Here is a 144,179-nt window from a genome sequence, read left to right on the forward strand (position 1 = left end):
GAAGAAAGCAGCTGGACCTTTTACTTTGAAGAGTTTTTATGGCAAAATGATCAAAAAGTGATCATGAGTTGTAACGAAACCCTAAATTCGTTTGTATCAGATGCGAATTCTTCTTCTATCGTCAGGAAAGCAGCTTGCTTTCGTGACGATCAGATGAAGAAACCGATGAAGAAACCGAAGTCGAAGAAAAGAAAAAACAAAGTAATCATTGATGATTCTTTAGAAGACACGGCTAGTTCGCCTTCAAGTGGTCCTAATGTATATTCTCCCACTCCTGTCGTTGCTTTTTTTTTTGTTACTTCGAAAGTAGCTGCTTTAGCTTTAGCCACTTGAATTATCTATATTTAGATGTTAACTTTTATTCTAACATGTTAATTATATAAAACTTTATTGTAATCGTTTTATAGTAAATTATATAAAACTTCGTTATGACAAAAAAAAAATAAAAAAAAATTGGTACATAAGTTTCTAGTTGTTGTTATCATTCAACTTATATGTATGATGTATTTAGAAACAAATGTGTGTTAAATATTGAAGGTTAATTAGCTCAATATAGAGTTTACACATGTTCACTAATTCTCTCTTTATCTTGTTTTAAACAGGTTACTTATTTTGATCAAGTAAAAATCAAGAACACGAAAACCCTACACGTCTCAGAGGTTAGTTTAAACAATCTTCTTGTGGTTAGTGTTAAGAAAACGAAAAGAAACGGTATAATAATTCAAAATATAAGGTTAATTTACCATTTGTTTCTAAATTTGGATTTTGCAGGAGAAAGTTGGCATGTGTGAAGAACATAATAAGAGAAGCGTTGGTTCGAATATGGAGTTGAAGAAAAGAGGGCTTTGTTTAGCACCATTGTCGTCATTAGCTAATTATCTCTCTTGAATGATCACAAGACGAGTTCTTTGATGCAAAACCATTTGATAACAAACTACGATGGATCAGTTTTTGTGAAAAGGTCCAAAAAGCGCGCTACGTCTAAGTTGAAACTATTATATCTGTTAATTGATATGTCTGATGATTAATTATTATGTTCGGGTTGACATAAGCCATAACAAGGGTTAATTAGCTTTTAGTGCCGCGTAATGTGGCTGTATATTTCATTTTAAACTATTGATGAAGAAAGTAACTAGTTGCAACTTGCAAATCTACTTAGTTGAGTTCTTTTTAGCTTACATGCGCGAATTTACATAACTTTAGGATTCGAGTATTTAAGCGTCTTAAGGGATGCATGCTAAACCAGTTGAAAATCGTCTTAAGGCTATGCTAGAATCAAAAATCAAAAGACATGTAAAATGCATTTATATGATTCTTTTAAACCTTAAATCTCATCTTATACATATGTTGAAAATTATATACTCCATCTCGTGTCCAGGTTTGAAAAACACAAAGTTTAAGGTGGATTGAATGATTATTTTTTTTCTTACCAAATGATAATAATACCCTTGAAAAGTGGGTCCAACAATATTGTTTATTAATGTTAGTTGTGTGTGTTTAAGGGTAAACTTGAAAAAAAGCTAATAAATTTTGAAAGCGGACACTTGTAATGATATAAATAAAAAAAGGAAATGTGGACACTTATAATGGGACGGGGGAGTATTAAGTTATATATTTGGGAGAAACGTTTGATACACAACTTTTGTAACGCCTGTTTACAACTTTACCGATTCAAAATGTTTACAGTCGATTAACAAAAACTGTAAATCGACTTTTACAAAAAGTTATAAATGAATTTTCTTCCATGCATATATTCAGAAACACACTAGCCAGTTACTTTTTGGTTCAGCGTCAAATAATTGTGGGTTCTATGCTTATTATTGATATTGATGTACATGCTTACATATGTGTACTTTCTATTTGTCATCGTTACTTCCTTTCTATATATCATCAACTGCAAACAAAAATAAATTAGCACGGCCATGGGGGACCATTACAAAAACAAACAGAGCATACAAACACATGAAAACCAACAAAATCCATTACATGTGTATATATATATTATCAATTTTAATTCATATCTATAAATATTAATTACTGGATGAAATAATAATAATAATAATAATAATAATAATAATAATAATGAGACTACAAATGAAAAGATATATACAAACAAATGAATATAATTACAGCATTTTACAACCCAAAAGTTGGGTTTAAGATTCTTTAATTAGGTAAACATGCAATAGAAAAGATGGCACATGAGATTAGGTAGACAATGCAAGCTGCAACTGGCATTTTCAAGACTAAACATTATAAGTTTATAGCAATTAGTTAAATGTCAAACCAGTTACATGTCTAAGCTACGGTTTTCGTCCATGTGTTTTATTTAAATTTGCTATTTTCGTCGTAAGGTTTCATTTTCATTGCAAAATTTGTTCTTTTCGTTAACATATTTTGAATTGAATTAGCAGCTTTAACAACCACAGAGGCGTAAATCGCAATGAAAATGAAACCTTACGGACAAAAATTGCAACGTAAATGAATCCTTGAGGCAGAGCCGGCTCCGGGAAGGCAAAAAAAATTAGGCCAAAAGCGGAAAAAATTTTGGGCTTTAAGTAAAAGAAACATTTTGTTGGGCTAAACAATTTAATTTTTAATGGGCTTACTTGATTATGATTTGAGCTTTGTAAAAAACTTTTGTATAAAAATAAGCTTAAAATTGTCTCAAGTAAGACTAGAACCCACAACCTTTTGGCTAGATGACATACCCCATTACCACTAGACCAAGCTAGTGGTTATGTAATTATGTTGAAACATTGATTATACATATTTTTTTTGATAAAACTACATATAAGTTTTTTTGAAAAAAAAAATTCGAGCCTAGCGAGATGTCAGGCCTATGGCCGTCGACTATCCCGCCATGCCTTAAGGCTGGCCCTGCCTTGAGAACGAAAATAACAATTTTTAAATTTTGAGCTGAAATAGAAAATTTTAACAAATCAGATCAATGAAAACCACAGTTCTTTCCGGCCACATGCATGTCATTATTTCAAAATGGAGTTTAATTTGGGTGAAATTTTCCTAAGGTTAAAAATGAATAGAATAAAAAAAAAACAAATAGCTAAAAGGAGTTGTTACAAAATAGCCAGAATTGCCAAATCATATAATTTTGTGGTGACATAGTGATCAAGTACATGCAACATAAAGTTGAGGTTCATATTATGATCTTATGTGGTGTACGCGATTTGTCATTTATGTTTCTCGTGTGCAGGTCACATGACCTGTCTGTGGAGACCCCAAGGCACGGTACACAAAATTATATTCTAGTAAATTTTGAAGAGCATGTGCTACAAATAAATATGAGCTCTTAATATGAACTTATACGTAAACAAAATTCACTAGTTTGATGATAACTGTTATAGCAATAAACAGAACAAAATATCATTGTAGAAAAATAACTTTTTTTTACCTAAATAAGATTCTTCTACGTTATTTGAAGCAAAGTTGTTGGCTAATTTTTAGTAATTTGTACCCTCTGATATATCGTTTTCAGTAGCTACTGCTTTCAATCCTTTATGTCTGTTTTGTGACGTAAATCATAAGTAGGACTTCAATAATTTCAGTTTTGCGAAACTTTTATTAAAATGTCATCGTCACTTAAGTAATCAACGAGACAATACATAATTATTGTCACTTAAGTAATTAACGAGACTATACATAATGTGTTTATAATGTGTTAAACAATAAGTCCACGTAAAATTCAATAGCATCAATATTTGATCCTTCACCATTATTGAGTGCAGCATCAAGAAAAACCTACGATAAATAAACGGGGGGAAATATTTAAACGTCCTCCTGAAGGTGGGCCATGCATGCGCGCAATCGTCCACTTGTCACCTCATGGAGTATGGCCCCGAACTTATGTAGCATATTAACTAACTACTATAAAACAACTATATTTTGAACTCTCGGATTGATTCTATCATTTGTATAGCTTAGTTAAGACTGTTACGATAACACATAACTCGTATATAAGTTGTGCAAAATAATTAACTTGCGAAATGAATACATGTTTTATTAGTCAACATTTGATTAAATCAAAGTGATTAGTAAATTCGTGTTTAATTCAGAATTCAAGTGCAATTTAGCATTTATAATGTTTACTTTTAGGCTATGTGTAGTGGGCTAACGCTCTGTGCCACCTAAGCTAATACAGGCGTGGAACGCCACCCCGGGTGAGCGTTTTTGTCTTTTTGGAGCGTTTGAACGGGGCGAACAATGGGTGTTGGGCTTTTGAATATATTAATAAGAATAAATAACTCTACAAATAACACCACAAACTTTTATTTATATTTTATTTCAAAAACACCCTTCATTTTAAGATAAAATTATCTGTAATTACTCTTAGAAAGTTAATTTTTTTTAAAATGATAATTCATCACATATTAACGAAGATGAGGTGATTGGTTATGTGATTCGGGCGGATTAGCGGAATCCAACTTATACTTTAAGACGCCGAAAGTTCATTTAGTATCTGACGTTATATTTTTCATGTTCTCTTTCATTTGTTGTAACAAGTACATTGAAATTGACTGAGTTCCCATATGTCGTAGCACATGTTACAAATGCCATAAAATCACGCAACAACGTGCGGGGTAATCATGCATGATTGTTATTATTATTATTAATTATTATTTAACGTGTGTTTGATCTCTATAATAAGAGACTTAAACAGCGACGTATGGAGAAACATTTATAAGGTACATAAAGCCATACACAACTTTTCAAGGATGTTTGGAAGCATCGATTGCACACGTTAGGACAAGTCAAACTATTACACAGCTTGTCACCCCTACGTATTAAATCCGCCACTATTTATAACACCTAATGAAAGGTAAGTGACTTTATTCCATAAGCATAGTCATATGCCTGTAAATAATCAAACGGACACGAATAAGGGTGTTCATGTTCATTCATTTAACTTTAAACGAACACGAACACTTAATGGAGCATATATTTGGTGTTCTTGCTTTTTTGTTTAAAAAATGAACATATTTGTGTTCGTTTATGTTCATTTATTTAAAATCTAAACGAACAGTTCATGAAAATAATTAAACAAAGATAAACAAACATAATGAACATACATGAACATACTTAAACGAACACAAACAAATATAAATAAACACACTTAAATGACATAAACGGAGATAAATTAACAAACATGAAGGAACATGAATAAACGAACATATATAAATGTTCACGAACATAAATGAACGAACAAAATATGTTCATGTTCATTCGTTTATTAAATAAACGAACATAAACAAACTTCCCACCGAACGATTCACGAACAGTTCGGTTCGTTTACATGCCTGAGCATAGAATGATCACTTTTGCAAAAACTTTTTAAATCTAATTATGAAAGTTTGAAAACAGTTCAAGGACCCTTTTGTAACTTGTTGATGTTAATACAGTAACCCGTGTGATCACTCTTAATATTAATATTAATATTAATCCCAGATTCATTGATTCTCCGTACGCCGGCAATTTAATATTAATTCCGGTTACTGGAACACGAAGAGATCCACATCGCATGCAGCAATGGTTTTGACGTCAAAAATCAAATCCGTTGATTTTTTCAGGTCAGATTAACAAACGGTTTATATTAATATTAATATTAATATTGTCACTGTTAGTGAATATTGTAGTTATATATAACACATTGCATGGAAAACAAAAAAACATAGTAATTTGTTTTATCACTGTTGTAGTTTATTAACATAATGCATTGCATGGGCAATTATAAAAAAATATAAGTGAAAAAAAAGAGTAATTTGTTTTTATTTTTGTTACTTTTTTGAGGAACCACATATCTAATTAAACTGAATGCATGTGTTAATGAGATTGTGGTAGAGTGGTAAGGGAGAAACGTGGTGTTTCATGTGACCTAGGCGATGTTCTGCCCCCTTCATTTAGGCGGCACTGAGTGATGATGGGTGACTGGGCGAGAGTATGTGGTGTAGACTAGTTTGATTCTTGAACTGAGTGGGTTTTGTTTTATCTTACCGTAGTGTCGTGTCTTCGGACGAGTGTTCATAGGTGTTGGTCTTAGCTATCATATGTTGTTAATTTAGTCAGTAGCTCATTTGGAGGATTCGTTGGTCGTTCAAAAAAAAAATATGAATGCATGCTTTGTGAGTTATATAAGAAAATAAAGAGTTTAAATGTTTTCTAAAATAGAGAATAAAAGTTTTTGGCGACTTGGAGATTTTGGTTTCGAACATGTTCTGCCATTCCAAAGGACAGAACCAGTTATGTTAAGATCCGTCATTTAAAATGACAGATCTTGAATATTAACCCAGACAAGTACATGCTTTTGATTTGATGTAGCAGCCTTTTGACATGGGATCCACCATTTGATTCCTTTAAATGGCGGAACACATTCAAAACCTTCAACTCACCGGACAATCACTGACAAACATATGGACACTTCTTAGGATTCGTCATTTAAATGACGGATCACCTAGAAATCGAAGGCTAATTTCTTCTTTCTTCTTTCTTCTAGAAACCATTTAAACTCTTATTATATTTTTTTTCCTATGTTGAAAAGAAAACTCACATAATTACACATGAGCTTCATATGTTAAGAATAAGATTATTATTATTATTAGTATTAGTATTCATTATTCATTTTATATGCTTTTTTTTACCATTTTTTTATAAATATTATCAGGAAAATCCCAAGAGATTTGACAGAGGCATCACTTTCAGGTGCTGGATTGTCCATTGTAGCAGCTGTCTCTATGATATTTTTATTTGGAATGGTAACAATTAGCTCACCTTTTGTCTAATAAATTTGCATGCTTTTATGTCAAATATATGTTTCAAGTTCATTACTATATACAAAGCTCATCCAATACATAACCAATTTTAAGTGCGCTTAAAGCGTCAAACAATATAACATATAGCTTTTACTGTAATACATAAGACAGTTATGTAACACCAGTGTTACATGCACGTGCTTATGCAGTGTTACTTGCAATGTGCTAACTTTTTAACCATAATCTCTAAACATTTTGTATTTTTTGTTGCATTGTTTTGTGTTTTCCGTTTTCTATCTTGATTCGGTTGTAATGAATTGTTAAGAGATTGTTTCATACGTTAAACGAAAGCTTCGTATTTCAGGAGTTGCATAATTATTTGGCCATCAGTACTACAACTTCAGTCATAGTAGACCAAAGTTCTGACTCAGAGTTTTTATATATTGGTTTTAATATGAGGTATGGTTCATGAAATCTTGATTGACAAATATTTCATTAATGTTATGCAGTCTTTTAACCATTTCATTTATTACATTTAAATGTTGTTTTGCATCTATGTTCATTGCAGTTTTCCAGCTTTATCATGTGAGTTTGCGTCTTTGGATGTTAATGATGTATTGGGAACGGTAAGTTCGTCTTACTTTTGTCGATTACTTGTGATCCAAGTTACGTTAAACTATATCGTGTTAAGGATATTTTACGTGGTTTTCTAAAAAGTCATCATGCTTCATAGGCCTGTAAACGAACCGAATAAAGACGAACAAGGGCATGCTCGTGCTCGTTCATTTAACTTTAAATGAACACAAACACTTAATCAAACACATATTTTGTGTTCGTGTTCATTTATTTAGAAAATGAACATGTTCGTGTTCGTTTGTTTAAATTCTAAACGAACAGTTCACAAACATAAAACGAACAGTTCACGAACATAACTGAACAAAGATAAACAAACATATATGAACAAATGTAAATTAACACAAACAAACATAAATGAACAAATACAAAACCATTAAGTAGATGACTCTTCAATATAATTTTAATTATTTATGATTAATATGTAAATGAACATAAACGAACATAAATAAATGGAAATGAATGAACATAAATAAACAAACATAAATGAACGAACGACACATGTGTTCATGTTCGTTCGTTTATTAAATAAACGAACATAAACGAACTTCCCGCTGAATGGTTCACGGACATTTCACCGAACGTTCAGTTCGTTTACAGGCCTAATGCTTCATATCTTCATTTTGTTTCTCTTATTTGCAGAACAGGTTGAACATAACCAAAACCATACGCAAATACGCAATCGATAAACATTTACAAGCTAAAGGCTCTGAAATTGATCCTTTACCAGTTTTCACAACAATTAAGCATGATGAACAAAAGATTGATGAGGCATATGGTGAAGGATCTGTTACACTAACTGTTCATAATTTCGAACGAATTTCTCGTCAGTAAGTGAATTAACTAAACACATATAGTCGTATAAATGTTTAACCAATTTACTCTTTTAGCTAATAATAATATTTTGGTTGATTGATTGCAGGCATTCAATTTTGGTAGTCAATTTTTTTGCTCCATGGTGTCATTGGAGTAACCTTTTGGTACTCTTATTTAGTTATTTACACCTCCTAAATTGTGATATTACATGAAGATAATGTTTTTTTTTTTTTGTGTATTGAATTTTATTAATCACAACTATCATCTTTTGATCGTTGCCGGTCCAACTAACAAATTGGTTGATGATGGTCCCATCTTTTAACGTATTTGTTCCCAACGGTCCGCGACTAACAGAATTCTAACGTCGCTAATCGCAGGTCGTCAGAAAGACGCTTTTAGTCGGAAAAGTCACATTTTTTGCAAGAAAACTCAACTTGAAGACCACCACTTGAGCACCACCAACCGATTCCGATAATGGTATTAGGGTTCCGGCGACCTCAAATATTGGAGCTTTTACTATAAAAATGTTCTGATCAAGGTTAAAAGATGTTTGGGACAAAAATGACGAGTTTCCTGGCAAAACATGTGACTTTTCACACCAAAAACGTTTTTCCAGCGACCTGCAACTAACGGCGTTAAAATTCTGTTAGTCGCGGACCGTTGGGAACCAATATGATAAAAGGTGGTGTTGTTATCAGCCAATTCGTTAGTTGAGACCGGCGACGACCAAAAGATGATAGTTGGAATTAATAAAAACCAATACATCTTTTTTTTTAATATAATAAAACACTCATGTTATTAATTTGTTGTTAAATTATGCTAGAAACAATCATGGGAGAAAGCAGCCAGAACTATAAGAGAAAGGTATAAACTAGTGTATACATTTCTCAAATATAATTTTTCATGTTACGTAAACGATACACGTTTTCTGGTTCTTAAAACCGTCTTGTTTTGCATCACCAGACATAATCCAGTAACGGATGGACGTATTCTTTTGGGAAAAGTGGACTGCACTAAAGAACCAGATCTTTGTACAAGGTAACCGTTAACCTTTTGTTTCGTCCCGTATGCTTATATTTATTTATCTAATTATTTCACTTCATTCGTTAAAGAGCAGTGTTTACATAATAAAATGGACAAAAAGTGTTAACGTGTCAACCCAGCTCGACTTATTGTTTATTCGCTTAAAATGATTCATACATTATTTAGGTTCTTATATTAATCATCTATCAGTACTCGTTTTTTCATGTTTTTCAGACATCATGTACAAGGTTATCCGTCTATTCGCATCTTCCGAAGGGGGAGTGATATAAAGTAACTAACTTCAATACTTCATTGTTTATATCTTTATATGCATGTTAAATTTTTTTAAATCTTTTTATGACTTTAGTCTTGATATATGTATATATACAAGTCAATATGTTGATGTACATTGTAATATTATTGAATCAGGGATGCACACGGTCGGGCACATGATCACGAATCATATTATGGTAACCGGGATACGTATAGCTTGGTTGAGGTATGCATATCATCCTATTTTCTAAAGATTAAACTGCGGTTTTCGTACTTGTGGTTTGTCTAAATTTACGGTTTAGTCCAATAGTTTCAAATTTGCGATTTTCGTCCCTGTGGTTTCATTTCACCTGCAATTAAACCTGAATTCATTAACCCAGTTAAGTCTGGTCATTAAACCCATCGGCGCACCCTTCACGTGAGGGGTAATTTTGTTCTTTTTTTTCCCCAAATACAACCCAGCTCCTCACGTGAGGGAGCTTGGGAATTACGACCGGGGTTTATTTGGGGAGAAAAAAGGACAAAAATGTCCCTCACGTGAGGGGTACGCTGATTGGTTTAACGACAAGTCGACAAGACTTAACGGGGTTAATGAATTCATGTTTAATTGCAAGTGAAATGAAACCACAGGGACGAAAATCGCAAATTTGAAACTATTTGACTAAAACCGCAGATTTGGACAAACCACATGGACGAAAACCGCAGTGCACTCTTATTAATAACTTATAAAGTAATAAAGATAGTATACCTTTACTAATTGGAAAGTCATTACCTACACAATATTTTTTTCTAAATGTTTTCTTGCCTGCAGGCAATGGAACACCTTTTGGATTCGGCAAAATACTCGGTAGAAGATAACTATGGAAAGGCTATTATTTATGCAAAAAGACCCGCGCCACGTGAAGCAGGATGTAGAATTGAAGGGTTTGTACGCGTTAAGAAGGTATAATATGTTGGACACTTTAAAATATGGTTAAAAGTTAAAACATACCTTGTACTATGCAGGTTCCAGGCGATATTATTGTATCGGCCCGTTCTGAATCACACTCGTTCGATGCTTCGCGCATAAACATGTCACATGTGATTAACAGTTTTAACTTTGGTAAGAAAGTGACTCCAAGAATGATGAGTGATCTTAAAAGATTGAGACCATACATTGAAAGCCATGACAAGTTGGCTAGTAAAGCCTATATTAATTTTGAAAATCGCGCTAATGTCACGGTAAGATTTTATTTTTGAGTAAACTGTGGTTTTTGTCCCTGTGAGTTGTCCATATCTATGGTTTTAGTCCAATAGTTTCAAATTTGTGATTTTCGTCCATGTGGTTTCTTTCACCTGCAATTAAATCCGAATTCATTAACCCCGTTAAGTCTGGTAATTAAACCCATCGGCGTACCCTTTACGTGAAGGGCAGTTTTGTCCTTTTTTTCCCAAATACACCCCAGCCCCTTACGTGAGGGGGCTTGCGAATTACGACTGGGGTTTATTTAGGGAGAAAAAGGACAAAAATGCCCCTCAGGTGAGGGGCACACTGATGGGTTTAACCACCACACTTAACGGGGTTAATGAATTTGGGTTTAAATGCAAGTGAAATGAAACCACATGGACGAAAATCTCAAATTTGAAATTATTGGACTAAAACCATAGATTTAGACAAACTACAGGGACGAAAACCGCAGTTCACTCTTTATTTTATCAATGTTACTAAATATTTGCTAAATTAATACTTTATGCTTATTTTTGTAGTTGTGAATGTAATAATATGCAGATAGAACATTATCTTCAAGTTGTGAAGACTGAGGTGATGAGTTCATCTCATCAATTGATTGAGGATTATGAGTACACAGCACATAGTAGTTTGGTTAATGCGGTTACGATTCCCGTTGCAAAGTTTCATTATGAGCCATCTCCTATGCAGGTTGAGTTTTTAAAGGTTGCGTTTATATATTTTGTCATATTGCTTTAAATGTGATACATATCTTCTGGTTCCGTTTGTGACCAGATATTGGTAACGGAAGATCCAAAATCATTTACTCATTTCGTCACCAACGTTTGCGCGATTATTGGGGGCATATTTACGGTAATTATTACAATTTTAGGAAAGTGAAATTACCGTTCTACCCTTGACCGTTGCGTTTTTTTCATTGTTTGTATCATTGGTTTCAGGTGGTGAAAATATTGGATTCGCTTCTATACAACACAGTGAGAGCGGTGAGAAAGATCGAGCTTGGGAAGGACTTTTAGCTTGGATACAACGTTAAATTTTATCGGGCTTAGAACAGATTTTCGGTTTTTCAATGGCTTGGTAACCTTGTTTTCACGCTTTATCGGGCTATCGTTGCTTCGTTGAGAAGTTTTTGCAGTTATATGTAGGAAACTTGTATGTATCAATCAAAAGAAAATAATTGCAAAATTAAGATCACGCGTCGAAACTACTATTTATATAAAAGTTCCTTTGACTTGACCCAACCTGACCCGACCCGTTTTGACCCGAATTTGTTTAAAGTGCAAAAAATATTTTAAAATAAATTTATTCACACAAATTAAACAATATCAATTTATTTCTTCATATGCAAACATTTATCATACTTCACACTCCAAATACAAATACGTACAAAATGCAAATATATAATTTGAAATAAAAAATTAAAAAGAAAAAAAAACACCAACACTTCATATGCAAATTATTAACTCAAAAAACAAGCAAGTGCTCCAATGAAGCAAAGGAGGCTCAAGACAACCGAAGACGCGCCATTTGGAGTAGAAGACGGTGGTTTCATATCCGATGGTGGGGTTGGTGACTCGCTCCCAGACGGGGCAGGGGATGGTGGTGACTTATGGCTTCGGTCCGCTATGACTACCACGACAAGTTTCTCATTGTTTTTGCAATGTTCTGAGACTCGCTAATGAAGTAGTGGGGCCCGGACCGATCAAACTTGACCACGGTGTGACCATCATCGTGTTTTGCGATGGGGTTTTCGGTGTTACAATTGTCATAGTCTTCTTTGGTCACTTCTAGTAGTGAGTCTTTATCATCATCATACTTGAACACTGCATGAAGTGCATGCCAAAATGGTAATAAACATTACTTATTATTTTCATAGTTTGGGCTTTGGGCTTTCATATTAAACCTGGGCGTTAAACGGGTCGCGTTCGTTGATTGTCGGGTGGGATCTTACATGTACAGAAAATTGTGTCAGGCCAAGGGGTGCAAACGAGCCGAGACGAGCCCAAGCTCAGCTCGTTTAACTTACACAGAGCTCGAGCTCGGCTCGTGAGTTGATTAGCAAGCTCGAGCTCTGATCGGGCTCGGCTTGCTTACTATTTAATATTTATCAATTACTTTTTATATAATTATAATTACTTTTTATATAAAATTTTCTATTATAATTTTATGTATAAAATAATATATATTATTTAGTTATTTTTATTTATTTTTTCATAACATTATATATATTTATTAAAAATAATTAAATATATATTTAAAAAAATTATATAAATGAAAGGCTTGTTTAGGCCCGTGAGCTAGCTCGAGCTCGATAAGTGAAGCTTAGGCTTGGGCTCGCTTATTAAACAAGCTTACTTTTAGGTTTGAGCTCGGGCTCAGGCTCTATTATGCTCAGGTCGATCGAGCTTTTTAATGAGCCGATCTCGAGTAGCTTACAAGCAGCTCGGCTCGTTTGCACCCCTACAATCAGGCCCATAACACGAGTTATTAAATGTTGACACAAAGATGACTCGGTTAAACTGATTAGTTTTTCTTTTTTGTTTTAGCACATCCATACTCTAAACTTGCAAACTTAAAAAAAAGCAAATGTATATAAAAAATATCACATTTAAACTATAAAACTTAATCACTATTTCTCTTTTATGACTTTATCTATCAAAATTTGACATAATTTACCAAATGTATTATGTTACCACAAAAACATTTTTTTAAAAAGTTCATAAAATAAATGGATCAACCTACAAACACGTCTAGTCAACAAAAACACGACCCATTTAGATAAACATGTTCATGGGTTCGTCACAAAATTGACACGAACCGTCAATATATTAAATCCCCTAATATTACAAACGGAAATGAAGAAACTTACGTAACGTGTCACCAACTTGAAACTGATTTTTCTCAGCCCATTGATTGTAGGAAGCCGAAAGGCTCCACTCACCCGAACCACCTACTTTGAAGTCATAAGCATCTCCTTTCTGAATCAACACTAAAAGGCTTAAAACCGCCACAATGGTGACCATCATTTGGTGGCTAGTGATGTAGTTTGCCATGTTAAACTATAAACAATGGTAGACAAATGATGAGTGTGAAATATGGATGGTATTGTGTGGGTATTTGTAGGGAGAAAATTAAAGATGAAGTAGCAATGAAGCTTTTGGTTATTCTCTTCTTCCCTACACATTTCTTGAGTTGTGGTACAAGGCATATTAGAACTTAAATGTATTAAAGGTTTAAGTAACATGATAAAATATAATTAATTAGACAACATAAATAAAATAATCACACAGCCTGTGTTAATAGTTACGCAACCTATATATAATTCTTTGTACGCTTTGTACGTTAAGATCCCTTTGTATTTGTGTTCATTTCATAACCAATATTATGTTGATATCCGCATAAACACATATACATTTTGCGTCAACGAAAAGTGCAAAATTGAAAAGACGGTTTATTTCTCACTCTTCTCACTCTCCACTCTTTCTTTGATTCCATCTTCTCACCTAGTTTTTATTAAAGCAAAACAATATGTGCATGTGCATGTAGCGTATCTGTATTTAGATAAAAATCATAACATGCAACCACTACTATATATTTTTTTAACTTAAATTCGATCAAATGTTTTAAAGAATTTGTCTTTGTCAATGGATTAATAACCCGAATTAATGTTTCTTCTCTATCAATAGATAAAATGCTAAAGTAAATATAAATCCATATTGAACCACTTTCTTTGTGGGGTGTCACACTTTGCTTTGCAATTTTACAAAGAACATTCTTTATGCAGAAGGCCATGATTGGTTAAATGATTCCTGTAGAGCCACTTTAGGATATGTAAAATTAAATGCCTCAAATAAACTTTATTTCTCAAGATTTTTATATATAAAGGATCATATTCATGTATTTATTGATAATTAGTTAATGGAAAAAGAAACCTAGTTAAATTATAAAAAAAAAACATTTGTTATTATACCAATTAATATTATTTGTTTTATTCATAGAATCAACGCGTCCAAACCTAGCTAATACACGTCTAAAGTTTCATAACATTTGTTTTTATACCAATCAATATTATTCGTTTTATCTATAGAATCAACGCTTTCAAAGCTTGTTAATAACATTTAAAGTCGGACATTCTTATAATATAACTCACTATCTTTCATGCGGTCAAATATATATATTTGTGATATCCCATTGCTAGCGGTATTCACTTCATTATCATCTTACTCTTAATGTCTGAATACTTATTTTCATGCCCGAGCTTGATCACATAGAGACTTGGCTCTTTTTATGTGGAGAGTACGATATGTGTTCGACTATTCATGTAAGCTATTGGAGTTTGGGAGAGTTCCTAGCTATTCGTTCACAGATATCTTGTCCTTCGACAAATATAAATTTTACGTCGAGCACAAGTTGAGTTGATCTCGCTCGTTGCTCGTTGTAATAATTTTAACATTGAATTTAGTACTGCCAAATATTTGGCTAAATATTTAGTAGTGCCACATATGGGTTTTTAAATGATAACATCCAATTAGGTACAATTACACCTTTTTCATGTTCTACTTGATTCCAAACGTGTAATGCCAATTTAATCCAAGTAGGATAAAGGGGGTACTTGGGATTCTTTATTTTACCTTCTTATGCCTTATTTAAGGTATAAGGTATAAGTTACAATGTTGTAACTTATATCTTATACACTCACAAAACCCAACTTTCCCAAACACCTTATAACTTATAACACATAAGTTATAAGCTATAAGGAGCAAAAATAAAGAATCCCAAACAACCCCTAAATCTTATGGTAAGTTGGTAAATATTGATTGTTGCTCTTCAAATATCATTGTATAAATGTATAGTTTTGTTCTTATTGTAGTAGCACTGAAGCATATGATGTTGTTTTACTAGAACCAAAATCAGAACCAGAATCAGAACCAAAATCGGAGGAAAGTTTTTATAAGGTGCCTTCGGCTTGTGGGTTCAATCCCATGGCCTCGTATCACATCTCACGATTATGCACAATTGCAACGAAGAGAACTATCGTGACAGATTAAACAAGCATGGGATTTCAAGAGGACAGAAAGCAAACGTTTAGTGAAATTGGTTAAAAGTTGGGATAATTAGGTTTTAGGAAATTTGTACACAAGATAATTATGTTTTATGATTGTTAATTTGGTTTGTGTTCTCCTTGAAGAGGGCCTCACAACGAGTTAAATTGTGTTTATAATGGAGATAAGGTGAACGGAATATCGATGTTCTAACTTGTGTGTGTCTGAAATTGAAAAGTAACAAGTTTCTTTATACCGTGTTGTGGCAAGGACGTGACAGAACTTAGTCGATATCGATTTGATTTATTAGTGTACTGTTAAAAGATGCATTTTATGACCAAAGTTAAAAGTTAAAATTGGAGAAGTGTTAGGTTAAAAGTGAAAAAAATTCGTGACCAGTTTGAAAAGTAAATGAAAATCTAAAAGTTTTGTGCAATTTATAAAAGTGTAAAAGTTTTGTGTCAAAGTTGAAAGGCTAATTGTCTCGGGAAAAAGTTGAAAGTATATTATAAAGAATATGAAATATCTAAATTTATGAAATGGTTATGATAATGTGTAATATGTTCATCAACTTATTGTCTTATTATAAGGAAGTATTTATTGTTAGTATGTTTATAAAGTAACATGAAATCTGTAAAATCATGGAATTTGTTATGTGGATTCTTAGGATGATTATGAAGATGCTATGATGAATAGTTGTATGAAATGAATTACATAAGATTTTTATGATGATGCTATGACGAATAGCCTCAGTGACAAAGCTTGAACGAAAACTTAAGATGATCGGGCTCAAATTTGTGGATGAAAACGGGGTTGGGGCCCGGGCCAGAATACATGTTTCGCCCATATGAATAGATGACCAAGTCTTCCATATTCATAAAGTCATGATATTGTTGTGAGGATAAGAATAATTAGATGAGATATGATATAGTTGATCACTAGATATGTGTGATGATGTGATTGTGAATATGTATACCTTGTATGTATATATGAGAGTCTGAGACCATGATATTCTTATGAAGATGTTACCACATATATAATCATGATATATTGATGATGTAGTGACCTAGCGATGCTTATGTATATGATTAGGTAAAGTCTTGAATGAATGAGAACTTGATTATGCGAAAGGTTAATGTGTGTGTTAGGCTATGACATTATGTAAGTAACATGACACAATGGGGATGATATTCGAATACATATAATTATAACTATAACGTGATATAACGTTTTATTGATATTAAGGAACATGGTTATATGAAAGAAGACAAATACATATAACCATACAAATCTTTTTAAGACATAACATATAACCATAATCGAATTATAAAACCATTCGTTGTTTAATTTCTTTTACTTGTTTATTTTTGTTATTCGATTTTTCTATTTACCTTCATACTTTTAACAACATTCACGTTTGGATACAATTAAAATTACACTATAAACGATCCAAATCAAGCATGAACCTGAACAAATTTGAGTTATACATCACAACATCTTTCAAACCCCCAATAGGAGCTCGTTTTCGGCCATCGTAAGCACGCACCCGACTCGTTGTACATTTTAAGCTTGAGCTCAACTCGCTCAATAAAACCAGGGATGCAAACGAGTCGAGCTGCTCACGAGCTACTCGATATCAGCTCGTGAAAAAACTTGATCGAGTTTGAGCTCGAGCTCAAACCTAAAAGTAAGCTCGTTTTATAAGTGACCCCGAGCCTGAGCTTCATTTATTAAGCTCGAACCAGCTCGCGAGCCTATCATTTCTATAAATTTAATAATATAATAATAATAATTTATTATTTGTAGTATTATTATTAACTAATACATACAATGTTACAAAAAATAACTAAATGTATATATTATATTATATATAAAATTAGAATTGAAAAAAATATAAAATTAATTATAAATATATAAAACTAATTAATAAATAGTAAATGACTCGAACTTGAAATTTGAAAACTCTTCATGAGTCGAGCCCGAGCTATAGAAATAGAGATCGAAACGCGTCGAGCTCGAGCTCAGTATAAATTAAACAAGTCAAGCTCATGCCTGACTCGTCTTGTTTATAAAACCTTTGGTTAGTTGTGTTTGTTTTAACAACAATAACAACATATACCCAGTAAATCCCACCAATAACAAAAACTATGAGGATAGAGATGTTGCTTTCAAAGAGACCCCCGGCTCCAAAGCATGCAACATACAAATGCACATGTACCAATACCAAAACATATATCGGTAAAGTGACGTAGTCAAATACTAGCACCTTAGAAATCATAGAATTCAAATAGACGTATCAACAAAAGAACAAGCACAAACAAAATCCCCTAAAATTTAGAATAGTCTATGTCCATACGCTAAAACTATGATACAAAAGTGGCATTCTCTAAAAGTCCTTAACCTTAATCATACGTCTCCATGAAGTCCTGTCGTGGACCATGTTCTCAGAGAGGTGTAACTCCAACAATTATTGCATAATCCACTCCTCTCAAGTCAATTTGTGTTTGCCTTTACTCCTCCTTCCTTCTACATTGAGGATTTCAACTGCTCTAACTGGCGCTGTTACCTGTCTTCTTTTCACATGTCCATACCATCTCAATCTCCATTCCTTTATTTTTTCACTCATACTAGCAACTCCTAGTTGTTCCCTAAAAACCTCATTTGTTATTCGGTCCAACCTTGTGTACCCCTACATCCACCTCAGCATCCTCATCTCTGCCATCTCTATCTTACGCGCCTGTTTGTTTTAAAAAAATTATAAAAATGTAGGGATTAGAATCATTACTTCATTAGATTATACTTATTCCAAAACAAGGATAATATATTTACTAACTAATATTTTTGGCAAGTGTAAACCATCCAAACACACCCAATACCCATTTCATGCACAAATCGAGAACTAACCCCTTCGGTTTTAAAACAAACAACCCTCACTAAACCAAACGATGGCCAAATGTCCGCCAGGGCCAGAAACCTAACCAGACTCCTGGTGAAAAACTCCACCACCGATTACACGCCTAAACGCCTCACGCGTACCGCCGTAACCACCACCGCCACGTCATCCGACGTAACGCTGAAGAACTATATCAAACTAACTACCACAAACTCTGATAATAATAATAATAATTCCAATTCCGGTGGTGGTTCTAATTCTAAACCGTTAAGTGAGCTGGCAGTTGAGAGCCTTAAGGCTCGAACTGCTACAGTTAGCGGTACGGTTGATACGTTATGTTGTGTTGGTTTGTGACCTAATTTTGAAATAATTGTTGTGAAATGTGTTGCAGATTCGAAGAGAGATCTGTTGAGGAGGTTGAAGAGTATTGTTAGCGGTGAGTGTGTGTGTGTGATGCTTGTTGTGTGAAATTGAGCTAAATTTGGTTATTGTTTGGTAATTTGCCGTATTGAATGTCAATAGTTTAGTGATGTGTATATGTGATATGTATGTGTATGTGTATGTGTATATACGAAGAGATATCTGTTGAGGCGATTGAAGAGTATTGTTAGTGGTGAGTGTGTGTGATGCTTGTTGTGTGAAATTGAGTTGAATTTGGTTTTGGATGATTATTCAGTTATTATTGTTTGGTAATCTGCTGTATTGAATGTCGATAATATAGTGTATGTGTATGTGTAAGAGATATGAATGTATATGTGTATATACGAAGAGAGATCTGTTGAGGCGACTGAAGAGTATTGTTAGCGGTGAGTGTTTCGAGCCTGTGTGATGCTTGTTGTGTGAAATTGAGCTGAATGTGGTTTTGGATGATTATTCTGTGTGTTATTAGTTATTATTGTTTCGTAATCTGTTGTATTGAATGTCAATAGTTTAGTGATATGTATATATGTATATGTGATATGTATGTGCATGTGTATGCGTATGAGATATGAATGTGAATGTGTATGTGTGTACACGAGGAGAGATCTGTTGAGGCGACTGAAGAGTATTGTTAGTGGTTGAGTGGTTCCTGTATATGTGTATGTGTGTATATATGATATGTATGTGTATGCGTAAGAGATATTTATATATATGTGTATATACGGAGAGAGATCTGTTGAGGCGACTGAAGAGTATTGTTAGCGGTGAGTGTGTTGGTTCATGTGTGATGCTTGTTGTGTGAAATTGAGCTGAATGTGGTTTGGGATGATTATTTTGTGTGTTATCGGTTATTATTGTTTGGTAATCTGCTGTATTGAATGTCAATAGTTTAGTGATGTGTATATGTGTGTATCTGCATGTGTATGCGTATGTGTATGAGATATGAATGTGTATGTGTATATACGAAGAAAGGGCGACTGAAGAGTCTTGTTAACGGTGAGTGTTTGGTTCCTGTGTGATGCTTGTTGTGTAAAATTGTGCTGAATGTACTTTTGGATGATTATTCTGTGTATTGAAGGTTAATAGTTTAGTGAGTATGTGATATGCGTGTGGTATGATATGTGTATATGCAGTGTTGTAGAACTCAGTAGGCGCTTGTAGCCTGCTAGGGTGGGGACTAGCGATTAATCGGTTTGGAAATTGGAATTTTATATGTAATTGTCAGTTAAATATGCACACACACACTAACACACATTTTAATATATACACATTTTTATATGTAGTTTAAAAAGGTTGGCTGGCGATTTGGTCCGAATAGGACTGACTTGGTTTTAATAGACCTGACTAGGAACGATTTGGCCGATTAGCTAAAAATTAGTTACTCAATGGCCGACTAGGGATTTGTCGCTGACTAGTCCCGATATTTTCAACACCGTGTATATGTATATGTAATATTGTAATTATGTATGGTATGTGTATATGTGATATGTGTGATATGTATGATATGTGATAATCAGGTAGGTTAAGTTTTAATGGTAAGTAAAAATTGACTGTTGCTCTTCAAAGATCTTTGTATAGTTTTGTACTTATTATAGTAGAACTGCTGCAGACGTGGTTGTTTTACCAGAACCAGAACCCGAATCGGAACCAGAAGATGATAATTATGATCAACCTTTGGCACATCTTTTGGATTCATCATGGCCTCGTCTTATATCCAACACTGCTGCGCAACTGCAGCGAAGAGAAGTATCACGAGACAGGAAGCAAGGATGGTTTTTCAAGAGTTCACAAAGCAATCGTTTTGGGAAATTGATGAAATTGTGCGCGCAAAAACTAGGGTCGGTCGCTACCATAGAAGTTTTTAATAGATTGGACCGTCAAACGGGTGTTAAAGAGTTTAATTGCATGATAGAAGTTTGCATAGAGAAGGCTAGGAATGCAGTTGATGAGGATGCTGCTTTAGAAGAGTTTCATAGGGCGTATATGGTTTTTGAAACTATGAGGACACGCGGTTTTGAAATTGGGGAAGTAACTTATGGCCCGTTTCTGATGTTTATTATTGATATGGGCTTCGTTGAAGAATTTCACTTTTTTTGTGATACCATTAAAAAGGAGAATCCAAAGTGTCTTCCAAGACTAGCTTATTATGAGATGCTTCTATGGATAACAGCAGGTGATGAAGATAAAATACAAAAGCTAATTGAAAATGCACATGATAATGAGAATTCCAACTTCAATGGTATGTAATTAATATACATGAATAGGTTTTTCAAAGTTGTGTATCGGAAGTATTCTTAATGTCATTGTTGATGTTGCAGAAAGCTATTTGATAGCTCTGTGTGAAGCAGATCGACAAGAGGAGGTTTCAATACTTTTAGAAACAATAAATATAAAGAAAGTTTCTTCAAAGGAGAATATGGAATTGCTTTTTAAGTCTCTGGGAATGCTTTTATTGGAGTCCCATGCAAAGAAATTTATACTCGAACTCAAAACAGAAGGTATGGTACTCTTATTATATAATAGTTGAATTCTGCACTAAAATCACTGTGAAGAGCGATCGTCTACCTATTTCTTTGGTATTATACAGATAAAGGAGGGCACGATGTGTCAAACTTGATTTTCAGTTATGCAATTAGCATGCCAAAGATACATGTGAGTAGTTTATCTTAATTTGCATTCATTGCACGCATTGATAGGCCTTTATGGTATCTTTATGTCTTTGCTATGCTAAATGGCAAATGCTTTAAATCATGATAATTTGAATCGTTGATAAATGCTCCAAGAAAGTTCTTAATGTTACTGTTTTATTGTAAGGGGGTGTTTGGCCTAGCTTTTATTTTTAAGCTTATGCTTATATATAAAATTAGCTTATAGCTTTTTTTCTATTATTTGATAAGCTCTTTTTAGCTTATATTCTACAAGTTAATTATGTGTCTTAATAAGTTGTCAAATCCAATATTATTTAATTTGTTAGAGTAATAATTACTAATCCACCACCATTTAAGGACAAATGAGTAATTTACACCCTTAAACAAATAAGCTTCATCAAATAAGCTAAAAAACCATCTTCAAATAAGCTTCTTCAAATGAGCTTATATAAGCTAATAAGCATAAGCTTAAAAAGCTAAGCCAAACACCAAATTAAGCTTATTTTGTAAAAAAAAGCTAAAAAAGCTATAAGCTTTGTTAAAAAAGCTATGCCAAACACCCCCTAAGTTGTAACTTAAATATGCTGATCTTGATTACTTGGTTTGAAGGCTGAAGACGTTGTTGAAAATTTCAAAAAATTGCATGCTGAATTGGAGGTTCCCACGTCATCTGGATCTCATGAGAAGCTTATTAAAGCTTGTTGTAATTCACTGGAGGTTGGATAAATCTGAATCTCTAAAGAAATATCATATTATAAAACGAATGTAGTTTCTGTTTTTACTATATTCTGATTGTTCATTTATTATCTTCTTGACCGAGATAGGTACATTTGGCAATTGATTTACTTGATTCTATGCTTGAAGATGGTTTAAAAGTGAAGACAAATACGGTCAATTCCATACTAGCAGCATGTTATGCAAGCTGTGAATATACACTGGTACACTGTTAAGCTCTCTTCTCTTGGTGATGTGGCGTTATGGCCATTATTTAAGCTTTACTAAAGTTGCATATTTTGTATTTCTTAAATTAAGCTCTTTGATGGCAGGTCCATCGCATTCATTCTTTGATTAATGATCATGAAAGTATTACACCGAATGCTGAGACCTTCAGAATTATGATAGGCATGTGTGTGAAAATGAAGGATGTAAGCGATGCGATGCTTCTTGCACTTGATTTATTTTTATTCCTCATATTGATTGAAATCTAAACATTTTGATACACGTTGGCTTTGTTATCTTTGATTTTTATTTGCAGTTTGATCGAGCATATGGCATGATTGAAGAATTGGTAAAGTTGGATTTACTTCCTACTGCTAACATGTACAATGCTATAATGGGCGGTTACTTTCGACAGGTATTTATTTTCCGTTCATCTTATAATTATTAGAGGTGGGGAAGCGGACGGTTCAGTAGCAGGTCAAAATGGTCCGAGCCAAATTGAGTGATTTTTATGTGTAGGTCAACACGTGTCAGGTCGGTTGACCAACCCGGCATCAGTTTCTCTGAAACTTTTTCTCTTTTTGAAGTTTGCAAATTAATTGTTGTATTAAGTGTTAACTATGATCTAAAGAACCATATTATAACGATTTAAGATGGTCAGGTTAACATGTCAAGATAAGCAACTTTTATGTTGTTAAAAATGGGCCGGGTTGGATTATTCCACCACCACATTTTATTGTCTTCTTTTTTTTTCCGAATAGTTGATGCATTAAGTATGACTAGCAAACTAAATTTGTAAAATAATACAATTTTTTTTTTCTAGAAATAAAATGATTTGGGACGATATAACTTGCAACACTATTGAATACATGTTGGACGCCTTTTTTAACTGTGCAAACCTCTCGCCCATTTGACCCGTTTTGCTATAACTACTTTTTAACATTATTTGACCCATCATCAAACGAATGCATATCTAAATTGACTCATTTTAATATACTCATTTTAATATAAATAGGTTAAAACTGCCACAAATATGTGTAATGAAATGAGTTGACATAAACAATGTGTCAAAATTCAAGAGAATAGGCATTTTTGCATACATTTAAATAGTTCACTGAACTCCATTTATTCAGGCATAATTCTATTATACAACATGTCTGCATGTGAATCCTGCTTTTCATTGTAGAATGTGTGAAAGCACAGTAACGTCCATGCTGTTCTTCACTTGATTGGAGGATTAATTTGCTTTCTCTTAATTTAATTATTATTTTATATTTTCAGAAAAACTTCAGTAAAGGGCTGATGGTTCTTAAACAAATGGATGCTTCAAATATCAAACCAGATTCTCAAACTTTCAGTTATATTATAGGCAATTGCAATAGTGAATACGATATAAACAAGGTAAGCAAAATATCTGAAGTCGCAGTTCTCAAATAATAAATATAAAATACTAATTCAAATTATTTGGTGATGTGTTATGTAGTACCGACAAGAATTGCGTGATTCAGGAGTTCAACCTACAAAACACATTTACATGGCACTTATTAATGCATATACAGCTTGTGGATTGTTTGAGAAGGCTAAAGGGGTATACTTGCTTTTAGTATTCTTCTTTTTAGCCTTATGAAGTTAAAATTTTACTGATTCTAGATTTGAAACCCGCTGCAGGTTCTTTCAGACAAAGGTATTCCTGCCATTAATTTGAATGAACTCAAAAGTGTGCTTGTTTCTGCTCTTGCTACGAATAGCCAGTTAGCCGATGCCCTTGAAGTTTATGAAGAAATCAAACAACTTGATGCAAAATTGGAGCCAAAAGCCATCATAAGTCTTATTGTAAGAGTTCATGTTTTGAGTCTATTGGGAGGGTTCAAATGAAAACCACCAATATACTTGAAAACTCGTGAAAACCACTTTTAACATTAAAATTATTATTCTTTTTATTCTTTTTATATGTTAAATAATCATTACCAAAAATAAAAGAAATAAATAAATATATGCATACGTATATTTACCTCGTATAAGATACATATATGGAACTTCAAAAGATACATACATTGTTTTTAAATTTAATTTTGATTTTGGAAACGATTAATAACGTATAAAAAGAATGAAAAAAATATAAATTTAAAAAGTTAGTGTTTAGAAGTGGTTTCTACGAGTTTTCAAGTTAAATGTGGTTTTCGCTGGAAACCCTTCTTTTGAGTCAACTCTATATATATACATGTTTTTGGCCATTAAATTAATTTATTAAACCAATACTGATAATAATAAAAGTGTAACATTTAATATTTTTCAGGAACATCTTCAATCTGAAGGTGAGCTAAATCGGTTACTTCAGTTACTGAACCAATTACAGAATTCGGAACTCTGGGATGATGGATGTGCAAGGATAATTTTGTATTGCGTTCGCCACAAGCTTTCAGAGTATGCTTTGTTTGTCCAATAATATTAGTAAATATGTCTATTGCAACATGTTATTTTATAATTTTAGGGGCAACATGGTAATTTTAGTGTTTAAAAGGGTGATTATGGAACTTATGGGTATCTATAAAATTAGTTCAGAAAAAGAAAAGCTAAAATGAACATGTTGAATGCGTACAACCTCCTAAATCATGTTTAAAAAAGTATGTTTTGTAATGATATAGTTTTGTTGTATTATTTTAATGCATTAATTTCTTATTTTAACATGGAATAGCTCGGCTGTTGATTTACTCAAGCAACGTATGGAGAAGTCAAGCGCCAATGAGATGGTTATCGATGTTCTTTTTGATGAGGTTTTTTGCTTGCTCTCTTTCTTTTATTACTATAATTTTTTATTTATTTATTTTTTCGTTATTCTATACTATGGTGATTTTAAATCAGGTATTTTGCCAAATCGCGGAGGCAGAGCCACCTGATGTGCAATTTGGGTTGGATCTACTTCAAGCCCTTAAAAACGATATCGGGATTCGACCATCAAGAAAAAGTCTCGATTTTCTCCTTAGTGCTTGTGTTAATGCTAAAGATCCAGAACGTTCTTTTATAGTTTGGAACGAGTATCAAACAGCTGGCCTTCCTTATAATGTCTTAAGTTATGTAAGGTTAGTTGTGCATTGGCCGGCCTTACATTTAACAATTTTATCTTCAGTGTGTTTATGAGTTTGATTCGCAGAATGTATCAAGCACTTTTAGCTTCGGGGGCTCATAAAGCAGCGAAGGTTATACTAGAAAAAATCCCCGACGATGACCCACATGTGTGTGGTGTCTTGAAAGCAAGTCACGAAACTTTTGGTAAAACCGCATTTGTAAAAAGCGAGGGAAAAAAGAAGAAAAAGAAAAAGAGTCGTGTCCTTGAAGCGGTTCTAGATTTTTCCGACAAACCCGTCACTGTGAAGAGCGAGGGAAAGAACCAGAAGAAGAAGAAAAAGAAGCCAAAATAGAGGTATGAAATCTTTTAGGGGTGTTCCTCGTGTTTGTTTTCCGGGTTTCGCCGGTCGGGTTCTTCGGGTTTCAAAGTTTTAAATCTTGGCCCGAAACCCAACCCAAATCTCTCACGGGTTTTTCGGGTTGGGTTAATCGGGTTTCGAATATCCTAGAAAACAAAGACAAAATAAATTTAGAAAACTACAATGCTAAAATTAAACAATGTATTCTTCTTTGATCGTAACGTAAATAATCAAATAATAAACCAACATAACCTAATAAACAATTCAAAACGATTTGTTTGTTCGATTACGGTTGCTATTTGTCATAAACGGAAAACATAAATTAACAATAAACAGTCGATTCATAATAGGTGGAATAACGTGATTAGGGCCAGATTCTGATAACTTTAGTGGTTAAGGCTTCGGTTTTAAAACTAAAACTTTATTCGGGTTTTTCGGGTTGACAAGTTCAAAATCAGATCGAAGAATCAACCCAAATAACTTCGGTTAGGGTTCGGGTTAGCCTTTGCTAAGGTTCGGGTAAAAGTGACAGCCCTAAAATCTTTATTTATTTCATTTTCCAATATTATGTGTCCCATTTCGGTCGCTCTTGATATTTTTTATGAATTATGACAGCTGCACGAACCAATGGCGGGGATACTTAACATGAGTAGACAATAAATTTAGGATACAATACGAGGTTATGCCAGCGGATAGCTGAGTTTTGATAAGTAGAAGTTCATTTTAGGATTGCGTGGTTGGTTTGGTTCTTTGTCGATCAATTCCTCGGGATATTTATGGGATTGTGAGGTGACATCTTAATTCTTCAAGTGGTCATTGATGAGCAAGTGATCGATCTTATTGAAAGTTGTAACTACCTAGATGAGTTATCGTAATTGTAACGCTTAAAAAACCCGCTGATTTAGCCTTTTTGTCATGGGATATAAGAGGCGCGTTATGTTACTTATGTATAACCATTTTAAATTAAGAAGTACGAGAATCACAAGTATTTGTGCAATTGTACGCATTGCGTAAAAAGTAATCAAATGCAGTGAAATGGATTGAGAGAGAGGCCGTTAAATAACTGTTTTATGTATCACATTTATAAAATAATGTATAAGTGTTTATGTGGTTCTTGTGGGCTGTGGCTATGTTAAATCAAGTTTAAAGATAACTAAATTAGTTCCGTAACATCAGTATTGTTACTAGTTATAAGTATTTGATCAATGGTAATTAAGTGTGAATCATTTTTAATAATAAAAATCATAATATATTTTACGTAGGTATTGTTTGAAATGGCATACTTTAATACTTTATAAAGACGAAGAGTAGAGGCTCATGTCACGTCACCCTTTAACATGAGCAACACTATTATGCATGCGCAAAAACTCATTTTCCAAAGCTTTAACGGGTGTGAGAGATGGGGTCCATCCTCAATCAACAAATCACACATATTTATTTTTTTTCTTTAGTTGTTTTTTAATTAAAATTATTATACCCTTGTGAGTTACTTAAGAGTGGTTTAGTTAAAGTCTCGCTGCCTACATAGCAATAATGTGATACTTTAATAACGATATGTAGTTAAAATCAGTGCACATAGCCTTATAGTAAAGTATACATGTATGAAAAATTGTTGGTTAGTTTGCATCTCAATACATTCAGGTAGATAGGTTGCAAGCGAACCGAACGAACACGAACATATCCTTCTTAGTGTGCGTTCTTTTAACTTTAAACGACACAAACACTTAAGTAGACATATTTCTATTCATGTTCATTCATTTAAAAACTAAGCATGCTTGTGTTCGTTCATTTAAAATCCAAACAAACGTTTCACGGACATAACTTAATAAGGATAAACAAGTATATATGAATACGTAAACGAACTCAAATAAACAATAACGAACATAAATGACCACACTTAAATGAACACAAACGAACATATATAAAACATTAAGTAGATGATTCAACAAAAAGTATATGATTCATTAAAAACCACACCAAAATAAGTTGTTTAAAAGTGCATGAATACATGATTCACGAACATAAATGACGAACGATCATGAACCTAAATGAACAAACGGAGCATGCATTATGTTCATTCGTTTATTAAATATACGAAATTCCATTCGAATGGTTCACGTACAGTTTAGTGAACACTTTCTTTCTTTTTTATTTATTAAATTGCTAACGAATCATTCAAACCCACATTTGATTCTTCTTCCCCAAATATACAAATCCCAGCGATCTAATTATTCTAATCACAGTCATAATCATAATAATAATAATAATAATAATAATAATAATAATAATAGTCATGCTTCTTCTGCTTTCACACACACACACACACACACACACACACACCTACCAATACTCTAATAATAACCGTATTCTCAATTCATCATCTCACACAACAAACAAACTGTAATTAGTTAGTTACATCACACGTGCTAATGGCCGTGGTGGCACGTGCCGGCCGAGCCAGCGGTGGCGGATCAACAGCCGTACGCAGCTTCTTCTTCTCATACCGGATATTCGTGTCAGCTATGTTCACTCTTCTCTTCATCGCTACGGCGTCCGTACTCTTCTCATCTCATCCTCCACATTTGTACGATCACGCTGTAAGTATATATTATTATTATTATTATTATTATTATTATTGTTATTGTGAATTGAGGTTGAGTAGATGCGAATATGTAATTAGGTTCAACTTTGCATGAATAAGTTTTAGATAGGTTTTAAGCAGTGAACAGTTATTGGAGAGATTTTAGAATGATCAGTTTCATCTATGTTAGTTTAGAATGTAGATGTTATGTAGTATACAAGTAACCTAACTTTTTATGTATTATTGTGAATTTTGCTTGCGATTTGATTTATATTGTGCTATTTGGTTGAGTAGATGCAATCATGCAATCTAATTAAGGCTTTACTTTTCAATTTGAAATTGAGATAGTGTATTATTAATTTTGTAGCTTGTTGTGGCAAATTTGATTCAGTTTTGTATGATTAAGGCTTGATTTGTGAGTTATCTCGTTGTGGAATCAGTTTTACCTAGGTTTTTAGCAATGAAACTTTGTAGTATTGGAGCGATTTTAGAATGATCAGTTTCTTCTGTGTTAGGTGAGATGTTGTGTAATTTGTGTAATATAACAACAATAACAGGAAATTCATATTTAGGTTGGACATTTCAATTTGAATTTGGCATAGCATATAGTTGATTTTGTAGGTATTGTGGCAATTTAGTTCAAGTTTTGTATGATTAAGTCTTGATTTGTAGGTTATTTAATTGCAAAAACAATTTTAGCTAGGTTTTTTATCAATGAATTGTATACTGTTGCTTCAGTGTTGGTTGAGATGTTGTGTATTATAAGAACAATAACAGGAAATTCAGTTTGAAATTGACGTAGTATATAATTAATTCTGTAGATTTTTGTGACAAATTAGTTTTAGTTTTGCATGATTAAGGCTCGATTTGTAAATTTTCGTTGTAGAATCAGTTTTAGCTAGGTTTTTGGCAATGAATTGTATAGTATTGGAGCAATTATAGAATGACCAATTTGAGTTATATTGTGCTATTTTATTGAGTAGATGTGATCATGCAATTTGAGATTGACAGTGTATAACTAATTTTGTAGGTTATGTGACAAATTAGTTTAGTTTTGTATGATTAAGGCTCGATTTGTTGGTTATTTCCATAGCAAAATCAGTTTTAGATAGGTTTTTAGCGATGAAATATTGGTGCAATATGATTTATATTGCTGTGATTTTGGTAGCAGTTTGATTTATATTGTTTTGAGTAACCTTTCTTTTCTTTTTTTATATGTTATTGTGAATTTTGCTTTCAGTTTGATTTATATCGTGTTATTTGATTGGGTAGATACGAATCTACGATCATGCAATTTGAAATTGACATAGTATGTAACTAATTTTGTAGGTTTTTTGTGGCAGATTAGTTTCAGTGTTGTATGATTAAGGCTTGATTTGTAGGTTATTTTGTTGTAGAATCAGTTTTAGCTATAGGCTTTTGGCAGTGAATTGTTTAGTATTGGAGCAATTTAGAATGATCAGTTTCTAACAATAACAGGATTTCAAATTAAGGTTGAACTTTTCAGTTTCGAATTGACATAGTATATAACTAATTTTGTGGCTTCAGTAGCAAGTTAGTTTCAGTTTTGTTTATTTTAAGGCTTGATTTGTAACTTATTTCATTGCAAAATCAGTTTTAGCTATGAAATTGTATGGTATTGAAGCAATGTTAAAATGATCAGTTTCTTATCTGCCATTACTTACTTGAGATGTGTATTACAAGATTAAGAACAATCATTTTTTTTCTTGTTAACAGGAAATTCAAACTACTGGGAGAGCATCTATGCACAGAACATTTCTTGCTCTGAAATCAGATCCATTAAAGACTCGTTTGGAACTAATACATAAACAAGCAAGTGATCATATTATGCTTGTGAATGCATACGCTTCTTATGCAAGAAAGCTTAAGCTTGAGATATCGAAGCAGCTTAAGACATTTGATGACATGGCACAAAACTTTTCAGATTTGAGTATGAAACCAATGTATCGCACTGCATTGTTTGACTCAAACGTGCCTGTAGATGAAGAAATCTTGAGACAGTTTGAAAAAGAGGTTAAAGACAAGATTAAGGTTGCTAGATTAATGATTGCTGAAAACAAGGAATCTTATGACAATCAGCAGAAAATTCAGAAGTTAAAAGATGCAATATTTGCAGTTAATGAGTTGTTAGTTAAAGCTAAGAAGAACGGTGCGTTTGCTAGCTTAATTGCTGCTAAATCAACCCCTAAAAGTTTGCATTGTCTTGCAATGAGATTAATGGGAGAACGAATTGCAAATCCTAAAAGTTATACAGATGAGAAACCGAAACCTGAATTTGAAGACCCGTCTTTGTACCATTACGCACTATTTTCGGATAAGTGATTGCAGTTTCTGTTGTGGTGAATTCAACTGTAAATAATACTGTAGAGCCATGGAAACATGTTTTTCACGTTGTGACGAATAAAATGAATCTTGCTGCAATGAAAGTTTGGTTTAAATTGAAGCCAGTTGGAAGAGGTGCTTTTGTTGAGGTGAAAGCGGTTGAAGAGTTTACTTTCTTGAATTCTTCGTACATTCCAATACTCAGACAACTCGAGTCTGCAAATTTACAAAAGCTTTACTTGGACGACAAGTCAGATAATGATAATGAAAACGAAAATGAAACCAAAGATGAGAAAAACATAAGGCATTTGTCAATGTTGGATCATCTTATGTTTTACTTGCCAGAAATGTATCCAAAGCTTCACAAGATATTGTTCTTGGTTGATGATGTTGTTGTTCAGAAAGATTTGACCGCGTTGTGGAAAGTTGACTTGGGTGGAAAAGTCAATGGAGCGGTCGAGACATGTTTTGGATCATTTCATCGTTATTCTCATTATTTGAATTTCTCACACCCGTTGATTAGAGATAAGTTTAATCCTAAGGCTTGTGCTTATGCTTTTGGCATGAATATATTCGATCTTGATGCATGGAGACGTGAACGATTAACCGATCAGTATCATTACTGGCAGGATCTGGTAAGTTTATGCCTCTTAACAATGTAATATTAGAGTTAATTACACAAATGGTCCCTGTGGTTTGGACAAGCTAACACCTTTGGGTACTAGTTAAAAGTAACAAGTTTGGGGTTTGTGGTTGTTTTCTAACGCGTTTGGGATCTAAGGCTAACTTTTATTAATTTTTCTGCTAACTTCAGGTAAAATGACCAAAATACCCTTTTAATTAAAAAACTATATACTTATTACTGATAAAGAAATAATTTGGACTGCTCCTTTTTTAAATTAAATGATATATATGTATATTATTCTCTTTTAAAAAGGGTATTTTGGTATTTTACCTGAAGTTAACAGAATAGTTAACGGAAGTTAGCCTTAAACCTCAAACTCGTTACAAAAACGAAACCACAAATCCCAAACTTGTTACTCTTCAACCTTGGTGCCCAAAGGTGTTACTTGGGCCAAACAACCGGGACTATTCGTGTAATTAACTCGTAATATTAAGAATAGTTTTATTATTATCATATATTGATAAAAAGTAGTGTTTATGAAGAAACTGATATTTTGTGAATGTTGGTTTGATCAGAACGAGGATCAGAGTTTGTGGAAATCTGGGAGACAGCCACCTGGTCTGATGACATTCTATTCGACGACAAAATCATTGGACAAAGCATGGCATGTTCTTGGACTAGGATACAATCCAAGTATAAGGATGGACGAGATTAAGAAAGCTGCTGTCATACATTATAACGGGAATATGAAACCATGGCTCGATATTGCGATGAACCAATTTAAGAAACTATGGACTCGTTATGTTGATAATGAAATGGAATTCGTGCAGATGTGCAACTTTGGTCTATAAACAGAGTTACTGTTCTTAGTAGTGTAACGTTGAGCCCGTGCAAAGCGAGGCTAGTGTCACGTTACTTTTTCACACGTCATCATAGTTTACCGTGTTATAATTTCAAGTTGAACGATGCGTGCAGGTAACATGTATGTTTGATTCTTTCTTCTCTCTTGATAAGTTTAAGGTTTTAGATTTTGCAGATTTATTGTTAACCGAACTATCGATTCCTTTTTGATCTGTTAGTATATTTATGGGTTGACGGTTTTTGGTGGTGGCGGTGGTTGGAAAAGGGGAGTGGCAACGAATCAACGACGACAATGTGACAGCATTGATGTGTCTACGACAACACAATAATATGACCGAATGGATGATTTTAAAGGGGGTTTTGGACATTTTTGTTATGACATTAGCAAGCTAGTTTTAGAAGGATAATCGGCATTAAAAGTGGTAGTTCGAGTCTAGGTATGTGCTAAATGTTATTGCATGTTGAGATTGTTGGTGTTATTTCGATGTGCATTGATTATTATTATTCATGCGTTGATGATTTGTTACTATATGCACGAGACGCGTTACAAAACGAGTTTTATGTTATGTTAACTTATGTTATGTTGATATTATATTTGAATGAGTTCATCATGGATGACCTTACAAGAGTTGTCGGTGATCTTTCGATAATAGTCGTGGGTATTGTCGGCAGTCTGTTGTAGAGGTGCACAAACTACCCGGTTTCGGACCTGACCCGGAACTGGTTCCTACCCGTACCCGACACACATGTACAGCCAGGTATAGGATTTCTCCCTGGACCCGCCAGAATCGGAAATACCCGGTCAAAACCCACCAGAATCCGGAAAACCCGGTCAAATACCCCGACTATACCCGGAACCGGTTCCTACCTGACCTGGTTTCAACTGTTGTTGACCATACCAGGAACCCGTTCCTACTCGATTTCGGTTCCTGAAAATACCCGGTTTATGCACCTCTAGTCTGTCTCTGTCGCAGTGTAATTATTTTTCCGACAGTAATTATCGACGGAATCCATCGGTTATCTCTATCCATATGGGGCTATTACTATATTTCCTAATCAAATCTTGATAGTAAAATACTAAAATGTATTCTTTCAAAGATATCTCTATTAACAAATTAACAAGTAAAGATCAAAAGGAATTAGCAACAAGAATGGCCTGTCTGCACCTAGCTTTAGCTTGTTGAATCCTCTCATTTAAAGTCTCTTCTTTCACAGAGGCTTTCACCATTGCCAAATCCATCTCCATCAGCTTTAAAACCCGAAACAACTCGGTCACCATCCGCTCCTCCACCTTCCCGTCGTCTAACAACACCTCCGCCTCCTCTCTCGCCCTCTCCGCCACTATCTCCCCTACTTTCGCCAACAATGCCGTTGACCCGTAATCCCGGTCCATCAGCTCATCCAGTTTCTCAAGGAAATCCATTATCACATAACCTGTAGGGCATGAAACCGAAAAAACCGATCAGAAATAAAAATACCGAAGAAAACCAAAGAGAAACAAAAACCGACGGTCTGTTGGTTTTGGTTATGCATGTAATAAAAACCGAACCAAACTGATTTTTTTTATATATTTTCATTCTTTAAGGAATTTATAAGAATTTAATAAATATATAACGCAAATATTTTATCCCAAATGTGTAATAATCAATTATTAATTAATTAACAAAATAATTTGGGCTCAAATTCGTTACTTTTTGCTAATTTATTTGGCCCAAAATATTCAATCTCAAATATGACAAAACTGAAAAAACCGAAACTAAATAAAAACGACAGTTTGGTTTTATCTTTTTGTAAAAGTCAAACTTACAGTTCAGTTTTGGTTTTGCATATAATATAAACCGGACCGAATACATAACAAAGTGATTTAGGCCCAAATTCATTATTTAGGCCAAATACTTTCTTCCCAAAATTTTCAAGCTCAAATAGCAAAACCGAGAAAACCGAGCAGTTTTCAAAAATTCAAAACCAAAGTATCAATTTTTGGTTCCGTTTCATCCCGAAACCAACCCAGACCTATCGGTTTCTCCAGAGGAATCGGCACCGTCCTCTTCCACCCGATTTCAAAATTCGGGGGCTCGGGTTTCACAAGCCCGGACTTGGATTTCCGGTCCCGAATAATTTCCGATCTTTGACGTTTTTCGATCGGGAAGGCGTCCGGGCTGGTGGTGGCAGAGGAGTCCGGTAAGGGGAAGTCTGGTGATGAATTTGAATTTGAATTTGAATTTGAATTTGAAGTGCATTTTATTAAGGTGGGTTTGTGAAGTAATAATGGATTGATAGAGGCTTTGAATGTGTGAATATAGAAAACTAGTGATGGTGAAGTAGTAGTAGCCATTGCAGCATATGCATATCATCAAGTGAATGAAGAGCAGATAATATGTCTTATCTTGACCCGCCATTTTTATTTGTTTTAAGATAAAACCTTTTTTTTTCGTTTTTTCAAACTGGGGTTGGCTCGTTTTAATTTACGAGATTACGAGAGTTCAGCTTGTTTCGAGCTTTTTTTAAAGCTTAAGCTCTACTCTAGAGTCGTCTTTTCAAGTTCAAGCTCGAGTTCAAGTTAGGTTCGACTTGTTAATTATTATTTTTTTTAGAAATATGAAGAGGCATGTTGAAGAGGCATGTTGCCCCACTCTGGCACACGGTGGGACGAAAACCGGGTAGGCTCGGGATTCAAAATTGACAATCTCACAAGGCCTAGCTCAGATCCTTCATTATCATAATCCAATAAAAATGATACAAGTGAGAATCAAACTTGAGTTTCCACCGGACAATTAAAACCTCTTTCCACTATATCATAAGTGGGGATTGGATTCAACTTGTTTACTATTTGTTAATAATTTATATACATAAATTCTTTTTTTTTATTATCTTGGTTATGGTTTTTATATATAACATAGTATATATCATTTTATCATAATTTAATATATAATAAATATTATTATAATATATTTAATAATGACACGTGTGTAATGGTTAAGGCTTAGGATTTTTAAGTTTAGATTTAAAACTTGAGTTAAGCGGGTTTTCCTCACAGTGGCGGGTTTCTACTTTGATAGTGTTCTTAGGTAAGTCAGGCTTATAGCGTCAAAACAAATATAGATGGTTGCAATCTTGTTTTAGGAAAACTTACTCGCGTATTGGGGGTAGTTCCAAGCGTTCAAAAAAGTTTAACACAATAAATAGATATTATAAACTATAGGCTCGTTAAGCTTGAGCTCGATAAATGAAATTAGGGGACTCGTTTATTAAACAAGCTTATTTTAAAGCTCAAGCTCGTTTTAACTCGGTTTAATTCGTCACTTTAACAAGCCGATCTCAAGTGACTTATGAGACGACTTGTCTCGTTTGCACCCATTTAAGCCCAAAAAAAAAACACAATACAAAGTTACAAACCTAACAACAAATTATAATAATTATTATTATTAAATCTAAATGCGCCAACTTATGGGCCGAGTGCAGCTAATGTCACATGTAGCCCATTTATGCAGGTTGGAAATTGATCCAATGGATCAACTTGAGGTTAGTGTCATGCATAATGCCGTTTGATATATATAAAATAAAAATAAATAGACTAACCGGTTCAGGGATAAACCGGGTTGAATGGTAAACGAGTCATGTTCGGATTGAACTTACCAACCCATTACATTTTCCAAAATCTAAAAATTATAAATTTAAAATGGTTACAATCCGTCTATCATAATACATTTAATTTAAGTATTTAACCTGTCAGCTCGTTTGACCAGCTGAGATAATCAAGGTTGTGTTTGGGTTACACGTGTATGTATTAGGGTTCAACTTTTCAACACAGTTAAGTAATCGGTTTGTGTTTAGATTGGGTTGCATTAATCTGTTAACTTGAAGTCGACACGAATTACCACCCGGAGTAATACCTCTAGTACCATACACCAAATAGAATGTATTCACCGTAGTTGACGTTTAAGAGTTTGGATACGAGTTACTTGCAATTTGAACATGTGATTATTAAAAAGTGACAAAAGTAATAGCATTTTATTTCCTTATTATTAAATATGTTTTATATTTATAACGACAACTCACACACTCTCTACCACTACTTCTATATTACACTTTTTTAATAACTAAAGGACTTGAAACTCACTATTTTAAAGACAAAGTTTTATCCGAAACTTATTATTATTATTATTATTATTATTATTATTATTATTATTATTATTATTAACTGTCTAAGTGGTTATTTTTAAAGTGAAATATTTTAAATACATAAAACCTTAAATAAACTTATAGGGTTGTTTTCATTAAAACTTATAATGAAAGTTTTGAGAACATAATTTAACTTTGGGATGTAACATGTATTGTATATTTGTATGAGTCAGTCTCCATCCTGAAACCAACAATCCCTTGTTACTCTCTAAGTCTCAACCCGGGCCACCATCACACGACACACATCGTTGTTGGACCACCTACACACAATTGATGGATCGTTGCTCAACCTTATACTCATCTTTCTGCTCAACATCTCCTTCACCAGCTGTATGTTGCTCATCACCATCGCTGTCGTTCGTTTGGATCCATCTTAACGTAAACACAATATTATGAAACGATCGAAAAGTGGATACAAGATGAGTTTACACATAATGACTATCTAACCATAAGCAATTAAGTGGCTTGTTTGGGTTGACACATTGTTCATAATAGGTTATAGGTGAACCACTAAACCAAATAAAATTGATCATATATAAATGTTAATCAGTTATCACAAGTAAAATCGTTAATTATTAAAAGAAATATAATTATTGGAATAGTATAAAGTTTAAATTTAAAATGTTATTATTTTGTAAATGAAAAGCAAGTAAAAAAAACATATAGCATGCCAATAGTTAGTGCTAATATAGTAATTTCCATCTGAATAAAAATTACATATCTTGATCCGTTTTTATTTACTTCATTACTTGAATATACGGCTGTTGACACGACCCGAAACCCGACACGAAAAAATATAGGATTTTGGTCGGCTGACACGACCCGAAACCTGACACGAAAAAATATAGGTTTTTGGTCGGCTGACACGACCCGTTTTATTAAATAGGTCAACCCGAACCGTCTAAAAAATGGGTCAACCCGACCCTGACCCGTCAAAAAGTGGGTTGACCTGTTAACCCGTTTAAAAATTTTATATAAGTTAATATTTTGATTTAGAGATAAGAAGTGTCAAATTTTAAAGTTAAATACTTTGATTCATAATTTTTCATATACCTATTAACTTTTAAAAATTAAACTAATTACTTTAAAAATATTTTTATCCACTCTTCACTTCCAGTATTTATATTCTACTAGTCCTAACCGTCTATTCCCTTATTATATCCATTCGTTTATTCTCATCTTAAGCAAAATCTGTGAACCTAACTTTGTTATCTGGAAATGAGAGATAAATACAAAAAAAAAAAAAACAATTAGATCTATCACAAAATTATTAAAATGTTTTATATGAATAAGAGTAACTGATTCTCTAGGTTATTATTAAGCTACTAGATATTAATCATATTCGTAAATGAACGTAAAATGAGTTGACTCGAAACACAACACAAATTTAAATGGGTCGATACGACACAACACGTAACAACTGTTTACGTATTAAATGGTTTATGTATTAAAGGTGAGAAAACTTAAGAGCAGTAAATGGGTTGAAATAGTGCATCATACGGGTTATATAAATTTATAGTTAAGCTCATGTATGTGACCTTTATTTATTTATTTATTTATTTTTTTTGTTGTTAAATATATAGATAAAATACATTAGCATCTCGGCTGGTTTAGTTTAACTTGTCGGTTCCAAACCGTGAATAGGTTTTTCAATCCTAAACTGTAAACCAAACCGTATTAATTTCAACTCAACCGAAAATTGATTTAGTCCGGTTTGGACTCATAGACAGATTCACAATTACATAATCCTAAACTGTTTAATCAAACTTATTAATTCCAACACAACCGGACAAACTAATTTAGTTGGATTTGAACTCATAGGCAGATTTTCAGTTATAGAATCTTAAACTGTTAAACCAAACCGTATTAATTTCAACTCAATCGGTGTAATAAATAACCCAATTTTCTTGTTATAGAAGCAGGCTAAGGCCCACCGTCCCATTGTAATAAACAGCCATTTTCTTGTTTTAATCTAAAACTTCAAACTCAATCCCAAACCAATTAGGATCGGTTTTGCTATTTAAAATGGGGTGGCGGCGCAGCTTGTTGCCCGCTTACCTGTCTCTTTGTTGTAACTGGATCTTTTTTTTAGTTAAATGAAAATATAATGATCATATAATAATAGAAAAAAAGAAATTGAAACCAAATAAAATCTAATCCTAGTTGGTTAATTTTGATTTTTGAATGCTTTGTGACATCGGGAATCAACTTCCGCCTCCCATATACAGCTCTGGCTTCTCATATTCACTCCTGTCACGCCGCATCACCCCACCACCGCCGCCTATCTTCAATCCGTATTATACCTCTTGTACAAAAGTTTACAGTATCCGTCGATCCGATCAGTTTAAACTTCAAACGGTTATAAACATTGTAACCAGTTCTAGTTCATCAAGTTTTGTATCAAACTTGACACAAATTAGCTTAAAGCCTTAGATACAAAATTATAAACTATTGTTAACACATAAAAATAAACTTAAAAAAAATGGAAATTAAATGACACGTGGCCATGTGGGTGGTTAATGGTTATGTATGATTATGATTATATTATAAGAAACATTGCTGGTTGATGATGTAGCGTGTCGTATTAGTTAACTGCTTTGAAACTTGGTACCCAAGTTACATGCCAACCCAACACGTATCATTGTCGGCCGGCTGACGTATTCAACCGAACCGGAAGCTTCTAAACCGCACAAAACATGTGGTTTAATGGACCCAACTACACAAATTAGGCCTTGAAATCGTCCATAAATATCGTGTAATATCTTAACTTTTAGTGTGTTAAAGCTGATTTGACAAAGACTAATGAGTGGCACGTCACTTGTTTCATAGGTTAAGAGGCGTTAAAGGCAAGATGGATTAACATGTTATCTGATTTTAAAATGACTAGTTTTAAATTAAATTAAGAGGGGTTAAGTTGGATTAAACTATATTCTTTAAGTGAGATAGAGTAAAAACTGGTAAAGTGGATGACATAGTTAAGGGGCATAAATGTATATCACATGGCCTTAGAAACAATTTTTCAGTTTATTTTTACGTTTAATTTTATATTTGGAAAACGAATTTTAGAGTGGACATAGGAATCAGTGATACAGGCCGGTTAAATGAACATTTTGATTATATTTCCTTTACTTTAACTTGTTAAATATTCCTATTTTCAATTGGAATTTACAATTTTCCTTTCCATCAATAAATATCATTTCTTCTGATATTTTCTTATATGTTGGTTATCCCTTTTAGGTTTAACTTTAATTAAAAGTATACAAAATTGGTCCCCTGGTTCCTTTACTTTGAACTTGGTCACAAGAATATACACTTAAGTTTCCAACCCTTAACATTTTTCAACTTTTAGTCCTAATTAGGTTATTACATATTACATAACAATTATAATGGATTTATTTTGACACTTCAAAATGAGTATCTTGATTAGGTTTATAGTTTTAGTTAAGCTTTAAAGTGTTTTTATTGTGTTATTAATTATTGTTGCTAATGTGTTTATTAAAAGTATATTTTCATGTAATATGCCAAAAATGGATGAAAGTGAGTGACCTAAACTTAAACAACAATCTACTCTCTAACCACACACATCAAACTATAACCAACTCTTCGTAACCACTACACTTAATTCTACACACGATGGTTCCTACTTCATAAGCGCCCCGAAGACCGAAGTTACACCTTGAGACTCGAAAGGAAGAGATTCATGTTTGAGGATTAGTTGTAGAAAAAGACCACATAATCATAACATTTTAAAAACTTTATACTTGATGTATCATCCCTATATCAAAATAGGTACATTTTGATGGGCTCAACTGTAGGTGTACATAAACCGTTGAAATGTATCGAACTGTGTTTATAAACCATTGAAACGTACTGAAACGCCAAATTAAGTAAATTAACCGAATCATCCGATTTAAAATCCATGCATTTTTATCTATAATTTATGTTTTGAAAAACTTGAATTTAATTATTTCGCCTAGAAATGTGCATTTGGTACCAAGTACAATTACTATACTGATAACATACCTATATATCCGATACTCACTTTTCCAGAAATTCGATATATGTATTTTCGGTGCCCATACGGGTACGGTACCCACACTTATTAAAAATGAATATCTTATAACAAGTATCTATATTATATCAAAGCAGTACCCACTTTTATAGAAAACCAATATCAATATTTTCAATACCGATCTCATCGCTAGCTGAAAATATCAAACCAAACCAGGTATTAAAGTTTATGAAAGGGTTGAAAATGTACCCGTAACAGTACTAGCAGTAACAAGATCAACAAAGATTAAGAAAAAAAGTAACCAAAATAGGTAACGTGATAATAAAATTTATACAATATCAGTCGCTTGTTTTCTTGAAAACTTGTATTAGTATTTTCGATAACGGTACAATACCGACACTTAAAAAATGATGATTTACATTGTACAACACAGTCAAAATAATAATAAAAAAAACATAACTTAAGTTTAAAACTAACTATATATATACGTGTGGGTGCAGTCTTTGTTCTTCTCTTTCTATTGAATTAAATAAAATTAAATTCCGTAAAAATCAAACTCTCTTATTTTCTTTCTTCCTTAAATTGTTATCCATTTCTCAACTACTATCCGTTGCTTTCATCTTCATCCTATAATAATAATAATAATAATAATAATAATAATAATAATAATAATAACTATATAACCATTACTTGTTTATTAATTAATATATATACATCTTACCCACAAAACCCTAACATTTTCATTTCCCCTTTTATTATTCTTTCTTTGCCTTGTAAATAAAACATCTATCTATAAATATTTGTTTCTTTGTTCTTGTCGTCTTTGATTTCAATACGTTGTTTTATCTTAGGAAACAAGGTTTCTAATTTCTATTATGTTTTCTGTTTGATTCATTCTTGGATTATTATTGTTATTTTGGTGATGAGGAAGATTGATCAGAAGCAAAGAAACAGTGGTAATAATAATAATAATAATGGAATTATACCGAGTTCGATTCGTTCGTTTTCAAGTTATTTGAGGATTGTGTCATCGGGTGCATCCACGGTTGCATCGACTGTTCGGTCGGCTGCCTCGTCTGCGATTGTTGACCGGGATTCGGATTCGGGTCATGATCAGGTTAGTTAGTTTATTTGTTGGAATTTGGAAAGGATTTTTGTTTAGTTAGTTAGGTGTAGGAATCTTGATGAATGTGTAAGATTAGGAAAACGGGTCGGGTCGGGTCATGGGTCAAACGGGTTATAGGGAAAATGGGCAAAACGGGTTTGGGTCGAATATTTTTTTTTGAAAAAGTATTAATTTGGTTCGGGTCAAAATAACCCGTCTTTAAAAGTATTAATTTGGTTCGGGTCAAAATAAACCGTCTTTAAAAGAATTAATTTGGTTCGGTTCAAAGTAAACCGTCTTTAAAAGTATTAATTTGGTTCGGGTCAAAGTAACCTGTCTTTAGAAGTATTAATTTGGTTCGGGTCAAAATAACCCGTCTTTAAAAGTATTAGTTTGGTTCGGGTCAACATAAATCGTCTTTAAAAGAATCAATTTGGTTCGGGTCAATATAAACTGTCTTTAAAAGTATTAATTTGGTTCGGGTCAATATAAACCGTCTTTAAAAGAATTAATTTGGTTCGGGTCAAAATAACCCGTCTTTAAAAGTATTAATTTGGTTCGGGTCAGAATAAACCGGCTTTAAAAGAATCAATTTGGTTCGGGTCAGAATAACCCGTCTTTAAAAGAATTAATTTGGTTCGGGTCAGAATAACCCGTCTTTAAAAGTATCAATTTGGTTCGGGTCAAAATAAACCGTCTTTAAAAGAATTAATTTGGTTCGGGTCAAAATAAACCGTATTTAAAAGAATTAATTTGGTTCGGGTCAATATAACCTGTCTTTAAAAAAATTAATTTGGTTCGGGTCAATATAAACCGTCTTTAAAAGAATTAATTTGGTTCGGGTCAAAATAACCCACCTTTAAAAGTATTAATTTGGTTCGGGTCAGAATAAACCGTCTTTAAAAGTATTAATTTGTTTCGGGTCAGAATAAACCGTCTTTAAAAGTATTAATTTGGTTCAGGTCAAAATAAACCGTCTTTAAAAGAATTAATTTGGTTCGGGTCAAAATAAATCGTCTTTAAAAGTATTAATTTGGTTCGGGTCAGAATAACCCGTCTTTAAAAGTATTAATTTGGTTCGGGTCAAAATAAACCGTCTTTAAAATAATTAATTTGGTTCGGGTCAATATAAACCGTCTTTAAAAGAATTAATTTGGTTCGGGTCAAAATAAACCGTCTTTAAAAGTATTAATTTGGTTTGGGTCAAAATAACCCGTCTTTAAAAGAATTAATTTGGTTCGGGTCAAAATAACCCGTAAGTATTAATATGGTTCAGAATGACATGTTTTAAAAATTTTTAATTTGGTTCGGGTAATCGGGTCTGAATAACGTGATTTAAAAAGTATTAATATGGTTTGGGTCAAATATGTCTTTTTTTAAAAGTATTAATTTGGTTCGGGTCAAAATAACCAGTTTTTATAAGTATTAATTTGGTTCGGGTCAAAATAACACGTTTTTTAAAAAGTATTAATATGGTTTCATGGTTTGGGTCAAGTATGTCTTCTTTAAAAAGTATCAATTTTTTTTCGGGTCAAAGTTAACCCGTTTTAGTAAGATAAACTATTTAAAAGGTATCGGTTTGGTTTGGGTATAATCCGTTCCAAAAAGTATTAATATGGTTCGGGTCAAAATCGGTTCCGATAAAAGTAAGCCCGGGTTGAAATGAAAAAAATTCAAAATGGGTTAACCCTGAGTTTTGCGAGGGGCGTTGACGGTTGACCCATTTCAACCCGTTTTAAGTTAGCAAGTTGTATAAGAGTAACTCGTTTTGACTCGTTGAATAATTTGACTAGACCCAAATTGACCCGTTGTACAATTTGAGTTAAACCAAATGGACCCGTATGCAAAAATATTCACCCAAATTGACCCGTTACTCTTTTTATGTTTTTTTAACAAAAGGTGCTATGGGCCGGGTTTGACAAGCTGTCATGTGAAGACGGTACCTCACACCGTGTGTTATTACTCGGGTATCAACACGGTTTCCAAGTATGGGATGTCGAATACGCAAACAACGTTCGCAACATAGTCTCACGGTTCGACGGGCCCGTTTCGTTTATGCAAATACTCGCAAAACCAAATGATCACCCGCTACTGGTACTTTGTGGCGGGCCCAGTGTTTCCGATGGTAACATAAACAGTGGGTATATGCCGACTGTCGTATGGTTCTACTCGTTTAAATCCCGATCGTATATAAAAGAACTGAAGTTCAGATCAGTTGTTTACTCGGTACGATGCAGTTCCCGCATTGTTGCGGTTTTACAAGCTGCACAAATACATTGTTTTGATGCTGCAACATTGGAACGGGAGTACACGATTCTTACTAACCCTGTAGCAACAAGCTCGTCGCGATTTGAGAGTATCGGGCTGGGCCCGCTTGCTATGGGCCCGAGATGGATGGCTTACAGTGGTAGCATGGTGACATCACCAAACACGTGTGTCAGCCCGCAACATCTTACGGGCCCGAAAAGTTTGACTACTTCGGGCTCAAACGGAAGCATTGTTGCACATTATGCAAAACAATCGAGCAAGCAGCTAGCTGTCGGGATTGTTACACTCGGCGATATCGGGTATAAGAAGCTTTCCAGATATTATTTACCCGACGGGAATATTTCACAGCAAGTAAATGACACGGGCCGGTTACCTGATACCGAGAATATCGGAATGGTATATGTTCAAATTTATTAAAATGACCATTTTACCCTTGTCTTTAATTCGTTGAAGTTAATAAAATGTTTTTTTTGTCAGGTGATTGTGAGAGATGTTATGAGCAAATCGGTTATCGCTCAGTTTAAGGCGCACGATAGTCCGGTTGCATCGTTATGTTTCGACCCAAGTGGTATTTTATTAGTAACAGCTTCGGTTCACGGTCATAGTTTTAACGTTTTCCGTATCGGACCGGGGCCCGCTAACGGCGCGTCATATACGCATCTTTACAGGCTTCAACGCGGGTTTACAAACGCGGTTATACAGGACATAAGTTTTAGTTTTGACAGCCGTTGGATCACTATAAGTTCTTCACGTGGCACGAGTCATCTTTTTGCTGTATCTCCAACCGGGGGCCCGGTTAGTATGCAATCCGGTGAAGAATACGCGTACGATGCTGCCAGTAAGCCGCCTGTTACACTCTCGGCTGTTGGCCGAATACGAAGTGGAAACAGCGTGTGGAGAAACATGGTCAACGGGTCGGCGGTTATTGCATCTACTTTTCATAAATGCAAGGGTAAAAATGACCCGGATTTAGATTCGGGAAACCCGGGTCCCGCATTTTCGAACTACTATATGCTAGTTTTTTCGTCTTCTGGTTCGGTGATACAGTATGCATTGCGGGTATCATCTGAAGTGGATAGCGTGTATGAATCGTCACTGGATAATAGTTTAAAGTTGACCGTTGACCCGATTCAGAAGTGGCATATTTTTAATAAACAGAACCGAAGGGAACGAGAACGGGAAGAATATATTGACATTTATGGCGAGAATGCGCATATAGATAATAGAAAAGTGTTTCCCGAGAAAACCGATTGTTTTGAAGGTGCGAGTAAAATCAAGAAAGAAAGTGTTAATGCTGAGGAGAGAAACCATGTTTATATTTCGGAAGCGGAGTTACAGATGCACGCGTTACAGACCCCGTTATGGGCAAAACCGCAGGTGCAGATCATTTCATTAATATTATATAGGATTAGGATCATGTTCGAACCATTTTGAAATTGAGAACTTTGAGAACCATTTTGGATCACAAAAAAAATTCTTTTTAAAAAAAATAAAGAAAAAAAGTAAAAAAATCAAAAAATTTTATTTTTCATCCCGGTTTCATAAAGAAAATTAAAAAAAAAATCGGTTTAGCAAAATTATACATATAGGTATAATACGTAGTTTTTAATTTTATACAAGTTATTCTTTATACACATATGCACAATTAAGATAAATGATAATATACATATGTGTACATTATGTAAATCGAGATTAAATAAAAATATACATATGTGTATAATTAAGGTTTTTTTTTGGATGAAAAATATTTTTTTTTGATTTTTTTACTTTTTAAATTTTCGTTTTTTTTGTTTTATAAATTTTTTTAAAGGTTTTTTTTTTTTTTTTTTTGCTCAAAATGGTTCTTTAAGTTCTCAATTCCTCACCCTATGTTTATGAACCATTAATTTTTATTTCTAAATTTGTTGTATTTTGCAGATTTGTTTTCAGTCTTTAACGATAGATGATGATCTTATTAACGTGTCGGAGATAGAGAATATTCCAACTCGCACGGTTGAAGTTAAATCTACATATTTGATTCCTGCTGTTGATTATCTTCGAGAACCGAAAGTTCAAACCACAAGGTAAATAATATATCTTTTTATTTATGATTTAAAGAGGTTTTAATGTTTTACGCGTTATATTCAGCGTTCCCGCTTTAGATGACAACAACAACAATAACGACAATAACGTGTTAGATGAACACGAGAAGTTTGTTACACACGAGCCCAGAACGGAAACCGAGGGTGGACTTGAGAAGGGCGATGAAGAAACGGGGGAGGATGATGGCGTTGTAAATAGTGACAGCTGTCCAGTATCTCACACTCGACCGGAGACTGTAGATAATATACAACACTCGGTGAGTGGGACCCGTTCGGAGCTTGTAAATAGTGACATAGGTCAGAAACTCGAGAACCACTTCGAAGATCAAGGTGCAGAGTTTGATTAAAAGGTAAGGTTATTTTTTAAACTTTGGCGCTCTTTTAGGTTACGGGTCAAAAATGGTATGTGCTCATACGAGCTGAACGGGTGGATCAGGTAACGGGTTAATTTAAGACGGGTCAAAGCAGGTGGGTCGGTTTGGGTAAATGGTAAAAGGTTAAGTTGAGTCAAAATGTGTTTGGGTTGACCCTTAAATATATTTTTTTATTTTTTTATACATATTAATATATTAATTTTTTAAGGTAAACATGTTCGAGTTTGTGACAGAGTAGTTTATAAGATATAAGATGTTATTATGTCATGAGCTTGTGTTTTACGTAGACGGATTGCAAGGCCAGCTACGAGGCAGGGCCGGGTGGTTGACCTACCCTGATAGGCCCGATTTTTTATTTAAATTATATATATCTTTGTGAAAAAAATATGTATTCTTAATGTTTAAACCCAATTTTTTAAATTACTCAACTAGTTTAAGGCCCAATTTTTTTCGCCTTTGGCCCAAAATTTTTCACGATTCTCGTAGACGGCTCTGAGGAATTTTCATCCGTATAAGTTGATACGAAAAAATGTGATGTCATGTATGCTTGTTTTTTGCGAAACTCGAATGAACATAATGTTGATGATAAACATTTATGTTTTTTTGTGTTTATTTTGTAGGCACAAAGTTTATAAATTTATATGATGGATTAGGTTTCTAATGTAAAGAACAGTGAAAGAGCTTCTTACATGAACTTGTGGATTGTGTTGTTTTCATGACTTTGTGTAAATAACCTCTAAATGATTAGTTGTAACATGATTCCATCATCATATCATTTGATCATTTTAGTGTTGTTTTTGGTCTTGAAAGCTTATGCTATGTAATAACTTATAAAACAACCTTTTTACAACGCGCGTTTAAGTTCGAGGCGAGGAAGCCTTTAAGAATAGAGAAACAAAGTGCGTATAATGCATCGTTTTTTGTCACGTGTTAAGAAAACTTGCGACTAGAAAGTGACATATGTCGTGTTGTGAAATTATGTTTGGATTCCGTGATCGATAAAATTAATCCATGGTGATCTCCAAGCATGTGTATGAAATTAGATTACATATATGTCTAATATCCACGTGTTAAAACAAGAATAAAGATTTCTAGATACGTGAAGATTAAGATGTAATACGTAACGGTAAAGACTTAATGAGCAAAATCTATATTCTCTTATTGATATATGATGAAAAAAAGTGATATATGAGAGTCATTTCACTAAGGGGCTACAAAATAGAACGTTTTGTGTCATATGACACATAGTCAGTAAAATGTGGGTTTTTATTTTAGGGGTATAGTGGTAAAACAAAAGGATGTTTAAGGGACGGAAACTCACCCCCCCCCCCCCGCGCTTATCGCGCCGTTTGTCGCAGTGGGGGAGCGGGTGTTCCACACAAAAATCGTCCCTTGAATCCTTGATTATCGCCCACTGCACTCAGCCTAAAAATTATGTATGATACATGAGTTAAAAGTAGATAAGAGAATATATTATTATTTTATTGTATATCGTCAATGGTGGCGATTTCTTTGTGACAATAACTACATAAATATTTGATCCAAATACATAAAAAAAATTATATAAATGATATTATAATTTTTTAAACATTGTTTTAATTGCAAATTCATTTGTTTTAAGAAATATAAAAATGTTTAACTAATATTCTTAACATAAAGTCTAAAAAGACATGATATCTTAAAAGAAGCAACCAAAAGCATCACGTGACCTTAAACCTTATCAATCAACGTGACGTACAAGGAAACCAAACATGTTTGATACTTGATAGGTTGTTACGTTGATAGTTATCCTTAGACATGCAATTATAAGTTAAAACATTTATACCTTCATTAATTAAAAGCTTGATGCATAGTAAGTTACAAGTTCGGATCAATTTGACGTGTATGGAAAACTAGAAATGATTTGGTCTTTAATCGGAAATCAGCTAATCTAGATAGGGTATTGAAGAAAATAAAAGTGGACGGTTTTTATGGATTCGGAATAGGTCGAGAACGCTTGCAATTTCTCGGAGGATTTGTTCATGGTTGGGTTTCAAAATGTAGTTGTGTCGTCCCGGTTCTGTTTGTGTTATGCTTTGATGGTTGCTCGGGTGTTGCGGGTTTAGTTTCTTGTTGGACTCGGTTTTTTAATAAAATTATTTGTTAGTCGTTAGAAAAACAGTAATTTACAAGTATCCTTATATTTATCTTTTTGATTATTTTATTTAAATTATTCCTATGTTTTATTTCTTTTTTGTTTTTTTTTTAATTTAAGTCAAATATTAACTTAATCAAATAACCAAACACATTATATTTTTTGGGAGTTTATCTTTTCATTGTTACCCGTCGTAGCGCGCAGGTTTGACCGTCACATACTAAAAAATGTTTTAATATCATTTTGGTTATATTATAACTATAGCTTTTGTGTTCTCTTTCACTTACTTTAACGAGTACATCAAAACCAAAGAACTTTACGCTCCTCTCAACGTGCAGCTATTTTCTCGCTAGTTTTAAGAAAAACAAAACCATTTATCTATGATATATATAAACAAAAACATAAAAATCCTACGTGTCGCGATATGGTCGCTTCCCCTTTTTTTGGAGTCACTAGATTTGCTTGATTTTTAAATGGAGGCTTCTCATGCATTTGACTCGAATTCACAGGTATGAGTCTCATCAAACTCAGATATTTGTTAAACGGGTTATAACATCTCATTAAATTAAAAAAAATCTCACCAAATATTAATATAAAAATTCTATAAAGTAGGGATATACTAAAAATTAATATATGATTTATTTAAAAAAAAGATATATATTATTTATAATTAAAAAACCAATTTTATAGTAAAAAAATAAACGGGTCTTGGGTCTCATCAAACCCATATACTTTTTAAACCGGGTTATAACATCTCATATATATGTGAAACAATTTATCATCAAAACATAAATATATTATTACCTTTCATACAATAAAAAAATAAAAATTCAAAAAATAAATAAATATTAGATACAAATAATATAAATCAACCCCGTAATACGGGGGATAAAAACTAGTTACATATAAAAGAATAAAGGTTAAAGTTGTAGTTAATAATATTTAGTAAATAACATCTTAATAGAATATGGGAAATTGTTTCTTTATAAATGCCTAACTCTAAAAATTTTTATATATCCAAACATAAAAAAACAAAGATGTTCAGGATAACAAAAAAAAAAGATAAAAAAATTCATGTTTGTAAATTACAAAAATACCCTCAGTTTAGGATATCTATTTGGTGGCTAGTAACTAACTCCAACCAACATTCCATCCAAGTATCCAACACATAACAAAACACATAACACTCTTATCAACTCTTTTACTCACTACAACCATGGCTCCAACAGCAAACTTGCACCAAATTTTCACCACTTTTCCGGCCACTCCGAAGCTTTCGGGCGACAGGGTGTCCCGAACTGATGTAGCGGCTGCCAGTTTGACCGGAAACAAGGCGAATGAAACCCGAACTGACTCATTAAAACCAACTAGAAGACTAGCATTAGGCCTTGGCACCATTGGACTGTTTACCAATTCTAATGTTGCGGTTTCTCTAGCCGAAGACAACGGGTTCTGGCTCACTGGACCTATACCGATACCACAGGCGGATAATAGTAATTCTATAGCTTCCCTCTCTCGATACATTTGACTTAGACTGACTTTTTAAGGTCAAACTTGTCACGTTTTGATTCTAAATTATTAAGCAATGTAATGTAAAATAGTAACAAATATTTTTTTTGTTTGATGCTAATTAGTATGTAGTTTAATTAACCATCAAGAAATTTGAAAATGGTTAACGATTCGGATCGAGTTTCGAGTTACAAAATCTTTAGGTTTGACTTTCCAGTGATGGTCAATCTTATGATGAAATCTTTACTTGTTGTAGTGATTGACAATGTGGAAACGGGTACGCGGTCGTTTCTCAAAACGGGCGTGTATATAGCGGATATCGGGACGAAAGGAAGGCAATTTCGACTAAAGAAGTACGCGTTTGACCTTCTTGCATTGAGAGACTTAATAGGGAAAGATGCATGGAACTATGTTAGAAAGTATTTAAGACTAAAGTCAACATTTATGTATTTTGACTTTGATAAAGTCATCTCGGCTGCCACACCCGACGATAAGCCACCGCTCCTTGATCTCGCTAATAGGTTGTTCAATACCGTCGAAAAGGTATGTATGATAAAATAAATTTGGTTAAAAATGTATTTGGTTTGTGATATGTTTGTGGTTGGTTTGTAGCTAGAAGACGCGGTGAAACAACAAGATCTTCCTCAAACAGAGTCGTTGTATAAGGACACGACGGTTATTCTTCAAGAAGTTATGACTAGAATGGCTTGAAGTGTTTCATGGGATTAAAATGTATCTGAACAATTTTAAATGAATTTTTGTATACTGGTTTATATGAATTTATCGAATGTTTTTCGTACCTATGAATCTTCGAAACTTGTAATTACTCGTCAATATTCATATATAATTGTTGATAAAATGTATGTTTTAGAAAGTTCAGAACGTGCGAGATTAGAGCATCTCCAACGGATGCTCTTAAAAAATGTCTTCATGTGGTACCTGCCCGTAGGCCTGTAATGAACCAAACGTTCGGTGAACTGTTCAGCGGGAAGTTCGTTTATGTTCGTTTATTTAATAAATGAACGAACATGAATAAAAAAAATTGTGTTCGCTTAATTATGTTTGTTCATTTATGTTCGTGAACACTCGATTATGTTTGTTTATTTATGTCCATTTATTTATGTTCGTTTACATATTAATAGAAAATAATTAAATTTATCTTGAAGAGTCATCTAGTTAATGGTTTTATATTTGTTCATTTGTGTTCACTTATGTTCGTGAACTGTTCGTTTAGAAGTTAAACAAACGAACATAAACACAAAATATATGTTGTGTTCGTGTAAAGTTAAATGAACGAACACGAACATGCCCTTGTTAGTGTTCGTTTACAGGTCTACTGGCTGCCCGGATTGCCCCTCTCATAGCAAAAAATGACCACTTCCCTCGTATAATCTGTTTGTATAACGTCAAACTTAACATCACTGTTTTGCCTACATATAGATCGCCGAAACTTGTAACAACATCTTGTTCGTGTTAAACAATAATTTGTGATCCATTAAAAGGTGTGTATCTTGATATGCGTTTGTTGCCGTCGATGAAAAAAGTAAAAAAAATGGAGATGCGGGGTATCGATCCCCGTACCTCTCGCATGCTAAGCGAGCGCTCTACCATCTGAGCTACATCCCCAACGATGTTTCATAATATTACAAATCACTTATAAATACAGATAATAATATTAGTAGTGGCACTAACTACAAAGTACCAAGTGCATGTTTTTGTTATTAGTTTAGTGTCTTGTTCAGGCTATTAGAACATCATGCGGATATCAATTTCTTCTTCAGAACTTAAATTTGTTTCTTTGTTCGAAAGAGATACAAAGCAAGATTGATGAATAGTTCGTTTATGATGTATTCAATAATGTCTAGTCTTAATCAACATATGAATTACAATGGATCATTTTCATCTTATAAAGCTAGTCGGAATTGCGTTCATGCCCTTGTTTATTCGGTTTATATGGAACGCTAGGCGGGGTTCAACAAGATCAAGCTCTCGGTTTCAAATATTATTATAGAGATCAATTAGAGTTTGTTTACATGGATCGTTTACATATCAAATGATTCACACCCCTTGAACTTGTTCCTTTGGTGTCTATCTCCTAATGTATGTTTATACTTCAATGTTGTTTCGCTGTTAAATAAGGGCTGATGACGGGTGTCGGATCTGGACTGGTCACACCCGACACCCTCAGACCATGTTTCATACCAAGAGTCCCTAGGGATGATAGTCTGACCGAGACAAATACTTTTCGGCTAGCAGGGTCCCTTGTCTGGATTACTAGGCATCAGACCAAGTCCTAGTGAGTCTGACACAAAGTATGGCTCCAACAAGCAGTGGCGGACCCAGGATTTTTTGCCAATGGGGTCCCATATTTTCGGTGTTCAAATTTTTCGGGTCGGTCGTTGTTCAGGTCGGGTCGAGGCGAAGAACATAATAAAAAACAATATCATAATAAAACTTTCTTTTCAATCATCACTACCTGAACGGGTCAAAATGGGTCGGGTTGACACATAAACACTTTGTTTTCCCTTTCTTAAACATTTTTGAGATAAAACCTAGATCCACCCTTTCATAAGCATGTGTTGAAAACCATTAACTTAAACTAGTGAAAAATAAAACTGATATTTTAAAGTGTTTGAATGTTTCTAAAGAAAACCATGCATAAAGTTGAAAACAATGATATGTATTTTAGAGGTGTTTGAATGTTTCCAAAGTTATCATTGCAACATTAGCAATCAAATGATTGATTAACACTAAAAATTAACACAAAAAACCAAAAACTGAGCCTTGTAAGACTTGAACCCATGACCTTTCAAAGATAAAACAAGGGACTTTCCACCAGACCACATCAACATTAATAGTATGGGTTCCAAGTATTAAATCTTATGGGGTTCTCAAAAAATTTAATATACCGCTTCTAATAAATTTTTAAAAAACATTGGTGTCCCGGGACCCCGATCCACACTATGTGGGTCCGCCCCTGCCAACAAGACATTACCCAAGCCACGCCTTGTGCTGCTGTGCGAGGCATTGTGTCGGAGAAAGCAAGTCGTGCCCAACACTAAAAGGATTATGAACAATGAATACATGAAATACTACTAGACGAGTGTCCGCGCGATGCAGCGGGTCTTTGGATGCGGACTCTATTAATTACGTAACAATTATGAGTGTTCATGGTTCGGTTTAAAACCTTGAAACTGGTCATCGGCTTGGTTTTACGGTTGGATTGTTTACTTTCAGTCCTTTTTTTTTACTTCATTTATCCTTTCAAGTAACATATTTTGACTTAGTTGGAATTGATGATACGGTTATATTAATAATCATTTTAAGCAAATTTTATTATCAAAGCTTAAACTCTTAAACCAAACCAGAACCAGACCTTTAATAATAGTTTGGTTTCAATTTTTAATGGTTTAGTTTTCGTTTAAAAACAATCAAAACTGGCACTGAACACCCCTACGTAACATATTAATTTTTTTAATTGAAAAATTATAATAATATTATATACAAATTAAAGAGAATAAAATACTCATTTTTATGGTGCAATATTTTTACATAAATATTAACGTATGAAAAACTTATTGTCGTTTAAAAATCGTGGGTGAGAATTTAGTTTAAAGTTGAAACTAAAAACATGATATGGTTAAAGATGAGGGGGCAAACTTGTAAGTTGATTGAATTGTGTTTAAAAGACAAGTTTACCCTTAATTGCATATGTAATTCATGTTTTAAGTATTGTAAATTACTTAAAAATGAGTGTCTTAATTTGCTCTTGTTTGATGTATTATATATAGTATAGATGTCATACTTCATCCATCACTATAAAAGTATGATTGTATAAATACGACTCAACAACCAGGCTTACATTCATTCACTCCTTATTTATTTATTATTTTTAACAAACGCAACCCCATTTCATTAAGGCTTACGTAGGGGTGCAAATGCGCCAAGCTACTCGAGATCGGCTCGTTAAAAAGCTCGATCGAGCCGAGCTTAATCAAGCCCGAGCATGAGCTCGAGCCTAAAAATAAGCTCATTTAACAAACGAGACCGAGCTCAAGCCGGTTCGCGAGCCTAAACGAGCCTGCAATTTATATATATCGTTAAATATATATATATATATATATATATATATATATATATATATATATATATGTATATATATATATATATATGTATATATATATATATATATGGTAGGGTTAATGTAAAAAACAATATTTTTGTGAGAAGAATAAGAATAGATCTAGGCCATTGGATCTATGATCTAGTGGTTGAGATTGATAGTTTCTAAATATTTGTATTGTTTCATATTTATATTGTATAGTGTCATATTTAGGTGGTTAGTTTTATTTTAAGTGTTTTTTATTTGAACTCTTTTATATATATATATATATATATATAATAGGTATTAATTAATATATAAAATATAATGAAAAAATAAATAAAAATAACTAAATGATAAATATTATTTTATGCATAAAATTATAATAAAAAAATATTTATAAAATAATTATAATTATATAAAAAATAATTAATAAATAGTAAACTAGTCAAGCCCGAGCTTTGAAATCGAGCTCAAAATGAGCCAAACTCGAGCTTTGTGTAAATTACACAAGCCAAGTTCGAGCATAGTCGGATTCGGGCTCGGTTCATTTGCACCCCTAGGCTTCGGTGAATTGGAAAAATAAAAACTATTGTTAAAAAGACAATATGTGACGTAGGAATGACGTGAAATACCGTTAATTTTGTGAACGTTCACCGTTGTCATTCAATATAACTAACTAACTACCACCACCGCATCGTGTTTTTTAGGGCTTTTGTTAGCACAATTCGAAGCCCTAATTATCGATTGTTGGCTGGCCAATGACATTATTATTTCAATTATTCTTAATTAAACCCTCGAGATGATTGAAATTGATGTTTTGAGGGAAAATGGGCGCCAAAATGATGGTGATTCTGTTATTGATGACAGTTATTATCATTTTACATTACTCTTTATTGGCAGAGGCTTTGAATTCAGATAGTACTCGTCGTCCTCTTGTCGATAATGATCCAATCGATTGATGACGACACGGTACCACTACTCTACTTTTGTTCATACTTTGACCAGGTGCATACCAGGTGTTTGTGAAAACACCTGTGTGAATACTTACTGAAACATGAGCTGTAAACGAAACGAACCTTTGGCAGGAAGTTTGTTTATGTGTGTTCGTTTAATAAGTGAACGAACATGAACAAGCAATTTTGTTCGGTTAACTAAACGAACAGATGTCATGTTTGTTCAATTGTGTCATGAGCGTTCGATAATGTGTTCGTTTATATTTGTTAATCTTTGGTTTTTTTATGTTCGTTCACTAAGTTTTTCTTTTAATACTTTTTAATGACTTCTCAAATAAATGAATAATATCATGTAGATTTAAGCAAATATATATGAGGATTATGTGATTAATCTATATGTAAAATTAACATATGAATATGAAATGTTAGAGAAAATATCAACACAAACTTGATAGCCAAACTGAACTGTTGACACTGGTTATTTTTGGTTAGCCAAACCAAATAAAAACAACAGTTGTTTGTGCTCATTTGTGTTGATTCGTTTTTGTCCATGAACTGTTCATGAACAAGTTCATTTCCTTAGTGAACAAACACAAACTAAAAAAATTGTTTGGTTAGTTGTTCGTGAACCTTTGCTTGTCCAATAAAAGCTTAATGGAAGAAGATGAACAAGGCCTTGTTCGGTTACAGCCCTTCAAATATCACTTATAATCGCATAAACCGCTGCTTTTGGTTAACTTTTATACCAAATCATATAGTTTTGCTGATTTATCAAGATGAATACGTGAGAACAGAACTGAATGAGAACTACTATATGTGAAAACTGATTTACATTCATCATTTGCTATGTAATAAATAACAACATAAAGTCAAATCCTGTGCTCGTTTTCTGGTCTGCAGGCAGAATTATTATGGGAAAACTGTGGAGCAGAGTTGGTTTCTTCCATGGAATATTGTCAAGATCTCCAATACTGTGACAGTGACACAACCCTTATAGGAAAGGAAAGATTGTTAAAAGCTATTGATATTGAAGATCCACATGTCAAGAAAACTGTAATAGATTGTTTGAAAGCTAAACAAATCACTTTATCCAAATCCAGAAAAGATAAACTTCCTGAAAAGTGGTACACAGAGTATTTATTATCTTCTTTAAACAAACCTAGTGACGCACCCGAAAGACGCAGGTTGGCTGAAACCGTTAGCCCTGCAATAGTTTCTGTTGTTGTAATCGTTACTGCAATCGTCACACTTTGTGTTGCTGGCATTTCTTTTTATTGTTATGCTAAGAAAAAAGGTTTGCCTGCCATTAAAAAAGACGAAAAGCCTCTTCCCAAAAAGAAATCTACTAGTGGTACGTAAACTTAAACTTATAAACTGAATGCTATTTTCATTTTTTAACGATGTGTGTGTCTGATACGGTTATATTTTGCAGGTGTTTTTAAAAAACTGTTAAAACCAAAGAGTAAACACAAGAATATTGAAAATGAATCAAACAGACAGACGGATACGAACGTGTCTGTTGATTCTGGTCTGCAAATGAAGGCGTCTTTGGATCCACATGTAGAACCTCCAACTCCAAAGGTAAAGCAACATACTCTGAAGCCTAGAGCTATAAGGGCAGAATCGTCTTTACACCATACCAAAAAGACAGAATCTGTTATACGATCTCCAGTTGGAGGGAAAGATTCGGCTCACCAGCTGCAGCCTGTCACTGGTGGTTCTCCAGCTTCTTCTCCCGCCGCCGCTCCTCGCTCTCCCGTCACCGCTCCTCCAGCCCCCCCTCTGCCAACACCAGCACCTAAACCGCCACCACCAGCGCCGCCCATGCCTGGAAGGACTTCAGTTGGGGCCCCACCGCCTCCTTGGCTGTCTGGTGCAAGCATCAGACCGCTACGTCATACTGATTCAACCGATGCTTCTAAAACTAAGCTAAAACCGTTCTTTTGGGATAAAGTTTTGGCTAATCCTGATAAACAAATGGTTTGGGATAAAATCAACCAAGGATCATTTCAGTAAGTTATAATATCTTACCGCTTTGATATTAAGTTAATATAACAAAATCTTTTAATCAATAGGTTCAATGAAGAAACGATTGAAAGTTTATTCGGTTATCAAGCACCACATGGAAAGAACAAGGATCATGACACCAAGAACACTCCAGCAAAAGAACCGCAGATGCCTTTCATTCAAGTTATCGATACAAAGAAAGCACAAAACTTGTCTATTCTTTTAAAAGCATTAAATGTAACAATTGAAGAAGTTTCTGCTGCACTTATAGAAGGTAATTAATTCTTTTATTAACTTTAAACCTTTGAATATGTCGTCCTTCTAACTTTTTTATAAAACTTATTCAGGAAACGAACTACCTATAGAAATTGTTCAAACTCTGCTAAAAATGGCACCAACTAATGAAGAAGAAATGAGATTAAGGGTATATGATGGAGATCTTAGTCGTCTCGGACCAGCAGAAAGATTTTTAAAAAAACTAGTTGAAATACCGTGCGCGTTTAGAAGGCTAGAATCGTTGTTATTCATAAAAGAATCCTTCGAAACTTTAGAGGTTTGAACTTTTTACATCTAAATCCATTCAAACAGTTTTGACTTTTGTTGAAGTGACAATTTGAACCCATTCACTTCACAGGCTGCTTGTACCGAGCTTAAAAAAAGCCGATTGTTCTCCAAACTACTGGAAGCTGTTTTGAAAACCGGGAACCGGATGAATGTTGGAACATTTCGTGGCAGTGCAACAGCGTTTAAACTGGACACACTTTTAAAACTCTCGGATGTGAAAGGAATTGATGGAAAAACAACTCTTTTACATTTTGTAGTTCAAGAAATCATGAGGGGTGAAGGTACACGAGTGGCCCGAGCCGCCAAAGATGGTGGTAATACAAGTATCCACACCATTAAAAGCGAAGATCTTCTTCTGGAACCTTCTAAAGAAGAAGCAGAAGAACATTATTGCAGCATTTATTGATGCTGATGTGTTAAGTAATTCGGTTACTAAACTTGCGAATGGGCTCGTGAAAGCACAAGAGTCTTTGAACACGGATATGAAGAGTTTGGAAGAACAATCAGAGGATGCAGAAGTTGATGAATTTTGGCTTATTTTATCGACTTTTGTGAAGAATGTGGTGAAGGATATTTCATGGATGGTTGAAGAAGAGAAGAGAAGAGGAGAATAATGGCGCTTGTGAAAAGTACAGTGGATGGATTACTTTCATGGAAATGTTGGGAAAGATGAAGGGCTGAGATTGTTTTCGGTTGTTCGTGATTTCTTGATTATTGAGGCTGCTCCTATAAAACCACTGAAGAAGAAAGATGGTGTCTCACTCGGGTTACTGGAAAACGATGATTTGCAAACGGGTGTGAAAAAAGACGACGAGGGTCCAGAGAAGGAGGCTTAGTTTAACGGTCTGCAATCAGTCCACTGGTTTTTCTGTAAACATAAACCAGGTATGTATGTCGTTGTTCATAACTGGCTTTATGAAATATAATTTAGTATAAATCTTCATACTTGGTTGAATGAATATTATATGCTTTTATATAATAAAGACTATAAAGTGTGGTTGCCATTTTGCTTTTTACTTTAGGGTGACACGTCATATTCCACTTCAATTCACTCTCTTATATAATAACAAGGAAATGGTCAATAATTCACCACTTCCCTCTAATTTCAAATAAAATTATAATATCTATATAACTTAAATTAAATTAATGCGACTAAACCTATGAACAAAATATAAATAAAATTACTTTCATTTAAATTAATATAACTAAATAAAAACAAAATTACATTCGTTTAGATCAATATAACTAAAAACTAAATAAAAATAAAATTACATTCATTTAATTTAAAATTACTAAAACTAGAAATTAAATAAAAAATTAATTAAATACTGGTATACCTAATTCCCAAACACCCATCTTCCCAAACTCCTTCACCATCATCTTTCTTCTCTCTGCATCTGCATCTTTTTTAAAATTCTTTGTAGCTGTAACAATGTTTGAGTCAAAAGGGAAAAAAAGTCTAGTCGTTATGTTATATTCAATAAAATAATATTTTTGGTTTGAAAAATTGTCAAACAAATCGGTAAATTCATCGGTGATTTCACCAACAAAAAATCACCACCTGCGGCACCAATATGAGCGGGACGGTGTTCACCGCCAGCACCGCCTACCACATACACCATTTCATCTGTATATCAAAGACCACACCGGATAGTCTAATTGGTCATATTACAATGCCATGTTAAACCAACCTAGAAAAATCGGTTAGTATTCGGTAATAACGACACGTCAAGATCATGATAAAAACCATTCTTAGACCATTTCATTGATTGAATTAAAACTTATAAACATATATAATTGAAATCCTATCACAACCACTACATTCAAACTCTAAAACATCACAACACCAAATACGCCTTCCATTCTCTATCCATATCTCTCTACTCGTCATCCACAGCTGCCTTCGAAGATCCAGCAGCCTTCTTTGGAAGCAACAGATTGTGAATGTTTGGCATCACACCACCGTTAGCAATAGTGACATCACCAAGGAGCTTACTCAACTCCTCATCGTTCCTCACCGCCAACTGGATGTGTCTCGGGACAATTCTTGTCTTCTTGTTATCCCTTGCAGCGTTTCCTGCTAACTCAAGCACCTGCATTTGACCAAGTTTTATTAACAAAAAACCCCCAAAATTACAAATACCTAAAAATTTCAACTTTACAGATGCACAATATGTAATATAGCAAAAAAAAACTCAAAATTATTCAAAAAATCAATTTCAAAAAAATTAAAAAAATATATATAAAATATAAAACCCAAAAAAATTTAATCAAGATTATGTGTTTTCAACCAACTAGAGCATCTATATGAAATCAATTTTATAAAAACCAAAAAAAAAACTTTCAAAAATTTCAGTTCTAATTAAAAAATGAACACATTTATAGCAAAATACAGTATTTCCAGCTAATTCAAGCATCTAAAAATAATCAATTTAATAAAAATCACAAAAGCCCTAAATTAACAAAACCCTAAAATCAATTAAAAAAACCCTAAAAAATTCAACTTTAATTAACCAGGTAGCAAAATACAGTATTTCCAGCCAACTAAAGCATCTATATATAATCAATTTCATAAAAAACACAAAACCCCCTAATTTTCAAAACCCTAGAACCACCAAAACCCTAAAAAAATCAATTTCAACTTCAATTAAACATATACACATCAAATTCAACCAACTTACTTCAGCAGCAAGGTACTCCAGCACAGCCGCAAGGTACACCGGGGCTCCGGCACCGACCCGTTCAGCATACTTACCAGCTTTCAAGAACCGAGCAATACGTCCAACCGGAAACTGTAAACCGGCTTTGCTGCTTCTTGAAGTAGCCTTCTTTGCCGTACCGGAGCCTAGGGTTTTGCCTCTTCCGGCCATTGATAATAATAATAATAATAATAATAATAATAATAATAATAATAATAATAATAATAATAATAATAGTAAAACCGACGAAGGGTAAAATGGGAATAATGATATTAAGTTAATAATAATAATGAGTTGGTGTAAAGAATTTGGGTGTGGGTTTGGTTATATAGTGGTTGGGGTGGATGTGTTTTAGCCAATGAGAGTGGAGTGTGAGGATTGTGAAGTGTAGCCGTTGGATTGTGATTTGAAGTGTGGTGGATGTGGGGTTGAGATTTGTTGGATTTTCATGTGGTTGTTGTCTCTTTTTAAACCTTTATTTTTTTTATTATTATTTTTTTAAAACTGGAGTAGGGATGGGAAACCCGAAACAAATGGGATTACTAATACTCGGCCTGTTGCCATCCCTAAATTGGAGTTTTGTATGTATTGTGAGAAGAAAACGAGTAAACTCTTAAAATCGTCAATTATGTGACTTTCATTTAAAAGATCTATTTTGTGATTAGACCCTTGAGGTTTTCAAGTTGTTGCCAATGTCGTTTTTTTGTGACTTTGTTAATTTTCACGTTAGCTAAAAGGTTAAATTTGTTTATTCAATAAGTTGTTACCGGTGTGTGTCGTCGAGCCATGAAACTTGTCAAAGAAAGAGAGTTGTGCCATGAAATATGCAACTTGATGTTTTGATTGACCGTGGGTGTCAAAGAAAGAGAGTTGTGTCATTACTGGTTTAGCACTTAATGACTCATTACTTGGCAAACAGCCCTAAATCTCTTATAGCCAACACTTCTTACTTGGTAATTGATTTGTATATTTGTGTGTTGTGAGGAAGGGGGATTGTTGGTTTGGGTGAAATTGTTTTGGGAGTGTATTTTAATTTCATTTTCGTCTTTAACTATTAATTTATTCATTTTTTGGTGAAAGATTTAGTATGGCATATTATTTGACTTACTTTTTACGTTGCATGCATTCACCTCACTCCTTTATACCATTTTGTGAAACATAGTATGAAGTGTTTTGTTTTATATGAAAAAAAAATAAATCAAAAGTTGCACACACCCATTTGTGTGATATTGATGGATGGTTGGATTTATATATTTATCGTTATTTAGTTTATAGATAATTTAGGTTGAATATTAAGTTGGTTTTAAATTAAATAACTAATGATTAAGAATCAAGTTTGTGTTCACCATACTTATATGTGTGTACTACATGTTTTAATATTAAAAGCACTAAAAAGATTATGTAAAAAAGTACTTGCGTGACACTAAATAACGAAATTTGGGGAATTTAAATTTTATTTTCTTAAGGTTATTTAATTATTTGTTTTGAGATTACGCAGAGGTTGAGCCAACCAATTTTAACCTTAAGGTCACCATAAGAAACATACATAGTATTATGATGAAAGCATATTGTTTCTCTCGTTGACTTTTTAGTTGCAGGAGTAACACTTGAAGAAACTTTGTGGTCGAAATTGTCGAATGCCTTTGAAATACAACTCAACAATGGAGTGAGCAAGCAGACGTAGCTTAAGCCTTGTTTGATGTGCAGGAGTTTTATCAACTTGTGTTTGTAGTGTTAAGTTATTTGTGTCAATTGTTAGTGCATAGAAATTTGACACTGTGGATATGTTATCATGGCATATGTTTTGGATCAGTTATCCTTAGCGTGTGTTCTAGATCCCGTCAGGATCAAGGATCCACAGTACTTATTATTTACTAACGGTTGTTCTCATGTGTGGTCTTATATTTAGAAGAGTTCCAGAGCTATCTCAGGATCATGGATCCTCGGTATTTGCTGCTATAAACGGTTGTATCTTATATGAAGGCTGATATTTAATAAATGTAACGGCTAGAAGACCTGGTCTACCACCTATTTCGCAGCCTGAGTGATTGAGCACGTGGTCAAAGTGGCTGTTACGACTATATTAAGACATGGCGGATTTTTAGGGATTATTAGTTAATAATCTTTATTAATCATAACTCCCTTGAGTTATTGTCTTTTATATATAATAGAGATTGTGATCAGTTAGGGGACACATGTACTATCACACACACTAGAGCAGAACACATAACTCTCTCTACGCACTAGCTTACTTTGTAATCTCGATCATCAACTCCACAACACTTGTAACCACCTTTTATTATCAATATACTTGACGGTGATAGTTTTCACCGTCCGGGGGTTTTTTGTGCCGGAGACCACGATAATCATATACTAATCGACCAAAGGTTACCTTGTCGATCATTGACTAAAGTAATTCGACCAAAGATTATCTTATTAATCCTTGACCGAAGTTATTTTACCAAAGATTGCCTCGATAAGTTTTGACCGAAGTAAGACTATTTTGGTTAAGGGATTTTTCCCTCGTGATCAAATCATTGTGTTCACCAATATTATAATCATACACTTTCCTTTACCGAGTTAGCACCTTACCTCACTTAACAGATTTGGATACTTGATCCTTGGCAGATTTTTGTCCAAAATAATTTGGCGCCCACCGTGGGGCAATTGGTGCTATAATCCAGATTATTCCTATCATTTTCAACATTTTCATACCCATATCACTATCAATGGCCTCTCAATTAACCTCTGCTTCATCAACCATGCCATCTTAGGTTCCTCTCTCATCATGGACTTTGCCGCCGATGCCTCCGCCAATCACGGGAGCTCCAAAGACCACCGCGGCTGGAAGCAAGACACAAATTCCAGTCCTCCAGAGCTCAAAAACCACTGCTGCCACTTCGGTGGTCAAATCTAACAATGATGTTTCTAATATGTTTTCACAAGTTAAGGCATACATAGAGCAACAGAACAAAACCAACCAGAGGATCCTACGTGAAATTGAAGATCTCAAGAAAAGAAAGAGGCCAACGGAGGATCAGACTCCTTTGATGCCTAGGGTGCTGGAATTCTCTACTCCGGGATCCCTGGTTCAACATACTCAAGGATCCTCGATCTTCCAGCAAGGATCATCCATCCTTCAACCAGGGTCCGTGGGTCAGCATACTCAAGGATCCTCGATCTTCCGGCAAGGATCATCCATCCTTCAACCAGGGTCCGTGGGTCAGCATACTCAAGGATCCTCGATCTTCCAGCCAGGATCATCTATCCTCCAACAAGAGTCCATGGTTCAACCAGCTCAAGGATCCTCAAACTTTCAGCAAGGACCATCGATCCTTCAACCAGGATCCTCCGGATTGTATCTTCAAGGATCCTTCAACTCCCAACCGCTAGGATACTTCATCCACAATCAAGGATCCTTCTTCAAGGATCAAGGATTCTCAGTGGTTCAACATCAAAGTTCTTTGGAGGTCCATGAAGGAGACATTATCCCCATGCAGACCATAGCTTCTGGAGGACCAACTCCTATCGCAGATTCTTCTTATCCCAACTACACTTCTGGGATGCCAACGTTCAACCAACCAAGAGGTAACGCCTATAATCACATATCCTCAGACACTAACCTTGGCTCTATGTAGGATACAGGTATCAATCAGGCTATGGCTAGGGAACTTCAGAAGCTTAATGATATGATATCCAGCATGCCAGTAGTGGTCCGTCCAATTCCTGAAATACCAGAAGGGAGCCACAAGCTGTCCAGATTTGCTCCACCGATATGCGATGCGGAGATCCCGAAACGCTTTCAAACCCCCAACATGAAGATGTATGATGGGACAACTGATCCGGAAGAACACGTGGCTCAGTATAGGGAAAGGATGGAGATCAACCCAATTCCTGAAAGACTCAAGGAAGCTTGTCTATACAAGGGTTTCGGATCCATACTAACGGGATCTGCACTTAAATGGCTGCTAAGTCTTCCTCCTTATTCTGTTACATCTTTTTCACATTTAGTTAACTTGTTCAACAACCAGTTTTATTGTAGTAGGAAATTTAAGAAGTTAACTAGTGATTTATATAGAGTTTTTCAACCTTATGATGAATCCTTAAGGGATTTTGTTACAAGGTTTGGCAGGGAAGCTCTAGAAATCTCTAATCTTTACATGTCTACCGCTGTTGAAGCATTCAAGATGGGACTTCAAAAGGGCTCCCCCTTTTATAATGATCTTGTGATGACTCCGTGCAGGAACCTAGATGAAGTAAGAAACAGGGCACTCAGATTCATACGATTGGAAGACGACAAGAGGATCCAGGATCGTCTGGGGGCTCAAACAAAACAGGAATCCATGAAGCCGACAGCTAAACAGACGATAGCATGGTGACCAAGTGGAGGCCAAGAATTATTATTCTTCATCCATGAAGCCGACAGCTAAACAGACGATAGCATAGCAATTACAACAAATCCTAGGAATGTACTGGAAGCTCGAGAGCAGGACCTAAAAGAAGTATCTTTAGATCCTGAAGATCCAGACGTGAAGGTGTTCCTAGGATCCTGTATCCCTGATGAGATCGAGGAGGATATAATATCCTTCCTAAAGCGACGAAAATCCACGTTTGCCTTCAGACATTCAGACATGACAGGTATTTCTAAAGAGGTAATCACTCATAAACTTGGCCTTGATTTATCTGTAAAACCCGTCCATCAGAAGCGAAGGAAATTCGCTCCTGAGAGGAACAAGATCATACAAGAAGAAGTTGAAAAACTTCTTAAGGCCGGTATGATCAGAGAGGTTCAATATCCTCGATGGCTAGCTAATGTGGTCGTTGTTTCAAAAAAGAATGGAAAGTGGAGGGTGTGTGTCGATTTTACCGATTTAAACAAGGCATGCCCCAAGGATCCTTTCCCATTACCACATATAGATGCCATGGTGGATGCAACGGCTGGACATGAAATGCTCACCTTTATGGATGCTTCCTCTGGATTCTAACAAATTCAGATGGAACCATCTGATCAAGAGGATACAACATTCATGACTCCAACCGGCATATATTGTTATACTGCTATGCCTTTTGGACTAAGAAATGCAGGGGCAACATACCAAAGATTAGTCAACATGATGTTCAAGGATCAGTTGGGTAAGACTATGGAGGTCTACATAAATGATATGGTAGTGAAGTCAAAGAAAGCTGAGGATCACCTTAGAGACCTCTAGGAAGCATTCAATATCCTTGACCATTATAACATGAAACTAAATCCGTCCAAATGCCACTTCGGTGTTAAGGCTGGAAAGTTTCTGGGATATATGGTCACAAAGAGAGGAATTGAAGCAAGTCCGGAGCAAATCGAAGCCATTGTCAATCTCAAATCTCCTGCAAATGCCAAAGACGTCCAGAGACTCACCGGAAGAATAGCGGCCTTGAATAGATTCATCTCAAGATCCTCCGAGAAGTGCAAAGACTTCTATGATATTCTTAGAAAGAACAAGAAATTTGAGTGGACTGCAAAGCATGAAGCTGCACTTACAGCGCTGAAGGATTACTTATCCTCAGCTCCAACCCTAATGAAGCCTGTGGATGGAGAATCCTTGTATTTATATCTTGCCGTCTCAGGAAATGCAGTGAGTGTAGTCTTGGTAAAGGATCATGAAGGTGAACAACATCCTGTATACTATGTAAGTAAAAGTCTTCTAGATGCGGAGTCCAGGTATTCTCATTTAGAAAAACTAATTCTTGCACTTATTATGGCTTCCACTAAACTGAGACATTATTTCGAAACTCACCCTATTATTCTGAGAACTAACTATCCTGTAAAGAATGTTCTTAGAAAATCAGAGTTGTCAGGTAGAATGGCTAAGTGGGCTGTAAAATTGAGTGCATATGATATCCAATATGAGCCGAGAACAGCAATCAAGTCTCAAGCGCTAGCGGACTTTGTGGCTGATTTCACTAGTGATCTACAAAAAGAGACTGACTTGGAAGTCCAACAATTAGAAAAGACCAAGGATCCTTGGATACTTTTCACATATGGAGCATCTAACGTAAGGGGAACATGATTAGGGATCCTACTGAAATCGCCACAGGGGGACATATTACCCCAATCCATAGCTTGTGATTTCCAGGCAACAAACAATGAAGCAGAGTACGAGGCTTTAATCGCAGGTTTGCAATTAGCCAAAAGCATGAGGATCAGGTATCTTCAAGTTTATATGGATTCTTTACTCATTACTAACCACTTTAACGGTTCTTATACCGTAAAAGGTGAAAATATGATCAAATATTTAGAAATTGTGAAGGAATTAGCAAAATCCTTTGAAGTATTTAGTATAGTACAAGTGCCAAGAGAAGAAAATGCCGGGGCAGACGCCTTAGCAAATTTAGCTTCATCCTTGAAGATTCCAGAAGATACGAAGATCCCAATTATCCACATACTCTCGCCAGCAATAGGAGAGCAAGAAGTCGGGGAAATAACAAGTGATAAGCAGATTGTACTTTTGGATCCGTTATCCTCAGCCAGCCAAGGATCCTGGATCCTCCCAATCAAAAAGTACATCCAATATGGAGAAATTCCAGCTACGGAGAATCCAAAATCCTTCAGACTCAAGGTATCGCAATACATTTTATTAGATGATATGCTATATAGAAAATCTCTTGCAGGTCCATACTTGAGGTGCATCGAGGTCCTGAAATCCAAGAAGTACTAAAAGACTTTCACGAAGGAGATTGCGGCAACCACACAGAAGGAAGAGCATTATTCTCCATAATACTTAGAACTGGGTACTTCTGGCCAACAATGAAGAAAGATGCAGTAGAGTATTCGAAGAAGTGTGATGCCTGCCAAAGGCATGCAAATATCCTTCATCAACCAGCAGAACCAATGTATCCTATATCCTCTTCATGGCCTTTCATGAAATGGGGAATGGACATTGTTGGGAAGCTACCAAAGGCTCCAGGTGGAAAGGTATTTATGCTTGCCATGACAGACTACTTCTCCAAATGGATTGAAGCAGAAGCATTCGTGCAAGTCCGAGAAAGGGAAGTTATATCCTTTATTAAACGAAATATTATAACTAGATTTGGTATCCCTTCTGAAATTATTTGTGACAATGGTTCCTAGTTTATCGGGAAAAGAACCACTAACTTTTGTGACAGTTGGGGCATCAAGATGATTACCTCTACTCCAGTGCATCCTCAAGCTAATGGTCAAGCATAGTCAAGAAACAAGATAATCATCAACAACTTGAAAAAGAAGCTAGGCTCCAAGAAAGGAAAACGGGCTGAAGAGTTACCTTATGTTCTCTGGGCTGATAGAACAACACCCAAGAATGCAACAGGCCAAACACCCTTCTCATTGATGTTTGGATCAGAAGCAGTTATCCCTACAGAATAGTGGTTCCTACAGCTAGGACGAGCATCCGTGATCTTGAGGCCAATAGAGAAATCCTTCTCGAAGACTTGGATACTGTGGAAGAACTCGGAGACTTAGCCAAAATCAGAATGGCAGCTTATCAACAAAGGGTAGCTAGGGCATACAACAAGAATATTATGATCAGAAGATTTCAAGAAGGAGATTTAGTTTTAAGGAAAGCCTTCCAAAACACAACCAATCCGGCTGATGGGAAGTTAGCACCCAAATGGGAAGGTCCTTATCTGATCAAGTCAGAGGCATGAAAGGGGGCATATCATTTGCTCACTATGGAAGGCAACAGGTTACCAAGAGCATGGAATGCTATCCACCTCAAGAAATACTTTATCTGATCAGGATCAAGTATCCTCTGAGGATCAAGTATCCTTAAAGGGTCAAGGATCCCAAAATTGGTAATATCTATCTGATTACTTATTCTTTTTAATTTCTTATTATTTTAAGAATAATATATTCTTAACGATTTGTCTCTTCCAAGTTTTAAGTAACAATGCAGGTTTCGATAAGAGGTTCAATGTCTAAGAGGTTGGCCACCTCTCCCTCACGCTTAAGGTACATCGCTATTTCTCTTGGCCTAGCCCACGTTTGGGTGTGACCCCCGATGGTCATATCCTATAAGGTTTAAAGGTTTTCACCTTTCTTATAAATAGAGTTTCTACACTCTCGCCTGGAGCGCACGCTATCCAACGTATAGTCCGGGGCAGCGGGACCAGTACACGCTTAGTGGCTGACAGTTTCGTTGCTTTCGGCTATATGGAGGATCCTACGATTTATGGTAGACGTACCGTACCACCGGTTTATAACGTTTTCACGTTATCTCAAGACAAAGGTTTCTAACATTTTCATGTTAGCTAAGGTTTATAACGTTTTCACGTTATCTCACGTTTGGGCTAAATCCCAGTTTGGGCGAGTCCCCAGTTAACATCCGTATTTGGGCTTGTCCCCAGTTTCGGGCTTGTCCCCAATTTATATCATAAGTTATTTGTATCAGGTATCATAAATTAGATTCTGAGGATCACCGAAGGATCAATACTTATGGATTCAAAATCCTTAAAGTTTTATAAGGATTGCAAAAGGATCAATACTTATGGTAACTTAGGTCTAACCAGACCTTACGGTATGATTTCTGTTTATCGGTTTACACTTATTTGATTTCAGTTTATATCTCCATAAATATAAGGATTCATTATTCTCAATCTATTTTTATAAGGATTTAAGATCCTGGTTTATTTTTGCAAGGATATTTTATCCTAAAAACTTTTTACTAAAGAATATTATTTCTTAAAACTTTCAATGAGACTTAAGCTATATCAAACAAACTTTCAAAATAACAAGTAACAAGCGAATAGTCAAAAGTTTTAGATTATTATTAAACATAAGTCACCTGGACTTATCCAAAAATCTTAACCCGGATTTTACCATTCAAAAAATGGACTATCCACCCGGGTTAATCAGGTGTTACTAGTTGATCATGATTTGCAGGGAGAAAGATATACAGCCGGAAGGGAAGTTTCCAAGGAAACTCCATTGATATATGATAATTATATCCAGCTAGTCCAATCTCATATGTTTTTTGCAGGAAGTTTGAATTCAAAGGCAAAATGACAGTTGTGATCTTATCACAACCGCCATTTTGGAGGCAATTGTTAGTGCACAGAAATTTGACACTGTGGATATGTAATCCTGGCATATATTTTGGATCAGTTATCCTTAGCGTGTGTTCTAGGTCCCGTCAGGATCAAGGATCCACAGTACTTATTATTTACTAACGATTGTTCTCATGTGTGGTCTTATATTTAGAAGAGTTCTAGAGCTATCTCAGGATCATGGATCCTCGGTATTTGCTGCTATTAACGGTTGTATCTTATATGAAGGCTGATATTAATAAATGTAACGGCTAGAAGACCTGGTCTACCACCTATTTCGCAGCCTGAGTGATGGAGCACGTGGTCAAAGTGGCTGTTACGACTATATTAAGACATGGCGGATTTTTAGGGATTATTAGTTAATAATCTTTATTAATCATAACTCCCTTGAGTTATTGTCTTTTATATATAATAGAGATTGTGATCAGTTAGGGGACACATGTACTATCACACACACTAGAGCAGAACACATAACTCTCTCTTCGCACTAGCTTACTTTGTAATCTCGATCATCAACTCCACAACACTTGTAACCACCTTTTATTATCAATATACTTGACGGTGATAGTTTTCACCGTCCGGGGGTTTTTTGTGCCGGAGACCACGATAATCATATACTAATCGACCAAAGGTTACCTTGTCGATCATTGACTAAAGTAATTCGACCAAAGATTATCTTATTAATCCTTGACCGAAGTTATTTTACCAAAGATTGCCTCGATAAGTTTTGACCGAAGTAAGACTATTTTGGTTAAGGGATTTTTCCCTCGTGATCAAATCATTGTGTTCACCAATATTATAATCATACACTTGCCTTTACCGAGTTAGCACCTTACCTCACTTAACAGATTTGGATACTTGATCCTTGGCAGATTTTTGTCCAAAACATCAATGACTTGGTAAACTATTTTTAAGATCTATTTTGGTTTATTGTAACAAAAGTTTGTTTAAAGATGTATTTTGTTGGTTATAATAAAAGTTTGGTCATTTTGTATTGTTATTAAGAGCTTTGACTAAACAAATGCAGTTTATTAAACACGAAATATTGTTCTAGGGGTAATATAGTTATTTTGCACAGTTATTCGAAGGTCTAACAAAACAGACTTAACTGATTCAACAGTTAGTAGTTTAACATCTCTTAACCATTCATACCTCTTACTGGTTTAGCACTTAATGACTAATCACTTGGCAAACAACCCTAAATCTCTTATAGCCAACACTTCTTACTTGGTAATTGATTTGTATATTTGTGTGTAGTGAGGAACCCGGATTGTCGGTTTGGGTGAAATTGTTTTGGGAGTGTATTTTAAATTTCATTTTCATCTTTAACTACTATTTTATTCATTTTTTGGTGAAAGATTTAGTATGACATATTATTTGACTTACTTTTTACGTTGCATGCATTCACATCCTTTATACCATTTTGTGAAACATAGTGTGAAGGGTTTTGTTTTATATGAAAAGAATAAATCAAAAGTTGCACGCACCCATTTGTGTGATATTGATGGATGGCTGGATTTATATATTTATCGTTATTTAGTTTATAGATAATTTAGGTTGAATATTAAGTTGGTTTTAAATTAAACAACTAATGATTAAGAATCAAGTTTGTGTTCACCATACTCATATGTGTGTACTACATGTTTTTATATTTAAAGCTCTAAAAAGATTATGTAAAAACTTACTTGCGTGACACTAAATAATGAAATTTAGGGAATTTAAAATTTATTTTCTTAACCTTGTTTGATTATTTGTTTTGAGGTTACGCATAGGTTGAGCCAACTAATTTTAACCTTAAGGTCACCTTAAGAAACATACATAGTATTATGATGAAAACATATCATTTTTCTCAATGACTTTTTAGTTGCAGGAGTAATACTTGAAGAAACTTTGTGGCCGAAATTGTCGAATGCCTTTGAAATACAACTCAACAATGGAGTGAGCAAGCAGACGTAGCTTAACCCTTGTTTGATGTGTAGGAGTTTTACCAACTTGTGTTTGTAGTGTTAAGTTATTTGTGTCAATGATTTGGTGAACTATTTTCAAGATCTATTTTAGTTGATTGTAACAAAAGTTTGTTTTAAGATGTATTTTGTTGGTTATAATAAAAGTTTGGTCATTTTGTATTGTTATTAAGAGCTTTGACTAAACAAATGCAGTTCATTAAACACGAAATATTGTTCTAGGGGTAATATAGTTATTTTGCGCAGTTATTCGAAGGTCTAACCAAACAGACTTAATTGATTCAACAGTTAGTAGTTTAGCATCTCTTAACCATTCATACCTCTTAGTGGTTTATCACTTAATGACTCATCACTTGGCAAACAGCCCTAAATCTCTTATAGCCAACACTTCTAACTTGGTAATTGATTTGTATATTTGTGTGTTGTGAGGAACCCGGATTGTCGGTTTGGGTGAAATTGTTTTGGGAGTGTATTTTAAATTTCATTTTCATCTTTAACTACTCTTTTATTCATTTTTCGGTGAAAGATTTAGTATGTCATATTATTTGACTTACTTTTTACGTTGCATGCATTCACCTCACTCCTTTATACCATTTTGTGAAACATAGTTTGAAGTGTTTTGTTTTATATGAAAAGAATAAATCAAAAGTTGCACGCACCCATTTGTGTGATATTGATGAATGGTTGGATTTATATATTTATCGTTATTTAGTTTATAGATAATTTAGGTTGAATATTAAGTTGGTTTTAAATTAAATAACTAATGATTAAGAATCAAGATGGTGTTCACCATACTCATATGCGTGTACTACATGTTTTTATATTTAAAGCTCAAAAAGATTATGTAAGAAAGTACTTGCGTGACACTAAATAACGAAATTTTGGGAATTTAAAATTTATTTTCCTAACCTTATTTGATTATTTCTTTTGAGGTTACGCATAGGTTGAGCCAACACATTTTAACCTTAAGGCCACCATAAGAAACATACATAGTATTATGAAGAAAGCATATCATTTCTCTCATTGACTTTTTAGTTGCAGGAGTAATACTTGAAGAAACTTTGTGGCCGAAATTGTCGAATGCCTTTGATATACAACTCAACAATGGAGTGAGCAAGCAGACATAGCTTAACCCTTGTTTGATGTGTAGGAGTTTTACCAACTTGTGTTTGTAGTGTAAAGTTATTTGTGTCAATGACTTAATGAACTATTTTTAAGATCTACTTTGGTTGATTGTAACAAAAGTTTGTTTTAAGATGTATTTTGTTGGTTATAATAAAAGTTTGGTCATTTTGTATTGTTATTAAGAGTTTTGACTAAACAAATGCATTTCATTAATCACGAAATGTTGTTCTAGGGGTAATATAGTTATTTTGCGCAGTTATTCGATGGTCTAACCAAACAGACTTAACTGACTCAACACTTACTTGTTCAACATCTCTTAACCATTCATACCTATTACTGGTTTACCACTTAATGACTCATCACTTGCCAAACAGCCCTAAGTCTCTTATAGCCAACACTTCTTGCTTGGTAATTGATTTGTATATTTGTGTGTTGTGAGGAACCCGTATTGTCTATTTGGGTGAAATTGTTTTGGGAGTGTATTTTAAATTTCATTTTCATCTTTAACTACTATTTTTTTCATTTTTGATGAAAGATTTAGTATGACATATTATTCGACTTACTTTTTACGTTGCATGCATTCACCTCACTCCTTTATACCATTTTGTGAAACATAGTGTGAAGTGTTTTGTTTTACATGAAAAAAATAAATCAAAAGTTGCAAGCACCCATTTGTGTGATATTGATGGATGGTTGGATTTATATATTTATCGTTATTTAGTTTATAGATAATTTAGGTTGAATATTAAGTTGGTTTTAAATTAAATAACTAATGATTAAGAATCAAGTTTGTGTTCACCATATTCATATGCGTGTACTACATGTTTTTATATTTAAAGTTCTAAAAAGATTACGTAAAAAAGTACTTGCGTGACACTAAATAATGAAATTTGGTGAATTTAAAATTTATTTTCTTAACTTTATTTGATTATTTGTTATGAGGTTACGCATAGGTTGAGCCTAACACATTTTAACCTTAAGGTCACCATAAGAAACATACATAGTATTATGATGAAAGCATATTGTTTCTCTCGTTGACTTTTTAGTTACAGTAGTAATACTTGAAGAAACTTTGTGGCCGAAATTGTCGAATGCCTTTTATATACAACTCAACAATGGAGTGAGCAAGCATACGTAGCTTAAGCCTTGTTTGATGTGTAGGAGTTTTATCAACTTGTGTTTTTAGTGTTAAGTTATTTGTGTCAATGACTTGGTGAACTATTTTTAAGATCTATTTTGGTTGATTGTAAAAAAAGTTTGTTTTAAGATGTATTTTGTTGGTTATAATAAAAGTTTGGTCATTTTGTATTGTTATTAAGAGCTTTGACTAAACAAATGCATTTCATTAAACACGAAATATTGTTCTAGGGGTAATATAGTTATTTTGCGCAGTTATTCGAAGGTCCAACCAAACAAATTTAACTGACTCAACACTTACTAGTTCAACATCTCTTAACCATTCATACATCTTACTGGTTTAGCACTTAATGACTCATAACTTGCCAAACAGCCCTAAGTCTCTTATAGCCAACACTTTTTACTTGGTAATTGATTTTTATATATGTGTGTTGTGAGGAACCCGGAATGTCAGTTTGGGTGAAATTGTTTTGGGAGTGTATTTTAAATTTCATTTTCATCTTTAACTACTATTTTATTAATTTTTGGTGAAAGATTTAGTATGACATATTATTTGACTTACATTTTACGTTGTATGCATTCACCTCACTCCTTTATACCATTTTGTGAAACATAGTGTGAAGTGTTTTGTTTTATATGAAAAGAATAAATCAAAAGTTGCATGCACCCATTTTTGTGATATTGATAAATTGGTTGGATTTATTTATTTATCGTCATGTACTTTATAGATAATTTAGGTTGAATATTAAGTTGGTTTTAATTTAAGTAACTAATGATTAAGAATCAAGTTTGTGTTCACCATACTCATATGTGTGTACTACATGTTTTTATATGTAAAAGCTCTAAAAAGATTATGTAAAAATATGTTTTTTACATGCAAAATGATTTTTTTTATTATTTTTTTACATGTAAAATGAAGAGTTCAGAGTTCGCTACTTTTTTTTTTAGCAAATTTAGCTTAAGCCTTGTTTGATGTGTAGGAGTTTATCAACTTGTGTTTGTAGGGTTAAGTTATTTGTGACAATGACTTGGTGAATTATTTTTAAGATCGATTTTGGTTGATTGTACCAAAAGTTTGTTTTAAGATGTATATTGTTGGTTATAAAAAAAGTTTGGTAATTTTGTATAGTTATTAAGAGTTTTGACTAAAATATACATTTCATTCAACACGAAATATTGTTCTAGGGGGTAATATAGTTATTTTGCAAAGTTTTTCAAAGGTCCAACCAAACAGACTTAACTGATTCAACACTTACTAGATCAACATATCTTAACCATTCATACCTCTTACTGGTTTAGCACTTAATGACTCATCACTTGCCAAACAGCCCTTAGTCTCTTATAGCCAACACTTCTTACTTGGTAATTGATTTGTATATTTGTACGTTGTGAAGAACTCGGATTGTCGGTTTGGATGAAATAGTTTTGGGAGTGTATTTCAGATTTCATTTTCATCTTTAACTACTATTTTTATTAATTTTTGGTGAAAGATTTAGTATGACATATTATTTGACTTACTTTTTACGTTGCATGCATTCACATCCTTTATACCATTTTGTGAAACATAGTGTGAAGGGTTTTGTTTTATATGAAAAGAATAAATCAAAAGTTGCAAGCACCCATTTTTGTGATATTGATGGATGGTTGGATTTATATATTTATCGTTATTTAGTTTATAGATAATTTAGGTTGGATATTAAGTTGGTTTTAAATTAAATAACTAATGATTAAGAATCAAGTTTGTGTTCACCATACTTATATGTGTGTACTACATGTTTTAATATTTAAAACACTAAAAAGATTATGTAAAATAGTACTTGCGTGACACAAAATAATGAAATTTGGGTAATTTAAATGTTATTTTCTTAACGTTATTTAATTATTTGTTTTGAGGTTACGCAGAGGTTGAGCCAACCAATTTTAACCTTAAGGTCACCGTAAGAAACATACATAGTATTATGATGAAAGCATATTGTTTCTCTCGTTGACTTTTTAGTTGCAGGAGTAACACTTGAAGAAACTTTGTGGCCGAAATTGTCGAATGCCTTTGAAATACAACTCAACAATGGAGTGAGCAACCAGACGTAGCTTAAGCCTTGTTTGATGCGTAGGAGTTTTATCAACTTTTGTTTGTAGTGTTAAGTTACTTATGTCAATGACTTGGTGAACTACTTTTAAGATCTATTTTGGTTAATTGTAACAAAAGTTTGTTTTAAGATTTAAATAACTAATATTAAGAATCAAATTTGTGTTCACCATACTCATATCTGTGTACTACATGTTTTTATATTTAAAGCTCTAAAAAGATTATGTAAAAATTTTTTTTTACATGTAAAATAAAGAGTTTCAAGTTCCTTACTTTTTTTGAGTTATCTCTTAAACTTGCGTGTGTGTATACATATATATTAGTAAAATGAAAGATCTTTTTTTATTAAATCATTTTATATATACTTTTGAGTGTAGGAGATAATTTAGTAAAATGAAAGAAATTATGAATGAATAACAATTTTTATACAAAGTTTTTTTTTCACAACCCAAATTATAATCAAGTAGGTCCATTGAAAATTAAATTGCTTAAACCCAACAAAATACTACTTTTACTTAAAACCCAAATATTTTTTCGGTTCGTAGAGATGACTCTGGGTATAAACGAGGGCATGGTATGCAAAAAGGAGGAAAGTAATCGGTTTGAGTGGAGAAAACTAGAAAGGTTAAGACCGCTTTATACCTTCATCCTATCTTCTTTCCATTTTTATATCATTTTTTTAAGGTTAACATAAGAATGTATAAAGCTTTTTGGTTCATTTGCTTTTTGGTTCTTAACATAAGAATGTATAAAGCTTGGAACATTGTACTCTTATGTTTTCTTGTGGTATGAATTCAAATCAGTCCAAGAAGCACATGACCAATTTGTTTTATGATGTGTGGTTGTACTAGTCTAAATACTATTAGTTGCTTATTTTATAATTACTTTGGGTTGGATACGAAATTTGATATAATCCAATATAGTCAATACTCATGCTCTTGCATATGATTCAAAAACCAATTCGGAATTTTGGTTCACATAGATTTCATGTTTGTATTTCATTATTACGACGAAGTCACTCTTTTTAAATGGTTGTAAGTCCTTGAAAGGTGTTAGTTACTTTTAATGCCATTATAATGACCATCTTGTTATTCCTAGTCGTAAAAAAAAATATTATTTGTGTATAACATATATGTTTTATATATATCATATATGTTTTGTAAACGTCGTAACTCGTAAGATGTCGAGTAGTTTTATATATAATACAACTACACTCGTTTGTTACCTTTAAGAATTTATGGATATTATTGTAATCACTTAAAATAACTTTACACATATACAAGTATATACATGTATGTATTTTGAAAATGTTTAATATATAACCAGAAATCAAAATTTCTGGTTGTGGTTGTGTCATGTCTTCACTTGATACATTTATTACTTGTTTAATTAGAAGGTTAATTTAGTCTTTTTCTCCACCCTATCATTTTACTTTTTCTTACACCACATTCAGTCACGTTAGGCTATGTGTAGTGGATGAGCTACAAATGAGGGCGAATTGCGATACGTGACGCCCAGTCAGCAAGGGGTGAGAAATTGTTTTTGGGGTGTAAGGCTATGTGTAATGGAGGGGCTATAAATGGGGGCGAAAATTTGTTTTTGGGTGTAATGATGTATGGGCTACAAATTGGGCCCACAATATCTTTTTTTTTATTATTTTCTTTTTATAATTAAATTAATCAAATAAAAACCAATTTCTTCAAATAATTAAATAAAAATGCATTAAAATTAAAAAGAAATACAAAAAAATACATAACTAAAAATATAAAAAAATATAGCTCGGTTGGCGTACATGTTTAGGTTCGGGTCGGGAAATTGAAACGGATAGCTCGGTTGGTTTAGGTTCATCGGGTTCTATTGTAAGTTCATGTTCGGTTGGTTTTGCGAACCATGGTGTTGACCGAAAGGAGGGAATGGGTGGTTCGGTTGGTTCGGGTTGTTTCTAGGATTCATTTTGCATGTACATATACACACACACACAGCATATATACGTATACATATACATATATATATCACACACACAACATGTATACATATACATATACATATATATATATATATATATATATATATCACACACACAACATATATACATATACATATATATCACACACACAACAACAATGAAGCTGGATGATAGTGACAGCAACAAGCATCTCATTATCGCATGTAACATGTAAGATGTATATATGTATAGGAATATAGGCTTACTTTGTTTAAGCTGAACCAAGTTCAAGTGAGATGTGTAAATGAGTCGTTTTTGTGTAGCATTGTCAAAAATGTGCTGACATGGTTAATATGTTTGTTGACATACAAAACCATATGTATTATGTGATCATTGTACACATGCATTGTTTTTTTTTTGTCAAAACAACGGAGGTTCAGTAATGACACTATATGATGTTATTTATTTTGTGTGTAAGTAAGAACTTGCGTGGCATCTCGCAGGAACAATTCAAACTTGCATTGTTGTTTTATGAATTCCTCGGAAATTATTTTTCCTACAACATCTATATAAGAAGCATGAAATTTAATTTGTTAGATGTTTGTGTGTTAATGTAATGTGCATATATGGTAGCATGTGTTTTAAATTTCATTTATGTCTACATACCAACAATTAGTTTGAGGTTCCTTCTTTCATGGGTGAGTTCCCAAATAGAATAAACCGACATATATAACTTAAACCCCTTTAGCATGTCACATATGAATGGAACAAGTTTCATTTGTTAACCACTATAAATCATTAGGTATTGTTCTATTTTTTGGTGTATAAGTAAGAACTTACGTGGCATCTTGTAGGAACTTCAAACTTTCATTGTTGTTTTATAAATTCCTCGGCTATTATTTTTCCTAAAACATCTATATAAGAAGGACAACATTTTATTTGTTAGATGTTTGTGTGTTTATGTAGTGTGCATCTATGTTAGCATGTATTTTAAATTTCATATATGTCTGCTTACCAATAAGTAGTTTGAGGTTCCTTCTTTCATGGTGAGTTCCCTAATAGAATAAACCGACATATATAGCTTAAACCTCTTTAGCATCTCACATATGAATGCAACAATTTTCATTTGTTGGCCGATAACAATTTTTAAACCACCGTAAATATTTTGGTATTATCCATTCTTTGAGAAGTCCTCGTATTTAAAACTTTTAACATGAACCTGTACAACACAAACAATTTATGGAGGATTGTAAAGGGTCAAAGTCCATGTAGCCCACTACATTTCAGATGCGAAGAAAGTACTATATTGAGGCTTTTACAATCACAGGTTGTTTAATGCAACATGAAAATAAATTGAATTATTAAGTTACAAATTACAAGGTCAGTTGGTTAAAATAAAACGTATGATAAAGCTACTAATTCCAATCTCATATGATAAAATTCATAAAATAGACGATTAAACGTACAAATTCCCACTATAATATTCCGATAAAAATTAGTATGACAGACTGTCTGACCACTCACAAGGTGTTTACTGCAAATTTTATAAGTTAGATGATAGAGTCATAATTTGAATTTCAGAAGGTTAAAATAAAGTGGATGATAAAGCTACAAATTCCAGATTATAAGTATGATAAAATTCATAAAAAAGACAAAAGAGTTACAAAGTTTATGTTTTCATGAACTAAATAAAGGGGATGATAAACCTACAAATTAAAAGTTTGTACAAAAATATAATTTTTTATGGGTTGTTATAGTCTCGATGTAAACAATGACTTGTTGTCCTTTTTAGTACAACAAAGGATAATATGATTCGTTGTCATTCTTAGTTGTGTCTATCTCATCTATATATTCATCATATGAGACGGCCATAAACTTTTCGGTTGTGGTGATGTCAGCCTTCTAATATGTTGGCCTACAACCCCAATTTCAATTTTGTTTTTTTAATGGATGTAAATTAGGGAAACACGAATGTTTTATTTGTAAAAAAGTTATAGAATACTCATTTTTTATGTATAAAAAACTGTTTTTACATAATCATTTTTTTGTTTCTTTTAACACATTTGAAACCGTTTTTATAATAAAAAAAACTTTATAAAAAAATAGTAAAAAAGTAATTTGGTTTACAAAAATAAATGTTTTTTTTTTACTAAACACCTTCTAAATAAACCTTTTTATTAGTTTTTTACATGTAAAAGCAATGCCTCCTAGGTTCCTGTGGTTTTTTAAGCTCCCTCACACTTACAAATTTATAATGAGATTTGGACCCTCATAACTTGATTGTTGACAATCCACCAATGCCATTGAACCAAATGTCTTTTTGGCACAACCCAATTTTCGTGGTAGATTTTTTCTTAGGTAGATATAGGTCTAAGCTGCAAATCAAAATGTCCATAACCGCCAAGCCAAAAATAATTTCTTAACAATGCGTAAAGTTCATCTAAATGAATGCTTTTGTTTCAGCACAAAGTTGAATCAAACTACTTGATGAGCTGAACATCAATAAAATGGGTTTTTCTTAGGTTATCTGTTATCGTTTTAGAATGAAAGAAAGCTAGTGGGTCTTTCTTATTATTATTTCTTTTAAGTTCTACTCTTTATTGATTGTTAGTCAGTGAGATTAAATTTTTAATCTCTTTATTATTAAATTTTTCTCTGGTATTGAGTTTATGTATGCTTGTGTTTGTTTGGCGTATTAAGAACACCTAATTTTTAAAATGAACATATATTTTTGCATACATTGGTGTTTGTTTGCTTATTCGGTTTAAGTTAAACAAAAAAGACAAGGTATTAACCCTTGGGAGCTAGTTTTAAGTTGATTGTTTATAAGAAAAGAATTAAATATTTTTATTATAAAAAGATTGTATTTCATTATCTTGCATGTAAGTTAAACTACATCATCAGTAGTGTTGATTCTTAAAAGGTGAAGGAAGAGACTTGACAAAGAGTATGTATTGTTTTTAATGATCATTTAAAGAGAAAAACTGAGCAAGCCAACCAACCTTCAACCATCATTTGTGACAGTGGCAAATCTAGAAAATTTTCTCACAGTAGTCGGGAATTTTTATAGTCGGTACTAATACAACCGTCGGGTCGAATCCGGTCGGGTCGAATCGGGTCGAGTCGGGTCATATATATAAAAAAATGATTACCAAACAAAATATTAGATAACAAATATATTAAACTTGTTCTCTACGAGTTTTCATTTTTTGAAATCTAACCATTATATCATCTACTTTAACATTGACAAACAAGTCTTTCTCAATATAACAAATACAACTGTCGCTTAAAATTTTCATCACCCATTCGATTACGCAAATCGGACTTCACATACTTCATCGCCGAAAAGGATCTTTCAACGGTTGCGGTTGCAACGGGGAATACAAGAGCTAACTTTAATAAACGATACACCAATGCAAAGGAATGTTGTTTCTTTATTTGAACCATCAATTGAACAAGACTTGCTAAACCATTCAAGGTTTTAAATCGTATATCTCCTTTCAAATTATCGATGTATGTCGCGAGTTCAACCGGGAGTCTTCTTTTATCACTTTCATCAAAATCATATGGGTTCAACTCGACTAATCGTAAAATTTTTGGAATTGAAAGTGCCCGAAAATTATCACAAGGAGTCAAACAACTCAACAAAACAAGTAAGTCGGATGTTACCTCATTAAAACGGTCCCCAAACTCTTGGATTTGCAAATCTAGAACCGCATTGAAGCAATCATACTCATAATAGTGGCGCCTTTTCATGTTTGTTTTTTTTTCTTGGCGTTAGTATGTTAATGTAGTCATCATAAAGGACAAAGTGAGGCAGCAGAGGCGGTCAAAAAATAAATTTTAGAAGTTAGAACTGGATTTTGGGCTAAAAATTGAGTAGGGTTTGAATTGGGTTTTGGGCTTAAAAGTTGGATTAGATATTGAACTAATGGACTTGTTAATATTAAAGTCAAATTTAATAGAAAAATTCTTTATATAACGCTTATATATTATATTTATAAAATTGTCATTGTATTTTTTGTTAGGGTTAGTCTCAAAATCTCATGGGGGTCGTCTTAAAATTATACAGGGTACGGCTTCAAAGTTTCATAGGAGTCGGTACCAAAATTTTACAGGGCCGGTCGGGAATTTTTCGGTATATTAACACTAAATTTTTTTTCACAAGGGACGGGGGACACCCCTCCCTTGTAAGTGGCTACGCCCCTGATTTGTGAAAGCTTCATTGGTTCCTTGACTCATTGTAATAACTATAGACGGTTCATATATATCCTAGTAAGGAGCCCGACTTGCCTTGTTTTGAGTGCTTGAGCTCTAGATATAAGCTCGGTAAAATGCAATATGTACGAATTGTTATGAGTGTATGAAAAGATGAAAAATGATAAAATATCATTGGTTCCTTGACTCATTGTAATAACTATAGACGGTTCATATATATCCTAGTAAGGAGCCCGACTTGCCCTGTTTTGAGCGCTTGAGCTCTAGATATAAGCTCGGTAAAATGCAATATGTACGAATTGTTATGAGTGTATGAAAAGATGAAAAATGATAAAATAATTATTTATAGAAATAAATGTACATGTGTGTGTTTTTTTTATAGAGATATAGAATGGGATATATGAAAGGTTTGTTTAGAGTTTTGTTTTGTCTGTTAATTTACGATGATATTTATATATGTTAGTCTTTTTTTTTTTAAACAGATAGGCAAAACTATCTTTGCTCTAAAACAACTGTGCTAGTTTTTGTGTAGAGCTTAATTGTTGTTGTTTGAGGAGGGGGAGATTTTAGTGTAAGACTATGTGTTGTGAGATAACTGGTTTTTGTTAGTTATCCAGTGATGTAACCCATGTTTTCTACGTTATGTGATAACTACTTTTTGATAGTTATCTTGTCACATGTTACTGTTGCATAAGTCATTGTTTTTATGTTTACTTAAACTTTTTTCTAATGAAATATAACAAATAAAAATATAAGGTTATTAAAAACATAAAAATATAACAACAAAAAATAACATAAGACGCAACATAAAAATAAACATAAAACATAACTTAAAAACAAACATTAAACCAAACTGTTAGACGTGTTTGTTGTGGTTAAAAATTGGTTGAAATGGTTGTGGTGCTCATGTTTTAAGGAGAATGTACAGATTGAAACTTTTTGTTGTCAAGAAATGGATAAAAGGAGTTTCAGACAGCCAAGACATGACATGCATGCTATGGATGTGATTAAATAATCATTTATTCATTCCGATTTGAATAGACTTGTAAACTATTTGAAACGTAAGTGAGTTATAGGGTAAGAATTTCATTTATGTTTGTTTATTACACCATATGTTCTCACTAACTTTTCTCTCAAACACACACAACGATTTAATTACAACACAATTATTTTGAGTCATTTTTTAATATAAAAATATGAAGGGGGCATAATGATTGGTTGGAAAAAAGAGTGGCCCACGTCCCATGTCTTCACGCCCTTTGTTGGAGTAGCGATGTTGCCCTTCGCGCCTCATCTTTGCGAAATGATATTTAGCGTCCCATATGGATGAGGTGGAGCAAGGCTAATACCACCACACATGGTTTTAAATAAACGAATAAACATGGACAATAAATTTTGTGTTTATCTAACTATATTGATAAAAGAAAATAATAAAGATGAGGTGTCAATCTTAGATTTATTCTTGGTCTTATCTTTCTTTTCATTCATTCTATCTCTCCATCGGTTACGGGAAAAAATCATTTTGACAAATAGGTTATAATTTTCTTTGATTCTCTAATCTCTCATCTCATTCATCCTAGATATTCAAGTTTCACGAGTCAAAATAATTTTGGCAAATGAGTTATAATTTCTTTGTTAATTATCTAATTTCTCATCCTATGTATCCTATCTATTCATGGGTCGTGGGTCAAACCAATTTTGACAAATGAGTTATAATTTCCCTTCTAATAATATAATCTCTTATTTCATTTATCATACTTATTCATGGGTAATGAGTCAAAACAACTACGGAAAATGTTGTATATAAAGAAGATTTTTTCGAATTTTTAAATTTGAGATTTTAGACTTTGTACTGTTTGTACTATATATTTTATATTTACCTTTAATTTTGTTTATTTCTTTTTAAATTACGGACCTTAATTATTTGAATTATTTGACAAATCTCATATATCACACGGGTTCAAAATCTAGAAATTAAATAAGGGAAGATGAACACACGTGTCCGTTCATTTATGTTTGTTTTTAATTCATCAAGACTCGTTATATTTGTTCTCATATTTATCTCATTCTGGATATTTAAGTTGATGATTTTTTAATTAGATAAGCGATAATAAATGTCATACATATTAATCAATATGGTAATCGATAAACCGTACATGTATCATGTAATAGTTACAAAACTAAGAAATAAGAGAGAGGGGTATTAAAATATGAGAGATAAAAAAGGGAGGGGTGAAGTTGTTATATTGAAAATTGTTTAGGGTATAATGGAAAATATAAGCATTTGTTGTGAGATATTTAATTCTTGAAACAAACCCTAATTTACAGCAGCCGCATTTCAAGACAACAGCAACCCTATCATCATCGCCGTTTGTTCATTTGTGGTTGGTGACTTTTCTTTTGTTTCCTAAAATGTTGGCTGTTAATCATCCTTATTGTTCACTATGTTTTATTAAATATAGTAAGTAAATGTGTTATTTTATGTGACTTTTTTCATTCTATTGTTATGCTTATTTTTTGTTGTTATTATTATAATTAAATACGGTAAGTAAATGTGCTATTTTATGTGATATTTTCGTTCTTTAAATGCTTAAATAAATATGGTATTAGTTAAATGCGTGATTATGCCAGCTATTTTTCATTAATTAAATATTTCTTTGTAATTAGTAAATGAATGTGTTTCTATATTAAGTATAATATGCTTAATTTTTGGTCTGGCTGCACTTTCTATGTTATAACTGAGCTCAAATCCATGTCTTAGATAAAATATTATTGCTAAATTTAATGATTTAAGTAACAACTGGCTGGCTGGCTGGATCAGGATGTACGTATTTGAATATTATTAATGTTTTTAGGGCTTGTTTGGATATATGTGTTTTATGAATGAACTTGCTTATTGAATAAGTTATAATGTTATCTTTTGAATCTGTGTCTGAAAGTACTGCCTTTTTACATATGTTGCTTAATTTGTTTTTCTGATTCATGTGTTTTCATGTCAATAGAACTGCGCGTCTTTTTGACTTCTCATTATTATTGTTCAAATGTGTTATATTATGTGATTTTTATTTTCTATTATTATGCATGCGTATTTGTTGTTGTTATTATTATTATTATTATTATTATTATTATTATTAGCTATGCTTAGTATTAACTATGGTAAGTAAATGTGTTATTTTATGTGATTTTTTACCCTATTATTATGCCTATTTGTTATTATGATTATTATTTATTGTTAAGTATGTTTAAATAAGGTAAATGTGTTATTTTATGTGTTATCTTGTGGTTTTGTTTGTTCCACTATGACTATTTATTATCTGTTTCTAATTAATTTCTTATGGTCTTGCTGCTGCATTTTTTTGTCTAAATGACTGACTGAAATTTTGTTCTTAAAATTGAGCTCAAATCCATGACTAAATAGGATGTCTTTAAATGTTAATGTTTATCTTGTTGTCTAATATTCACAGTGAGTTTTCTTGTCAATAGAAACTAGAAACAGTTGCTGTTTTTAGGGCTTGCAGCTTGGATATGTGTTTTATGAATGAACATGCTTATTGAATAAGTTATAATGTTACCTTTTGAATGTGTGTCTGAAAGTGCCTTTTTTAACATATGTTGCTTAATTTGCCTTTTTAATTCATATGTTTTCATGTCAATTAATATTTAATAGAACTGCCTTTAAATTTTTGGATCTGTGTTGTTGCTTTTGACTTTTTGAATCACTTAAATCTTTTTGTTTGTTTGTTTTTAAGTCTTGCATTTAATATTTTTATATCCTCTCTTCCTTTCATGCAAAGCTTATATTTCTAAATGGAAACACACTTTACTTTCTTTTTTCCTCAGTAACATGGCTTTGCAGCAACCTCGTGTTCAAGTGACGGTGCAACCACCTCTTGCAGTCATCCAACCGCTTGAGGCTGCGGATGACCAGGTGGTTCTCCAGCTTCCAAGGTAGGTATTTGTCACTTGTCAGTTGCATTTTTATTAAAAAGTATAACATAAGTCCAAAAAATGTATCACCTAACACTTTTTTCTTTTTAAATTTTAATTTGTATTTCAGGATTCACGATGATGATCCGATGCCTCCAACTCAAGTCATTATTCAAATGCAAAGGTGGAAATTTTGTTAAATATTATGTTCAAAGCTTTCATTGTATAATACAAGCTAACATATCTATGCATGTGTGTTTTAGGGCACCTGCACCCGCTGAGCCTAAGTTCCGTACAAGGTTCAAGGAGAAGAACCACTATCTAGTTCTCGCCTGGGGGGCACTCTTATTAGCCTCGCATATCTCCGTGCCCATACGGTGAGCTTACTAAAAGCAAATATGCTCAAAGAAACCACCAAGAACGAGAATCTGGCTGTCATGAATGGTGCAGCCATCCTAGTGGCTATATCATTCACATGTTGGTTGATCGCGTCCTATTTGTGCGACGTGCCACTGAGGATCCGCATGCAAACCTGCTTAAGAGGATCGTACCCCATTTTGCCTATGCAACTGCCGTAGCAGCGCTCTCCATTACTTTCACCATGTTGTATTTCCCTGATGTCCCGTTTATGGATTCTATTGTGATTAGTCTTATCGGTGGGTTGATTGTGTTCAAGCTTCAATTCAACTGATGATTGTAATGATGAAACAAAGCACTTTTTACTTAATTTCTAGTGATGATGTTTAGGATGTACTGATGATGTTTCTATAGGTTTTGTGTTAATTGGTAGGTCCATACTTTGCTATCAAGCTTGGTATTTAAATGAATGTGATGTTTAGACGGTTTGGAATTTGGATAAGATCATAAGATGATGGCTAAATATGTGGTGTTCAAAACTTCAAATGGTTTGGATTAGATAGTTGTGATTTCAGAAAAAAATCTATATAAAAATCTGTTTTAGTTTTTAAAAACCACTGGTTTTGATTTTTTTTTCTTTCGGTTTTGATATTTCGGTTTGGCTTTTTTGTTTTATAGTTTGGTTCAGTTCTGTTTCAGTTCTTGAAAACGGTTCGTTTTCGGTTTTTTCTTCTTTTAATTTGGGTTTGGTAACAGTTCACTATCAAATATTTCGGTTTCTGTGTTTTCATATTTAGTTAGGGACCCGGGATATAGATGGCATATTAATAATATTAGAAGAGTGTCCGCGCAATGCAGCGAGAAACATTGACGAAGCTTACATATGGGCCGGGGCCTCTGTTTTTCGCGCAGCAGTGTCAATTTAGCCATTTTCGGTCGTAGTGTAAATTTAACAGTTTTCGACCAAAATTTTGAGCCCGCCCCTTATTTAGTGAAACTTTTCAATACATTTTGAGTCTGGCTCGGTATAGTTGAAGCTTCGTCACTGGTTGGAAACACATACTTTGATAATCATGTAACAAATTTATGGGTGTCATTATTCTGCTTAAAACTGTGAGACCATTCGCCAGTTTTGTTTCCCGGTAACCGAAGCTCCCCGTACATATTGAAATGTTAATTATTTACTTATTTAGTATTAGATATGTTTTATAATATATATTAGACATAGTTAAAATATAGTATAACAAAGTTTTATTTAATATAAGCAAGCTCGTCTATTACAACTTTAATTTAGACCAATTTCCAATATGTTTTTTTATAGTTTTTGTTCTTGTTATGATTTCGTCTTCTATTTATTATAATAAGGTTTATTACTTATGTGACCAAAGTTATATTTGTTCATAGTATCATTTTTTTTAATAATGTATCAGTTGATGCTTAGTTTGAACTGAAGGTATATACAGATTAATAATTCTTATTTTAACTTTTAAACTCAATTTTTTTTAACTGAAATACAAATTATATCGGAACCTAATAGTTGGTTATGGTTTGGCTTTGTTAGGTTTTAATTTTAAACAGTACAGTTGGCTCATGGTTTACTTTAAAACCATGAAAACCAAACGCAAACACTTTTGTATAAATTGTATTTTTTTTACTTCGAAAACTATAGTAATATCATACTCAAATTAAAGATAATAAAATGCTCTTTTTTAGTGATGCAATTTATTTCAAAAATGTAACACCCCGACCGATGGCGGATTATACATCGGGGCGCCACGTATTGTTTCATTACTCGTGACACTATTTGGGTGTCAATATTTAATAAATACATTTTCATTGCGCACGCGCAGAACACAATTCGTAAAGTAACATAAATCATATCATAACTTAAAATATTCAAATAACATAATTTGTCTTGTTACATTTTAATTTAGGTCCAAAGAAAAGAAAACATCCTACGTGTCCTTGAGATTCCCAAAAGCAGCTACAGCAAACCTGAACATGTGTTAAAATAAAACGTCAACACTTGCGTGTCGGTGAGAAATCAAGTTTAATAGATATAAATAGATAATAATAAACACTGCGCGCAACATGTGCATAACTGGGGTTTAACATAGGGTGTAATCAGATTGTGATCAAGCCTAAATAGATCATAGCTCATAGTTCAATCCGTGCTCCCAATCGAGCACAAAAACGAATAAATACGTGCATGTGTAAACAAAACATGAAAACCGTAAACGATAGGTCTCCCGTGTTCATCTAATGGATCCATGAAAACTTCGGAATAGGCCGAACAAAGCGGTTAATGATTCACACATACAAATAAACAGCCAAGTAAACGTCCATAACACATGGGGTTTTGCGCACATAAATTTCATAAACAAGTTTAAGACTCAAGTTGTACGAACACATGAACATCCCAAAACGTTAAAAATAAAAGGGGATTAAGTACGAGATTACTCACTTGAAAAAGGTGTGTTGAAGGATAATGCAAGAACCAACTTTTAACAAGCGAAAGTTAGCCTATAAATAAGAGGTTATTGGTTTAACGATTGGTTTTTATGTCTTGAATATATGCAGTAAGTATCGATTTTTGTTAGTTAAACAAATTAAAACTAAATATATATATTTATAATTACCGAGATCTGGGCAGAACAGAAGAGAAGACGGAGGCAAAGAGAGGGGTTGGAGGCGCTGCTGAGGAACTACGGCAGAGAGCAAAAGGGAGAGAGATTAAGTGTAGTGTGTATAGTGTTAATAGACAAGAAATTAGTTTAATTTATAGGAAAACCCAAGGGAACACAATCCCTTAAAAAGGGGAAAAGATCTTATCAAATCAAGCAAAAGATATTAAAAAGCACAAGAAACCAAAAGCAAAAGATATCAAAAGATATGCCGGCAGCTGCAGGGGATGGGGAAAAGCTGACAGGTTACAGATCAAAGCATGGGAGGTGTCAGATAAAGCACTGTTCAAGACATGCAAAAGAAGATTTCAAAAGATTATGTCAGTCACTTTTTCTGTCAACCAATAGGATTGGTGCGCATGCTGCGCCGAAAGTGGCTTTTTCGGACAGATGTCGGAACTGACCTACAGTGCTCATACCAAAGATAAGATATTTCAAAAGCATACAGGCTGACCTAAACTGAAGAAAAGACTTAAGGTCTAGCGCGAGAAGGCTCGAGCGCGCGCGAGGGCGAAGGCAGACAGAGAACAATCCTTAGCGCGCCGCGGGAAGAACTACAAATCCTTAGCGCGTCGCGGGAAGAACTACAATCCTTAGCGCGTCGCGGGAAGAACTACAATTCTTAGCGCGCCGCGGGAAGAACTATAATTCTTAGCGCGCCGCGGGAAGAACTACAATTCTTAGCGCGCCGCGGGAAGAACTATAATCTTAGCGCGCTGCGGGAACAGTTCGCCTCGCGTATCGCAGGAACAGTTGGTCTTCGCGCAGGCTTCCTTGTAAGGAGTCTGGCGCGTGGAGCTGCGCAGACATCCTTAGGCGGGAAGAACCAAAGGACAAGCAAAGAGTTAAGAGAAAAAGGGGTTCAAGGCGTAAGGGTTAAGCAGAGGGGCGGGACGGCGACAAGAGAGAAAAAGGGCGAGATGGCGACAAGAAAGAGAGAAAGGCGGGATGGCGTCAAGAAAGAGAAAGGCGGGACGGCGACAAGAAAGAGAAAGAGGCGGGACAGCAACAAGAAATTAATACTATTATTATTATTATTAGTAATATATATATATATATATATATATATATATATATATATATATATGATAAATTTATTAAGATTATAATCAAATTTTAAATCATAAAAAGAATCGGATTCGAAAACGGGTACCTGGGTCGGGTCGGATTTTGGCAGATGTCACAAAAAAATACTAACGTATGAAAAAATTATGACCGTTTAAAAATCGTGGAGGTAGTTGGGTTAAAAGTGAAAATAAAATAATATATGGATAAAAGATTAAGGACCAATGTTGTAATTTTGAGGGATGAAAATTGTAATTGTTTTGAAGAAATTTAAATGAACGCGAGAGATTTAATGTGACAATGACATTTTTGACCTTAGTTAATGTTGTACATCATAGTTTGAGTGTTGTAAATTACTTAAAAATGGTGTCTTAATTTGCCATGAGTGGTGCATTATATTATATATAGTAAATATGATGCCCAATCTAACTATATAATCCATAACATACCATCAATAACAATACATTTTGTTATAGTTTAGCAAGGAGCTAACATTAAGCGTGACAAATTCCTAAAATCAGCTATAAGCAAACCCCATGTGGACCTCCCCTAAGGCCCTAACCATATACGGTCTTCATTTATATGCCGTGTGATGCAGCGTTAAAACGAAGATGAAGATCGAATCACGTTGATTCAGTGAATACCCATGATGAACTTCAAAACTCCCAAATCTCACCCAAAGGTCTATGAAAAATGAAGAGAAAAACGAAATTTATTAATATTCAAGTCTGATTGTTCATATGACATTACCAACATATAAATAAGAGTTCAAATACAAAATGGGCCTGAAACGGGCCATGAGCCAAACACAAGCCCAAAAATAAAAACATAAAAAGTGTTGAAAAAACAATAAAAGGGCCATAACTTTATTTAGGAGTCGTTTTTGGGCTTCGGACAGGGACCAAACCGCCGTAGGCATTTGCCACAATGTGCTCATCGTCTCAATCTTCGATTTGACTGGTAATAGGCCTGAAACGGAGCTTCGTGGGCCAAGTTATGCCCATTTTCGTGGGCCACATTTGGAGACACGATCATGGGCCTCCAAATACATAATAGCCCAGTCTCCAATACTTGGGCCCACATCACTGTGTGCGTGAGGCGTGAGTGATAGGTAAAAGAACGATTAACGGAATAACACAGAAGTGAATTAACCAACTTTTTCCTAACTTCTCATTAACCAATCTGGTAGTTTAAGTACAAACAGTTAACGATTGCTAACTACCTATCTGTTACAACATTTTCACATAAGTCCTCCAACTTTTTAAGTCCATGTAACTCTAACAAGTAACAGTGAGTGAGGCTTCTACACACAGAAACACCTCAGAATCCAAACTCTGCCCTCTCATACAAGTCTGCAGCTCATTAGCATCCAACCCTTCACTCCTTGATCCTTCCATCAATGTTCCTTTATTTGCTACTTTTGCTTCTGTAGATTTAATTCTCCAAATCTCTCAAGATATTATGGTGATAATTTACCTGGATTTCATTCACAGCTCATCATATTCTTTGTTTTCTTTGTTTCCTTTTTATCTTTTATAATTGTGAAATGTGAAGTCTCCATGATCTGCATACTGTCGCCATTCTTTAAATGATTGATGGTCAATTTGATCACTTATTATTATATATATAGCATAAATGAACATAGATCATCATCATCATCGTACTCAGTATATCCCACCAATAGCAAAGCTATGGTAGGGTCTGAGGAGGGTAAGATGTAGGCAGCCTTACCTCTACCCCATAGGGATAGAGAGGCTGCTTCCGGTGAGACCCCCGGCTCGATAGTAGTTTTGCATCAAGCCTTGGACATAAGGCACATAGCACTCAATCATCGGGACACCGGCTGATCGGTGCATGTACCCTTATCTTTCAGCTATCAACGCCACTACATGATGCCTGATTAACCGTCCATCACTTTTAACGTTATTTTCACGAGATTAGTAAAATAACGTCAAAATTAGTGCAATTTCACTTTTGCCCACCCGAGGGTTCACACATATATACATCATAAATGAACATAGATATACACATTAAAATGCCCCTCATATGCTGAATGCCCCGTATCAGGGATGAGATCGGTATCGTACCAGTACAAAAAATCGCAATTTTTTGGTACCAGTATTGAAAGTAAAATTCAAAATACTAGTATATTAACCTTCGTGTATGTCCATGCCTGCCATATCATCACAACACACATGCTCGTGTGACATATTTCTTTAAGAAGTGAACAACAATCTAACTACAAATTGAGTATTAATTAAAGTGTTTGGTATTTTAAATCAAAACCACTTGGTGGCACTAAACTTATTAAAAAAAACAACCCCCCACCCCTCACACACACAAACAAAATTCACGGACTAATATAGTGCCACAAAGTGGCCCAATGGGGCAGTTGCGCCCCGATAGGGTACGCTAAGGGGGGCGTTGGTCAGTAAACTTGCGCTTAAAACATAAGCGTTGTCGGTCACGGACGTTAGGCAAATTCGATCGGTTTCGCCAAGTTCGTTATGGTGCCATAACTAAAATAATGATCATTAGTCGGTTTCCATTAAGTTCGTTATGGTAACTCAACTAAATAAAACAAATAAAGATAATAACAAAATTCATGGATTAATAAGGTGCCGCGAAGTGACCAATAGGGCACTTGTGGGGACTAAATTCGATTGGTTTTGACTACATTTGTTACAATATCAGAGCTAAAAGAATAGAAAAATATAAAAATTGAGTGGACCAATGGGTGCCGGTCGGAAAACTTGAGTACTGGTAAAACCCAAGTGTTGTCAGTTCTGGAACGTTGTCGGTCCCAGCATTAAGGCGGTGAGTCTATGCGAATATGGTCGGTTTCCGTCACGCCTAGGGGTATCCAAAATACCCGAACCCGATTAACCCGACCCGAATCCGAAAAAGCTAATTAGGGTCAGGTCAAAAAGTATTAACCGGGTTATTCGGGTTGACCCGAATAACCCGAATTGCTAATAGGGTCGGGTTTCGGGTTTATTTTTGAAAAATAATCGGGTTTCGGGTTAACCAGAAAAACCCGATTAGTGATGATACTTTACGTAAAATACAATAATAAAAGTGTGAAATAAGCACTAAAAAGTCAATACTAAAAGTTTTATAGAGGAGTTAATTATTCTTCTACTTGTTCATGAACAGTTAGACCGAAAGTTCTTTTAAAATAAACGAACGAACATGAAAAAATGTTTAATTCGTTCATCTATGTTCGTGAACACTCGTTTATGATCATTCGTTAAGTTTGTTTACATTCTTTCATGTTCGTCAAAATATCAATAAAAAAATATTAAAAATTATTTGCATTTAGAAATTATGTCACCATAATATGTTTATATTTTTGTTTATTAAATGCGTTCATTTATGTTCGTTTATGTATGTTTGCGTTCGTTAATGTATGTACATGTTCCTTCAAGTTCGTTTATCCTTGTTTAATTGTGTTCATTAGTGTTCGTGAACTGTTCGTTTAGATTTTAAATGAACGATCATAAAAAAACACGAACATGTTCATTTTTTAACGAACGAACATGGGCACAAATATTTGTTTGATTAAGTGTTCTTGGTCGTATATGTTTAAAGTTAAACGAACAAACACGGGCATGCCTTTGTTCATTTATGTTCGGTTCGTTTACAAGCCCATATGCAATCATATGATAATTACTTGTGAAATAAATTGAAAATTGAGTGGACTGAGAAATTTTGTAACCCATGAGTTACAAACATAAAAATCAACTTAAAATTATAAAGTAACATGGTCAACCCGATTAACCCGACCCGACTAACCCGACCCCGACTAACTCGAACCTTAATAGGGTCGGGTTTGGGGTTAGATATTTTTTAAGAAAAACCCGACTAACCCGACCTGATTAACCCGAAACCCGATCGGGTTGACCCGATTAACACCCCTAGTCACGCCTGTTACGATATCAAAATTAATTAAAAAAATGACATAATTGACCTTCATTCGGCTTCCAATATATAAATAATAAAAATATATAGAGTTAAGAGTATTGTCGGCCGGTCTCCATTTCCATGTAACACTAAAAATTCACTATATCTATTTTCTGTTTAATTAAATAATATTCTTTTATCTTTATTATTATAGTTTTATCTCTCCTATACTCACAAGCAATTCAACAAATAACAAAAAAACAAATGAGGGCAAACAATGCTTCTCATATTTAAAAAAAAAATTATTACATTTCATGTTTCACCATATAATTTACAGTGACACTCTACTACACCTTATAATTTGTAAAACTTTTTCGATATTTAATTTGTAAAAAGAAAGGAGGTGGGTTAAATTAAAGTACATCCACCCCCCACCCCACACACACACACACAGAGTTAAAACCAAAACCAATCTCAGAACCAAACTAGGAAGACAGTTCTTCTGCTTTCAACATCGGAAAGGTATTCCTGTTTCGATATTTAATTTAACTTATGTCGTTTGTTTGTTTGGTTGGATGATCGTTCTGGTAAATGCTATGAATGTTTGTTTGTTAGGGTTCATTATAAATAACGAATAATCAATCAAATATCGATTTGATCTAGTAAATGCAATGAATGTTTTAGGAATATTATAAATTATTATTATATTTATACAATAGGAGTCAGGGATGGGATGTGATTATTTTAATTTTAATTTTAATTTATTTTTTGCTTTCTGATCTTGTAAACCAAGTTGTTGTTAATTGTTTATAAGAATAACTGTCTTTCTTAATATTTTGTTTAGAATGGGTGGAAACGTTGCTCTTACCGAAGCACCATCATCACTTTCCAACGAAGCCATGCTACGGTAAGTTCCGTTCCCATTTCGTTTAGGTATCCGTCTTTGTCGTTGTTTTAAGTCTCGATTTCTTTCAGGATGATAGGTTACGCATCACTTATGGCTCGCACTTGCATTATTTGTGTGTTTGCCGGGACCCGAATTGATGCAGTGTTTCAAGAAGAAAAAAATCAGTCTGCCTTTGAACATAACAAAGTTTTTGCAATCATTGGCCTTGTTGCTTTCACTTTAGTTGCATTTGTAAGTGTGACTTCGTTATTGGGCCATGACAGACCAATGAAGCACAATTGCAGTTACACCTTCTTGAAGTTTACTGGTAGCTTCTCCGCTTTTCTGGCTCCTTTCTCGATTCTCATGGTGGCACTACTTCCCCCCAGGCTCAACTGGATCGGGTATTTCGTCGCCTGTCTAGTGTTTGGGATCTTTGTTACGTGTCTCTATCTGGATGATCATGATCAACGACAAGACAGGGTTACCTGTCTTTTCAATGAGTACGCACTTGTTTTGCTACTTATATTGTCTTTTTGGACGTTTATGTGGTTTGCAATCCCCAATCGGATTCTGTTTCCGCTGGTATGTGTGTCCGTTTCAATGGAAATTGCATTTCACCTTATCACCTACTTGATGTTCATCTACCAAAAAACAAGGACACCGCCAAACGACTTGGAAGCTCATAAACTCATCCAACCAGACGAGAACAAGTATTGCTATACGTATTTGATGCCACTTACACTTGGAAGCTCATCGTCTTGATGTTTCAAACTCTATGTAAATATTGCCATTAATATGAATTGATGCCCTCTACTCTATTTTCATTGAGAGCGCGTGATGTGTTTGAACATGTATTATTGTTTTTAATCCGACGATCGATCTGTTATGTTTCAAACTATATGCTGTCGTTTTCCCCCTTCTTTTATACGAACTGTGCTGCCTAGTGTTAGCTAGTTGAGATCCCAATGATGTGTGTGAACTAGTATTCTTGTATTGAATGGTCTTGATAAAAAACAACTAGCACAACCCAAATAATCAAAACCAGATAACTCAACACTATTAAAAAAAACACCTTTTCTCGACCGGTTTGATTATCTTTAACCCATTCAAACTTTCTGGATTATCCCGAATATAAAACCATATAAATTGCGCTGCACCTCACATGGGTCTGGTAACCCGTAAGTTTATTAGGTTCACCAGCATATATACCAACAGATAGAGGGAGAGCATAGTGTGCTTGAGACTTGACCTCCCTTTCGCACGGTCCAACTCAAGGGATCATAGTTGATTGTTTCCCTTCACTTTATCTATGAAACGGTGCGGGATGTCCTTTTTATTTCTTATTATTATTTAAGACATTTTCCCTCGACTTCCATTTTGTGCGTGAGAAAGTTCATGATCATCCTATAATAGTTACACATATTGCGACGGATGATAAACTAGCCAATGCGCTCATCTTCAAGATTGGACTTGCCACAACCGTCCATCTTACCGGATCATATCTTTAAACTAATAAACAAAAATATGTTTTCAAAGCCAATTCTTAAAGTGAAACCAAATATCTTAAATTATTAATTAACATTCACTTAGCACTTTGAGAAACAAAGTCATTCCAACCTTCGATGCATATCATCATTGATCATCTCCGCTTTATAATAACTTAATTCACAAAATTAACCTCAATTAAGTGATGAAATTCATTTGTATTGCCGTTTTAAAAGAAGGTAATTAGACAAAATTACATAATGCTAAAACTGTAAAGAAGTTAATCTAAATTCATAATTGAAACAACAATTACATATTTTTCTTTCAATTATGAATCTAAGTAGCTGATTAGTGCCACATGGCGAAACCCTAAATGCAAATAAATCAAAATAAAGGCGATTTGCTAACTTGAAGATATGGCACAACCTTGACTTTAATACGGATGATTTCAATTTTCTGATCATGAGTATTGGTTATGGGTGTTCAACTAACTTGTGGCCGGCTTGTAACTTGCATAAAATAGCTCGTTAAAAATTAGAGATAATTTGCCTAGAACTAGTTGGTTTGTATAATTCGTTTTTAAGAGTCTAAATCAAGATGACCGCGTTAAGTAAAAAAAAATAATAACCAACTAAAATTGTATACAGTAGTAGGTTTGTAACTAACCAAACCGAAAATCAATTCATGGTTTGATAGCAAAGCTGAAACCTAACCAAAAATTTGGTTTTTGGTGTTTAATTTTTGGTTTTTAGCCTTTTTGGTATTGATCTCATTTTGTTTAACGACCGACAAACATAGAATTTCCTAAGAACTCCGTATTAGGTGACCCAATGGAAAAAAGGTCACGTCAGCTGCCCAACTCAACTGTACGGAGCCCTTAATTGTCTCCAAGTTATATCCAGTTATGTGAAAAACCTACCCGCTTGAAGGCCCACCGGTAGCAAAACCCGGACGCCCTCAGAATACTATACTGTAGATAACCAAGATCACAGTTTTCCTTCATTGGGCCACCCATGCCCCTCCGAAAGTGTTATTTGAAAGTGTTATTTGTGGTTCAATCTCTGGGTGTCCTTATTGAAAAATCCAGACTTTATACTACACTACATTAAAAAGGACTGTTATTGATCTCATTCCTAACAAAAACCAAAAACAAAACCATACGGAGTCCTTTTGTTTTAGTTCTAATATTGTTTTCTTTTATGTGTTTGTGAGTTGGGAATCTTGGGCTTTTCATGTTGTTGGCTAAGTGCGCTATTGGTTTGGATCAGAAGCTGAGAAGCTGTGCTTGGACTAGCTATAACTGAGGTATGAGAATCCTAAAAATGTAAACCAATATTTTTAATAACTTTCACATGGTACGTTGCTTTTATCAGTTACACAAACCTATAATGTATTAATGTTATGGTTATTAATTGGTTTCTTCATAAATCAGAGACATGAATGAAGTGATTCAAAGGTCAAATGGGTTGCCTGGTCAGCCCGTGAACCTGTTAGGTTGACATGAGCACGATCCGTTAAAGCTAATCGTGTTATCGGGCTCCATCCGACCGAAGCTAAGCCGAAACCGTGAGTAAACCCAATGATTACTTTTAAGTGTGGTCATTTTGACCCTTTTACTAATGTAATTGTTAGTGATTGCTCGTACTCAAGTCTATAATTAAACGTTTAGTTAGGTGCTGTTTGTTTTTTTAGAGGTAAAACATCTGCAGTTTGCGGACCATATCTGCAGGCATCTGCTGCAGAAGAGATGGACCAAACATCTGCAGTTTGTAAGAAGAAGACTGTTTGTTTTTTAACGTCTGCAGACTGCTAAAATAAACTAAAATTTAAATAAACTGAAACTTAAATAGAAAAGGTCTTTAACATCCAAATTTAAATAATAGTTGACAACACTGAAATAATATTCATAATACCGCAAACGTTTTTTAAATCATTTATTTCGTATTTTGCATTAATTGCTCAACAATTTAACTGAGTTATATATTCCCGATCTGATGCAGTGCCAAGTGCTTCAACCTCGTCTTCATTAGCATCAATGTGCCCATTACTATTTCCAAGCAACACATGGATGCTTCAACCGATTTAAACCAGTGTTTTAAAAAAACCGACATGTGTAAGTGGATATACTGAGAACATGAACTGTTTAAATTTTAAAGGTACAATCTTTCATCTCAAAGTCAAACCGATTCACTATGCACTTTATTATTATTCCTTACGTTTCGTATTAAACATTAAACTCTAATAATATTCTCTCTCTCACCGGACCTCCATCCATGGACAACGTACCGTAACCGCTCTATCCACCAGTAAACAACCGTTCACCACCAACACTCTCACTGGCAATACAAATACACATATAGTATGCACAACAACGCTGAACGAATGTGGAGGAGTGGAGGCGGCGGCGGTGGTGGAGGAGTTGAGGAGGAGTTGGAGAGGAGAAGAAGGTTGTGGTCCGATGAAGGAAAAAAGAAGAAGAAGAGGAGAAGAGGTGAGAAGTGATATGTACAAGACTTCTAGGAGAAGAGGACGCGCAGACTTTTTTAAATGAAATGTCTTTTAAAAAACAAACACACTGTAGAGCACAATGTCTACGCGTGGTCTGCGCGGCGTAGGCAAAAGAGATGGGGAAGTGCTTCTAGTGAAAAACAAACACCCCCTTAGATAAAAAATAAAGAACAATTTTTGCATAGCTTTGTGTCTTTTTTTCATTTGTCTAACCTTAAGGTTTGTAATTTTGCTTTGCATAGATGATACGAATGTTGGACGTAATTTCCATTGGATAGTCCATCCATCTCGAGACGGTCGACTCGAACCAACACTTTTCCAAAGAATATTAATGATTTTATGTTGGATAGAAAGGTTCGTTTCGAGCGAGGAAGAGCCAATGATATTGATGACTCGAAATTACTTTAACTCAAGATGGTGAACCGGTGAGATATGTCGAGACATCCGGAGTAAAAGAATGGGAGAATCGAGACAAAAAAGAGATGCTCGGAGTTAAAGATCCACCAATTTTCGAGTCCGAAATTAAGGGGGTGATTGTTGGACTTAATTCTCGTCCTCGAGTCAATGATGCAGGTTGGGCGGACTCATCGAGCCTATGATGAGTTGGTGTCTTGTTTATCAAGTTGAGCACACAACTTGGTTTACATGGAATAAAGTGTAGGACATGGGTCACAATAATATTTAAATTGATAAAATAAAAATAAGTATAACAATACTTTCGTTATACAAGAGAAATATCGTAGTAGAATACCGTGTACAAAACGAAAAATAAAATTAATATAGAGAACAATTAATATAGATTCGTGTCGATGTCTTTGGTGAGAACTTCATCAGAAACCTTTTGACTCGAGTCTTCCACACGTTGAGTATCTTCACATTCGTCTTAGTTTTCCTTCGTGTGGCTACAGATTCTTATCCTTGCCCCAACTCCATTGGCTACAACAAAACATGAACATAATAATATATATATTGAGCGTTGGTTGAGACACGTATTCAATACGCTTCCCTTAAAACAGATTTCGGGTCTCTACTAAAGAATCTGTCTGTCTCCCAGGGTACAACAGCGAAGCATATGTACTGCCGGAAAGGCTACGCGCCCGAGGTTACATCGAGTATATCGGTATTCTTGAAAATGAATATGCTAGAATAATGTGATGAATGAATCAAGTAGAGAGTACTCCTCTCTAACCATATGGATTTTTGAGTGAACACCTTTTTCTCTAGTTCTTTCAAATGAGGCACAAAACCAACTATTATATTCAAGAGTTGAGAGAAAACAAGTGTCTTACTTAATTTGTGACTCAATGTAATAATAAAAACTCATTAAGTGTCATCATGCCACTTCACTCAAGAGTTTCACCAAACCAAGAGTTTTATATCATTATTACAATAATTAATTTCCATTCACATTTTCTAAATTTTCCAACATAAAGTACTTGGTGAACAAGTCGAGCCAATGACTTGGATAACAAGGAGTTTATTAATTAATTTTGTTTAAATATGTTTTCACTAATTAGTATTTGAGTATTATAAGGAGCTTGTATTCTGGTCTAATTAGGTTTTCATATTTAAACTAGTATAAATACCGATTAAGCTTGTGGGTTATATCATTATGTGTTTCAGAATGGTAATTTTCAAGTTAATGAAAGTTATAGAGGTCAAGCTTATGATCTAAATTTCGTTATTGTGTTCACCAAACTTCAACGAAAGTACATGTGAAACTCGTTTTTAAGTTCCGATCCTGTATTTCTTATTGCAGTATTGTTAATACTCGGTGCCATGTTTAAAAAATATATGAATCATATATATTGTACTTTGATTTTCACTATTAATATTCTATTGGTACAGCTGTTGTTGAATCTTTTTAATTGATGCCCTCTACTCTACTTTCGTTGAGGGCGCGTGATGTGTTTGAACATGTATTATTGTTTTTAATCAGGCGATCGATCTATTATATTTCAAACTATATGATGTCGTTTTTTTCCCTTCGTTTATATGACGTGACCTCCCTTCACACCTTACAACACAAGGGAATACTTGGATGTCCCTTTGTGTTAATTTGTAAACAAATATGGTAACGGTATCGTATGAGACATTTGTTATTATATAAGAGTCGTTAATATACATGTCGACTCCATGTATATTTTCAATTAAGAACATAGAACGCCAACCCGTATATACTTCTTTCTTTATGTCTTCAAGTGTCATCATTTGACTTTCGATATTGAACTTGTATCTCATAAATTTATGATCACTTGTGTCTAGCGATGTGAATATTGGTTGATCTTTAATTTTAAAATAATAATAAAGAAAAAATATCTCGTTGTACATTCAAAGTCAAAGTAGTAAAACCGAGCGGGAATTAGTGGGTTAACAAAATGCGATGTGATGTGACTGTCTTAAAAGACACCAACCGGTTTTAAGGGAATTTAATGATTATTAGATACGTAACGTACGCAGAGTCAAATCTCATATCGAGCGGTCTTTAAGTAAACAAGTCTGAAATCTTTTTTATTCAATAAAGCAGATTTGCGAGGTATATTTTTATTGAAGTTTCAACGTACACAAATAAGAAATGGTATACTTAAAAGTCGAGCTAGACGAATATAAAAGTGGGAATATATAAGTTTTTATACACACATATATATATACTTGGGTTTAAAATGGAGTACCATATTTCAGAGGGGGTGTAACTGGTATATTATAAACAGTTGAGGGTGTAATGAAAAATATAAGCATTTGTTGTGAGATATTTATTTACTTCTAGAATTGAAGTTAACCTAATTTGCATTACCGCAGCCGCTTTTCAAGACAATATCATCGCCGTTTGCTCATAATTTGTGGTTGGTGAGTTTCCGAAAATCTTGGCTATTAATTATCTGATCTGTTTCTTCTCATCATTATTGCTCACTATGTTTTACTATGGTAACTAAATGTGTTATTTCATGTGCTTTTTTACCCTATTAGTATGCCTATTTGTTATTATTATTGTACTATTATTTATTGTTAACTATGTTTAAATAAGGTAAATGTGTTATTTTATGTGATTTTTTTTTATTGTTAGATATGTTTAAATATGGTTATAAGTTATATGTTGTGGTTTTGTTTTGTTTGTTCCACTATGACGTACTATTTATTATCTGTTTCTAATTAAGAATCATCTCCTGCAATTTAAAGTCTCATGGTCTTGCTGCTGAACCATTTTGTTCTTAAAGTTGAGCTCAAATCCATATGACTAAATTTTGGATGTCTTTAAATGTTAATAATGTATATCTTGTTGTCTAATATTCACAGTGAGTTTTCATGTGAATAGAAACTAGATACAGTTGTTGTTTTTAGGGTTTGCAGCTTGGATATCTGTTTTATGAATTAATCTTACCTTTTGAATCTTTGTTTGAAAGTGCCTTTTTGAACATATCTTGCTGTCTTTTCGAATCATGTGTTTTCATGTCAATAGAACTGCCTTTTTGAATATAATATGTGCTGTTGCTTTTGCCTTTTTGAATCAGTCAGGCAAGTCTTTTTGTTTGTTTAGGGCTTGCATTTTTAATTTTTTATGTTTCTAAATGGATTAACACTTTACTTTCTTTTTTATCAGTAACATGGAGCAGCCCCACCAGGACCAGGAGCAGCCTCTTGTTCAAGTGGCCGTCGTCTACCAATCACTTGAGCCCGCGAATAACCAACTAGGCATCCGACTTCCAAGGTAGGTTGATTTTTTATTTAAAAGTATATAATAAATACAAAAAATGTATCAACTAACACTTTTTTGTTTTTGAATTTTAATTTGCATTACAGGGTTACCAATGTTGATCCTAATCTCCCAAACCAAATCATTATCCACATGCAAAGGTAGCAACTTTGTTAAAATTTAATGTTGAAAGGTTTTCATTTTATAATACAAGCTAACATATCTGTTTAATTTGCATTTCAGGGCTCCTGCACCCGCCGTGCCAGCTTTTCGTCAAAGGTTCATGGAAAGGAGCTACCACCTCTTTATCGCATGGGGGGCTACTCTCGTTAGCCTTGCGTATCTCCATTCCCATGCGTTTAGCATGCTAAACGCTCAACTCAATGAACCTACAACGATGGAGAAAACGGCAATTATGAATGTTGGAGCCATTTTAGTGGCTGCATCATTCGTGCTCTGGTTACTCGCATACTATATCTACGACGAGGCCGTTGAGGATCCGGGTGTAAACCCGTTTTCTAGGCTTGTAGTCATTTTGGCCTTTGTGATAGCCACGGTAGCACTCTCTATCACTTTCGCCACACTGTATTTCCCGGGTGATATCCCCTTAGTGTGTGCTGTTGTGATTGGTGTTATTGGTGGATTGAGTGTTATTTTGTTACAATTCGACCAGTGATATTATGGAAACAAAAGACTTAGTGATGATGCTTATTTGGGTGATGATGTAAGAAATTCTTAATTTTGAGATACTCTACAAGGTTTTGGTATTTAAATGAATGTGATGTTCAACAGGTTTGGAATTTTGATAAGATGGTCCACATTAATATATGCAATGTTCAAAAGGTTTGATGTACTTTGGATAAGATGCTTCATATTCAAGAAAAATCTCTAGAGAATCTCTGAAAGTCAATATGGTGTTCAAAAGGTCTGTTTCAGTTTTTGAATTTAAACCATTGGTTTTGTTATTTCCGTCTAGTTCGGTTCAGTTTCAGTTTTTGAACACCGTTCCTTTTGGGTTTCTCTTCTTTTAGTTTGGGTTCTGTTAATTATTATAGTTTTGGGTTTTTGGTACGTATTTTAGTTTAGTTCGGTTCAGTTTCATAAAGGGAATTGGCATATAGGTGGTATATTAATGATACTATGCCCAATTCTTATTTTTAATCCATAAACATACCAATATAAATATACATATTAAAATGTCCTCATATGTTGAACAATCATTATCCTTTGAGTAGAGGGAAAAAGAGAGAGTCACGTATTTAGCCATTTAGGGGGAAGGGGTGCATTTAGTATAAACCATATATAGACAGTTTAAAACCACTCTATGTCTTATAACAAAAGATGTTTCATTTTTTGAAAATAAAAGAAAACAATAACAAGAAATGGTATTTCAGTTACAATAGAAAATCCATTCACAAAAGCTAGCGTTTACTATGCGTTCGGCAATCATGTCAGATTCAAGCCACTTCAGTTTATACAAGAGCGAATCAAACAGAGTCAGGCTAGGTGAGCCATAACGAGCTTGAAGATCTTGTTCACGTTAATATCCGGTGGTGTTCTCGAGAAAACAATGTTGCTTTTATAACCTTCGCGTGTGTCTGCGCCTATCACATCATCACAACATATATGATCATGTGACACATTTCTTTTTATAAGGGGGGACGGGCGGTGCGTGATAAGCCACCCATCACGCGTGATGGGTAATTGAACACCGCCGCCGGTCCTTTCTTCAAGCGTGATGGGTATGATTGCGTGATGGCCATCACACAAGTGATGGGTTTGAGTGATGGAACTCTCTCTCACACACAAAAACCTATATGTATATATATACACCCTAAATACACTCCTCTCACTCACACAAAACCTATATATATATATGTATGTATATATACCAAAACCTATCACACCACACCACCCCTTCTAAAATCCATCAAATGTGATAGATTTGGAGCTAGTGATGTGGCACACCACCATTGGGTGGTGTGTGTGAGGAAAATGGAACCGGCCCCCTAATAACCGATGAAATATACAACAATTTAAGGCTATGTTTAGTGAATGAGCTACAAAATTGGACGATTTGTGTCATATGAGGTCCAGTTAACAAATGATAAGTTTTTGTGTTAAGAATGTCTCCCCCCCCGCCACACACACACACCTCTTTTTGTCGCCCCACTTATCATTAAATGTATTATTTTGTATTATTATTATTATTATTTATATTTTCCTATTTTTATAAACTATTTTTAGTCAAATCAATTAGCTTAGTCTAAGGATTTCTTTTATATATAAGATCTTTGATAATAATGCAAATCATCCTTGAAATCGATTGATCACGCTTATCGCCCTGGTTTGCCCAACATGTTGCCCAATTTTGGGGGATTTATCGCGCACTACGGTACTCTAGCTACAAATGGAGTATTAAAGATGTTTGGTATGTTGAATCAAACTATGTTATTACATCTAGATTGTTTCAAAATGAAAAGATTATAAAACCATTGTCAAAATGCACCCAGTTCTAAATTATGAAGATATCCATTCATATTCTATACCACATTATTGCCTGTTTTATCTGACAGTAAATTTATTTTAATCTATATCTAAAAGCTTAATTATTGATTTTGATAGTTATAAAATGTGACTTTAAATAAATAAAATATATGTTTTTATATTACGAAAGGTTTAACATAACAAATGACATGGTAATTTTATGCAATTAATTGTTATCTTGCCCGAGTCACACAAAAGGGTAAATTTCACAGTCTAAACCTTTCAAATCCTAGAAATCCCAGAATGTCCTTTAATAGGTCGTCACACATATATTTGAACCATGGCCAACACATTTTAGAATCCAATAAGAAACAGACACCTGACACCAAACAATCAGTGAATACCAACTAAATAACCAAATTATGTGTCCCCATCATTTTTTGAACAATATATGTGTTTTACATCAATCGACTCATGTTTTCTTTCTGGTCAAAAGCCATAAACATCAACTTAAAATTTAGAAAACTTAATGTAGTTAAGTTTTTTTAACGGGTCCAATTAGAAAAATAGTGTGAAATGTGGGACTATTGACGATAATTTTTAACGTAGATTTATTATCGGACAAACATAAAAACAATTAATTATTAAAATTCAATATCCCTAAAGAAATATGTGTATAATTTACCTAACGTATAAAAAACATTATTCTAATATTGTCATAAAATTTTAAAACAACATACTTAATAAAGATAAAAACAGTGACAAGTCTGCTCGTCTAACCTGACAACCTCTACCCAAAGAGATGAGAAGGGAGATTAAGATAGTTTTGACATGTGAAAAGAAGAGTTCCTATTAGATTAGTGGAAACCCTTATTTTAGGGGGAGAGGGGTAGATGCATACCGAAATTGACTTGGGACAAGAAGATTAAACATGATTGACTAAATTGGCTTGGGACAAAAAGATTAAACATGATTGACTAAACTTGTACCTTTTTTAGGGCATGATCAAGGATAAGGCTTCTTGTAGGCATATGATTAGTTTAAGGACCTCTAGAGGAAAGGAAATGTTTTGTTTTAACTTTATCTTAGTGACTTGGCTTACTTATACTTTAGGCGATATTTGCATTGTTTTATCTATTACTAGCAATAGTGCACGCACGTTGCCACGGGTTTGCGTTAATTATCCTCGCATATGCATATGGTTTGTTCGATGTTGTGTTTTTTTTTGGTGCTTACTAAAATATTGACGCGTACATATATATTGGGTACATCGTGTCTTATGACATATTTGTTAATAAAGTAGCGTTATAGGTTTTGTGATTTTTAATCAACATAAAGGATTGAGTGTGCGTTAATTGTTGAGTAGTTAGAGTGGAAATTTAATTTGAAGATAAAAGAAATGCTCAAATTAAAGCTACAAAAGTTATCGGTCAACGTATTGTAAAAGGGATAAAGTGGCAGGCATACGTGATTTTAATTGTGCACATGCATACTAATGTATGCATATATATATATATATATATATATATATATATATATATATATATATATATATATATATATATTGGATAGATGGTGTTATAATGTGATTGGCACTTGCAAAAAAATTTTTTATTTTGAACATTACAAACTGACAAGTAGGAATGTGAAACGCCTTGCAACGGGTAAACATGGTTTCGAATAAAGTACATATTAGAATATAGATAACATATACTTCTGACAACAATGACAACAATTTCTTTAATCAATTTGTAAGTTAAAAATACATGTAAACATAACTGAATAAAGTTCATTTGTTTTAGAAATATTAGGGACATAAAAATACTACTAATGCAGCAAAGCCCAGCATCTGAATCTTGTCACAAATTACCATTGTTGTTCAAGATTAGAGAAATTGGAGTACTATAGCTTTCATGCATGACCACTTGTTCCTAGGGGTGTTCAAGAAATCCGAAATCCGAACAAACCGAAATCCGAACCGAAATCCAAATAAACTGATCCGAATTCTTATTCGGATATTCGGATCGGATCAATCCGAGTATCCGAATAACTAATTCGATTTCGGATATGGAATTTTAAAAAAATCGGATTATTCGGATATCCGTTTAATCCGAATAAAAAACATGTTTTTAATGGTATTTTCCAGTTTGGTATATTTATTAAACTTTTATAAACACGGGAATGAAATCCATATGTCGGGAATTATAATGAAAAGAGGAGATTCAACAAACAACAAGAAAACTTGAAAATGGATTAAAAATCATACAATAATAACTTAGTGTTGATCATATTCATGATAACAATAGCTCATTGAAGTCTAATCCTTAGGTCCTAATTAACCAGTAACAAACAGTCACTGAACTCTATCGTTGAATGATTTCCTAACCTGATAACATCCATCCGTTTCTTCAACTCTTCCTCGACAAAACCCATCTTCCTACAATCTATCTCAACATCTTGGAAATTAGCAATATCATAACATCAACCATTAAAAAATCAAAACCAAAAAACAAAAAAATAATTAAAACCCAACCGAAACTAAAAACTGATAAAAACTAACCCGAATCGATACAAAAACGAAAAATAAAAACGAAAAAAAATCAGTATTGTATTCACACCTAGCAGGGGTGGTTCACTTGTAATTACTATATAATCAGCCTCATGTTTTGAACCAATAATGAAATAAAAGCTTAACGTACATGTGGCAACTCGCATGATGGCGGGGTCGGCAATTAATTATATGTGTTTCCGTTTGCTCGTGCGGCTTCAAAACTACACATGTAAAATACCAAGAAATAAAAAGTCATTGTGTGGATGTGCACGCATATAATCTGTATAGTATCCTTTCGTGTGGGTTTTAATCACCATAATCTAAAACATGGGCTGTAGCTTCATCATCACATAAATCATAATTTTAAAAATAACTATAAGGTTACAATGACACACTCACTCATCTTTTGGAACTAAAATCTGAATGTCATGAAATTCAGGGAACTGGCCCTACTTTTGTAACTGTAATTTTTTATTTAGTTTTTAATAACTCATAGGAAGTAAGGTTTCATACCGAGCGGCATGGTTCGGCTTGATTTCATACAAAGTTTTTCATTTTAAATTTCTAAAACTTCAAAATATCATTAATCCAACACCTTTAACTCTAAAATGTCTAAACTTCTAACTTTAAAATGTCTAAAACTCAAAGTTAATAATAAAACATACATAAAAATACCATAGTTAACAACAAATCATACATGTAACAGCCGGCTAGGGTTTAAATTTAAACTTTAAAGTCAACACAAATTTAGGAAATTTTTAAAAGCTTAAAAAATCAGTATTCTTTTTTATATATACATAAACGTATATTAAACAAATAAATAAAAAAACAATTCTAGCAAAACGAATGAAACCAAACCGAGCGAGGCTTTGCGTGTGCTTGGTTTGTTTTTATACCGAACTAAGCCGAACAACGTGCAAGTTTTTTTTATAACAAAATGAATTAAATTTTCTATACCCTTAGTAAACTCAAAATCATGACAATAATACACGAATAAACAATATTCCTAAAAGCTAGCATACAAGTTCTTAGTGTAGTAAAACAAAACTATTAATATTTCTACAAATAATACAATCTTTGAGTTAAAAATACAGAAAATAGTTTTAGTGTATCCACCACTTTTTACGATAATTAACATATAAAGATATAATACTCTCTACTTGCGACACTAATATGAAAACATGTGATTGCAGTTCAACTTTTAGTGTATATGGAATATGAAATACCTACCACGAATCTACTATTTCCTTGAATCAATTAGATGATCAGATTTTCAATTATGGTGAAATTACCAACAAATGATTTTTAGACATATACCTTTAATGAGTTAACTTCAACCCGTCAATGAATTATATAAAATAGTCTCATAATTCTTAAAATAAGATAAACTACCTTTATAACAAAAAAAGAAGATACTTGCCTCAGTAAAATCACACATGGGCATGTTCAACATGCCCATTATACAAAAGATGTCCATTGCAACCGATTAAGCAACCCAACATGTGTTGAAATTTAACTTCCACACCGCAACTCATGTCTTGTATAAATAAAAGCGTCAAGAAACCATCAAAGAGTTAAAGCGACTCATGCAAGACCTAAAATGCCTTGCAAAGTGAATCGGTGGAGCATAATGCTGCAGTCTTTAATATAGATATGAATAAAATACAATTTACACCTTGAATTAGAATTAAGCAACATTATTAAAATACAGAAAATAGTTTATGACCTTAAGAAGTTTCCCTTTAGTGACATGGATTTCAGCTGCTACACCTGAAGTTCAATTAGAAAAAAACACAGAAACTGTTTGGGACTTTAAATCTTTAAGAATGTATAGTACAACGTGAACAACATATATATTTTTGTTTATAACATGACTTGTTAATGGTAAGTAACATAGGGAGAATAATAGACATTTTGTAATACGAGTCCAAACTCTAGTTTATCCAAACTTGGACTTTTATAGGGAGAAATGTAGCATCTAAAAGAAAAACTAACAATCATGATGTATACTAACAAACATAAATCAATAACAAACACTTATAAGACTACTCGCTATGGGGCTCCGTTGGGTGATGTGGCGGGCGCCGAACACCGCCGTGGGGCGCGGTCCATCTTACACACACATTGTTAGAATATTCTGGATCCTCAATTAGGCTACAATTAAGGAGGGAAATGCTCCTGTGATTATTGTGTATTTTCTCCATAATTAGCTTTGGACTCCTCTATTTATCATTGTCGATTGTATGTATTTTATAATAAGAAAAGAATGATCTTGCCCTTCAATACCTCCCTGTTACCATTGTGTCATGGTATCAGAGCTTAAGGTATAATCCTTTGAACCTAGAAATTCATCAACATGTCAGACAACACTACTATTGCAACCAACATCCCTGATGAATTAACACTACAAATCGCTGCGCTTCTAAGAAATGGTCTTGGAGCACAGCCAATAACAACCAATTCCGAGAATCTATCTCTTGGAATCAAACTAGAAGGAGACAACTATGCCCTATGGGCAGCCCTGATGAAAAAGGCTATTGGAGGCAGAGGGAGAGGCTCTCACATTACTGGGGAACCGTCACCACCTCTAAAAACAGATCAGACGTACGCACGATGGGAACAAGATGATCAGTGTGTGTTCACATGGCTGATCCAAAACATCGATGCTAGTTTGGTAAATAATGTTTCGCAATATCCGACTGCAAAGGCCCTTTGGGATGGCCTTGCAGTTACATATGGCTCTGAGGCAGATTCATTGCAAGTCTTTGATCTTCACAAAAGGGCCAACTCTTTGAGGCAAGGAGGAGATACATTAGAAGAATGTTGGAACAAACTGAAAAAAATTTGGATGACCATTGACAGAAGAGAGCCGAACCCAATGAAACACCCTGAAGATATTCAGATCTACAACAACAAAATTCAAGAACAAAGACTCTACCAACTATTGATAGCTATCGATGACAAGTTGGAACCAATTAAGCGGGACATCTTGAAACGAGACCCACTCCCTACGGTTGAAGCCGCATACGCTATGGTACGACGAGAGATAGCAAGAATCAACATTTTAAAACCTGTAAATTCTGAAATTGACAGGTCATCTGAAATCGGCCTTGGACTGGCAGCAAGGGAATCAACCGCAAAACCGAAAAACCGGTCAGAATCGCAGCGGAATAAAGAAAAAGAAGATAAAGCAAAATTGTATTGTAGCCACTGCAAGATGAAGAGGCATACAAAGGAGACGTGCTTTAAACTTGTTGGTTATCCCGAATGGTGGGAAGACAATCACAGGGAAAAGACAGAATCGCGAGGCAAAGGGGCGGCTGCCATCGGAAATCAAGACGCCGAAGTTGAACCGGCGACATCAAAAAGGCAGGATGAAGCAATTGGTTTTGGTGGTGTGGCTGCTGGAATAAACGCAACAGGTAAAGGGCTTGGTGGAAATTACACCCCAAGTCCTTCCATTCTCAACCCTAAATACTTTAAACCCTGTTGTTTTGACAATGACCAAAAGGATACCCCTAGCAACATTAATTTGGAACCTAAAGTCTGTCGAGCTCGTTATACATCAAATTCTAATCCAAAAAAATTAAGTGAATGGATTTTTGATTGCGGGGCTACAGACACTATGACGTATGATTATAAAGATTTTTTAGATATGTCATCCTCATCTAAAACTTATATCGAAACTGCTAGTGGAGAACGGGTTGAGATCAAAGGAGGGGGTTCAATTGAATTCTCTAAGAAAATGAAGCTGAAAAATTGTCTCTACATTCCTGCATTATCCTCAAAATTGTTGTCTATTAGCCATGTTACAAAAGAATTGAATTGTGTGGTGCTAATGTATCCAACATTTTGCATTTTGCAGGACATTCTTACGAAGGAGATAATTGGGCGTGGTACTGAGCAAGGAGGTCTCTACTATGTTGACGAGGTGACTCACCAGGGACATGCCATGCTTGCTCACGGAACAGTTGATAGACAACTTTGGTTATGGCATCGTCGTCTTGGTCATCCTTCATTTGGGTATCTTAAGTTGTTATTTCCGAGTCTTTTTTTGAATAAATCCACTCATGATATGAAGTGTGAAACTTGTGTTCTTGCTAAAAATCATAGAGTGCCTTTTGATCAAAGTAACACTAGAGTTAAGTCGGTTTTTTCATTGATACATTCTGATGTTTGGGGTCCTGCTCCAAACTCTAATAATAGTCGATTTCAATATTTTGTGCTATTTGTTGATGATTGTTCTCGAATGACTTGGATATACTTTCTGAAACATAAATCAGAGGTTCCTAAAAAATTCTTTGCATTTTATGAAATGGTTCAAACCCAGTTTAAGAAAAAAATACAGATTCTTCGCTCTGATAATGGTGGAGAATTTATAAATCAGTCTATGCAAAGTTTTTGTGAAAAAAATGGCCTTATTCATCAAACTACATGTCCTAACACACCACAACAAAATGGTGTCGTTGAACGGAAAAATCGAATTCTACTTGAGAAAAGTCGTGCTATGATGATCGAATCTCAAGTTCCTCAGTCTTTTTGGCCAGAAGCAATAGCTACATCCGTTTATCTACTTAATCGTCTACCTACACAAATTTTGGAACATAAAACCCCTTTACAAACTCTAGGAAGTCAAGTCACTATCCCTTCTATTCTAACCCTACCACCACGTGTTTTTGGATGCATAGTATTTGTTCACATTCCTAAGAACAATAGGAACAAATTTGACCCATGCGCAGAAAAATGTGTGTTTGTAGGATATGCTACTCATCAAAAGGGGTATCGTTGTTATAATCCTATCACACGTCGTATTCATGTCACTATGGATTATGACTTCTCCGAATCTGAATTTTATTTCAACAACCAATCTAGCGTTCAGGGGGAGAAACTTAGGGAATCTCTAGATTGGTTAAACACTCTAAGTTGTTCTGAAACTGTTCTAACAGAGCCTGTAGATGGCGCCACCGAGTCCCTCCCAACCAACATAGAAGGGGCTGACGAACCAGTACACACAACCAATGAATCTACTTCGGACAATGTCCAACAAGAGGTAAATAATATTTTCTTGTCCAATTTTGATGATGTTACAAGTCATAATGATATTTCAAGTCCAGAAATGCAGTCAGAAGAACCACCGACTCGTGTTCTGCCTCCGAGGATAAATAGAGGCGTTCCACCGAATCGATATTCTCCAGAACATGTATCTCGAACTTCAAAGTACCCGGTGAATGGAGGCAGAGAGGGAGTTGCAGATAATGCAAAAGCATTCTCTGCCATCCTCCTCTCTGAGAATATCCCAAAGACAGTTCAAGAGGCAAGTAAGAAAGTCGAATGGCAAGATGCTATGAATACAGAAATGGAAGCTCTTATAAAAAATGGCACGTGGGAAAAGTGTGTGTTACCTGCAGGAAAGAAGCCTGTTGGTTGTAGGTGGGTTTTTTCTATTAAATATAAATCTGATGGAACCGTTGAACGATATAAAGCAAGGTTGGTGGCTAAGGGGTATACGCAGACATATGGCATTGACTACTCTGAAACTTTTTCCCCAGTTGCAAAAATTGATACTATTAGGGTGTTATTCTCGGTAGCAGCAAATAAAGATTGGCCGCTTCATCAATTTGATGTCAAGAATGCATTTCTACATGGAGATCTCAAGGAAGAGGTATACATGGAAGCACCCCCTGAGTTCTCTGGCGAATTTCAACGAAATGAAGTATGCAAACTTAAGAAGGCGTTGTATGGGCTTAAACAATCTCCACGTGCATGGTTTGGGAGATTTACGATGGTTATGAAGCAATATGGGTACAAACAGAGTAACGCTGACCATACCCTATTCTTCAAGAAAAGAGGTGATAAAATTACATGTCTAATAATATACGTTGATGATATGATCATAACAGGGAGTGATGAGGAAGAAATCACCTTGCTTCGAAAGAACCTCTTTACAGAGTTTGAAATGAAGGATCTTGGAGGGCTAAAATATTTTCTTGGGATTGAGGTTCTTCGATCTAAAGGAGGAATTTTCATCTCTCAACGAAAATATATTTTAGACTTATTGGCAGAAACAGGTATGGTGGACTGCAAACCAAGTGATACTCCAATGATGGTAAATCACAAGCTAAAGATAGATGAAAAAGATGAGCTAGTAGATCGTGAGAGGTACCAAAGACTGGTAGGAAAGCTAATTTACTTAGCCCATACTAGACCAGACATTGCTTATGCTGTTGGGGTAGTAAGTCAATTCATGCATCAACCTCAGTCGGAACACATGGAAGCAGTTATGAGGATAATACGATATCTTAAGGGTACTCCGGGAAGAGGTATAGTGTTCAAAAAGAATGGGCACCTAGATGTTAAGGCGTTCACCGATGCTGATTGGGGTGGAAATCCAAATGACAGACGATCTACTGCAGGGTTTTTTACCTTAGTCGGAGGGAACCTGGTCACTTGGAGAAGTAAAAAACAGAAAGTTGTATCTTTGTCAAGTGCAGAATCAGAATTCAGAGGTATTGTTAAAGGGATCACAGAGATCCTTTGGGTAAAAAAATTGATGAAGGAACTTAATTTTCCAGTAAAGCTTCCGATCCAATTGATGTGTGACAACAAAGCTGCAATTAAAATTTCAGAAAATCCTGTCCAACATGACCGAACAAAACATGTTGAAATAGACAGGCATTTCATAAAAGAAAAAATTGAAGATGGTACTGTAGAACTCCCGTTTGTGAGATCTGAAGATCAGTTAGCTGATATTCTCACAAAGGCGGTTACGGCAAGAACATTCGAATCGGTATTAAGCAAGTTGGGTATTGGAGATCCCACTACACAACTTGAGGGGGGGTGTTAGAATATTCTGGATCCTCAATTAGGCTACAATTAAGGAGGGAAATGCTCCTGTGATTATTGTGTATTTTCTCCATAATTAGCTTTGGACTCCTCTATTTATCATTGTCGATTGTATGTATTTTATAATAAGAAAAGAATGATCTTGCCCTTCAATACCTCCCTGTTACCATTGTGTCACACATACATACATATGCATATATATATATATAGGGGCGCATTTGGGGGTATTAAACCATAGCGAGGCGGGTTTCGATGCCCCCTGTTGCTTACGTGGCGGTGACGTGTCACGGTGGAGGGGCTTCGAAGCCCCTCACCATAGTGACCAGTCTAAGCAACCCGTGTGACACGCAGGCTAAAAGCTAGTTAGATATAAATGATAATAAATGTCTTACAATATTGAAACAAATCAATATGATAATCAATAAACCGTTCATGTATCATGTAATAGTGTTACAAAACTAAGAAATAAGAGAGAGAGGGTATTAAAATATGATAGATAAGAGAGGGAGGGGTGGAATTGCTAAATTGAAAATTGTTGAAGGTATAATAGAAAATAAAAGGAAATGTTGTGAGATATTTAATTGTTGAATACAAGCCCTAATTTACAGCAGCCGCATTTCAAGACAACAACAGCAACCCTATCATCATCGCCGTTTGTTCATTTGTGGTTGGTGACTTTCCTTTTGTTTCCTAAAATGTTGGCTATTAATTATCCTTATTGTTGTTCACTATGTTTTATTAAATATAGTAACTAAATGTGTTATTTTATGTGACTTTTTTCATTCTATCGTTATGCTTATTTTTTGTTGTCATTATTATTTATTGTTAACTATGTTTAAATAAGGTAAATATGTTATTTTATGTGACTTTTTTAACCTATTATTATGTCTATCTATCTATTATTATTGTACTATTATTTATTGTTAACTATGTTTAAATAAGGTAAATGTGTTATTTTATATGATTTCTTTGTTCTGTTAATATGACTATTAATAAATGCTTATATAAATATTGTATTAAATGTTGTTAAATACGTGATTATGCCTATTACTTAAATATAAATATTTCTCTTAGTAATCAAATGTGTTGCTACATTATATTATTATTATGTTTATTTTTATTGTTCGGTTATGCCTATTACTATCTAAATAAATGAGTTTTTGTTCTTTTGGTCTTGTTGACTTATATTCACAGTGAGTTTCATGTGAATAGAAACTAGAAACAGTTGCTTTAGTGCTTGCAGCTTGGATTGTGCTTTATTGAATAAGTTAATGTTATCTTTTGTATGTGTCTGAAAGTGCCTTTTTGAATATATATATATATATATATATATATATATATATATATGGTTAGTATCATTTAAGAACTCTAAAAAAGTTAAGAACTATTAGGAACTCTACACAACCAAACATTTTTTTTATTTTTTTTATATATTAACATTATTTAAGAGTAGTTTTATCATATTTTATATAAAAATTTTTGATTACATATATAAATAACAAGTTTACATATATGTAAAATTTATGTATTAACAAATTTACATAGGTGTAAAAAAAACCATAGATATGTATAAAAACTAATTTTTAAAACTGTAATCGTAATTATAGATATAAAAAATGATAAAGTTACACTCAACTAACATTAACATACAAAAGTTTTTATAAAAAACGTTAGTTTTCATGGGTTCTTTCAAGTTTTTAAATAATTTAACAGTTCTGTAATGATACGCATCCTATATATATATATATATATATATATATATATATATATATATATATATATATATATTGCTTTGTTATAATTTTTGAATCTATGTTTCTTCTCATTATTATTGTTCACTATGCCTATTTGTTATTATTATATATAATATATTGTTAGCTTTGCTTAATTAAATATAGTAAGTAAATGTGTTATTTCATGTGGATTTTTACCCTATTATTATGACTATTTGTTGTTATTATTATTTATTGTTAACTTTGTTTAAATAAGGTAAATGTGTTATTTTATGTGATTTTTATATTCTATTATTATGGCTATTTATTATGTGATTCTAATTAAGACCTGCATTCTAATTTCCCATGGTCTTGCTGCTGCACTTGTCTAAATTGGATGATGTATTATAATGCTAATGTTGACCTTACTGCAATTGTTATTATTATCTTGTTCACAGTGAGTTTTTATGTCAATAGAAACTAGAAACAGTTGTTGTTTTTAGGGCTTGTTTGGACATGTGTTTTATGATGAAGAACATACCTTTTGAATCTGTTTATTGACTTCAATTTATATGCAATTAAATACTATAAATGGATATAACACAAAATACTTTTCTTTTTCAGTAGCATGGCTCAACGCCCACCTCTTGCACACGCGGTAGTGCGTTCACCGTCAGTTGAACTTTTCTGTCCAAATCCCGCGGTAAATGAATCGGCGAATCAGCTGGAGCTACAAGGGTACTTATTTCCCTTTTATGGTTCACTATTTCCCTGGTAATCATATTGAGTTGTATACCATTTTGTTTGGTAGTGTTGTTGGGGTGTGTATGGTCTTCTTTGAGGGGAAAGTGTTTTTCTAGATAACTATTATGTTCTAGTACTGTCTATTTTGTTTAGTTTAAAACAAATTAGGTTTATGTTTAAGTTGGATCTTTTTCAGTTTTATAACTTTATTATTAGTTAAGTACTTTGGTTGTATCATATTCTGACTGGTTATAAGTGTTTTGTTTCACCACTTTTATTACCCACAACTTTAAAGTATGTGATTGTTCCACTACCCAAAAGCAGTGAAAACTGAAAACAAGTAATTAAAGATGATGAGCAATGTTTTGACACTGGACCGGACCAGACCGGACCGGCTGGTCCGACGGGGAACCGGTGACATCAGCCGGCCTGTTCTGAACATTTGGCGGTTGAACTGAGTACTCGTGGTCGCTGTCGGACCTATTGAAAACTTTGATTCAACCTTTACTGATACGATCATATTATATTAATAAGTTTATTATTATTATTGAAGTTTATCTTTTATTAGGTTTCCTTATTATAGTCAAATTATGTTTTCTTATTGTTTATTTTTTTTATTTTTATGTCTTTGTTTTTCTATATATATTGTAATTTCGTATAAGAAAAAGAATAAGAAAGAATTATTATTGTGTGTCTATTTTCTCTTCTTCTCTTGTGTTTTTGGGAGATTGACGATTGTCACGAATAAACCGTAACATTTACATAACCAACAACCATCGAAAAATGACTAATACCCTCACCAGAACATCGAACTATCGTCGCTTGTAGCTTCATGTTGTCGAAAATAAGAGTCAAAACAAAAAGAAGATGGAGATGAGAAGAAACTTGAAGTACAAATATGGATACCAAGTAATAAAAATGTATAGAAGGGAGATAAATAAAAAATATTACTGCTCAATTCGGGTTTCCAATGTGTGTATGATATGACTAAACCTTTAAATTGGTTATTCCAATAGCTTACAGCCTTTTTTTCAAGAAAAAGACTATTTAATTTTCTTTAATAATTTCTTTAATATTTGTCATAAGTATTTTTAATTAATCTTCAAATTATGTAATTAATTTACTCATCCTTGTTTTAATCTAGATTCAACCTTTGACCTGGTAAGGTTTCTGGGTCGACGTCCAATCCAGGTCAGAAAACATTAATTATGAGCTATGATGTGTTCATTAATGTTTGTTTGTTGTATTTGTTCATTAAAGATTTTTCACGACTGCTAAACAAAAATATGTACAAGTATAATGAGTAATTGATATGTAATTAGAATCTAGAAATTGATATGTAATTAGCATATGAGTATGTAATCTTGTTATAGAAATGAACAGTGAAAGAATTGTCTAGCACCGAAATAATAAAAGTTGTGTTTGCTATAAATAAAAAAGAGTCGCTATAAATAAATAATAAAAGTTGTGTAGCACTGACTTTCATAAATAATATAACAAATTCTTGTGTTTGCTACATCATTAGAATTTGCATTATCATGCAATGAGTAAATTATTCATCGTCATTATCCTCTTCTTCATTACTTTCATAATTAATCATCACCTTCATCTTCATCATCAAAATCTTTACAATGATCCATGGTTGTTCTACCAAATCCGACCGAATATATTAATAACAATAAACATTAATAATCCTCCCATGGGTGAATTTACCCCTAACCGGTACGCATGACTCAAATCAAATCAGTATTAGAGCTCCCTGCCAAACTTAAGGTGTCATTGGAGAAAAGGAAGACAGTACAATCAATATTAGCAGTGTCTCTTTGGATGACTTGGAAAGCGAGAAACGGAAAAGTAGCAAATGTGTTTGTCAATAGTATTGAATCAAGTGATCGATCTAAAATAACTATACGAGTCGCGAGTCTCTTCTAGCATGTTTTGTAACAAATGTGTTCATCAACTCTTCATATTTTAAGCTCTTTAATATATATATTTCTATTTTTTTTCGTTTTTCAAAACCGAATAGGTGTTTAGGAGACATAATTTCTTAAAAACAAATTGTTAAGCTAACATTTCAACTAATCAAACATATTAAAGTGCATTTTTAAACAAGTAAATGTATAAACCTAATCAAATGTTCCTATAGAGTGGTTCACCTTTCCTCATATTATTTTATTGTGTAGACGATAGGTTAGAACCTTAATAATGAAAGTATATATCCACATTGTTGATTGTTTTTATAGTTATATATCACAAATCCTTTCTTATATATTTCTGACATACACAAATATATAATCTCAAACCCTCTCAAATGTAACATATCATCATATCAAGTGATCCAGTTGAATACTTGAATTAAAGAGTTAAAAAGTTAGAAGATCTAACTTGATAAAAATGAGATCATAAGGACTGTTTATGTAAAAACCATTTTGTGTCTTTTTACACACCTTGTACAGACCCAAAGTCGGCCTGGGCACCTGGGTCTGTTTTAAGATATTCTATTATTTTTTGTTGGTGAATCTTATTACGTTTAAGTATGTTTATATAGTGGTTTGTTTTTTTGCGCTAGGCGATATTGGGGTAGTGTACTATTCGTTACCTGGTATAGGCCTGGCTGACCTCGACGGCCGTTGCGACCCAATCTCGAGAAGGCCAGAAAACTTCAACCAAAAAAATAGATAAACTGAAAAGACTCGCTTGGTTACTCTGCTTCTTTGTAGTTAGGATGGTCAAGTCGCTCTCTTTAGACTAACTTTATCAACAACCTTACAAGAGGTTGTTACACTGTTTGACTATTAAAAAAATAAAATAAATCAAATTAATTCAACAACGTGCTCACAGCCAAGGTCAAGGTTATGACCCTCATCCATTTAAATATTCCATTTTTTCTTCTTTTCTTTTTCACAATTTCTTTTATATACAATTTGATTTTTTTTTAATAATTTTTATTATTTAACTTATTTTAAAATTCTAAAAACACAGTTTTGTTTAGTTTATTTTTATGAGTATTTCGATATAATTTTTTTTAAAAATGGTGCATTTTTAAAATCATGTAATTTTTTAATATTATTGTATGTAAATTTTGTGTTGTTAATACTCATAAAAAATCAAGGTTTTTTTTAAGAATTATGATATTATCTAATTCGTTAAGTGTCCACACTCCGTTGGGTTGTTACAATTTTTTGGATAAAAATTGTAAGTAAATATGTTTAATGAACGTAATTTTCTTTTTAATATTTATTTATATTTAGAATAATAATGTTTAAAAAAACAAATATTTTTTTTTATTTTATATAATAAATTAAAACATAAATAAAACATATGTATATGTATTAAAATAATTGAGTTGAGTTAGGTTGGGTTGTGAATAAAAGTGAAAAGTTGGTTAGGTTGGGTTGTGTATGTGAAAGAGAGATAAATTATTTTTTTATTAAAAGGTTGGGTTATGTTGGGTTTTTGATAAACTTAGTCTTAAAAGCGCAGGACGCTGGTTCGAATCCCCGTCTTTTAATTTTTTTTGTTCTGTTGTCTACAAGCTTGAAATCTGGGCCCGCAAACTCTTATCTCATGGCCATTTCCGTGGGACGTTTATTTTGATAGACATGCTATTTTTTGGTTTTTGATATTTATATTATTATTTAGTTTTATTAACCTTTGTGATTAATTTCAACATTTAATAGTTTTTTAGCTAAAGTTATTACTGAGTTTTTGTTTGTTCATGTTAATTGAATATCTATCACTAGTTTATATGTCCGTGTGTCACACGGGTTGAAAAAATTATTTTTAACATATACCAATAATATACATTTTAGAAATGAAAGCATATATTTACAGCTTCACATCCAAACTTACATTTCAGCACCACTAATCAACCTTTTCAATTCATGCACAAAAGAGTGCTTTAGACTTGATTTTGATCATGTTTATTCACCTCAAAACTAACATTTACTGGTATATCTCATATTAGCCACCTTTGATTGTCGTAAAATATCAAAAATCAAACCTTTTGCCAATTGTGAGCGTTGAACAGAATAACCAAAGTGCTTTATTTTTGTGTTCAAAATGAAAAACAATCTTTGGCATATTAGTAAATCCTCATTGACTTTTGAGGTTAAATGTATAGGTTTCATGATCCAAAATTGAGGCAAAGGATACCACAAGTCAAATATGGATCTGTATGTAATGTGGCAACAATGCAAGTATGCAACAGCTTTATTTTTGTATTCGACATCGACTGAACCAATCATCATGTATCTCTTTTGGATCTTTAGGCAGTCCCACACACTAAAACCAAAGTCAGCAACATCCACCACACAATTCAATAGCTGCATATCAATTTGATATAAAAACAATTACCAACTTGCACCAATTGATGTTAAAAGATCTTAAAATCACAGTGCAAAATGTACAAATGAAACTCGAGATTTAAGAACATTTGTTTACGGAAAACAATGAATATATATTCCTCGGCTCACTTACATCCACCCCTGATGCAAACAATTAGTGAAGCATTCCTCAAGCCTCTCACTTCTTACACCGTTGCACATATAATTAGTTTAATACGAGAAGGCTTCATGTATTAGACACATTAATGTTTAGTCATGCAAGTAATCGTTAAATTTCATTTCTTGTTAGCCTAAAATTGCAAATTATAACTCTGAAATTAACCTAATTTGCATCAACATTCAAGAAAACCCCATCATTACAACACAAACTAAACATATAAATGAAAGAAATCCATATACTAAACCTCAAGTGACCAAAGGACGTAGGAATCAAATGCATGCCTAGCACTGACAGGATCGAATTGGTGAAGATCGGATGATAAGAAGCCCCAATTTGAGTGACTTGACTGTTACGCCCAAAACGTAGATGATAAAATGCTTAAACAACATCGCAAACAACAAAATCATAGACAATCAACCAAAAACAATCGAAATCACCAAATTAACAACCAAGCAACACTACCAGATCGAGACAAACCTGTTTTCTATCTCTCGATAGAGCGTGGATTCGTGGTTCTTCATAACAAAGTCCGAACCAACCTAACAAACAAACAAATCAAACACGAAGTAAATTAATTGGTAATATCACATTTAAGAAAATCTCAGCTTGATTCACATTAAAACTTCAAACTGAAATAATATTATTACCCGAGCATGAAACATGAAGATGAGCTATAAATATTCTTATATAATAGTAACAAGCCACCCCAAAGCATTAAGAGCATCCCTGCACAATTAAAATAATAGACGTGGACAACGTGGTTGAATGGCAACTCAGCACATGACTTATTTGACAAGACTTACTTGTTCTTCTTTTATTATATATATTAATAAAGGAGATTGGTTTTTATTTTGACTTGTCGTACATGTTCCTTGAACTCTCATAGACAACTCTGTCGTTTGTTACGAAATTATATATATGCAGGGGCGGACCCACATAGTGTGGATCGGGGTCCCGAGACACCAATGTTTTTTAAAAATTTATTAGAAGCGGTATATTAAATTTTCTGAGGACCCCATAAGATTTAATACTTGGAACCCATACTATTAATGTTGATGTGGTCTGATGGAAAGTCCCTTGTTTTATCTTTGAAAGGTCATGGGTTCAAGTCTTACAAGGCTCAGTTTTTGGTTTTTTGTATTAATTTTTAGTGTTAATCAATCATTTGATTGCTAATGTTGCAATGATAACTTTGGAAACATTCAAACACCTCTAAAATACATATCATTGTTTTCAACTTTATGCATGGTTTTCTTTAGAAACATTCAAACACTTTAAAATATCAGTTTTATTTTTCACTAGTTTAAGTTAATGGTTTTCAACACATGCTTATGAAAGGGTGGATCTAGGTTCTATCTCAAAAATGTTTAAGAAAGGGAAAACAAAGTGTTTATGTGTCAACCCAACCCATTTTGACCCGTTCAGGTAGTGATGATTGAAAAGAAAGTTTTATTATGATATTGTTTTTTATTATGTTCTTCTCCTCGACCCGACCTGAACAACGACCGACCCGAAAAATTTGAACACCGAAAATATGGGACCCCATTGGCAAAAATCCTGGGTCCGCCACTGTATATATGCTATGCTTCATTTTGTAGATTTACAAAACGTATAGTTTTTCTTTGGCCTAAAAGTCGATCTAACATTACATATTTCAATTCTATTTCTTAATTAAAAAATTACTTTCAACATTAATTAACTGTTGGATTTATTCTTACACATCGGATCGATCGATAATACACTGCTCCGTTGAGTTTTTTACCAAAATGGGGTTTGGGTAAAAAGTATTTACCAATATAGGGATATTTAAACTTATTTACTAAATTGGGGTTGAAATTTAAAAAAAAAAAGTAAAGTTATTAAAAATGGCCCCACTCTCTTCCTCTCGTCTTCCTCAATTCGCCGGCCACCTACTTCGGCGACTGGTTTTTTATTCGGCATTCTGCTTCTCCTAAATTAATCACCAAAAGGTTGAAGTCCTTCGATTGGTTGAGCAGCAATAGGTTCACAACAGCGGGTCCATTAGGCATGTCGCCGTCCACGCGCCTCTTGAGCCGTCGCAGTTTCGCCAAAGTCTACTAGGGTCGTTCTTTCGTCGACAAGCCATCAAAGTAATTGAAAATCCCACTGCTGTATATCATAACATAAATCAATGGTTTTTAAGAAGACAAAAGCGATGGTTGTGCGGTTTCGAAGAAACGGAGAGAGGTCGGATCTGTTAGTTTGTCTAAATATTCATTTCATTTGATTAATACATCTCTGAATTCACCTCATAATCAAGTTTTTTAAAATTCATACCCTTTACTTGATGATCTGGGTTGATGAATAACATTAATAAAATAATAACTGTTCAATTAAAACAACAAATATAACTTGCAGATCAACAATAATGGTCAGAGTTGTGCTACTTAATCGGCATTTTTGTTTGATTTCATTTATAAAATAATAGGTTGAATTAGTTTATTGAGTATTTTATTAATAAGAAAATAAATAAATAAATAAAGAAAAACCTAATTTGGTAAATGAAGAGGTAGGTCCCAGAAGAGCCCAGTTGGACCCGCAAGACTCACCTTGAACAGGGACGTCTGCGCGGTTGGACCCGCAAGACTCACCTCGAAGAGACGTCTGCGCAGTTGAACTCGCAAGACTCCTGAGGGACGTTTGCGCAAAGACCAACTGGATCCGCAGGACCAACCATGCTCAGAGACGCGACGTCCTTACGCGCAGTACGCAAGCTGTTCCCGCAGGAAAAGCCTCCCAATGGTGACGTACTCCGCCTGTTCCCGCAGCTACGGATACTAGCCATCAGGGAAGGCTACCCGCGCAGCAAGGCTACACGTACAAGGCACTAACTCTCAAATAATTCAGTAATGTCACCTGAAGAGGGAATGAGCAAGCCGGGAATACTCCCGCCCAAAGCCGGGAATTCTCCCGCCCAAATGAGCCAGTCTGTACGATACTGGAGGATCTTTTGTACTGTACCTGCCAAGGTATGGACAAAAGAACTGACCAAAGCTGCGACAGCTCACTGACAACAGTATGACGGGCAGCACGCTCTAGTACTTAAAGTCACTATCAGCCGCTGCCTACTCACCAACCCCTGTCGGGGCACGTCCATAGCCTGCAGTTGGTGGAAAAGGAATAGTACACAGCCGGCCCGGTCACCATCAGCCGCTGCCTACCCACCAACCATCAGCATGGCACGTGCGTAGCCCACAGTTGGTAGAACAGGAATACTATTCAGCCGGCTGTACCTGCTTGGAAACCTACCTTCGGCTATAAATACTCCAACACCTTGGAATGGTATGGACACATTATCTTATATCTCCATATATTATCTGATATCTGCTCTAGTCATTCTCTTAATATACACTTATATTCAAGAGCAATCTAGTCTGATTCTCATGCCGGAGGGTGGTCACAAGGAGGTACCCCCCTTCTCAGTGACGAGCTCACGGTATCTGTTTTGCAGGTCATCAGAAGAACAACCATCTTGCCGGACACAACCCTCGTGAGAAACATCTATTTAACCCCCAAATTATCCGTAATCTGCCCGGGGTCGATTAGTGTTTCTTCAGTAAATAAGTTTAAGTATCCCTATATTGGTAAATACTTTATACTCAAACCCCATTTTGGTAAAAAAAACTCCTGCTCCGTTTTAAGAAACTAAGAAAGTGCAAAGCTGTCATGTAATCAGTTGCAATAAGCATGTGTGGGATTGCACAATATAGTTATTAATGTATCTAATTACACCAAGTTTTCAGCACGTTTGTGTTGGTCGCGAGTTCTCGCAGACCTTTGCCTTCGAGTGTAAAAGTTACTTAGAGTTGACATAATATCAGTATTATCCTTATTATATATTTAGAGGTGCACAGACCGGAAGGTCGCTTGAATCTTTAGGTGAGAGAAGAGCACTTTCGGATTTGGAACTCGAACAAAGAATGAGGTGTATTGGGCTTGTAAAAGTGTTTGAAAAGTTGAAATATAGAGATCTCAAACAGAAGTCAAGGAAAATTCTAAATATTTCCATGGTATTATTAATGCTAATCTTAGTAATAACCGTTTACATGGTGGAGGGGAGTTGGGAATCTAATCCGATTATTATGAAAGAGTTTGGTGTCAAATAAATTCAAGCAGATGAATAGTACTCAAGCGAGTAGCTTGATTTCGTCTTTTACTTTATCGGAAATTAAAGAGGCCGTTTGGGACCGATCACCGGGTCCTGATGGGTTTATTTTTAGATTCTTCAAAAGGTTCTGGAGCTGTTTTCAGACTGACTTCTTGAAGATTTTTGAAGAATTTTACCACTCAGAGTCGTTTAGCTTTGGTTGTTTGTCGTCTTTTATTGCCTTGATCCCCAAAGTTAAGGACCCAGTTTCTTTAGGCGATTTCCGTCCTATTAGTTTAATAGGGTGTATTAATAAAGTGATTTCTAAAGTGTTGGTAGGGAGGATTAAGATGGTGATTGGAGGGTTAATCTCAGAAGAACAATCAGCTTTTCTAGCTAACCGAAGCATTTTAGATGGTCCTTTAGTCATGAACGAAGTGCTCGCTTGGCTAAAAAGAACTAAAAGGCGAGGTATGTTATTTAAAGTCGATTTGGAGAAGGCATATGACTCTTTAAATTGGGGATATTTGGATTCGGTTCTAGAACAAATGGTGTTTCCTTTGAAATGGCGAATGTGGGTCTCGACTATTATAAAGACTAGCAGGGCCTCGGTGTTGGTGAACGGGTCACCTACCAGGGAATTCCAATGTTTTCGGGGTCTCAGACAAGGCGATCCGTTAGCCCCGTTTCTGTTTATTATCGCTATGGAAGGCTTAACCGCTATGATGTATTCAGCGGTTGAGAAGGGGATTTATTCTAGCTTAAAATGTGGTTCTTCTGGCCCGGTTCTTTCTCACTTTTTATAGGCGGATGATGTGGTTTTTCTGGGTGATTGGAGCAACCGGAACGCGCTGAACTTGGGTCGGATTCTAAGATGTTTTTACTTAGTGTCTGGTCTAAAAGTTAATTTACATAAATGTAGTATTTATGGTATAAATGTGGTAGGGGCTGATTTGAGGAGAATGGCTACTGTGCTTCAGTGTAAGGTGGGAGTGGTGCCTTTTATACATTTGGGTCTTCAAATAGGAGGTAATATGAATTTAATTGACTCGTGGGATCCGGTGGTAGATCTTTTTAGTAAGAGGCTCTCTAGATGGAAAGCGAAAAATTTTTCGTTCGGTGGACGCTTAATAGTTTTGAAATCAGTTCTTAACTCTCTCCCTACGTATTATTTTTCGTTATTTAAATCACCGGTCGGGGTGTTAGATAAGTTAGACCGTTTGAGAAGGGTGTTCTTTTGGGGAGGTTCAGAAGAGAAGGTAAAGATGAATTGGGTCGCTTGGGAAAAGGTGTCGGCTCCGATTGATTATGGTGGACTTGGTTTGGGGTTTTTAAGGGATTTCAATGTTTCCTTGCTTACAAAGTGGTGGTGGCGGTTTAAGAATGAGAGAGGGAAACTTTAGTGGAAGGTTATATGGTCACTTCATCATTCTTCTAGATCGTGGTCGGGTGTTCTGGTTAGGCTCTCTTGTGCGGGTCCATGGAGGCAAATTGGAAAAACTGAAGAGGAGATTGAGCCGGTTGGGATCGAGTTGGGTAAAATGTTACGTAAGGTAGTAAATAATGGGAAAAGTACTTGGTTTTGGTTGGATATTTGGATCGGAGATTGTCCGTTGTGCGACCGGTTTCCGAACCTTTTTTCGATAGAAAAGTCGAAGTGGTGTTCGGTAGCCGACCGTCTTTTTATGATGGATGGGACATTTGTGGAAGATGGGATTGGAGTAGAGAACCAATTGGGCCAATTTTGGTAGAGGAGTTTAGAGACTTGTTAACTGTGTGCCAACATGTTCTTTTGGAGTCCGGATTCGACAAAACTATTTGGTGCGGAGATCCTTTAGGTACGTTTTCGGTTCGGAATTTTAAAAAAAAATTTTGGCAGATAAAATGTTGGTCAGGCCGCTTCTATCTTTGATTGGAATAAATGGATTCCTAAAAAAGTGGGGTTTGTCGCTTGGAGGGCGATGCTTAATCGTTTACCTACACTTGATGCTTTGGCTAGAAGAAACATTTCGATAAACTCTTTGGTTTGCCCAGCTTGCGGTAGTGAAGAGGAGTCATTTGATCATGTTTTTATTTCTTGTTTTATAGCTCAAAAGGTGTGGTGTTTGATTTCCCAATGGTGTAAGGTTCCCTCAATTTATGCCTTTAGTGTTCGGGATTTGGCGGAGTTACACTTATACTCGTTATTTCCTAAAGATAAAGCTAAGGCGCTCCATGCGGTTTGCTTGGTTACGATATGGTGTCTTTGGAAGAAGCGAAACGAGTTAATTCATAATGGGGTTCCGATTCAGATTCTGAGCTTGATCGAAGAGATAAAGTCGATGAGTTTCCTTTGGGTAAAAAATAGGTCCAAAAAGAATGGGTTGACGTGAGAAGATTGGAGAAGGTTTCGGTTGTAATATTTTTAGTTTGTTGTTTGTTGCTTTGTTTCTTGGGTGGTGCCCGGTTGGGTTTTTGTCGCAATTGTGGCAGCTTCTTGGTGTTTTTGTTTTTGGCGGGTCTAGCTTCTTGCTAGTTTTATTTATTTATATATAAAATTTTGTTGGCCGTTCAAAAAAAAATGAAGAACCGGTTCTGAATAGTTTTGGGGTTTTGACCATGTGAAAGTGGAACCGACTTCAGATTGTGACTGTAGAAGATAGTTCCGTTTTTGTTTTTTTATTTATCTAGTTGTTTTAAAATTACTATTTGATGGGTAAAGTTAAGTGCAAGGGGCTAGTAGTAATATTGCGTCCGTTCAATACAAGAATAAACACATATCGTGGGATCTCAACTAAACTAACGACGCTAGGCGGCACAGTTCATATGAATGTAAAACAAAAAAAAATGACAGCATATCGTTTGAAACAGAAATAGATCGAGTACAAGTTCAAACGCATCATGCACTCTCAATGCAAGACAGGTAACCCTGTCTTGTCGTTGATCATGATCATCCAGATAGAGACACGTAACAAAGATCCCAAACACTAGACAGGCGACGAAATACCCGATCCAGTTGAGCCTGGGGGGAGTAGTGCCACCATGAGAATCGAGAAAGGAGCCAGAAAAGCGGAGAAGCTACCAGTAAACTTCAAGAAGGTGTAACTGCAATTGTGCTTCATTGGTCTGTCGTGGCCCAATAACGAAGTCACACCTACAAATGCACCTAAAGTGAATGCAACAAGGCAAATGAGTGCAAACACTCTATTATGTTCAAAAGCAGACTGATTTTTTTTCTTACAGCATCACCCTAAACATCAAGACTACAAATTAAGTCAAGTTTTTTGTTACCATCATTACAATCACAGGTCTAAAAACAAAAAGAGAACACTCAATCCACCAATAACACCAATCAAAACAGCACACACTAAGGGGATATCACCCGGGAAATACAGTGTGGCGAAAGTGATAGAGAGTGCTACCGTGGCTGTCACAAAGGCCAAAATGACTACAAGCCTAGAAAACGGGTTTACACCCGGATCCTCAACGGCCTCGTCGTAGATATAGTATGCGAGTAACCAGAGCACGAATGATGCAGCCACTAAAATGGCTCCAACATTCATAATTGCCGTTTTCTCCATCGTTGTAGGTTCATTGAGTTGAGCGTTTAGCATGCTAAACGCATGGGAATGGAGATACGCAAGGCTAACGAGAGTAGCCCCCCATGCGATAAAGAGGTGGTAGCTCCTTTCCATGAACCTTTGACGAAAAGCTGGCACGGCGGGTGCAGGAGCCCTGAAATGCAAATTAAACAGATATGTTAGCTTGTATTATAAAATGAAAACCTTTCAACATTAAATTTTAACAAAGTTGCTACCTTTGCATGTGGATAATGATTTTGTTTCGGAGATTAGGATCAACATTGGTAACCCTGTAATGCAAATTAAAATTCAAAAACAAAAAAGTGTTAGTTGATACATTTTTTGTATTTATTATATACTTTTAAATAAAAAATCAACCTACCTTGGAAGTCGGATGCCTAGTTGGTTATTCGCGGGCTCAAGTGATTGGTAGACGACGGCCACTTGAACAAGAGGCTGCTCCTGGTCCTGGTGGGGCTGCTCCATGTTACTGATAAAAAAGAAAGTAAAGTGTTAATCCATTTAGAAACATAAAAAATTAAAAATGCAAGCCCTAAACAAACAAAAAGACTTGCCTGACTGATTCAAAAAGGCAAAAGCAACAGCACATATTATATTCAAAAAGGCAGTTCTATTGACATGAAAACACATGATTCGAAAAGACAGCAAGATATGTTCAAAAAGGCACTTTCAAACAAAGATTCAAAAGGTAAGATTAATTCATAAAACAGATATCCAAGCTGCAAACCCTAAAAACAACAACTGTATCTAGTTTCTATTCACATGAAAACTCACTGTGAATATTAGACAACAAGATATACATTATTAACATTTAAAGACATCCAAAATTTAGTCATATGGATTTGAGCTCAACTTTAAGAACAAAATGGTTCAGCAGCAAGACCATGAGACTTTAAATTGCAGGAGATGATTCTTAATTAGAAACAGATAATAAATAGTACGTCATAGTGGAACAAACAAAACAAAACCACAACATATAACTTATAACCATATTTAAACATATCTAACAATAAAAAAAAATCACATAAAATAACACATTTACCTTATTTAAACATAGTTAACAATAAATAATAGTACAATAATAATAACAAATAGGCATACTAATAGGGTAAAAAATCACATAAAATAACCGTCAAATAGCTGAGGACGGTTGAAATCTTGTCAAAGGTAGACCAAAAAACGTTGCTAAAAAGAGTGATTAAGCATGTAATTTGAGAGGGATTCTATCTTTAAATGAGTTGAGTTGAGCCCGAGCTAGACTAGGGTCGAGCTTGACTCATTTTGACTTACGAGAGGTCAAAGCTTGAGCTCGACCCGTTTCAGTCTCTTTTTCTGAAGCTCAAACTTAGCTCGTGAGTTGTGTTTTTTTGAACTCGGGCTCGAATCATGCTCGCTCATTTATTACTGATTAATTGGTTTATATGCATTTTCATTTTTTTATATGTTGGGAAAAACCTCAAACGAACGTAAGTATCGAGCTAGGGCTTGATAACTAAAAGAGTTTTATTTAAGGCTTGATTCGTTTCGAGCTTTTATTTGATGAAAAACTTCAACCAACTTATTACAACTTCATGTTGTATCACTGGTCTTAAAAATCTTATGTATAATTTTAACCCTAATATAGTTTCTAATCTTGTTTATAGTTTCTGAACTAATGGAAGGCGATTCATCAAGAAAAATATTCGAAATAATTTATCGTTCGGGTTGGTTAAAATCCAAGAAAAATTCAGGTCGAATCGAGAAGATATTAAAGGTACACAATATGCAAAAAACACTAGCTAGATTTGAAGAATACAGAGAACTAGTGAAAACAAAAGCAAGCAAGTTACCAAAAAAACATCCTAGATTTCTTGCGGATGGAAACGAGTTGCAACGTTTTTATGGTGCCACGATTGCTTTGTTCGCTTGGCATCGATGGTGACTCGAGCCTGTGTGTTTCTAATAAATATTGTGTTTGTCGGGTTATAAGAGACGGGTTTTTCACAACTAAATGAGGGCATTGGTGTTTTTACATTTTCTACTAGTGTGAAAGCTTTGCAATCTATAGAAGTAGTTGAAGAAGGACCCGATAGACGAAAAGCGTTGATCGTGTGTAGAGAAATAGCGGGGAGGGTGCATCGACCGCTAGAAAACATTCAAGATATGTCGGGTCAAACAGGGTTTGACTCGTTAGCGGGGAAAGTTGGACTTTTATTCGAGTATAGAAGAGGTTTATCTACTTAGTCCTAGAGCTCTTTTGCCTTGCTTTGTGGTGATTTGCAAACCTTATTAAGACTATATGTTTAAAATGTTAAATGGTTGATTCAAGTATATTTCTTGGTAAAACTTTCTTTAAGTAGAGTTGTGCATGGTTCGACAAGTCGATTTTCGTCTTGAGTACATAACATTTTTAATTTGTCTATTGTGTGTTACCAGGTCGCTTTAAAAGCTTTATAAAACTCCCATTCATCGAGTGTTGAATCTTGATCTTGCGTTTCTGTTTATAGTTGAATAAGTCGTTTCGTCATAAATTGTTTGCATTATACCTTGGTTTCTAGTCTTCTTTTTCCGGTTCTAGTTCTTGATACTTGGAGCTTTTAAGAATCATTCATAATCTTGATATTATAACTTCTTGGCAAATACACAAGAATCTTTGTGTGTATCTACAACTAAATTTGATTTTTATTTTTTACATTTATCATGTGGTACATTGTTTAAAAACATAATTGGCATATGTTATATAAAAAAATAGAAGAAAATGCCAATGCCCAAGAAATGTACAACTTTTATTCTGCCTTAGGATTTGAAATAAAAGGGTTATTGTATAAGTGTGCCTAGTTATCAGTATTTTCAAAATTGTTACAAACAGAATTGTCCTATACAAATTTGGTTATTATACATAAGTGGGCTAATCAAAGCTTTTTGTGTCAAAATAAAAACTATTATATATAAAAAAATATGTTAAACAAATCATGTTTATGTCAACTTGTGACTACGTGTGTCGTGTTCAAGTTTATATGCTTAACATGATTTTCTAGTTTATTCCACAAATACAACTTATTCCCCTAGCCATACCACCCTGGTTTTCCCACAAATACAACTAAATCTCCTAGCGAATAGCGATACCGCTCGACTAAAAGAACTTCATGTTTAGTTTGGAGCAATCAAATGCATAACATCAAACACATACCAACCCAAGGATTCATGGCTGTATGGATTAGTGAAGGATAGTTGGGGGGGGGGGGGGGGGTCCAGGGGTTGTCCCGGCCCCCTCCGTTTTTTTTTGCGTAGTAGTGTAAATTTAGCCGTTTTCGTCTGACATTTTTTATACGTAGTGAAAATTTACCCGTTTTCAACCGAAATTTTGATCCCGCCCCCCTCCATTTACGGTTTTTTTAATGTGTATTTTCATTCGCTCCCACGACATCTTCGTCCAAGCTTCGCCACTGGCTGTATGCGACCCTCATGGCAACTTAGGTGGACAATTGGAAAAGAGAGAAGTATGATGAAATGGACCTAAGCCATTGGCAACACACGGGAAATGCAGAGGGGTTCCAAAGCAAGGTTATGTGGTTGCCGGTGCACATTATGTTGATTTGTAGGTTTAGTTAACATATATGTTATTAAACTTTACATCTCAAACTCGACCATTATCCAACCAGACCACATGCCTTCGCATTTATGGGGTTTGTCTTCACGGTATCAAGGCTAAACCCGGAAAATTTATAAAAACTAAAAAACCCATTTTAGAAACATAAGTTATGACATACATGAATACACTCAGAGACACAGAAACATTATTATATTTCACAAATTAAAACTCAAAAAAATCGCTTTCGTGTGCAAGACTTAAACCTGACCATAAGTTGTTTGAACCGGATCTAACGCATACATATAGCTAAAAACTTGTCAACCAAACAAAAAGCGGATAACATTATAAGTTTATAACTGAGCACTCAGGCAGTCAATAAAAACAGCAAGTCAAAAACATTGTACCAAGTATTGTGAACGAAACCTCAAAATCCAACTTAAAATAAAACAAACAGATAACTAAAAACCGAAGCCTCTACTTATCAGCCTTGGCAGCAGAAGCAGCAGCTTGACCTCTGAGCCGTCCAGTCCTCCTCGCAGCAATAAGACCGACCTTTTGACCAGGTGGTGCATCACGACGAACGGTACTCGCGTGACCAATATGTTGATGGTTACCACCACCATGAGGATGCTCGACTGGATTCATAGCAACACCACAACCTTGGGCCAGCAGTTTCTCTTCACACGGAATTTGTGATAAGCGTTACCAGCTTTAAGCATTGGCTTCTCGGTTCTACCACCCCCTGCAACTTGACCGATCATGGCTCTGCATCCGCTTGGCACGATCTTCTTAGCTCCTGATGGAAGCTTAACCCTAATATTTTCAACAAATAGTTCACATTATGTTACTATTTAAAATACAAATGCGCGACACCGAAGACCTATTTGATTCTATAACATCCAAACTACACATATAGATGTTTCGACAACATTTAATTGTCAATACACATATATAAATAAAATAACCAAATGCAACACCGAAGACCTATTTATGTTCACAAAATCCATAAACTACACACAGTGATAATTTGACAAATAAAAAAAATAATTAGCTCATACTCAGTTCAGATGCAGCATCTTCAACGTACAACGTAATTGCGTTCATAAGAACCATAAACTACACACAGTGATGATTTAAGTAACAATCAACAATTAGTTCATATATTCCATTAAATGGCAACATTTTCGATGTATAACTTGATTATGTTCTCACAAGATCAGTAGCCTACACACAATGAACTTTCGACTATGAATTCAACAATGTGTTCATATTCATTTAAAATCCAAAGATGCAACATCTATGACCTAACTGTATTCAAAATATCTACAAACTACACACATTGAAGATTTCACAACAAATTCAACAATTAGTTCATACTCTATGACAAGTTAAAACACAAAGATGCAAAATCTATAGCATAATTGTGTTCGTCAAATCCATAAACTACATACAGTTACAATTTAACTAAAAACTCGTTTAATAAATGAGTTTGAGCCCGAGCTTCGTTTATCAAGCTTGAGCTGGCTCATGAGCCCTAAACGAGCATGTCATTTATACAATTTAATTATAATATTTTTTAAATATATTTACTAATTTTGAAGTAATCTATATAAAATTATGAAAAAATAACTAATAAATAAATATCATGTTATATATATATATATATATATACATATATAAAACTATAATTAAGAAACAAAATATAAGATAATAATTATAAATATAAAAAAACTGACATAAGAAATAGTAAATAATCCGATCCCGATGCTAAGGTCAAAGCTTGAAAACTACTAAAATAGAGACCAAAATGAGCCAAGCTCGAGTTCTGTGTAAATTAAAACACAAAGTCATGAACTAACTACAAAACTAATAAATAACAATAATAATATTACTACTAAGTGGTGCCATTATCCAGGTTATGACTAATTCAATGATCTGTTTCAACAGTTTCTCAATCCAAAAATTTATACATATTTTTCCTACATCTTGTGGTTTTGCAGAGAACAAGGTAAAGAATCTTATGATATCTACATATATATAACTTTTAAAATACTTTCCAACCATGTGTAACACGAGCCAGTATCCTAGTTAACTACAAAACTAATAATAACAACAATACGATAAAATACAAAAGTTACACAAAATTAACCTAAACAATAAAAAATCTATAACCTGATTGTCTTCATTAAATCCATAAACAACACACGGTTATAACTTGTCAACAAACTAAAAAACTAATTTCTTATACTCGCTTATAAATCAACCATATTAATGTTAAAAAAAACAATATTATTATTATATTACTACCTTGTGGTGTCATTATCTGGATTATGACTAAACTGGTTTAGAGTCGTTTTTTAGAACGAGAACAACAGAGGAAGCGTTTAAGTTATTTTAGTTTTTTGTTTTTAATTTATATTTTGAGTTACGGTTTTTTATTACTTTTTCAAAATATAAATAAAAAAACGAAAAAAGTAAAATAACTAAAACGTTTCCTCCGTTACAATCGTTAAAAAAAACCTCGAAAATGAACCAAAAGCAAAAAGTCGACAAAAACAAAACTAAAAACCAAAAGTGAACCAAACCAATCAAAACCAGAAAAACCGATCAAAACAAATCTAAAAAACTGAAACATGAAAGTAACTAACAATTCATCATAAACAGCAACAACAATAACAATAATAATCATAATCATATATATATACACTTAATAACAATTAAAACAGAGACATGAACTAACTATATATCTAAAAATAAAACTAATAAATAATAACAATAATAATAATAATAACAATACCTAGTGGTGCCATTATCATGATTAACATTTAATTATCATTTCCTTAAGAAATGAATAATAATAATAATAACAACTGTTTATACCTAGTGGTACCATTATCCGGATTATGACTAATAACAATCGCATAATCACCCGAAGCTCTCGCAAACGACCCCCACATGATGCTCCACATTACACACAACCCCACCTTCCGGTATACTCCCAACCGGCAACACATTACCCACCATCAAATTCGCCTTCTTCCCACAAAACACAAACTGCCCCGTATACATACCTTCAGCCGCCACGAACAGCTCCTTCTGGTGCTTGTACCGGAACGGGTGACGGCAAGCGGAGCCCCGCGACCCGGGTCGTGGATGATGTCGGTGATGACGCCTTTGAGGTAGCCGTTGCGTTCGCCGAAGTCTAGGGTTCGGAATTTGGCTGGGCCTTTGCGGTGGTGCGTGTGGGATTTGAAGACCGAGCCTGCTCCCTTACGTTGTGCTCGGATTACTCGACCCATTTGTGACTGTGTGTGGTTTGGAGATTTGGACAGTTAGGGTTTGGAGGCGAATAAGAAGATGGTAGTGGTGGTGGGATTTTAAGATTTTAGGGTTTGGAGGAGAGTGTAGAGGTTTTGGGTTGGGCTTTTTGTTATGTGATTTTGGGCTCAATTGGAATAAGTAAGTTGTAACTTGTAACTTGTATAACGACATAACGTAGAGTATTGTACAAAACCGGTTTTAAACCCAAACAGAACTGGTTTGGTCAACGGTTGGTCAAAACTTAAAACCGGTTGGTTTCGATTCAGTTATCCATTTTTAAATAACCGGAAAAAAATGAACGATTGATGGTGATAAAGATTATCAAGACAACCGATTACTTCGGTTTCGGTTTGGGTTTTGTCTAATAGCCGAACCGAACCGTGCTCAGCCCTACATAAATAAATGTGCAAAACCGGGTATAATCAACAAAATTCAAAACCGGATTGGGTAGGATCCGTTCCAGGTATAGTTGGGTATTTAACTATTTTTCGGGTTTCGGGTAGGGCTGGGTTTTGACCATGTATTTCTGCTTTCTGTTCTGGCGGGTTCCGGTTCATGGGAAGAAATTCTCTACCAGGTCGTACATGCGGGTCGGGTACGAGTAGGAACGGGTTCCATGTAACAACTAGGGTTTTCAAACATATAATTTATATCCGTTACCCTAGCCGTTTTACATTCGGGAATTTTTAGCAATGAAATACCGCAACTACCAGGCTATTATTGTTTTAATATTGTTTGTATTTATATTTATAATATATATATATATGTGTGTGTGTGTGTGTATGTAGGGTAAGGATCCTAAGAGGACCCTTTGCAAATTGAGAACTTTGAAAACCATTTTGGACCACTATAAACACCTTTGAAAAAAATATTTAAAAAAATCATAAAACAAAAAATAACAAAAATTTTAAAAAAGTAAAAAAGCCAAAATTCTTATATTTCATTCCGGTTTTATTAAAAAAATAAAAAAAACAAAAAAAACGTCGTATTATACACATATGTATAATTTTATTTAATCTTTAGTTACGTAATATACACATATGTACAGTGTCATTTATATTAAATTATACACATGTGTATATAAAAATCATGTAAATGTACATATATGTATATATTATACATATGTGTATATAATTTAGCTAAACCGAGTTTTTTTATTTTATGAAACTGGGATGTTAAAATAAGAATTTTGGTTTTTTACTTTTTTCATTTTTGTGTTTTTTTTATTTTTAGGTTTTTTGTGGTCCAAAATGATTCTCATGGTTCTCAATTTCAAAAAAGTTCTCTCATGATCCTGATCCTATATATGTGTGTGTATATATATATAAAAGGGTTCAAATATGAATAAGAAGTTTCATATGAATGATAAGAACCAACAAATTTTTGACATTTGGTATTACAAATGATGGTTAAAGAACAATTCTAAGAAATTTTGTCAGTTATAGTGGTGAAAGAGTAATTATAGGAAACTATGTCGGTTTTTGATAATTTTAAATCTCAACCATTGATTAACATGATCCAATGGCTATGATTTATTCCTAGTCTTCATAGGAAACTACTTCTTTTTAGTTTAACCCTCCCCTATATATATATATACACACACACACATACATATACAACAACTTTCAAACATATACAATTTTTACCCCAAACTAAAATTATTATCTATTTTTGTTCCACACATAAACTATAAGGACCATTATGCAATTTTTTTTGTATTATTAATATATTATATTCCTTAAACCCTTGAACCCATATCCAAACCCAACCCATATAGCAAAACTCGTGACCGTTTACGTTTCTTGAACCTTAATATTCGCTCTAAACTTGGAATTGATTATTGCATATTGTTATGCTTCTCATTTACGGCCTCTACCGATAATCTAATTAAGCATACAAGATCGTATTGATACAAATAACCTATTATTCAAACTGTCCTTAAAGACATATATCGATATACCTTTAATAGGTGATGAGAACGCAATTAAGCTTGTACATTTTGTCATATACCCATCGCGAATCAAACCATATGCTTATTTACAACGTAACAGCCTGATTAATGTGGATCCTAATCGCTTCATAAAGTCATCGTATGTTCATCTAATTGACCATCAATTGATCAGCGTTGGAGGAATCCTTGAGGGTATATCCTGAACGGGTTAAACGTTCTCACATCATCACTTATTATTCGTTCATCCAATCAGGTAAGAATCTCACTCCCCCTTTTAACTCATTTTTAATCTTTTGGGGACATATGCGTTTCTAAATATTTTATTATTATTTAATACTAAATTGTAACTGTTAATCATGTGTGTATATCCATTTATGTCGAGTGTGTTATATGCTTGCTTATTTGGTTGTACCGTTGTAGTAGCCATCGTCTAGTTCATCTGGCATCGAGCTTACAGACAAGTTATTTACTTACTTATTTGGTTGTATCGTCGTAGTAGCCATCGTCCAATTCACCTGGCATCGTACTTACCGACAACTTATTTAGCCATCGTCCAATGCATCTGACATCGTGCTTATCGACAACTTGTTTACTTGCTTATACGATTAAACTGTTTATCTCACTTGACACAATTTGCACTTTTATTTATTATTATATAATTATAAAATCTTGTGTTTTATTCACTCGACCTAGTGTTGACAAAATTATTGTATTTTTAACGCATATGCATGTCATCGAATGATTTGATTGTTCAAGATTTTTTTGAAGAAACTTATGATTGCATGATAGAGAGATTGAACAAGAATTTAAATTTATATTATGTCTTTACTTATTTTACTTATGGATTATGTACTTTGATTATTTGAAATTTGTTGAGCTATTTGAATTGGAATAATAGATATTATAATTTTAATTATTGCATGATAGTACCTTAAGAGCTGTGAGCAATCAGCTCACACCCCGATATTTCCGCCGTAGGTTGGGATGTGTCATTCCATGGTTACCTCTCTCGATCTCTCTCTGAGTGAAGATATTGGATTAGGGTTTTGGAGAGTGGGTGGTGGTTTGGGCTGGGCTTTTTATGAGGTTATTTTGGGCTTAGTAGGAGTTTGTTGTAGCAGGTTAAAAGTGAGAGACAAGTTTAGAGGTGGGGAAAACCCAGTTCAAGATCCCAACCCTAGATGGGCACAAAATACCCGAACTTGGAATCGGACCTGAAAATAAAAAAAACGGTAAAAAGTTTTTTATACCTGGGTTATTATACATGACACTGTCTGTAGGGTATAGATACGGTATGCATTTCAATACCAAAACCCGTACCCGAAACTAGGCTCTATTTTCCAATACCTGAGACCGGGTATTTCAAATATCCTATATATACCAGTAATTACCCAAAAAATACTTGAACAATACCACAAAATACCCCAAAATAGGTAGTCCGTTAAAAAACTCAATCTATACTCAAAAACCACCCAGGAAGAACCCGAAAATTGGGGGATTTTTCAATACTTGAAAACGGGGTATTCGATTATAGAATACCCGACTCAAACCCGATGCATAGGGTATTGTCTTTAGAGACAATACCCGGACCCGAACATGCTCGGATATTGCCAAACCCAGTTATTAGAAAAACCCGATTTGTGCACCTCCACTCGACCCGATCCGTGGGAACACACTGGGTTTCGGTTCCTTCGAAATATCGTACCGGTTTCATCTCTACCCAGACCAAACTCGGCTTCGATCCCCGAAAATATCTGATTTGTGAACCTCTATGGTTCACCGTTCTCTTAGACTTGTAAAAATTGGGTTTATCTGATTTGTGAACCTCTATATCACTATATGTAATATGTAATTTATCAATAATACACCATATCTTATTGTGTTTTCATTATTCGACCCTAGTCATAATATTTTTTATTTTTTATTTTAAGAATCATTGTTTGAATGATGATGAGAATTCAAGTGGTCACTTCTATCTTCAAATATCATGCCAGTTGTAGTGTTGTTGTTTGCCGAGATTCAAGTCACTAGTTTTCTTGACTTGTCAATCAACACTCTTAACTTAAATTACAATTATCTGAAAACTAATGTTTTTGTTTGTATATCAAATTGCAAATCTTGTCATTTTTTTCCCATCACTCTAGGGTTTTTGTCTTTTTTTTTAATAAATGTTATTTTATTTTCAATAAATGAGCCTAGCCGTTCGTCAACTACTCACAATAGATTGATATAAATCTCAAAATGAGTTGAGTCATATTTAGCCCGAGCCTTATATGGGAGCCCCAGTACGAAATCAGTCGAGCGTTATAAAGTTCACTTAATTATGGAACCCAACTCGAGTTTTGTATAAGAAGATCGTTTAGGCTCGTCCAGCCTTAATGAGCCTAGTGTGTTTTTAAGTTTTTAACTCTTTTGAACTTCTGTGTATCAATTTAACATTGCATAGCTGAGCTCAAGCCAAGCTTTGACTCATTTAAGATACTGCTCACGAGCTCAAGTTGAGCTTAGGATTATTAAGATTTTCTCAAAATATAAAAAAATAATCAAAAATTGAGCCGAGCCTGAGTTGAGCTCGAGCTTGAAAAATGACTTGTGAGTCGTGTTCGAGCTTTAGAGATATAGCTCGTAATGAGATATGTTCGAGCTCTTGTAAGTTACAACAAACCAAGCTTGAGCCTAGTCGAGCTCAAATTTGGCTCGTTTACACCCCTACTTTAATCCTACTAAAGGCCCGGTTGATTATTTTATGTATTTTCAACAACTCATCATCCAAATTTATATGAAAGATGTTAAAAAATTCCAAAATAGGGCTTGTTCAACTCACCTAGCCATTATTAAATATTTTATTTATAATTTAATAACTACACATATTTAATTACCAATTAAAAATTATTAGTTAAAATATAAGAGAAAATTAAGAAGCTTACAATATATTATAGAATCAAATCTGGTATGCTTATATAATAATAGTAGAATAATTCTAAGATAATGATATATAATAATAAAATAGTAGATGATGGGCCAATAACGGGCTAAAGCCCGACAAGAAAAGAAATATCAGATATACATGTGACTTGTCTTTTGTTTAAGGCCCAGTCAAATGTACATAAACCAATACAATAGAGGTCGGTAAATCGGGTTTTTCAAGAACCATGCAAACTGATTCTGGGTATGGTCAACAAAAGTCATGTGTCAGGTCAGTAGAAACTTGTTCCGGGAATGGTCGGGTTTTTGACGTGTTCTGCTGTGTTTTTATTGGTTTTGGCTAGGTCGGGTCCGAAAAGAAACTAAAATCGGGTTTGTACATGCGGGTCGAGTAGAACTGGGTTTGGGTACAAGTCGGGTCTGGAACCAGGTTTTATGCACACGTCAACATGAAGTGGATATCCGCCCTCAACGTTTTTTACGTGTGGGTTTATTTATTTATTTTTATTAATTTTACTCATGATTTTTGAATGAACTTCTATTTAGGTCAACCATGTCATGGGCAGAGGAAACCAATCTCCGTGTCAATCCAACGGTTTCAAATTTGTATCGCGTATTTGAATAAGGGTTAACGATACTACCAACAGAATATCAAACATCGGCGATATTTTTGTTCTATTATAGGGATAACATTAAGTATATAAATAGAGGTACAAGTTGAAACACCTTAACTAACTGAAATTAACCCGTAACCGAAACTGGTTAATAACCAATAGAGGAGTTATAGATGTAACCGGTTTGGTTACAAAAAGAACTATAGGTTACTAACGACTTAGGAGTTTTCAAGCCAGGAACCGACTGCAAGGATATAACGAAACCTTTTAACAATTCCGCTATCTAATGTCCCATGCGAGTCCACCTTTGGTACAAGTGAACAAGTAGTTGATCAACTTAATCATGTTAAATGTGATGTGTAACTCATTTATTAAAATGTTCATGTCAGGATTTAAGTAAATGATATGTTTAATCTTGTCGTGTCGTATTTGACTTGTTAAATAATTATATGTTAAATATTTATATATAAATATTTACAACCTCACAAAGAATTCTTCAAAAAGTTGGATATCATGTTGACTTAAAATTAAATTATAATTACAACTAAAAGAAATTGGGGATGATTAGATGTTAAGTGGGGTGCTTTTAATATAATAAATAATTTTCAATTTTCAAATGATTGAAGAGTGCACTTGAATTGTACGTAGGAGCATGCCATTTGCCATGAACTACTTTTTACTAATTTACTTCAAAAGCAGATGTCCGAACGTGACTTTTGACATTAGTGCTTTCGATTTTAAACTTTACATTATATCAAATCAAGAAAAACACAAGATAAAACAACTTTTCTTCTCAAACAAATTTGATTAATAGTACACTTTATTATATAATGTTATATTAACTTATTTATCTATAGTGATAATAATTATGCATGTAAATAAAAACTAGTTGGGCTGGTAAAATTATTTACATTAAATCAAGTTAAACTGTTTACGTTAAATCGTAGGAAATCGATAACCTTCTATACGTTTTGCTTATAAAATTACACAAACAAGCGACCCATAAGTAGGAAAATTGAAACATTTTTCCATTGATGCACGACCAAAGCAGGTGGACCTTTTCCATTTGCATAATCTTTGGTCTGTCATGAGAAAACGCGATGTAAGTTATTTTTTAGGTACACGAAAATGATTTGTCAAAAGCTAAATCACTCCGAGCTCAAACCCAAATTCGAGCCCGTATTTCATACATCAAGCTTATTAAACTTGAAAAAGAAGACATTATATTGTTTGTGTAAATATAATTACGTATAAATTAGTATTATCATCTACATCTATAAAGAAAAACAATATGCACAAAAATAAATCATATAAATTTTGCACATGTAGTTATAAATATGCACAACAGTAATCATATAAAAAAATTAAATAATAAATGAATTACAAATAAATCTGTCTCTAACTTTAAACCTAGAGTTTAAAAAGAATTGGACCGAGCTCTAGATAAATAAGATAAGCTCAAGACTAGACGTGACTTAGTTTCAACTTGACTCGTTTAGTACCCCGTACCCTTAGTTTGACATCCTAATTTCACCTGAAAATAGAACGATTTATAAATGTTGTATTGTTATATGTTATTCCAAATATCAACTACGATATAAGCTAGTATTAATGCATATATACACGTATATACATATCTTGTGTATATATTATATACGCATCCCGGCTTTTACTCATATTATCATGCTTCCATGTTAATCAAAGATGCCATTAGACAACAATTACAATATAACCATAGGATAAACCTATAATTGCTTGAAGTAACTCCAAGGATGACATTTGACATATTCTAATAAAATTATATTATCTTAGGATAATTGCTTAAAGTAATTCCACACTTAGGTGGGAGCAAGAGTTGACTTTGCCTTTTATGATTGTAAGTAGGCTACGTTGACTTTATTCATGCTCTCTTTCTTGACTTTGACTTTTGAATGACAACTTCTTTTCTTATATTCAAAAATTAAAATAGTAAACTTACTACAAAATTGTGTAAACCTTGAAGATTTTATTTTTTTCTTTTGAATTTTTTTAAACCAAAAACTCACATTTTATTTAATTCTATCCTTATATTTCTAAACTTAAAGACTTGTAGTGAAAAAAAAAAACAAATTCTATTATGAAATTGTATATTTTTGTTCACTACCTTTCAGTAGTCTATCAGTTTGGAAAGATACTAGAGATTATTTGGAGCAGTTAGCTGCTTCTTTTGGAACGATTCACAACCGCTTCAAAAAATGGACCATTTTATACAACGACGTTTAATGAAGCAACAACGTTTTATGAAGTGATCCTAAAACCGCTTCATAAGATCCTTTCACGGCTCCTAAAGATCATATATATACCAGTGATAAAATGAAGAGATTTTAGTAACACTGAAACATGAAAACGAAGACGAAAATGATGTTCGATTCTTAGATTGGTTTTGTACATACACCATGACCTGACCCACTAGAAAACACCTTGAAAAACACCAAACACAATAACATTTGGAGATGTTAAATTATCTAAACAAACATCTTCCTTCATTTTACTTTCCTACCTAGCTAAAGCCCGAATAGTTAACCATTCCACTGCTTGTGGCCTGGAAACCATTTCGGGCACTTTGGGCTAAAATAACTCGACACCACCTTCGCGTTTAACAGTTCCACGATTGGTTTATACTTCACACATCTTGGAGTCTTGTACTGATTAATCGAAGCACCTAAACTTAT

General features: G+C 34.1%; 9 protein-coding genes, 1 non-coding gene and 4 pseudogenes across 14 annotated transcripts in view; 8 read left to right on the forward strand and 6 right to left on the reverse strand.

Annotated features, from left to right (window-relative positions):
- Positions 1-3: 3 nt before the first annotated feature.
- On the forward strand, positions 4-1,152 carry LOC143561250 (vascular-related unknown protein 4-like; the record flags this gene model as incomplete). The annotated part of the gene is made up of 3 exons (XM_077049379.1): positions 4-258; positions 603-659; positions 772-1,152. Coding segments are annotated over 3 exons (429 nt in total), but the record flags the coding sequence as incomplete, so codon positions are not given.
- Positions 1,153-5,544: 4,392 nt separating this feature from the next.
- Positions 5,545-11,753, forward strand: LOC143561251 (protein disulfide isomerase-like 5-4). The gene is made up of 15 exons (XM_077049380.1): positions 5,545-5,585; positions 6,677-6,767; positions 7,129-7,223; positions 7,333-7,390; positions 8,040-8,227; positions 8,320-8,377; positions 9,037-9,077; positions 9,177-9,251; positions 9,471-9,527; positions 9,666-9,735; positions 10,321-10,452; positions 10,515-10,730; positions 11,278-11,427; positions 11,512-11,589; positions 11,676-11,753. Exons 1-15 carry the CDS (start codon positions 5,545-5,547, stop codon positions 11,751-11,753), a joined length of 1,428 nt encoding a protein of 475 aa, XP_076905495.1.
- Positions 11,754-12,060: 307 nt separating this feature from the next.
- On the reverse strand, positions 12,061-13,796 carry LOC143561252 (early nodulin-like protein 9; annotated as a pseudogene). The gene is made up of 2 exons (XR_013140275.1): positions 13,607-13,796; positions 12,061-12,560 (listed from the first exon to the last, which is right to left on the reverse strand). The product of XR_013140275.1 is annotated as an early nodulin-like protein 9 (transcript).
- Positions 13,797-18,667: 4,871 nt separating this feature from the next.
- On the forward strand, positions 18,668-27,149 carry LOC143561272 (pentatricopeptide repeat-containing protein At4g04790, mitochondrial-like). The gene is made up of 17 exons (XM_077049395.1): positions 18,668-18,991; positions 19,064-19,108; positions 20,702-21,331; positions 21,411-21,590; positions 21,680-21,744; positions 22,350-22,457; positions 22,565-22,678; positions 22,787-22,885; positions 22,996-23,094; positions 23,961-24,080; positions 24,163-24,267; positions 24,348-24,512; positions 24,976-25,103; positions 25,375-25,453; positions 25,542-25,759; positions 25,831-26,100; positions 26,720-27,149. The coding sequence occupies exons 1-16, from the start codon at positions 18,733-18,735 to the stop codon at positions 26,096-26,098; spliced, it is 2,682 nt and encodes an 893-aa protein (XP_076905510.1). The 5' UTR covers positions 18,668-18,732; the 3' UTR covers positions 26,099-26,100; positions 26,720-27,149.
- A 1,384-nt stretch (positions 27,150-28,533) lies between these two features.
- LOC143561253 (putative galacturonosyltransferase 9) lies at positions 28,534-32,749 on the forward strand (annotated as a pseudogene). The gene is made up of 3 exons (XR_013140276.1): positions 28,534-28,701; positions 30,423-31,663; positions 32,229-32,749. The product of XR_013140276.1 is annotated as a putative galacturonosyltransferase 9 (transcript).
- Positions 32,750-33,643: 894 nt separating this feature from the next.
- On the reverse strand, positions 33,644-34,887 carry LOC143561254 (protein CHLORORESPIRATORY REDUCTION 41, chloroplastic-like). Its single transcript, XM_077049381.1, has 2 exons — positions 34,528-34,887; positions 33,644-33,948 (listed from the first exon to the last, which is right to left on the reverse strand). Exons 1-2 carry the CDS (start codon positions 34,847-34,849, stop codon positions 33,644-33,646), a joined length of 627 nt encoding a protein of 208 aa, XP_076905496.1. The 5' UTR covers positions 34,850-34,887.
- Positions 34,888-41,616: 6,729 nt separating this feature from the next.
- Positions 41,617-46,603, forward strand: LOC143561273 (autophagy-related protein 18f-like). Its single transcript, XM_077049396.1, has 5 exons — positions 41,617-41,825; positions 43,713-44,477; positions 44,559-45,458; positions 45,999-46,144; positions 46,209-46,603. Exons 1-5 carry the CDS (start codon positions 41,631-41,633, stop codon positions 46,507-46,509), a joined length of 2,307 nt encoding a protein of 768 aa, XP_076905511.1. The 5' UTR covers positions 41,617-41,630; the 3' UTR covers positions 46,510-46,603.
- Positions 46,604-49,837: 3,234 nt separating this feature from the next.
- On the forward strand, positions 49,838-50,942 carry LOC143561255 (photosynthetic NDH subunit of lumenal location 3, chloroplastic-like). The gene is made up of 3 exons (XM_077049382.1): positions 49,838-50,163; positions 50,436-50,722; positions 50,792-50,942. Exons 1-3 carry the CDS (start codon positions 49,887-49,889, stop codon positions 50,888-50,890), a joined length of 663 nt encoding a protein of 220 aa, XP_076905497.1. The 5' UTR covers positions 49,838-49,886; the 3' UTR covers positions 50,891-50,942.
- Positions 50,943-51,732: 790 nt separating this feature from the next.
- TRNAA-AGC (transfer RNA alanine (anticodon AGC)) lies at positions 51,733-51,805 on the reverse strand. Its single transcript has one exon. It is a non-coding gene; the product is annotated as a tRNA-Ala (tRNA).
- A 3,287-nt stretch (positions 51,806-55,092) lies between these two features.
- On the forward strand, positions 55,093-58,671 carry LOC143561257 (formin-like protein 7; annotated as a pseudogene). The gene is made up of 6 exons (XR_013140277.1): positions 55,093-55,253; positions 56,138-56,588; positions 56,670-57,249; positions 57,313-57,518; positions 57,592-57,797; positions 57,879-58,671. The product of XR_013140277.1 is annotated as a formin-like protein 7 (transcript).
- A 945-nt stretch (positions 58,672-59,616) lies between these two features.
- Positions 59,617-60,705, reverse strand: LOC143561258 (histone H2A.6-like). Its single transcript, XM_077049383.1, has 2 exons — positions 60,490-60,705; positions 59,617-59,901 (listed from the first exon to the last, which is right to left on the reverse strand). The coding sequence occupies exons 1-2, from the start codon at positions 60,676-60,678 to the stop codon at positions 59,689-59,691; spliced, it is 402 nt and encodes a 133-aa protein (XP_076905498.1). The 5' UTR covers positions 60,679-60,705; the 3' UTR covers positions 59,617-59,688.
- Positions 60,706-129,704: 68,999 nt separating this feature from the next.
- Positions 129,705-131,309, forward strand: LOC143561268 (uncharacterized). The gene is made up of 3 exons (XM_077049391.1): positions 129,705-129,774; positions 130,730-131,003; positions 131,111-131,309. Exons 1-3 carry the CDS (start codon positions 129,705-129,707, stop codon positions 131,307-131,309), a joined length of 543 nt encoding a protein of 180 aa, XP_076905506.1.
- Positions 131,310-132,973: 1,664 nt separating this feature from the next.
- LOC143561259 (large ribosomal subunit protein uL2-like) lies at positions 132,974-135,956 on the reverse strand (annotated as a pseudogene). The gene is made up of 2 exons (XR_013140278.1): positions 135,538-135,956; positions 132,974-133,470 (listed from the first exon to the last, which is right to left on the reverse strand). The product of XR_013140278.1 is annotated as a large ribosomal subunit protein uL2-like (transcript).
- A 7,891-nt stretch (positions 135,957-143,847) lies between these two features.
- The window catches only part of LOC143561274 (indole-3-acetic acid-amido synthetase GH3.6-like), a 3,400-nt gene continuing 3,068 nt past the window's right edge, over positions 143,848-144,179 (reverse strand). The window contains exon 3 of the mRNA XM_077049397.1: positions 143,848-144,179. This exon is cut by the window's right edge and continues 428 nt beyond it. Coding sequence (XP_076905512.1) covers positions 144,027-144,179 — 153 coding nt within the window. The 3' untranslated portion in view covers positions 143,848-144,026.

This window comes from Bidens hawaiensis, unplaced genomic scaffold, assembly GCF_021521415.1.
Source record: "Bidens hawaiensis isolate Kalapana, Puna unplaced genomic scaffold, B.hawaiensis_p1.1 tig00020645_1, whole genome shotgun sequence".
NCBI lineage: Eukaryota > Viridiplantae > Streptophyta > Magnoliopsida > Asterales > Asteraceae > Bidens > Bidens hawaiensis.

Bases quoted from the DNA above. Each gene is read 5' to 3' on its own strand.
- LOC143561251 (XM_077049380.1), top strand. From the start codon at position 5,545: ATGGTTTTGACGTCAAAAATCAAATCCGTTGATTTTTTCAG. The intron at 9,252-9,470 runs GTAACCGTTAAC...CATGTTTTTCAG, and splicing joins GAACCAGATCTTTGTACAAG to ACATCATGTACAAGGTTATC. The intron at 9,528-9,665 runs GTAACTAACTTC...TTATTGAATCAG, and splicing joins CGAAGGGGGAGTGATATAAA to GGATGCACACGGTCGGGCAC.
- LOC143561272 (XM_077049395.1), top strand. From the start codon at position 18,733: ATGTCCGCCAGGGCCAGAAACCTAACCAGACTCCTGGTGAAAAACTCC. The intron at 18,992-19,063 runs GTACGGTTGATA...AATGTGTTGCAG, and splicing joins TCGAACTGCTACAGTTAGCG to ATTCGAAGAGAGATCTGTTG. The intron at 25,454-25,541 runs GTTTTTTGCTTG...ATTTTAAATCAG, and splicing joins TCGATGTTCTTTTTGATGAG to GTATTTTGCCAAATCGCGGA.
- LOC143561254 (XM_077049381.1), bottom strand. From the start codon at position 34,849: ATGGCTACTACTACTTCACCATCACTAGTTTTCTATATTCACACATTC. The intron at 33,949-34,527 runs GTCTGGGTTGGT...CATGCCCTACAG, and splicing joins TCCTCTGGAGAAACCGATAG to GTTATGTGATAATGGATTTC.
- LOC143561273 (XM_077049396.1), top strand. From the start codon at position 41,631: ATGAGGAAGATTGATCAGAAGCAAAGAAACAGTGGTAATAATAATAAT. The intron at 44,478-44,558 runs GTATATGTTCAA...TTTTTTTGTCAG, and splicing joins ATACCGAGAATATCGGAATG to GTGATTGTGAGAGATGTTAT. The intron at 45,459-45,998 runs GTGCAGATCATT...TGTATTTTGCAG, and splicing joins CGTTATGGGCAAAACCGCAG to ATTTGTTTTCAGTCTTTAAC.
- LOC143561255 (XM_077049382.1), top strand. From the start codon at position 49,887: ATGGCTCCAACAGCAAACTTGCACCAAATTTTCACCACTTTTCCGGCC. The intron at 50,164-50,435 runs GTAATTCTATAG...TACTTGTTGTAG, and splicing joins GATACCACAGGCGGATAATA to TGATTGACAATGTGGAAACG. The intron at 50,723-50,791 runs GTATGTATGATA...GTTGGTTTGTAG, and splicing joins TGTTCAATACCGTCGAAAAG to CTAGAAGACGCGGTGAAACA.
- LOC143561258 (XM_077049383.1), bottom strand. From the start codon at position 60,678: ATGGCCGGAAGAGGCAAAACCCTAGGCTCCGGTACGGCAAAGAAGGCT. The intron at 59,902-60,489 runs GTAAGTTGGTTG...GGTCAAATGCAG, and splicing joins TGGAGTACCTTGCTGCTGAA to GTGCTTGAGTTAGCAGGAAA.
- LOC143561268 (XM_077049391.1), top strand. From the start codon at position 129,705: ATGAAAACACATGATTCGAAAAGACAGCAAGATATGTTCAAAAAGGCA. The intron at 129,775-130,729 runs GTAAGATTAATT...TCTTGTTTATAG, and splicing joins TTCAAACAAAGATTCAAAAG to TTTCTGAACTAATGGAAGGC. The intron at 131,004-131,110 runs GTGACTCGAGCC...ATTTTCTACTAG, and splicing joins TTGTTCGCTTGGCATCGATG to TGTGAAAGCTTTGCAATCTA.